At 39.5% G+C, this 124,585-nt stretch overlaps 1 protein-coding gene, 1 long non-coding RNA gene and 3 pseudogenes across 9 annotated transcripts; 3 read left to right on the forward strand and 2 right to left on the reverse strand.

Moving 5' to 3' along the window:
- The first annotated feature begins 31,284 nt into the window (after positions 1 to 31,284).
- Positions 31,285 to 52,959, forward strand: LOC149106007 (uncharacterized; annotated as a pseudogene).
- A 1,909-nt stretch (positions 52,960 to 54,868) lies between these two features.
- On the reverse strand, positions 54,869 to 67,463 carry LOC149106008 (uncharacterized). 8 transcript variants are annotated; one of them, XM_089297317.1, is made up of 10 exons: positions 67,395 to 67,462; positions 64,513 to 64,779; positions 62,382 to 63,220; positions 61,936 to 62,147; positions 61,115 to 61,162; positions 60,687 to 60,743; positions 59,934 to 59,981; positions 59,641 to 59,687; positions 58,551 to 58,593; positions 56,747 to 56,781 (listed from the first exon to the last, which is right to left on the reverse strand). In XM_089297317.1, exons 4-10 carry the CDS (start codon positions 61,942 to 61,944, stop codon positions 56,764 to 56,766), a joined length of 270 nt encoding a protein of 89 aa, XP_089153443.1. In that variant the 5' UTR covers positions 61,945 to 62,147; positions 62,382 to 63,220; positions 64,513 to 64,779; positions 67,395 to 67,462; the 3' UTR covers positions 56,747 to 56,763. The 8 variants fall into 8 exon arrangements, with proteins under 8 accessions (XP_089153445.1, XP_089153440.1, XP_089153443.1 ...); XM_089297318.1 differs by lacking the exons at positions 62,382 to 63,220; positions 64,513 to 64,779; positions 67,395 to 67,462 and having other exon boundaries at positions 61,936 to 62,341; XM_089297319.1 differs by lacking the exons at positions 61,115 to 61,162; positions 61,936 to 62,147; positions 62,382 to 63,220; positions 64,513 to 64,779; positions 67,395 to 67,462 and adding an exon at positions 54,869 to 55,477 and having other exon boundaries at positions 56,734 to 56,781; positions 60,687 to 60,747.
- Positions 67,464 to 82,047: 14,584 nt separating this feature from the next.
- On the forward strand, positions 82,048 to 89,816 carry LOC149106009 (uncharacterized). Its single transcript, XR_016209590.1, has 2 exons — positions 82,048 to 82,317; positions 89,721 to 89,816. It is a non-coding gene; the product is annotated as an uncharacterized LOC149106009 (long non-coding RNA).
- Positions 89,817 to 93,909: 4,093 nt separating this feature from the next.
- LOC149106010 (uncharacterized) lies at positions 93,910 to 95,228 on the forward strand (annotated as a pseudogene).
- An 8,047-nt stretch (positions 95,229 to 103,275) lies between these two features.
- LOC149106011 (uncharacterized) lies at positions 103,276 to 105,900 on the reverse strand (annotated as a pseudogene).
- Between the last annotated feature and the right edge of the window lie 18,685 nt (positions 105,901 to 124,585).

Here is a 124,585-nt window from a genome sequence, read left to right on the forward strand (position 1 = left end):
TGGATTTTGTGTTTCTTACGCGACAGAAATAAAGTGAGAGCGATTAGGGAAAGTCCAGTGGATTTTGTGTTTCTTACGCGCAAGAAATAAAGTGAGAACGATTAGGGAAAGGCCAGTGGATTTTGTGTCTCTTACGCGCAAGAAATAAAGTGAGAACGATTATTGAAAGTCCAGTAAATTATGTGTTTCTTACGCCCAAGAAATAAAGTTAGAACGATTGGGGAAAGTCCAGTGGATTTTGTGTTTCTTACGCGCAAGAAATAAAGTTAGAACTATTAGGGAAAGTCCAGTGGATTTTGTGTTTCTTACGCGCAAGAAATCAAGTGAGATCGATTAGGGAAGGGGCAGTGGAGTTTGTGTTTCTTACGCGCAGAAAATCAAGTGAGAACGATTAGCGAAAGTCCAGTGGATTTTGTGTTTCTTACGCGCAAGAAATAAAGTGAGAACGATTAGGGAAAGTCCAGTGGATTTTGTGTTTCTTACGCGACAGAAATAAAGTGAGAGCGATTAGGGAAAGTCCAGTGGATTTTGTGTTTCTTCCGCGCAAGAAATAAAGTGAGAACGATTAGGGAAAGGCCAGTGGATTTTGTGTTTCTTACGAGCAAGAAATAAAGTGAGAACGATTACCGAAAGTCCAGTGGATTTTGTGTTTCTTACGCGCAAGAAATAAAGTGAGAACGATTAGCCAAAGTCCAGTGCATTTTGTGTTTCTTACGCGCAAGAAATAAAGTGAGATCGATTAGGGAAAGGGCAGTGGATTTTGTGTTCCTTAGGCGCAAGAAATCAAGTGAGAACGATTAGCGAAAGTCCAGTGGATTTTTTGTTTCTTACGCGCAAGAAATAACGTGAGAACGATTAGGGAAAGTCCAGTGGATTTCGTGTTTCTTAAGCGCAAGAAATAAAGTGAGAACGACTAGGGAAAGTCCAGTGGATTATGTGTTTCTTCCGCGCAAGAAATAAAGTGAGAACGATTAGGGAAAGGCCAGTGGATTTTGTGTTTCTTACGAGCAAGAAATAAAGTGAGAACGATTAGCGAAAGTCCAGTGGATTATGTGTTTCTTACGCGCAAGAAATAAAGTGAGAACGATTAGCGAAAGTCCAGTGGATTTTGTGTTTCTTACGCGCAAGAAATAAAGTGAGAACGATTAGTTAAAGGCCAGTGGATTTTGTGTTTCTTACGAGCAAGAAATAAAGTGAGAACGATTAGGGAAAGTCCAGGTGATTATGTGTTTCTTACACGCAAGAAATAAAGTGAGAACGATTAGCGAAAGTCCAGTGGATTTTGTGTTTGTTACCCGCAAGAAATAAAGTGAGAACGATTAGGGAAAGTGTAGTGGATTATGTGTTTCTTACGCGCAAGAAATAAAGTGAGAACGATTAGCGAAAGTCCAGTGGATTTTGTGTTTCTTACGCGCAAGAAATCAAGTGAGAACGATTAGGGAAAAGCCAGTGGATTTTGTGTTTCTTCCGCGCAAGAAATAAAGTGAGGACGATTAGGGAAAGGCCAGTGGATTTTGTGTTTCTTACGAGAAAGAAATAAAGTGAGAACGATTAGCGAAATTCCAGTGCATTATGTGTTTCTTACGCGCAAGAAATAACGTGAGAACGATTAGGGAAAGTCCAGTGGATTAGGTGTTTCTTACGCGCAAGAAATAAAGTGACAACGACTAGGCAAAGTCCAGTGGATTATGTGTTTCTTCCGCGCAAGAAATAAAGTGAGAACGATTAGGGAAAGGCCAGTGGATTTTGTGTTTCTTACGCGCAAGAAATCAAGTGAGAACGATTAGCGAAAGTCCAGTCGATTATGTGTTTCTTACGCGCAAGAAATAAAGTTAGAACTATTAGGGAAAGTCCAGTGGATTTTGTGTTTCTTACGCGCAAGAAATCAAGTGAGATCGATTAGGGAAAGGGCAGTGGAGTTTGTGTTTCTTACGCGCAGAAAATCAACTGAGAACGATTAGCGAAAGTCCAGTGGATTTTGTGTTTCTTACGCGCAAGAAATAAAGTGAAAACGATTAGGGAAAGTCCAGTGGATTTTGTGTTTCTTACGCGACAGAAATAAAGTGAGAGCGATTAGGGAAAGTCCAGTGGATTTTGTGTTTCTTCCGCGCAAGAAATAAAGTGAGAACGATTAGGGAAAGGCCAGTGGATTTTGTGCTTCTTACGAGCAAGAAATAAAGTGAGAACGATTACCGAAAGTCCAGTGGATTTTGTGTTTCTTACGCGCAAGAAATAAAGTGAGAACGATTAGCCAAAGTCCAGTGCATTTTGTGTTTCTTACGCGCAAGAAATAAAGTGAGATCGATTAGGGAAAGGGCAGTGGATTTTGTGTTCCTTAGGCGCAAGAAATCAAGTGAGAACGATTAGCGAAAGTCCAGTGGATTTTTTGTTTCTTACGCGCAAGAAATAACGTGAGAACGATTAGGGAAAGTCCAGTGGATTTCGTGTTTCTTAAGCGCAAGAAATAAAGTGAGAACGACTAGGGAAAGTCCAGTGGATTATGTGTTTCTTCCGCGCAAGAAATAAAGTGAGAACGATTAGGGAAAGGCCAGTGGATTTTGTGTTTCTTACGAGCAAGAAATAAAGTGAGAACGATTAGCGAAAGTCCAGTGGATTATGTGTTTCTTACGCGCAAGAAATAAAGTGAGAACGATTAGCGAAAGTCCAGTGGATTTTGTGTTTCTTACGCGCAAGAAATAAAGTGAGAACGATTAGTTAAAGGCCAGTGGATTTTGTGTTTCTTACGCGCAAGAAATAAAGTGAGAACGATTAGGGAAAGTCCAGGTGATTATGTGTTTCTTACACGCAAGAAATAAAGTGAGAACGATTAGCGAAAGTCCAGTGGATTTTGTGTTTGTTACCCGCAAGAAATAAAGTGAGAACGATTAGGGAAAGTCCAGTGGATTTTGTGTTTCTTACGCGACAGAAATAAAGTTAGAACGATTAGGGAAAGGGCAGTGGATTTTGTGCTTCTTACGAGCAAGAAATAAAGTGAGAACGATTACCGAAAGTCCAGTGGATTTTGTGTTTCTTACGCGCAAGAAATAAAGTGAGAACGATTAGCCAAAGTCCAGTGCATTTTGCGTTTCTTACGCGCAAGAAATAAAGTGAGATCGATTAGGGAAAGGGCAGTGGATTTTGTGTTCCTTAGGCGCAAGAAATCAAGTGAGAACGATTAGCGAAAGTCCAGTGGATTTTTTGTTTCTTACGCGCAAGAAATAACGTGAGAACGATTAGGGAAAGTCCAGTGGATTTCGTGTTTCTTAAGCGCAAGAAATAAAGTGAGAACGACTAGGGAAAGTCCAGTGGATTATGTGTTTCTTCCGCGCAAGAAATAAAGTGAGAACGATTAGGGAAAGTCCTGTGGATTTTGTGTTTCTCACGCGCAAGAAATAAAGTGAGAACGATTAGCCAAAGTCCAGTGGATTTTGTGTTTCTTACGCCCAAGAAATAGAGTGAGAACGATTAGGGAAAGGCCAGTGGATTTTGTGTTTGTTACCCGCAAGAAATAAAGAGAGAACGATTAGGGAAAGTCCAGTGGATTATGTGTTTCTTACGCGCAAGAAATAAAGTGAGAACGATTAGCGAAAGTCCAGTGGATTTTGTGTTTCTTACGCGCAAGAAATAAAGTGAGAACGATTAGGCAAAGGCCAGTGGATTATGTGTTTCTTCCGCGCAAGAAATAAAGTGAGGACGATTAGGGAAAGGCCAGTGGATTTTGTGTTTCTTACGAGCAAGAAATAAAGTGAGAACGATTAGCCAAAGTCCAGTGGATTTTGTGTTTCTTACGCGCAGGAAATAACGTGAGAACGATTACCGAAAGTCCAGTGGATTAGGTGTTTCTTACGCGCAAGAAATAAAGTGAGAACGACTAGGGAAAGTCCAGTGGATTTTGTGTTTCTTACGCGCAAGAAATAACGTGAGATCGATTAGGGAAAGGGCAGTGGATTTTGTGTTCCTTAGGCGCAAGAAATCAAGTGAGAACGATTAGCGAAAGTCCAGTGGATTTTTTGTTTGTTACCCGCAAGAAATAAAGTGAGAACGATTAGGGAAAGTCCAGTGGATTTTGTGTTTCTTACGCGAAAGAAATAAAGTGAGAACGACTAGGGAAAGTCCAGTGGATTATCTGTTTCTTCCACGCAAGAAATAAAGTGAGAACGATTAGCGAAAGTCCAGTGGATTTTGTGTTTCGTACGAGCAAGAAATAAAGTGAGGACGATTAGGGAAAGGCCAGTGGATTTTGTGTTTCTTACGAGCAAGAAATAAAGTGAGAACGATTAGCGAAATTCCAGTGGATTATGTGTTTCTTACGCGCGAGAAATAAAGTGAGAACGATTAGGGAAAGTCCAGTGGATTATGTGTTTCTTACGCGCAAGAAATAAAGTCAGAACGACTAGGGAAAGTCCAGTGGATTATGTGTTTCTTACGCGCAAGAAATCAAGTGAGAACGATTAGGGAAAGGCAGTGGATTTTGTGTTTCTTCCGCGCAAGAAATAAAGTGAGGACGATTAGGGAAAGGCCAGTGGATTTTGTGTTTCTTACGAGCAAGAAATAAAGTGAGAACGATTAGCGAAATTCCAGTGGATTATGTGTTTCTTACGCGCAAGAAATAACGTGAGAACGATTAGGGAAAGTCCAGTGGATTAGGTGTTTCTTACGCGCAAGAAATAAAGTGACAACGACTAGGGAAAGTCCAGTGGATTATGTGTTTCTTCCGCGCAAGAAATAAAGTGAGAACGATTAGCGAAAGTCCAGTCGATTATGTGTTTCTTACGCGCAAGAAATCAAGTGACAACGATTAGCCAAAGTCCAGTGGATTTTTTGTTTCTTACGCGCAAGAAATACAGTGACAACGATTAGGGAAAGTCCAGGTGATTATGTGTTTCTTACGCGCAAGAAATAAAGTGAGAACGATTAGGGAAAGTCCAGTGGATTTTGTGTTTCTTACCCGCAAGAAATAAAGTGAGAACGATTAGGGAAAGTCCAGTGGATTATGTGTTTCTTACGCGCAAGAAATAAAGTGAGAACGATTAGGGAAAGGCAAGTGGATTTTGTGTTTCTTACGCGCAAGAAATCAAGTAAGAACGATTAGCGAAAGTCCAGTCGATTATGTGTTTCTTACGCGCAAGAAATCAAGTGACAACGATTAGCCAAAGTCCAGTGGATTTTTTGTTTCTTACGCTCAAGAAATACAGTGACAACGATTAGGGAAAGTCCAGGTGATTATGTGTTTCTTACGCGCAAGAAATAAAGTGAGAACGATTAGCGAAAGTCCAGTGGATTTTGTGTTCCTTACGCGCAAGAAATCAATTGAGAACGATTAGCGAGAGCCCAGTGGATTTTGTGTTTCTTACGCGCAAGAAATAAAGTGAGAGCGATTACGGAAAGTCCAGTGGATTTTGTGTTTCTTACGGGAAAGAAATAAAGTGAGAACGATTAGGGAAAGGCCAGTGGATTTTGTGTTTCTTCCGCGAAAGAAATTAAGTGAGAACGATTAGGGAAAGGCCAGTGGATTTTGTGTTTCTTACGAGCAAGAAATAAAGTGAGAACGATTAGCGAAAGACCAGTGGATTATGTGTTTCTTACGCGCAAGAAATAAAGTGAGAACGATTAGCGAAAGTCCAGTGGATTTTGTGTTTCTTACGCGCAAGAAATCAAGTGAGAACGTTTAGCGAAAGTCCAGGTTATTATGTGTTTCTTACGCGCAAGAAATAAAGTGAGAACGATTAGTGAAAGTCCAGTGGATTTTGTGTTTCCTACCCGCAAGAAATAAAATGAGAACGATTAGGGAAAGTCCAGTGGATTATGTGTTTCTTACGCGCAAGAAATAAAGTGAGAACGATTAGCGAAAGTCCAGTGGATTTTTTGTTTCTTAGCGCAAGAAATACAGTGACAACGATTAGGGAAAGTCCAGGTGATTATGTGTTTCTTACGCGCAAGAAATAAAGTGAGAACGATTAGGGAAAGTCCGGTGGATTTTGTGTTTCTTCCGCGAAAGAAATAAAGTGAGAACGATTAGGGAAAAGCCAGTGGATTTTGTGTTTCTTACGAGCAAGAAATAAAGTGAGAACGATTAGCGAAAGTCCAGTGGATTATGTGTTTCTTACGCGCAAGAAATAAAGTGAGAACGATTAGCGAAAGTCCAGTGGATTTTTTGTTTCTTACGCGCAAGAAATACAGTGACAACGATTAGGGAAAGTCCAGGTGATTATGTGTTTCTTACGCGCAAGAAATAAAGTGAGAACGATTAGTGAAAGTCCAGTGGATTTTGTGTTTCTTCCGCGAAAGAAATAAAGTGAGAACGATTAGCGAAAGTCCAGGTTATTATGTGTTTCTTACGCGCAAGAAATAAAGTGAGAACGATTAGTGAAAGTCCAGTGGATTTTGTGTTTCCTACCCGCAAGAAATAAAATGAGAACGATTAGGGAAAGTCCAGTGGATTATGTGTTTCTTACGCGCAAGAAATAAAGTGAGGACGATTAGCGAAAGTCCAGTGGATTTTGTGTTTCTTACGCGAGAGAAATCAGGTGAGAACGATTAGCGAAAGCCCAGTGGATTATGTGTTTCTTACGCGCAAGAAATAAAGTGAGAACGATTAGGGAAAGTCCAGTGGATTTTGTGTTTCTTACGCGCAAGAAATAAACTGAGAACGATTAGCCAAAGTCCAGTGGATTTTGTGTTTCTTACGCGCAAGAAATAAAGTGAGAACGATTAGGGAAAGTTTAGTGGATTTTGTGTTTCGTACGCGCAAGAAATAAAGTGAGAACGATAAGGGAAAGTCCTGTGGATTTTGTGTTTCTTACGCGCAAGAAATAAAGTGAGAACGATTAGCCAAAGTCCAGTGGATTTTGTGTTTCTTACGCCCAAGAAATAGAGTGAGAACGATTAGGGAAAGGCCAGTGGATTTTGTGTTTCTTGCGAGCAAGAAATAAAGTGAGAACGATTAGGGAAAGTCCAGTGGATTATGTGTTTCTTACGCGCAAGAAATAAAGTGAGAACGATTAGCGAAAGTCCAGGGGATTTTTTGTTTTTTACGCGCAAGAAATCAAGTGGGAACGTTTAGCGAAATTCCAGGTGATTATGTGTTTCTTACGCGCAAGAAATAAAGTGAGAACGATTAGGGAAAGTTTAGTGGATTTTGTGTTTCTTACGCGACAGAAATAAAGTGAGAGCGATTAGGGAAAGTCCAGTGGATTTTGTGTTTCTTCCGCGCAAGAAATAAAGTAAGAACGATTAGGGAAAGGCTAGTGGATTTTGTGTTTCTTACGAGCAAGAAATAAAGTGAGAACGATTACCGAAAGTCCAGTGGATTATGTGTTTCTTACGCGCAAGAAATCAAGTGAGAACGATTAGCGAAAGTCCAGTGGATTATGTGTTTCTTACGCGCAAGAAATAAAGTGAGAACGATTAGGGAAAGGCCAGCGGATTTTGTGTTTCCTACGAGCAAGAAATAAAGTGAGAACGATTAGGGAAAGTCCAGGTGATTATGTGTTTCCTACGCGCAAGAAATAAAGTGAGAACGATTAGCGAAAGTCCAGTGGATTTTGTGTTTTTTACCCGCAAGAAATAAAGAGAGAACGATTAGGGAAAGTCCAGTGGATTATGTGTTTCTTACGCGCAAGAAATAAAGTGAGAACGATTAGTGAAAGTCCAGTGGATTTTGTGTTTCCTACCCGCAAGAAATAAAATGAGAACGATTAGGGAAAGTCCAGTGGATTATGTGTTTCTTACGCGCAAGAAATAAAGTGAGGACGATTAGCGAAAGTCCAGTGGATTTTGTGTTTCTTACGCGAGAGAAATCAGGTGAGAACGATTAGCGAAAGCCCAGTGGATTATGTGTTTCTTACGCGCAAGAAATAAAGTGAGAACGATTAGGGAAAGTCCAGTGGATTTTGTGTTTCTTACGCGCAAGAAATAAACTGAGAACGATTAGCCAAAGTCCAGTGGATTTTGTGTTTCTTACGCGCAAGAAATAAAGTGAGAACGATTAGGGAAAGTTTAGTGGATTTTGTGTTTCGTACGCGCAAGAAATAAAGTGAGAACGATAAGGGAAAGTCCTGTGGATTTTGTGTTTCTTACGCGCAAGAAATAAAGTGAGAACGATTAGCCAAAGTCCAGTGGATTTTGTGTTTCTTACGCCCAAGAAATAGAGTGAGAACGATTAGGGAAAGGCCAGTGGATTTTGTGTTTCTTGCGAGCAAGAAATAAAGTGAGAACGATTAGGGAAAGTCCAGTGGATTATGTGTTTCTTACGCGCAAGAAATAAAGTGAGAACGATTAGCGAAAGTCCAGGGGATTTTTTGTTTTTTACGCGCAAGAAATCAAGTGGGAACGTTTAGCGAAATTCCAGGTGATTATGTGTTTCTTACGCGCAAGAAATAAAGTGAGAACGATTAGGGAAAGTTTAGTGGATTTTGTGTTTCTTACGCGACAGAAATAAAGTGAGAGCGATTAGGGAAAGTCCAGTGGATTTTGTGTTTCTTCCGCGCAAGAAATAAAGTAAGAACGATTAGGGAAAGGCTAGTGGATTTTGTGTTTCTTACGAGCAAGAAATAAAGTGAGAACGATTACCGAAAGTCCAGTGGATTATGTGTTTCTTACGCGCAAGAAATCAAGTGAGAACGATTAGCGAAAGTCCAGTGGATTATGTGTTTCTTACGCGCAAGAAATAAAGTGAGAACGATTAGGGAAAGGCCAGCGGATTTTGTGTTTCCTACGAGCAAGAAATAAAGTGAGAACGATTAGGGAAAGTCCAGGTGATTATGTGTTTCCTACGCGCAAGAAATAAAGTGAGAACGATTAGCGAAAGTCCAGTGGATTTTGTGTTTTTTACCCGCAAGAAATAAAGAGAGAACGATTAGGGAAAGTCCAGTGGATTATGTGTTTCTTACGCGCAAGAAATAAAGTGAGAACGATTAGCGAAAGTCCAGTGGATTTTGTGTTTCTTACGCGCAAAAAAAAAAGTGAGAACGATTAGGCAAAGGCCAGTGGATTATGTGTTTCTTCCGCGCAAGAAATAAAGTGAGGACGATTAGGGAAAGGCCAGTGGATTTTGTGTTTCTTACGAGCAAGAAATAAAGTGAGAACGATTAGCGAAAGTCCAGTGGATTATGTGTTTCTTACGCGCAAGAAATAAAGTGAGAACGATTAGGGAAAGGCCAGCGGATTTTGTGTTTCCTACGAGCAAGAAATAAAGTGAGAACGATTAGGGAAAGTCCAGGTGATTATGTGTTTCCTACGCGCAAGAAATAAAGTGAGAACGATTAGCGAAAGTCCAGTGGATTTTGTGTTTTTTACCCGCAAGAAATAAAGAGAGAACGATTAGGGAAAGTCCAGTGGATTATGTGTTTCTTACGCGCAAGAAATAAAGTGAGAACGATTAGCGAAAGTCCAGTGGATTTTGTGTTTCTTACGCGCAAAAAAAAAAGTGAGAACGATTAGGCAAAGGCCAGTGGATTATGTGTTTCTTCCGCGCAAGAAATAAAGTGAGGACGATTAGGGAAAGGCCAGTGGATTTTGTGTTTCTTACGAGCAAGAAATAAAGTGAGAACGATTAGCCAAAGTCCAGTGGATTATGTGTTTCTTACGCGCAAGAAATAACGTGAGAACGATTAGGGAAAGTCCAGTGGTTTAGGTGTTTCTTACGCGCAAGAAATAAAGTGAGAACGACTAGGGAAAGTCCAGTGGATTTTGTGTTTCTTACGCGCAAGAAATAAAGTGAGATCGATTAGGGAAAGGGCAGTGGATTTTGTGTTCCTTATGCGCAAGAAATCAAGTGAGAACGATTAGCGAACGTCCAGTGGATTTTTTGTTTGTTACCCGCAAGAAATAAAGTGAGAACGATTAGGGAAAGTCCAGTGAAATTTGTGTTTCTTACGCGCAAGAAATAAAGTGAGAACGACTCGGGAAAGTCCAGTGGATTTTGTGTTTCTTCCGCGCAAGAAATAAAGTGAGAACGATTAGGGAAAGGCCAGTGGATTTTGTGTTTCTTACGAGGAAGAAATAAAGTGAGAACGATTAGGGAAAGTCCAGGTGATTATGTGTTTCTTACGCGCAAGAAATAAAGTGAGAACGATTAGCGAAAGTCCAGTGGATTTTGTGTTTGTTACCCGCAAGAAATAAAGTGAGAACGATTAGCGAAAGTCCAGTGGATTATGTGTTTCTTACGCGCAAGAAACAAAGTGAGAACGATTAGCGAAAGTCCAGTGGATTATGTGTTTCTTACGCGCAAGAAATAAAGTGAGAACGATTAGGGAAAGGCCAGCGGATTTTGTGTTTCCTACGAGCAAGAAATAAAGTGAGAACGATTAGGGAAAGTCCAGGTGATTATGTGTTTCCTACGCGCAAGAAATAAAGTGAGAACGATTAGCGAAAGTCCAGTGGATTTTGTGTTTTTTACCCGCAAGAAATAAAGAGAGAAGGATTAGGGAAAGTCCAGTGGATTATGTGTTTCTTACGCGCAAGAAATAAAGTGAGAACGATTAGCGAAAGTCCAGTGGATTTTGTGTTTCTTACGCGCAAAAAAAAAAGTGAGAACGATTAGGCAAAGGCCAGTGGATTATGTGTTTCTTCCGCGCAAGAAATAAAGTGAGGACGATTAGGGAAAGGCCAGTGGATTTTGTGTTTCTTACGAGCAAGAAATAAAGTGAGAACGATTAGGGAAAGTCCAGGTGATTATGTGTTTCTTACGCGCAAGAAATAAAGTGAGAACGATTAGCGAAAGTCCAGTGGATTTTGTGTTTGTTACCCGCAAGAAATAAAGTGAGAACGATTAGCGAAAGTCCAGTGGATTATGTGTTTCTTACGCGCAAGAAACAAAGTGAGAACGATTAGCGAAAGTCCAGTGGATTTTGTGTTTCTTACGCGCAAGAAATAAAGTGAGGACGATTAGGGAAAGGCCAGTGGATTTTGTGTTTCTTCCGCGCAAGAAATAAAGTGAGGACGATTAGGGAAAGGCCAGTGGATTTTGTGTTTCTTACGAGCAAGAAATAAAGTGAGAACGATTAGCCAAAGTCCAGTGGATTATGTGTTTCTTACGCGCAAGAAATAACGTGAGAACGATTAGGGAAAGTGCAGTGGATTTTGTGTTTCCTACCCGCAAGAAATAAAATGAGAACGATTAGGGAAAGTCCAGTGGATTATGTGTTTCTTACGCGCAAGAAATAAAGTGAGAACGATTAGCGAAAGTCCAGTGGATTTTTTGTTTCTTAGCGCAAGAAATACAGTGACAACGATTAGGGAAAGTCCAGGTGATTATGTGTTTCTTACGCGCAAGAAATAAAGTGAGAACGATTAGGGAAAGTCCGGTGGATTTTGTGTTTCTTCCGCGAAAGAAATAAAGTGAGAACGATTAGGGAAAAGCCAGTGGATTTTGTGTTTCTTACGAGCAAGAAATAAAGTGAGAACGATTAGCGAAAGTCCAGTGGATTATGTGTTTCTTACGCGCAAGAAATAAAGTGAGAACGATTAGCGAAAGTCCAGTGGATTTTTTGTTTCTTACGCGCAAGAAATACAGTGACAACGATTAGGGAAAGTCCAGGTGATTATGTGTTTCTTACGCGCAAGAAATAAAGTGAGAACGATTAGTGAAAGTCCAGTGGATTTTGTGTTTCTTCCGCGAAAGAAATAAAGTGAGAACGATTAGCGAAAGGCCAGTGGATTTTGTGTTTCTTACGAGCAAGAAATAAAGTGAGAACGATTAGCGAAAGTCCAGGTTATTATGTGTTTCTTACGCGCAAGAAATAAAGTGAGAACGATTAGTGAAAGTCCAGTGGATTTTGTGTTTCCTACCCGCAAGAAATAAAATGAGAACGATTAGGGAAAGTCCAGTGGATTATGTGTTTCTTACGCGCAAGAAATAAAGTGAAGACGATTAGCGAAAGTCCAGTGGATTTTGTGTTTCTTACGCGAGAGAAATCAGGTGAGAACGATTAGCGAAAGCCCAGTGGATTATGTGTTTCTTACGCGCAAGAAATAAAGTGAGAACGATTAGGGAAAGTCCAGTGGATTTTGTGTTTCTTACGCCCAACAAATAAAGTGAGAACGATTAGCGAAAGTCCAGTGGATTTTGTGTTTCTTACGCGCAAGAAATAAAGTGAGAACGATTAGGGAAAGTTTAGTGGATTTTGTGTTTCGTACGCGCAAGAAATAAAGTGAGAACGATAAGGGAAAGTCCTGTGGATTTTGTGTTTCTTACGCGCAAGAAATAAAGTGAGAACGATTAGCCAAAGTCCAGTGGATTTTGTGTTTCTTACGCCCAAGAAATAGAGTGAGAACGATTAGGGAAAGGCCAGTGGATTTTGTGTTTCTTGCGAGCAAGAAATAAAGTGAGAACGATTAGGGAAAGTCCAGTGGATTATGTGTTTCTTACGCGCAAGAAATAAAGTGAGAACGATTAGCCAAAGTCGAGTGGATTTTGTGTTTCTTACGCCCAAGAAATAGAGTGAGAACGATTAGGGAAAGGCCAGTGGATTTTGTGTTTCTTGCGAGCAAGAAATAAAGTGAGAACGATTAGGGAAAGTCCAGTGGATTTTGTGTTTCTTACGCGAAAGAAATAAAGTGAGAACTACTCGGGAAAGTCCAGTGGATTATGTGTTTCTTCCGCGCAAGAAATAAAGTGAGAACGATTAGGGAAAGGCCAGTGGATTTTGTGTTTCTTACGAGCAAGAAATAAAGTGAGAACGATTAGCGAAAGTCCAGGTGATTATGTGTTTCTTACGCGCACGAAATAAAGTGAGAACGATTAGCGAAAGTCCAGTGGATTTTGTGTTTGTCACCCGCAAGAAATAAAGTGAGAACGATTAGGGAAAGTCCAGTGGATTATGTGTTTCTTACGCGCAAGAAACAAAGTGAGAACGATTAGCGAAAGTCCAGTGGATTTTGTGTTTCTTACGCGCAAGAAATCAAGTGAGAACGATTAGGGAAAGGCCAGTGGATTTTGTGTTTCTTCCGCGCAAGAAATAAAGTGAGGACGATTAGGGAAAGGCCAGTGGATTTTGTGTTTCTTACGAGCAAGAAATAAAGTGAGAACGATTAGCGAAAGTCCAGTGGATTATGTGTTTCTTACGCGCAAGAAATAACGTGAGAACGACTCGGGTAAGTCCAGTGGATTTTGTGTTTCCTACCCGCAAGAAATAAAATGAGAACGATTAGGGAAAGTCCAGGTGATTATGTGTTTCTTACGCGCAAGAAATAAAGTGAGAACGATTAGCGAAAGTCCAGTGGATTTTTTGTTTCTTACGCGCAAGAAATACAGTGACAACGATTAGGGAAAGTCCAGTGGATTATGTGTTTCTTACGCGCAAGAAATAAAGTGAGAACGATTAGGGAAAGTGCAGTGGATTATGTGTTTCTTACGCGCAAGAAATAAAGTGAGAACGATTAGTGAAAGTCCAGTGGATTTTGTGTTTCCTACCCGCAAGATATAAAATGAGAACGATTAGGGAAAGTCCAGTGGATTATGTGTTTCTTACGCGCAAGAAATCAGGTGAGAACGATTAGCGAAAGCCCAGTGGATTATCTGTTTCTTACGCGCAAGATATAAAGTGAGAACGATTAGGGAAAGTCCAGTGGATTTTGTCTTTCTTACGCGCAACAAATAAAGTGAGAACGATTAGCGAAAGTCCAGTGGATTTTGTGTTTCTTACGCGCAAGAAATCAAGTGAGAACGATTAGGGAAAGTTTAGTGGATTTTGTGTTTCGTACGCGCAAGAAATAAAGTGAGAACGATTAGGGAAAGTCCAGTGGATTTTGTGTTTCTTACGCGCAAGAAATAAAGTGAGAACGATTAGCCAAAGTCCAGTGGATTTTGTGTTTCTTACGCCCAAGAAATAGAGTGACAACGATTAGGGAAAGGCCAGTGGATTTTGTGTTTCTTGCGAGCAAGAAATAAAGTGAGAACGATTAGGGAAAGTCCAGTGGATTATGTGTTTCTTACGCGCAAGAAATAAAGTGAGAACGATTAGCGAAAGTCCAGGGGATTTTTTGGTTTTTACGCCCACGAAATCAAGTGGGAACGATTAGCGAAAGTCCAGGTGATTATGTGTTTCTTACGCGCAAGAAATAAAGTGAGAACGATTAGCGAAAGTCCAGTGGATTTTGTGTTTCTTACGCGACAGAAATAAAGTGAGAGCGATTAGGGAAAGTCCAGTGGATTTTGTGTTTCTTCCGCGCAAGAAATAAAGTAAGAACGATTAGGGAAAGGCCAGTGGATTTTGTGTTTCTTACGAGCAAGAAATAAAGTGAGAACGATTACCGAAAGTGCAGTGGATTATGTGTTTCTTACGCGCAAGAAATAAAGTGAGAACGATTAGGGAAAGTCCAGTGGATTTTGTGTTTCCTACGCGCAAGAAATAAAGTGAGAACGATTAGGGAAAGGCCAGCGGATTTTGTGTTTCCTACGAGCAAGAAATAAAGTGAGAACGATTAGGGAAAGTCCAGGTGATTATGTGTTTCCTACGCGCAAGAAATAAAGTGAGAACGATTAGCGAAAGTCCAGTGGATTTTGTGTTTTTTACCCGCAAGAAATAAAGAGAGAACGATTAGGGAAAGTCCAGTGGATTATGTGTTTCTTACGCGCAAGAAATAAAGTGAGAACGATTAGCGAAAGTCCAGTGGATTTTGTGTTTCTTACGCGCAAGAAATCAAGTGAGAACGATTAGGCAAAGGCCAGTGGATTATGTGTTTCTTCCGCGCAAGAAATAAAGTGAGGACGATTAGGGAAAGGCCAGTGGATGTTGTGTTTCTTACGAGCAAGAAATAAAGTGAGAACGATTAGCCAAAGTCCAGTGGATTATGTGTTTCTTACGCGCAAGAAATAACGTGAGAACGATTAGGTAAAGTCTAGTGGATTAGGTGTTTCTTACGCGCAAGAAATAAAGTGAGAACGACTAGGGAAAGTCCAGTGGATTTTGTGTTTCTTACGCGAAAGAAATAAAGTGAGAACGACTAGGGAAAGTCCAGTGGATTATGTGTTTCTTCCGCGCAAGAAATAAAGTGAGAACGATTAGGGAAAGTCCAGTTGATTTTGTGTTTTTTACGAGCAAGAAATAAAGTGAGAACGATTAGCGAACGTCCAGTGGATTTTTTGTTTGTTACCCGCAAGAAATAAAGTGAGAACGATTAGGGAAAGTCCAGTGGATTTTGTGTTTCTTACGCGAAAGAAATAAAGTGAGAACGACTAGGGAAAGTCCAGTGGATTATGTGTTTCTTCCGCGCAAGAAATAAAGTGAGAACGATTAGGGAAAGTCCAGTTGATTTTGTGTTTTTTACGAGCAAGAAATAAAGTGAGAACGATTAGCGAAAGTCCAGTGGATTATGTGTTTCTTACGCGCAAGAAATAAAGTGAGAACGATTAGGGAAAGTCCAGTGGATTTTGTCTTTCTTACGCGCAAGAAATAAAGTGAGAACGATTAGGGAAAGTCCAGTGGATTTTGTGTTTCCTACGAGCAAGAAATAAAGTGAGAACGATTAGGGAAAGTCCAGTGTATTATGTGTTTCTTACGCGCAAGAAACAAAGTGAGAACGATTAGCGAAAGTCCAGTGGATTTTGTGTTTCTAACGCGCAAGAAATCAAGTGAGAACGATTAGGGAAAGGCCAGTGGATTTTGTGTTTCTTGCGCGCAAGAAAAAAAGTGAGGACGATTAGCGAAAGTCCAGTGGATTTTGTGTTTGTTACCCGCAAGAAATAAAGTGAGAACGATTAGGGAAAGTCCAGTGGATTATGTGTTTCTTACGCGCAAGAAACAAAGTGAGAACGATTAGCGAAAGTCCGGTGGATTTTGTGTTTCTAACGCGCAAGAAATCAAGTGAGAACGATTAGGGAAAGGCCAGTGGATTTTGTGTTTCTTACGAGCAAGAAATAAAGTGAGAACGATTAGCGAAATTCCAGTGGATTATGTGTTTCTTACGCGCAAGAAATAACGTGAGAACGATTAGGGAAAGTCCAGTGGATTATGTGTTTCTTACGCGCAAGAAATCAAGTGAGAACGACTAGGGAAAGTCCAGTGGATTATGTGTTTCTTACGCGCAAGAAATAAAGTGAGAACGATTAGGGAAAGGCCAGTGGATTTTGTGTTTCTTACGAGCAAGAAATAAAGTGAGAACGATTAGCGAAAGTCCAGTGGATTATGTGTTTCTTACGCGCAAGAAATAAAGTGAGAACGATTAGCGAAAGTCCAGTGGATTTTGTGTTTCTTACGCGCAAGAAATAAAGTGAGAACGATTAGGGAAAGTCCAGTGGATTAGGTGTTTCTTACGCGCAAGAAATAAAGTGAGAACGACTACGGAAAGTCCAGTGGATTATGTGTTTCTTACGCGCAAGAAATAAAGTGAGGACGATTAGCGAAAGGCCAGTGGATTTTGTGTTTCTTACGCGCAAGAAATAAAGTGAGAACGATTAGGGAAAGTGCAGTGGATTATGTGTTTCTTACGCGCAAGAAATAAAGTGAGAACGATTAGCGAAAGTCCAGTGGATTTTGTGTGTCTTACGCGCAAGAAATCAAGTGAGAACGATTAGGGAAAGGCCAGTGGATTTTGTGTTTCTTCCGCGCAAGAAATAAAGTGAGAACGATTAGCGAAATTCCAGTGGATTATGTGTTTCTTACGCCCAAGAAATAACGTGGGAACGATTAGGGAAAGTCCAGCGGATTAGGTGTTTCTTACGCGCAAGAAATAAAGTGAGAACGACTAGGGAAAGTCAAGTGGATTATGTGTTTCTTCCGCGCAAGAAATAAAGTGAGAACGATTAGGGAAAGGCCAGTGGATTTTGTGTTTGTTACCCGCAAGAAATCAAGTGAGAACGATTAGCGAAAGTCCAGTCGATTATGTCTTTCTTACGCGCAAGAAATAAAGTGAGAACGATTAGGGAAAGTCCAGTGGATTTTGTGTTTCTTACCCGCGAGAAATAAAGTGAGAACGATTAGTGAAAGTCCAGTGGATTATGTGTTTCTTACGCGCAAGAAATAACGTGAGAACGATTAGGGAAAGTCCAGTGGATTAGGTGTTTCTTACGCGCAAGAAATAAAGTGAGAACGACTACGGAAAGTCCAGTGGATTATGTGTTTCTTACGCGCAAGAAATAAAGTGAGAACGATTAGGGAAAGCCCAGTGGATTTTGTGTTTCTTACGAGCAAGAAATAAAGTGAGAACGATTAGCGAAAGTCCAGTGGATTATGTGTTTCTTACGCGCAAGAAATAAAGTGAGAACGATTAGCGAAAGTCCAGTGGATTTTGTGTTTCTTACGCGCAAGAAATAAAGTGAGAACAATTAGGGAAAGGCCAGTGGATTTTGTGTTTCTTACGAGCAAGAAATAAACTGAGAACGATTAGCGAAAGTCCAGGTGATTATGTGTTTCTTACGCGCAAGAAATAAAGTGAGAACGATTAGCGAAAGTCCAGTGGATTTTGTGTTTGTTACCCGCAAGAAATAAAGTGAAAACGATTAGGGAAAGTGCAGTGGATTATGTGTTTCTTACGCGCAAGAAATAAAGTGAGAACGATTAGCGAAAGTCCAGTGGATTTGTGTTTCTTACGCGCAAGAAATCAAGTGAGAACGATTAGGGAAAGGCCAGTGGATTTTGTGTTTCTTCCGCGCAAGAAATAAAGTGAGGACGATTAGGGAAAGGCCAGTGGATTTTGTGTTTCTTACGCGCAAGAAATAAAGTGAGAACGATTAGCGAAATTCCAGTGGATTATGTGTTTCTTACGCGCAAGAAATGACGTGAGAACGATTAGGGAAAGTCCAGTGGATTAGGTGTTTCTTACGCGCAAGAAATAAAGTGAGAACGATTAGGGAAAGTCCAGTGGATTATGTGTTTCTTCCGCGCAAGAAATAAAGTGACAACGATTAGGGAAAGGCCAGTGGATTTTGTGTTTCTTACGCGCAAGAAATCAAGTGAGAACGATTAGCGAAAGTCCAGTCGATTATGTGTTTCTTACGCGCAAGAAATAAAGTGAGAACGATTAGCGAAAGTCCAGTGGATTTTTTTTTCTTACGCGCAAGAAATACAGTGACAACGATTAGGGAAAGTCCAGGTGATTATGTGTTTCTTACGCGCAAGAAATAAAGTGAGAACGATTAGGGAAAGTCCAGTGGATTTTGTGTTTCTTACCCGCAAGAAATAAAGTGAGAACGATTAGCGAAAGTCCAGTGGATTTTTTCTTTCTTACGCGCAAGAAATAAAGTGAGAACGATTAGCGAAAGTCCAGTGGATTTTGTGTTTCTTACGCGCAAGAAATACAGTGACAACGATTAGGGAAAGTCCAGGTGATTATGTGTTTCTTACGCGCAAGAAATAAAGTGAGAACGATTAGGGAAAGTCCAGTGGATTTTGTGTTTCTTACCCGCAAGAAATAAAGTGAGAACGATTAGCGAAAGTCCAGTGGATTTTTTCTTTCTTACGCGCAAGAAATAAAGTGAGAACGATTAGGGAAAGGCCAGTGGATTTTGTGTTTCTTACGCGCAAGAAATCAAGTGAGAACGATTAGCGAAAGTCCAGGGGATTTTTTGTTTCTTACGCTCAAGAAATACAGTGAGAACGATTAGGGAAAGTCCAGGTGATTATGTGTTTCTAACGCGCAAGAAATAAAGTGAGAACGATTTGCGAAAGTCCAGTGGATTTTGTGTTTCTTACGCGCAAGAAATCAATTGAGAACGATTAGCGAGAGCCCAGTGGATTTTGTGTTTCTTACGCGCAAGAAATAAAGTGAGAGCGATTAGGGAAAGTCCAGTGGATTTTGTGTTTCTTACGCGAAAGAAATAAAGTGAGAACGATTAGGGAAAGTCCAGTGGATTTTGTGTTCCTTACGCGCAAGAAATCAATTGAGAACGATTAGCGAGAGCCCAGTGGATTTTGTGTTTCTTACGCGCAAGAAATAAAGTGAGAGCGATTAGAGAAAGTCCAGTGGATTTTGTGTTTCTTACGCGAAAGAAATAAAGTGAGAACGATTAGGGAAAGGCCAGTGGATTTTGTGTTTCTTACGCGCAATAAATAAAGTGAGAACGATTAGCGAAAGTCCAGTGGATTATCTGTTTCTTACGCGCAAAAAATAAAGTGAGAACGATTAGCGAAAGTCCAGTGGATTTTTTGTTTCTTACGCGCAAGAAATCAAGTGAGAACGATTAGCGAAAGTCCAGGTTATTATGTGTTTCTTACGCGCAAGAAATAAAGTGAGAACGATTAGTGAAAGTCCAGTGGATTTTGTGTTTCCTACCCGCAAGAAATAAAATGAGAACGATTAGGGAAAGTCCAGTGGATTATGTGTTTCTTACGCGCAAGAAATAAAGTGAGAACGATTAGCGAAAGTCCAGTGGATTTTGTGTTTCTTACGCGCAAGAAATCAGGTGAGAACGATTAGCGAAAGCCCAGTGGATTATGTGTTTCTTACGCGCAAGAAATAAAGTGAGAACGATTAGGGAAAGTTTAGTGGATTTTGTGTTTCGTACGCGCAAGAAAAAAAGTGAGAACGATTAGGGAAAGTCCAGTGGATTTTGTGTTTCTTACGCGCAAGAAATAAAGTGAGAACGATTAGCCAAAGTCCAGTGGATTTTGTGTTTCTTACGCCCAAGAAATAGAGTGAGAACGATTAGGGAAAGGCCAGTGGATTTTGTGTTTCCTACCCGCAAGAAATAAAGTGAGAACGATTAGGGAAAGTCCAGTGGATTATGTGTTTCTTACGCGCAAGAAATAAAGTGAGAACGATTAGCGAAAGTCCAGTGGATTTTGTGTTTCTTACGCGCAAGAAATCAGGTGAGAACGATTAGCGAAAGCCCAGTGGATTATGTGTTTCTTACGCGCAAGAAATAAAGTGAGAACGATTAGGGAAAGTTTAGTGGATTTTGTGTTTCGTACGCGCAAGAAAAAAAGTGAGAACGATTAGTGAAAGTCCAGTGGATTTTGTGTTTCTTACGCGCAAGAAATAAAGTGAGAACGATTAGCCAAAGTCCAGTGGATTTTTTGTTTCTTACGCCCAAGAAATAGAGTGAGAACGATTAGGGAAAGGCCAGTGGATTTTGTGTTTCTTGCGAGCAAGAAATAAAGTGAGAACGATTAGGGAAAGTCCAGTGGATTATGTGTTTCTTACGCGCAAGAAATAAAGTGAGAACGATTAGGGAAAGTCCAGGGGATTTTTTGCTTTTTACGCGCAAGAAATCAAGTGGGAACGATTAGCGAAAGTCCAGTGGATAATGTGTTTCTTACGCGTAAGAAATAAAGTGAGAAAGATTAGGGAAAGTCCAGTGGATGATATGTTTCTTACGCGTAAGAAATAAAGTGAGAACGATTAGGGAAATTCTAGTGGATGATGTGTTTCTTACGCGTAAGAAAAAAAGTGAGAAAGATTAGGGAAAGTCTAGTGGATGATGTGTTTCCTACGCGTAAGAAATAAAGTGAGAACGATTAGGGAAAGTCTGGTGTATGATGTGTTTCTTACCCGTAAGAAGTAAAGTGAGAACGATTAGGGAAAGTCCAGTGGATGATATGTTTCTTCCGTGTTAGAAATAATTCATACCACAGTCTAACAATAGAAATTGGATGACTCTTTTCCGAGGGAAAGTTCCGCTGTCTTTCTGAGAATGTCACGCATTCTTTATTGTACACGGGATATCGCCATGCGATGAAATCGTTCTTGTCAAACCATGAAAATTATCTACACCGATAATGATGGAATATAATCCACCATGGAACTGTACTGTTTTTTTAAACAACAAAAATTATCAAATGACTGATAAATACAGATGGCATAGGGTAAAATATAGACTGGACCATTGGACGCTTGGATCTTTGGACTATTTTTGGACTGCTTTTTTGACTATTTCTTGGATTAAATTTTGGACTATTTTTTTAAGGGATGGGAAGGTAGTTTTGTTAGGGGGGTTGTTTATCATATGTTCTTCCTCAGGGAGGGGTAGGTAGATTAAAGGGAATGGAAATAACTCTTGTGACGGTTCTTATCCGCGAGAGAAATATAGTCGAGGCCGACTGGTGCAAACGATCCATTAGTTAGCAAAATATAAGCAGCAAGTTGCATTGGCACAAGTCAATAAGCGACACAGCGAACAAGAATCGAAAAATGTTTCCCTAATGCTGGTAACTTTTATGTAATAATTACGGTCCCCTCCCCTCATAGATGACAACTTTTACTTACATTCTCCTCTCGTGTTAATAGGTTGTGCGCATGCGAGGATGTGTAATGTGACTATTGCTTTCAGATGGTTTATCATGTGTAATGATTCAAGTGCTGTAATTAGCACTTCTCCCCCTAACGAAAACTACGTACACTCCCCTCCCTAAGGAGGAACATATGATCAACCATTTCCCCTGACAAAACTTCCTACCTACCCACCTCTTCCTAAGTGTTAATTTTTGATGAGTAAGAATCATATATTTTGACAAAATTCCCCTGCCCACCCCTCCCAAAGAGAAAAAACTACCTACCTTCTACCTACCCCTCCCTGAGGAAGAAGATATGATAAACCACCCCCCTGACAAAACTACCTACCCACCCCTTGAAAAATAGTCTAAAATTTTGTCCAAGAAATAGTCCAAGAAATAGTGCAAAAAATAGTCCAAAAATAGTTTAAAGGTCCAAGGGTCCAATGGTCCAGTCCCTATTTTAGCCTATGCCAATACAGACACCTTAGCACTAGACTGCACCAAAGGAATTTGAACATCACCAAAGATTTTCAAAAATTGGAGAATGAATTTATTGATGAACCAAAAACTTCAAGCGAGATTACTGCTGATTTTATTGAATCAAACGGTGACAATAGGCATAAGAATTAATACCATCATCATGAAGATATCATTTATCATCAAAACATGATAGTGATACTTTATTCAATTCATAAGATCCGATTACGTGGTGATCTGACTTTATTGTTTTCATCTTATGAAACATTTGTGTATATTTTAAGCGATGACTTATGATGTGATGTCATCGCTTTATGCTGGCACGCTGAACTCCTTTGGATAGTGATTTCGTCACGTTTATGTTCCTCGCGCTTTTGTCGCGCACCTTTTATCCCTCTGTGGAAGCGAAATGCACTCTGGGAGTTGCTGTTAGTGGGTTCAGCGGAGTGCTTTTAATTCTAGCTTTTAAAAGAGGATTTAGGGTTGTATTTTGGTTTATACAGTATCGGATAAATTTGCATTCACGGGCAAACTCATAACAAGAACATATCCTCCATACATACAAGTTTAGATAGACAAGTAAGTCGCACAGGCGATAGGTGAGGACTTTGCGGCTTTCCTTGGCTGTTTAAATTTGCGTTCACGGGCAAACTCATAATAAGAACATATCCTCCATACATACAAGTTTAGGTAGACAAGTAAGTCGTACAGGCGATAGGTGAGGGCGTTGCGGCTTTCCTTTGCTGTTTGAAGGATTAGCAGAGGGCTTTTAATCCATATGACAAGTATACAGTTAAAACAACAAATTAATTTCCGGTGAGGTAATTAGTGTTTCCAAATATTTTTAAAGATAATAGGGTGTCGATTTCAGAGAGAGCAACTTTTCGTTTGCTCTTTTCATTTTCTGTTTGTAGGATCAGCGGAGTGCTTTTAATTTCAGTTTTAAACGAAGATTTGGGGGTTGATTTTGGTTTATACACGGTCGGATAAATTTGGGCTTATTAGCGAACTCATAATAAAACATATCATCCATACATACAAATTTAGATAGACAAGCAAGTGGCACACGCGATAGCTGAAGGGTCTATATTAAATTTACAGATTGGTAGCGCAGTTGTACTTTTGCCAGTCTTGAAGTGAATTGAATGAGCATTGTGTGAACAGAATGAGCACCGTGAGAGCACTGTATGAGCATTGTTGAGAACTGAAATATACTGTTTACAGTGGTGATAGTGAAGTCAGGGTACGATTCATTTGCAGTTTTTAGTTTTTATGAAGTTTTGGAAATGTGCTATATTATATTTTTAAGCGATGACGTATTGTGTGACGTCATCGCTTTATGCTGGCGTGCTTGCATTCCTTTGGATAGTGATTTCGCATAGTTTCGTCCCGTTTATGTCGCGCACGATTCACCCTCAGTGGAAGGGAAATACACTCCGGGAGGTAGCAAAAAAGCACTGTGTGAGCATTGTATGAGCTCTGAGATATCTGAACTAAACTTATGTTTGTGGGACACGCGATAAGTCAAGGGTCTACATTAAATTTATGTATTGGTGAGCGTTGTTTAGGGCTGAACTAAACGTATCTGTGGGCTGAAATAGTTGTGAAATTGAACTAGAATTGAAGAAGAACATTGAAGAGGTTCGCTGTGAAAGCAGTTGAGACAGCAGAAAGCAATAGGGAATAGTGTTACGAAAAATTGAGCTAGCTGAAAGTTTTGTCTTTATCAGAACTGGCTAATGTAGCTTAGATTATGGTCTCTTTAATGCAATACAGAGTGGCGGTTCCGTTACACAACATTTACATGAAAGCCACAGAATACTCAAGTCGTGTAAGGGGAAAGTTTTGGTTTATGGCATTGTTTACATTTTACCTGGAGGCAATGCAATGTATCTTTCAACTTTAAAAAAAGTAATTCGCTGAAGAACTAATCATTTTGCTGTAATAAAAACAGCTTATAGCTGTCGCGCATGATAAGAGCACAAATTAGGTTTGGTTTGTGAAAAACAACTAGAAGAGTCTAGAAGACGTGATTTAACCACAGGATTTTCAGCTGAAAAACACTCACAATGGAAAACAGGTCATTTTTGTAATAAAAGTTACAATTCATTTGCAGGTTGTAGTTTTTTGTAAAGTTTTACAAATGTGGTATTTTAAATTTTCTCTCAACGGAAGAGTGGTTGTGATTAAACAATAGATAATGGCTTTGTCAGACGTAAATCAATAGGAAGGTTCATTAAAAACAGGTATAAGGTTAAAACAACAAATTAATTTCCGGTGAGGTAATTAGCGTTGCCAAATGTCTGTTCTTTCAAGATATGGTGTTGATTTCAGAGAGAAACAATGAAAATACTGTTTGTTGTTTTCAAGTTTGCGTATGTTGTTGATGTACTTTAAACAACAAGTTTCACTTTATCCGGAGAGATGAATGTTTATTCACTTCTTTGCAGCTTCTAGGATCAGCAGAAAGAGTTTATTCGCCTTTCGGGGAACTAGGAACTTGTCCTTTGCGGCTGTCTTTTGCAGTTTGTAGGATCCGCGTAGTGTCTTTAATATCAGCATTTAAAAGAAGATTTTTATTGTGGATTGTGCTTTATGCAAAGTCGGATAAATTTGCGCTCACCGGCAAACTGATAATACGAACACATCGTCTATACATACAACTTTAGATCTACAAGCAAGTTGCACACGCGATAGGTCAAGGGTCAACATTAAATTTACGTATTGGTGAGCGCTGTTTAGCCCGGACTTTTTGCTGTCTTGAGGTGAATTCAATTGAATGAGCATTGTCAGAGCAGTGTATTAGCACTGGAATATCTGAACTATGCTTGTCTTTGAACTGAAATAAACTGTATTGGTGAAAGTCTGGATCCGCCACTGGATTTCTCTTGGGGATCTATCACATTATTCTTTTACATTGTTTTATTTCATAAGTCTCACTGCCGGTCATAATTTGAAAAGTAAACAGAAGGGAGAAAGGTGAATTGTATTAATCAGCTCAAAGAGGAACAATGGAACAAAGGGAACAAGTAAGCATTACATGCCGTTTACTGTAGTCTGCATGATTGATACTCTTTTCGATTATGATTTTTTTGATGCCCTTGGCGGTTTTACCATTTTCACCGTTGTCCTTGGTGTAAGAATACATCTTACTTCGAAGACCAATGAATTCTGTTATAATTATTTCTCCAGCAGCTTCATCCTTGAATTTGCCGATTACTTTCTTATTGGATTTATCGTAAAATTTACTGATTTCTGGATAATCACTGTTATCAAATTTGTCTTTATTTTTGAAGAAATCCTTATACACATCTTTTGTTTGAATTTCTTATGTTAAACTATCAGTGTCAGTGAATAATAACTTGGCTTTTGATTTATATTTTTGTTTGATGTAATTATAATGAAAGTCGTACATTAAAGTCTTACTCAAGACCAAAATACATATACCTATATAAGCAGGTCTATTCAAGGTGAGTGCTTCTTTGATTTTGTGTACTGCTACTAAATAGACTGTTCGCAGTCCCCTATTTTCCCGTGATATCGTAGATGTCGATCGTTGAGCTCGACGGGCCGCCATCTTGGTCTCTTGATGCCAGCGAAACTGGGGAGAGTACAAAATGCCCGTGGGTAGTGGCGGTGGGGTTTATAGCGTGGGAACGAAGGGGCGGAAAAAATAGGGAGACCGTAACAGCTTCCCTCTGTCTCGTGTTCGCTGCGTTAGTTGTTCCAGCAACGGCAACACCGGATTGGTCGAAGGGACAATAGAGTTCATCAGAGCGTAGCAGAGCGTTGACAACTTGAGTAACAGAAAGTAGACTACGAGTAGTCCCTGTTTCGCTTAGTCCGTCGTGCGTGACGCGAAAGAAAACCGCGAGAAAAAAATGGCCGCGCGAAATCCTGGGGGCGAGGAGCGCGCGAAAGGAGGAACTACCGCCTAAGCTCAAGAGTTTGAATTACGCGTTGGTCTCACAACGCAAAAATATGATTGGCTTATGTTAGGAGCGTTGACAACGTGTTGTCAACATTCGAGATACCTGTGACGTCTTGCAGGAATTTTTTGGAACCGGAGCAAATCGAAGCGTTGGATTCGAGCTTCGCAAGCCGTGATGTTCTTGCGAATCTGCCACCAGGCTTTGGAAAGATTTAAATTTATCCAGTGTTTCGTTTGGCAAAGCTTTCTGCCTCCAACTCGACTGCGAGCGTGTTAGTGATTTCGCCGCTCAACAGCATCGTCTAAGTCAGCAACGACTATAAATTCACTGAGCTTGGCCTTTTTCTGCCGTCCATTTGAAAGATTGAACCGGCTTCTTACTTGAAACCGAACATTCACCTGAAATTTTCCGCTGCTATCGGCAAACATTTCACCGCAGTTGGATGATCTCCTATGTATAATGTATAATGTATAATGTATAATGTAAATAAATTCTCGGTTGAAACTCTGATGAAATTTTCGCAATAACTTTTAGACGCAGCGAAAATCGTTGCAAGAGGCCTCTTTCGCCGTCTTCTTTTTAAAACTTCTTTGGCAGTTTCGCTGAATGAACACTGAACGCAGATATACTTCTCACGGCATATGTTTTTGCCTGGCTACTTGAAGAGTAGAGTAGAGCAATTTTATTCAGATCTCCTGGGGCTATTGATAACAGGCGATAATAAGAGGACGTCAAGATGAGAAATCCTACACCGAAAAATCACTCGGCCGTGAAAGGGCAAACTCTTGGGCTTAGGAGGTAGTCCCTCCTTTCGCACGCTCCTCGCCCCCAGGATTTCGCGGGGCCATTTTTTTCTCGCGAATTTCTCTCGCGTCACGCACGACGGACTAAGCGAAAGAGGGACTACTCGTAGTCTAAACAGAAAGTGACATTCATCACTTCGCGGCTCAGGCCAAAATGGCGTCAGTTTCAAGAGAATTTGCTGGAGAATGTTTTGATTTTGATCGTCTGTCTGCTTCTTGTCTTGGAGGATTGGTGCTAAAGTGCGAGCAAAAGGAGGCTGTTTCTCGTTTACTCGAAAGGAAAAGATGTTTTGGCGGTTCTTTCAACTGGTTTTGGCAAGAGTTTCGAGTATACTAGTATCAAAGTTTCGTTTTGGCGAAGGAAATGGCTGAAAGCTCCGTTGGTTGTTCTTCAGGCAGACCTTCCTGCCTTGTAATTGTGCCGCTACGTAGCATCATTAAGGAGCAGATCAGGTTTCTGAGGTTTTTTGATGTTTCATTGCGGTGAAACGATGTTCATTCTTTTCAAACGCTGTTCACCTTGACTTTCCGCGTCGGTGTTTTCGCGATTAAGAGCTGTCCTGATGAACTCGATCAAGGTACTTGCATTGCGAATCTTTAATGCGCACTTCGCGCAAACACGAGAGATTTCTCATCTTGTTGACTTCAACATCAAGATGTATTTTCAAAAGATCTCGCAAGGGAATTTTGTCAACTCCAACCCTTTGAGGGATCTTTAATAAATTTTCGGTCGAAATGTACTCTTCTTTCCCCCGAACTCACCCACTGAAATTTTACAATTAATGCCGCAAAGACGGCACGCATCTGAATAATTGGAATTCTCTGCGGGCTTTGCCGCTTTTTTTGGAGTCAGAGAAGAGTTCTTCTGTCCCGCATTCATTCGACTCAACTTAGTAAACGTTCAAAATGTTTCGAAATTCACAGAGGCGCCAAAATTCGGCCGCGCCCCTTGAACACGAGACACATTGAAGCTGTTACAGTCTCCCTATTTTTTCCCTCCCGCCGTGCCCTCCACCACCCCTACCCACGGGCATTTTGTACTCTCCCCAGTTTCGCTCGCATCAAGAGACCAAGATGGCGGCCCGTCAAACTCAACGATCGACATCTACGATCTTACGGAAAAATAGGGACTGCGAACAGTCTAGCTACTAAATTTTTATCGAAAGTTTTGGATGAAACATAAGTTGGCTTAACAAGTAACAAGCTTCACATCAACTCACTTACGAACATTCTCCACTGTCTTACCAAACACTGCATTATTCATCGGTTTGAAGAAGTCTTTTTCAAACGAGTTTTTAGCATTAGTTGTTTTCTGTGAGTTGAAATCAATGTAGCTCTTCAACCAGGGTGATTGATTGAATTTTAAAACACGATGGATTTTGGTCAGCTTCAATCCCAAGGAGAGATACAATTGTAGATTCCTATAGTGGAGAACATATTTTTGTTTGTTGCTTAATGTGGGGATCAATTTATGAACCTGCACTATTGAGATATTAAATTTGTCTTTTATTTGCCGGCAATATTCTGAAAGCATATTTTCGGTGACTTTTACCTGTTCAGGAGCAAGAAGAAAATCATTGTGTAGATCATGCAATTCATGAGGGTATACCAGTTCCACTTATAAAATCAATCCTGTTTTGCCATCATCTGTGTATTTACTGAGATCTACTTTATTGGCCTGTTTGCCTGTCATCCATCTGAATTTACCAATTAGAAGATACTGACTCATAGCCCAACCATATAGGTTATTAGCATCAAGATAAGTGATGTACTTTGACGGTTTGGTCTTGTCATATGATTTCATGTACTTGTTATTAGCCCCACCAAATCTGTTGGCGATATAGCTTGTTCCTCCACGCATACCCTTCTCAATAAATTGAAACATATCAATATCACTCATTAATTCAAGTTCAATATTTGTCATCTTAAGCATGGCATCCCGAGATAAACCTGGACTCGTGAAATAATGAGCTGGATCGAGCTTATAGTATTCAAGGCATGGTTTCCTGAAATCTTCAAATACATCAGCGAGTAACAGAATATCTGACATCAAATATAGATCATGATACTCACCCATATTCTTGAGCTCAAATCCTTTCCAAACACGCTTGGCATGTTTATAGTCATCATCAGAGATATGTTCATTATTTAGAATACTGTAGAATTAATCTTTTGTTGGTAGCTTGGTTTCATTGAACTTTTCAAATGAGTCCCTATAGTCTTATGGATAAACACCTTTCTTTGACATCAATTCAAGTGCTTTTCCTTGGAAAACTTCAGATGTGTATTTTAATGATTCCTTGGGCAGATTATCGACTAGTTTATCCAAACTCATGAACTGGAAACTATCAATAAATACCAAATTGTGGCCTAACATGAATGCCATATATTTCTCCATACTATTCGGGATGCAATTAATCTTCATTTCTTGCTCCTCACCTTTCTTATTGGTATAGGTGTTATTCTTAGCTATTTGACCAATCTGCTGCGTTATAAAATGGCTGTCATAACCTCTAAGATTATGAAATATGACTGGTATCTTATCTGTTAGTTGAAAATTGAGGTTGCAAGCTTCATGAGCAGACCCTCTGTATTTACCTGTCACGTGACAATGATCTCTGACTCTTTTGTCCTTGTTGTTATACTTCTTGCCACAAATATGGCACTCTGTTGCTTGTTTGAAAGTCTCTTCGTCAGCAGGAGTCATCTTGATTGGTTTATTGAACTTGTATTTGATAGTATTTCTGCAGTATTTCACTTCATCTATTATTTTTTCCATGAATTTACAAACCGCATTTTCACCTCGGTAAATTTGAGCTGGTTTGGAATACTTATCATCACAACAGCAGACGACTTTATAACTGAATCCACAATCAGTATGTTTTTGATAAGCTTCAGTATATGAATCATTATCATTTGGTTTACAAGAATCTACTTTTTCTGTAACTGCTTCGAAATCAGCATAAATCACAAATGGTGCTTGTATCTGTGGGCTGTGATTTTGAAACTTAATTTTCTCACCCTTCTCAGGCATTTTTATTGCTTGTTCACCGTTAATAACAATACACTCAGTCTTGTGTTTACTAAGAAGATCTTCAGATGACAAACACTGTAGACAGTACATTCAAGAGTGTTTTCTATGCTCATGTTTGGTTTGATTGTACATGAATCTATCAAAGTCTTTGATCAACAAATAGTGTTGTTTGTCCTCATTGGTTATTAATAGAAGATTCAAATGATCATCAAATCGTTCTTTGGAAACATACATTGGATATGCTTGTTTATTTTCATAACCGAAAACATTAATTCTGATACTGTTCTGTTTCTCAATTTTATTGAAACTAGTGACTTTAACCGGAAATTCAACACTAGAATAATCTAACTTATTAATAAGTGATCTGTCTGATTTCTTGATTCTCTCCGGATGAATCTCTTGTGGATTCAAATACCTGATATGACACCATCTGAAACATTCCGATTGTCCTTATTTTTCACATTGATAAGGCGTTTTTTTGGGTTTCTCAACTCTTTCGGAAGTTGGATATATGACTTGGCTGACAGTGGAACATATTTGACAATATTCAGATAATGGTTATCAATTTTATCGATTATCCAACCACTACCCTCTGATAGCCATTGTGCAATCTTTTTCAGAATCTCTTCCTGAGAAATTTTCAATTGTTGATTTAAATCAATGATATTTGTGACAGTCTTGGCTTTACTATTGAAATGAGCAATTTTTCGTTTCAAACAACGCTTACCACCCATATTATCAATTGCAACCTCGATATCATCCCTTTTCTCATTACTAGGAACTTCTTTGATGAAAGTTACTCTCATAGTTTCATAAAATTTGAAATTCTTACTTTTTTCCAAGTGAGATTTATTAAATGATGACCAATTGCTTGTCTGGTTGTTTGTAATTGAACCAACGGATCACTTTTATTTTTCAAATTAATCTTATAAGTTTTAACAGCATCTTTCAGAGCTAGTTTAACCAGCGCTATTCTAGTTCTTGGAGCTGGTATTGGTTTTTTAGATTTGATACGAGGTTTAGGGATTGGTTTCTCTATCTTCAACATAGCTCCAATAGATAATTCTACTACTTTTGTTCTAGGTTTTGGAAAAGGTGGGTTTTTGGATTTAATACGAGGTTTAGGAATTGGTTTATGTCTAAATTCCAGAGGTGGTGCAATAATATTTTCCTCATAATCTTGTATCATTTGTTTTACAGTTTTCCGAGGTGCTGGAATAGGTTGTTTTGATTTTTGTTGATCTTTCAACAATAGATCAACTAATTGTTTCTTTGATAAATTATTCAATTCTGATTTATTCATCTATATTATAGTTGGATAATTTTTTATGTTCATAATTTCTATTTTTCTTACTCATCATTGCCACTGTATAATTGTCGATTTCTCTTTAAGTGTCAATCAAAAGCTCTGTTTTGCCACTTGGTGAGCCATTTTTTGATTTGCGGAGACCCGGGACAGCCCAATTTATGCTGTTTCTGGCAGAAGGATTTTTATGATTTCTAGAGGGGTGGCAAGAGTATTTTTTGGTAATGAGCCGATTCCGCACAGTGTTTCTAGCAGAAGAATTGTTTGATTTCTAGAGGGTTGGGAGACATGAAATTTCCTCATGAGAGGGCTTAGGACGGAACATATTCTTAGAGGCCTGAAAATGCATTTTTCGAGTTGAGGCCCGGCGAAGGTATTTTTTGGTTTCTAGGGAAGTAAGAAGGCCGCTTTTTTGCATAATGTCCTAGTACCGCCGTTTACTATACTACTATCAAAGTCTTCTTGAATTAGTTTAGAGTCCCTAGGGCTGAAAAAATATCGCCCAAGTTCCTGGAAATCGACCCAAAGTTGGTCAAAATCGCGCTGCACGTAGCCCGCTCTCGGCGACACTCTAGTCATAATGATTGGACGGGACTACTGGTCATCGCTAACGACCTCCCAGGGGACTGCGGTCATCTCAGCAAGCCCAAAACATCCCCAGCAATGGTATATACTTCATGGCAGAATACCATATATGCATCCGCGTATAGTTACATGTAATAGTGAGTACTTGGTGTACAGCAACATATTATGTCCCCAGTTACTGTACGAGCTTCCTGTACTTTACTTACTTCGTATACTTAACTCGCTTGATCTACTCTGCTTGCTTGGTGACCTTTACTTTCTTGATTTACTTTACTTGCTTGATATACTTTACTTGCTTGGTGTCCTTTACTTGCTTGGTGTCCTTTACTTTCTTGGTGTACTTTACTTGCTTGATGTACTTTACTTTCTTGGTGTACTTTACTTGCTTGATATACTTTACTTGCTTGGTATACTTTTCTTGCTTGGTGTACTTTACTTGCTTGATGTACTTGACTTGCTTAGTGTCCTTTACTTGCTTGGTGTACTTTACTTGCCTGATGTACCTTACTTGCTTGGTGTCCTTTACTTGCTTGATGCACTTTACTTACTTCATGTACTTCAATTGCTTGGTGTACTTTACTCGCTTGGTGTACTTAACTTGCTTGATGTACTTTAATTGCTTGGTGGCATTTTTGCAAGTGCGGCGCATTTTGCCAAGTGTGGCCCGTTTTTTTTTAAGGTTGCGCATTTTGACAACTTTGCCGCGTTTTTTGAAGTGTAGCACATGTTTCCAAGTGTTACTCAACTTTCCAAGTTTGGCACATTATGGCAACTTTAGCGCATTTTTCTAAGTGTGGCGTAGTTTTCCAAGTGTGATGCATTTTTTCAAGTTGGGCACATTTTTCTAAGTGTAGCGTATTTTTCCAAGGTTGCTTCATTTTACCAACTGTGTCGCATTTTTTCAAGTGTGGCACATTTTTCCGAGTGTTGCCCATTTTTCTAAGTGTCGCACATTTTTCCAAGTCTGGCGCATTTTTCCAAAACTTGCGCAGTTTTCCAATTGTCGCGCATTTTTCCAAAAATTGCGCAATTTTCCAAGCGTGGCGCATTTTTCCAAGTGTGGTGCATTTTAACAAACGTTGAGCAATTTTCCAAGTGCTGCGCATATTACCAACTGTTTTGCATTTGTTTACAAGTGTTGACCAGTTTTCCAAGTGTGGCACATTTTTTGAAAGGGTTACGCATTTTTCTAAGTGTGGCGCAGTTTTCCAAGTGTGGCGCATTTTTCCAACTGTGCCGCATTTTTTCAAGTGTTGCCCAGTTTTCCAAGTGTGGCACATTTTTTCAAGTGTGGCGCATTTTTCTAAGTGTGGCGCAGTTTCCAAGTGTGGCGCTTTTTTCCAAGTGTGGCATATTTTTCCAAGTGTAGAGCATTTTTCCAAGGTTGCCGCATTTTACCAACTGAACCGCATTTTTTTAAGTGTGCCACATTTTTCCAAGTGTGGCACAATTTTGGAAGCGTGGCGCAGTTTTCCAAGTGTGGCGCATTTTTCCAAGTTTGGTGCATTTTGCCAAACATAACGCAAAAACAGTTCCACGCTCGTAGCGTGATTTTGACCAACTTTGAGTCGATTTCCAGCATCTTAGGGGATATTTTCCCGTCCTGGGAACTCTAAACTAACCCGTGATGGCCTTGGTTTTCGGTGAAATGGAGAGAGGTAAAACGATGGCACGCTCGCTTTCGAGCGTCTAGGCGGAAATATAGCCCCACTTTATTTTAAGACTGAAACAGTAGCCAGGACCGCTTTACGCGCAGCGTGATTTTAACCAACTTTGGGTCCATTTCCAGCAGCTTGGGGGATATTTTTCAGTCCCAGAGACCCTAAGCTAACTCGTAATGGCCTTGGTTTTTAGTGAAATGGACAAAGGAAAACTAATTAAACGCTCGGTTTCAAGCTTCTAGGACAAAATATAGCCCACTTCATTTTAAGACTGAAAAAGTACCCGACACCGCCTTACGTGCAACGTGATTTTGCCTAACTTTGGCTCGATTTCGAGCAAGTTGGGGGATATTTTTCAGTCCCGGGGACTCTAAACTAACTCGTGATTGCCTTGGTTTTCGGTAAAAAGAAAAAAGGGAAAATATTTGAACGCTCGACTTCGAGCTTCTAGGCCGAAATAAAGCCCCACTTCATTTAAAGACTGAAAAAGTAGCCAAAACCGCCTTACGCGCAGCGTGATTTTTACCAATTTTGGGCCGATTTCCATCAACTTGGGTGATATTTTCCAGTCCCAGGAACTCTAAACTAACTCGTGACGGCCTTGGTTTTCGTTGAAGTGGACAGAAATAAAAATAATTTAACGCTCGGTTTCGAGCTTTTAAGCCGAAATATAGCCCCATTACATTTTAAGACTAAAAAGCAGCCCAAACCGCCTTATGCAAAGCGTAATTTTGACCAACTTTGGGTGGAGTTCCAGTAACTTGGAGGATATTTTCCACTCCCAGGGATCCTGAACTAAATTGATGTGGCCTTGGTTTCCGGTGAAATGACCAGAAAAAAATTTGAACGCTCGGTTTCGAGCTTCAAGGCCCAAATATAGCCCCACTTCCTTTCAAACCTCAAACAGTAGCCGAGACCGCCTAAAGCGCATCGTGATCTTGACCAACTTTGACTCGATTTCCCGGAACTTCGGAGATCTATTCCAGTCCCGGGGACTCTAAACTAACTCCTGATGGTCTTGGTTTGCAGAGAAATGGACACAGGTAAAACGATCGCACGCTCGGTTTCGAGCTTTTAGGCCGAAATATAGCCTCATTTCATTTTAAGACTGAAAGAGTAGCTTAGATCGCCTTAAGCGTATCGTAATTTTGACCAGCTTTGGCTCGATTTCCCGAAACTTGAGGGATATTTTTTAAACCCAGAGACTCTAAACTAACTCTTGATGACCTTGGTTTGCAGACAAATGGACACAGGTAAAACGATCTTTGCTCAGTTTTGAGCTTTCAGGCCGAAATATAGCAAATCGAAAGGAAATCGAGCAGATGTTGCTTAAGATCGCGATGTGCGCAAGGCGGTCTCGGCTACTCTTGGGGTTATATTTCGGCCTAAAAGCTCGAAACCGAGCGTGCGATCGTTTTCCCTGTGTCCATTTCTCTGCAAACAAGGGCCATCAGGAGTTAGTTTAGAATCCCTCGGTCTAGAAAATATCCCTCAAGTTCCAGGAAATGGAGCCAAAGTTGTTCAAGATCGCGACACGCGCAAGGCGGTCTCGGCTACTCTTTCAGTCTTAAAATAAAGTGGGGCTACATTTCGCCCTAAAAGCTCAAAACCGAGCGTGCCATACTTTCACCTGTGTCCATTTCTCTGGAAACCAAGGCCATCAGCAGTTAGTTTAGGGTCCCCGGGACTGGAAAATATCCCCCAAGTTCAGGGAAATCGAGTCAAAGTTGGTGATGATCGCGATGCGCGCAAGGCGGTCTCGGCTACTCTTTCAAGTCTTAAAATGAAGTGGGGCTACATTTTGGCCTAAAAGCTTCAAACCGAGCGTGCGATCGTTTTACCTGTGTCCTTTCCTCTGCAAACCAAGGTTATCAAAAGTTAGTTTAGTGTCCCCCGGAATGGAAAATATCCCCCAAGTTCCAGGAAATCGAGCCAAAGTTGGTCAAGATCACGATGCGGGCAAGGCGGTCTTGAATACTCTTTTAGTTTTAAATAAAAGTGGGGCAATATTTGGCTCTAAAAGCTCGAAAGCGAGCGTGCCATCGTTTTACCTGTGTCCATTTCTCTGCAAACCAAGGTCATCAGGAGTTAGTTTAGAGTCCCCGAGACTGGAATATATCCCCCAACCTCCGGGAAATCGAGCCAAAGTTGGTCAAGATTGCGTTTCGCGTAAGACGGTCTCGGCTACTCTTTCAGTGTTAAAACGAAGTGGGACTATATTTCGGCCTAAAAGCTTGAAACGGAGTGTGCAATCCTCTTACTTGTGTCCATTTCTCTGCCAACCAAGGCAGCCAAGAGTTAGGTTAGAGTCCCTAGGATTTAAAATTCTTCCTGAAGTTCCGGGAAAAGGAGCCAAAGTTGGTGAAGATCACGATGCGCTTAAGGCGGTTTTGGCTACTCTTTCAGTCTTAAAAAATGAAGTGGGGCTAGATTACGGGCTAAAAGCTGCAAACCGAGAGTGCGATCGTTTTACCTGTGTCCATTTCTCTGGAAACCAAGGCCATCAGGAGTTACTCTAGAGTCCCCGGGACTGAAAAATATCCCCCAAGTTCCGGGAAATCGAGCCAAAGTTGGTCAAGATCACCATGCGCGCAAGGCGGTCTTGGCTGCTACTTCAGTCTTAAAATGAATTGGGCCTATATTTCGGTCTAAAAGCTCGAAACCGAGCGTGCGATGGTTTTACCTGTGTCCATTTCGTTACACACCAAGGCCATCAGGAGTTAGTTTAGAGTCCCCGGGACTCGAAAAACATCCCCCAAGTTCGGCAAATCAAGCCAAAGTTGGTCAAAATCACGATGCGCGCAACGCGTTTTTGGCTACTCTTTCAGTCTTAAAATGAAGTGGGCCTATTTTCCGGCCTAAAAGCAAGCGTGCGATCGTTTTAGCTGTGTCCATTTCTCTGCAAACCAAGACCATCAGAAGTTAGTTTAGAAGCCCTAGAACAGGAAAATTTTGCCCCAAGTTCCGGCAAATCGAGCCAAAGTTGGTCAAGATCACGATGCGCGTAAAGCGGTCTCGCCTACTCTTTCAGTCTTAAAATGAAGTGGGGTTATATTTCGGCCTAAAAGCTCGAAACCAAGAGTGCCATCGTTTTACCTGTGTCCATTTCTCTGCAAACCAATGTCGTCAGGAGTTAGTTTAGAGTCTCCGGGTCTGGAAAGTATCCCCCAAGTTCCGGGAAATCGAGCCATAGTTGGTCAAGGTCACGATGCCCGTAAGGCAGTCACGGCTATTCTTTCAGTGTTAAAATGAAGTGGGGCTATATTTCGGCCTAAAACCTCGAAACCGAGCGTGCGATCGTTTTACCTGTGTCCATTTCTCTGCAAACCAAGGCTATCAGGAGTTAGTTTAGAGTCCCCGAGACTGGAAAATATATCCCAAGTTCCGGGAAATCGAGCCAAAGTTGGTCAAGTTTACAATGCGCGCAAGGCGGTCTCGGCTACTCTATCAGTCTTAAAATGAAGTTGGGCTATCTTTCGGCCTCAAAGCTCGAAACCGAGCGTGCGATTGTCTTACATGTGTCCATTTCTCAGTAAACCAAGGCCATCAAAAAATTAGAGTCCCCGAAACTGGAAAATAACCCCCAATTTACGGGAAATCCAGCCAAATTTGGTCAAGATCACGATGCGCGCAAGGCGGTCTTGGCTACTGTTTTAGTCTAAAAATGAAGTGGGGCTATATTTCGGCTTAAGCTTTGAAACCGAGCGTGCGATGGTTTTCCCTGTGTCCATTTCTCTGCAAACTAAGGCCATCAGGAGTTAGTTTAGAGTTCCTGGGACTGGAAAATAATCCCGAAGTTCCGGGAAATTGAGCCGAAGTTGGTCAAGATCACGATGCGCGTAAGGCGGTCTCAGCTACTCTTTCAGTCTTAAAATGAAGTGGGGCTATATTTTGGCCTACAAGCTCGAAACCAAGCGTGCGATTAATTTACCTGTGTCCAGTACTCTGGAAACCAAGGCCATCAGGAGTTAGTTTAGAGTTCCCGGGATTGGAAAATATCCCCGAAGTTCCGGGAAATCGAGCCAAAGTTGGTCAAGATCACAATGATCGTAAGGCGGTCTAGGCTACTCTTTCAGTCTTAAAATGAACTTGTGCTATACTTCCACCTAAAATCTTAAAACCGAGCGTGCGATCGTTTTACCTGTGTCTTTTTCTCTGCAAACCAAGGCCATCAGGAGTTAGTTTAGAATACCCGGGACTGGAAAATATTCCCTAAGTTCCGGAAAATCAAGCCAAAGTTGGTCAAGATCAGGATGCACGTAAGGCGGTCTCGGCTACTCTTTCAGGCTTAAAATGAAGTTGGGCTATATTTTGGCCTAAATGCTCGAATTCGAGCCCCCGATACTCTTACCTGTGTTCATTTCTCTTCAAACCAAGACCATCAGGAGTTAGCTTAGAGTCCCCGGGACTGGAACATATCCCCCAAGTTCCTGGAAATTAAGCCAAAGTTGGTCAAGATCACGATGCGCGCAAAGCGGTCTCGCCTATTCTTTCAGTCTTAAAATAAAGTTGGGCTATATTTCGGCCTAAAAGCTTGAAACCGAGCGTGCGAGCATTTTACCTGTGTCCATTTCTCTGCAAACCAAGGCCATCAGGAGTTAGTTTGGAAAATATCTCCCAGTCCCGGGGACTGTAAACTAACTCCTGATAGCCTTGGTTTGCAGAGAAATGGACACAGGTAAAACGATGGCACGCTCGGTTTTGAGCTTTACGGCCGAAATATAGCCCCACTTTATTTTAAGACTTAAGGAGTTGCCCAGACCGCCTTATGCGCGTCGTGATCTTGACCAACTTTGGCTCGTTTTTCCGGAAATTGGGGGATATTTTCTAGTCCCAGGGACTCTAAACTAAGTCCTGATGGCCTTGGTTAGCAGAGAAATGGACACAGGCAAAAGGATCGCATACTCGGTTTCGAGCTTTTAGCCCGACATAAAGCCTCACTTTATTTTAAGACTGAAAGAGTAGCCGAGATCGCCTTACGCGCGTCGTCATTTTGACCAACTTAGGCTCGATTTCCCGAAACTTGAAGGATATTTTTTAAACCCAGGGACTCTAAATTAACTCTTGATGGCCTTGGTTTAATTTGCAGAGAAATGGGCACAGGTAAAACGATCTTTCCTCGGTTTCGAGCTTTTATGCCGAAATATAGCAAATCGAAAGGAAATCGAGCCAAGGTTGCTCAAGATCGGGATGTGCGCAAGGCGGTCTCGGCTACTCTTTCAGTCTTAAAATGAAGTGGGGCTATATTACGGCCTAAAAGCTCGAAACTGAGCGTGCGATCGTTTTACCTGTATCTATTTCTCTGGAAACCACGGCCATCAGGAGTTACTTTAGGGACCCGGGACTGGAACATATCCCATAAATTCCGGGAAAGCAAGCCAAAGGTTGTTAAGATCACGAGGCGCACAAGGCGGTCTCGGCTACTCTATTAGTCTTAAAATGAAGTGGGGCTATATTTCGACCTCAAAGCTCGAAACCAAGCGTGCGACCGCTTTACCTGTGTCCATTTCTCTGCAAACCAAGGGAATCAGGAGTTAGTTTACACTCCCTGGGACTGAAAAATATCCTTCAAGTTCCGGGAAATGGAGCCAAAGTTGGTCAAGATCACGATGCGCGTAAGACGGTCTCGGCTACTCTTACACTCTTAAAATGAAGTGGGGCTATATTTTGGCCTAAAAGCTCGAAACCGAGTGTGCGATCGTTTTACATGTGTCCATTTCTCTGCAAACCAAGACCATCAGGAGTTAGTTTAGAGTTCCTGCGACTGAAAAATATCCCCCAAGTTGCAGGAAATGCAGCCAAAGTTGGTCAAGACGACGATGCGCGTAAGGCGTTCTTGGCTGCTCTTTCAGTCTTAAAATGAAGTGGGGCTATATTACGGCCTAAAAGCTCGAAACTGAGCGTGCGATCGTTTTACCTGTGTCTATTTCTCTGGAAACCACGGCCATCAGGAGTTACTTTAGGGACCCGGGACTGGAACATATCCCATAAATTCCGGGAAAGCAAGCCAAAGGTTGTTAAGATCACGAGGCGCACAAGGCGGTCTCGGCTACTCTATTAGTCTTAAAATGAAGTGGGGCTATATTTCGACCTCAAAGCTCGAAACCAAGCGTGCGACCGCTTTACCTGTGTCCATTTCTCTGCAAACCAAGGGAATCAGGAGTTAGTTTACACTCCCTGGGACTGAAAAATATCCTTCAAGTTCCGGGAAATGGAGCCAAAGTTGGTCAAGATCACGATGCGCGTAAGACGGTCTCGGCTACTCTTACACTCTTAAAATGAAGTGGGGCTATATTTTGGCCTAAAAGCTCGAAACCGAGTGTGCGATCGTTTTACATGTGTCCATTTCTCTGCAAACCAAGACCATCAGGAGTTAGTTTAGAGTTCCTGCGACTGAAAAATATCCCCCAAGTTGCAGGAAATGCAGCCAAAGTTGGTCAAGACGACGATGCGCGTAAGGCGTTCTTGGCTGCTCTTTCAGTCTTAAAATGAAATGGGGCTATTTTTCGGCCTAAAAGCTCAAAAGCAAGCGTGCGATCGTATTACCTGTGTGCATTTTAATGAAAACCAAGGCCATCAAGAGTTAGTTTAGAAGCCGTAGAACTGAAAATATCCCCCAAGTTCCGGAAAATTGGGCCAAAGTTGCTCAAAATCACCAAGGGCGTTAGGCGGTCTCTGCTACTCTATCAGTCTCAAAATGAAGTGAGGCTATATTTCAGCCTAGAAGCTCGAAACCGAGCGTTCAAATATTCTTCCTCTGTCCATTTCACTGAAAACAAAGTACATCACGAGTTAGTTTAGAGTCCCCAGCACTGAAACATATAACGCAAGTTCCTGGAAATCGACCCAAAGTTGGTGAAAATCGCCCTGCGCGTCAGGCGGTCTCGGCTACCTTTTCTTTAAAGTGAAGTGGGACTATATTTCGGCCTAGAAGCTCGAAACCGCGCGTTCAAATATTTTTCCTCTGTCCATTTCACTGAGAACCAAGGCTATCAGGAGTTAGTTTAGAGTCCCCAGCACTGGAAAATATCCCGCAAGTTCCAGGAAATCGAGCTAAAGTTAGTGCAAAACGCTCTACGCGTAAGGCGGTCTTGGCAACCTTTTCTCACTCTTGATATGAAGTGGGGCTATATTTCGGCCTAGAAGCTCGAAACCGAGCGTTCAAATATTTTTCCTCTGTCCATTTCACTGAAAACCAAGGCCATCACGAGTTAGTTCAGAGTCTCCAGGACTGGAATATATCCCGGAAGTTCCTGGAAATCGATCCAAAGTTGGTGAAAATCGCCCTGCGCGTAAGGCGGTCTCGGCTACCTTTTCTTACCCTTAAAGTAAAGTCGGGCTATATTTCGGCGTAGAAGCTCCTAAACCGAGCGTTCAAATATGTTACCTCTGTCCATTTTACTGAAAACCTAGCCCATCACGTGTTAGTTTAGAACTCCCGGGACAGGAAAATATCCCGCAAGTTCCTGGAAATCGATCCAAAGTTGCTTAAAATCGCCCTAGGCGTAAGGCGGTCTCGGCTACCTTTTCTCACCCTTAAAGTGAAGTGGGTCTATATTTCGGCCTAGAAGCTCGAAACCGTGCGTTCAAATATTTCTCCTCTGTCCATTTCACTGAAAACCAAGGCCATCACGAGTTAGTTCAGAGTCTCCAGGACTGGAATATATCCCGGAAGTTCCTGGAAATCGATCCAAAGTTGGTGAAAATCGCTTTGCGCGTAAGGCGGTGTCGGCTACCTTTTCTTACCCTTAAAGTAAAGTCGGGCTATATTTCGGCGTAGAAGCTCCTAAACCGAGCGTTCAAATATGTTACCTCTGTCCATTTTACTGAAAACCTAGCCCATCACGTGTTAGTTTAGAACTCCCGGGACAGGAAAATATCCCGCAAGTTCCTGGAAATCGATCCAAAGTTGCTTAAAATCGCCCTAGGCGTAAGGCGGTCTCGGCTACCTTTTCTCACCCTTAAAGTGAAGTGGGTCTATATTTCGGCCTAGAAGCTCGAAACCGTGCGTTCAAATATTTCTCCTCTGTCCATTTCACTGAAAACCAAGGCCATCACGAGTTAGTTCAGAGTCTCCAGGGCTGGAATATATCCCGGAAGTTCCTGGAAATCGATCCAAAGTTGGTGAAAATCGCTTTGCGCGTAAGGCGGTGTCGGCTACCTTTTCTTACCCTTAAAGTAAAGTCGGGCTATATTTCGGCGTAGAAGCTCCTAAACCGAGCGTTCAAATATGTTACCTCTGTCCATTTTACTGAAAACCTAGCCCATCACGTGTTAGTTTAGAACTCCCGGGACAGGAAAATATCCCGCAAGTTCCTGGAAATCGATCCAAAGTTGCTTAAAATCGCCCTAGGCGTAAGGCGGTCTCGGCTACCTTTTTCTCACCCTTAAAGTGAAGTGGGTCTATATTTCGGCCTAGAAGCTCTAAACCGTGCGTTCAAATATTTCTCCTCTGTCCATTTCACTGAAAACCAAGCCCGTCACGAGTTAGCTTGGAGTTCCCGGGACTGGAAAACATCCTGCAAGTTCCTGGAAGTCCACACAAAGTTGGTGAAAATCGCTTTGCGCGTAAGGCGGTATCGGCTACCTTTTCTTACTCTTAAAGTAAAGTGGGGCTATACTCGGCCTAGAAGCTCCTAAACGGAGCGTTCGAATATTTTACCTCTGTCCATTTTACTGAAAACCAAGGCCATCACGAGTTACTTTATATTCCCCGGGACTTTAAAATATCCTGCAAGTTCCTGGAAATCGACCTAAATTTGGTGAAAATCGCCCTGCGCATAGGGCGCTTTCGGCTACCTTTTCTTACTCTTAAAGTGAAGTGGTGCAATAATTTGGCCTAGAACCTCAATATCAAGTGTTCAAATATATTTCCTCTGTCCATTTCACTGAAGACCACGGCAATCACGAGTTAGTTTAGAGTCCCCGAGACTGGAAAATATCCCCGAAATTCTTGGAAATCGACCCAAAGTTGGTGAAAATCGCCCTGCGCGTAAGGCGATCTCGGCTACCGTGTCTTACTCTTAAATTAAAGTGTAGCTATACTTCGGCCTAGAAGATCGAAACCGAGCGTTCAAACATTGTTTCTCTGTCAATTTCTCTAATAACCAAGGCCATCAAGAGTTAGCTTAGAGACCCCGGGACTGGAAAATATTCCGTAACTTCCTGGAAATCGACCCAAAGTTGGTGAAAATCGCCCTGCTCGTAAGGCGATCTCGCCTACCTTTTCTCACTCTTAAAGTGAAGTGGGGCTATATTTCGGCCTAGAAGCTCGTAACCGAGCGTTCAAATATTTTTCCTCTGTCCATTTCACTGACAAGCAAGGCAATCACGAGCAAGTTTAGAGTCCTCGGGACTGGAAAATATTCCGGAAATTCCTGGAAATCGACCCAAAGTTGGTGAAAATCGCCCTGCACGTAAGGCGGTCTCGGCAGCCTTTTCTCACTCTTGATATGAAGTGGGGCTATATTTCGGCCTAGAAGCTCGAAACCGAGCGTTCAAATATTTTTCCTCTGTCTATTTTACTGAAACCAAGGCCATCACAAGTTAGTTTAGAGTCCCCAGAACTGGAAAATATCCCGCTAATTCCTGGAAATTGGCCCAAAGTTGGTGAAAATCGCCGTACGCGTTAGGCGGTCTGGGCTACCTTTTCTCACTCTTAAAGTGAACTGGGGCTATATTTCGGCCTAAAAGCCCTAAACCGAGCGTTCAACTATTTTTCCTCTGGCCAATTCACTGAAAACCAAGGCCATTACGCGTTAGTTTAGACTCCCCAGGACTGGAAAATATAACGCAAGTTCTTGCAAATCGACCCAAAGCTGGTAAAAATCGCCCTGCGCGTAAGGCGGTCTCGCCTACCTTCTCTCACTCTTAAAGTGAAGTGGGGCTATATTTTGGTCTAGAAGCTCGAAACCGAGCGTTCAAATATTTTTCCTCTGTTTATTTCACTGAAAACCGAGGCCATCACCAGTTACTTTAGAATCCCTGGGACTGGAAAACATCTCGCTAATTCCTTAAAATCGGCCCAAAGTTGGTGAAAATCGCCATGCGCGTTAGGCGGTCTCGGCTACCTTTTCTCACTCTTAAAGTGAAGTGGAGCTATATTTCGGCCTAGAAGCCCGAAACCGAGCCAAACAGAGCGTTCAACTATTTTTCCTCTGTCCACTTCACTGAAAACCAAGGCCATCACGAGTTAGTTTAGATTCCCCAGGACTCGAAAATATAACGCAAGTTCCTGGAAATCGACCGAAAGTTGGTAAAAATCGCCCTGCGCGTAAGGCGGTCTCGGCTACCTTCTCTCACTCTTAAAGTGAAGTGGGGCTATATTTTGGCCTAGAAGCTCCAAACCGAGCGTTCAAATATTTTTCTTCTGTCCATTTCACTAAAAACCAAGGCCATCACGAGTTAGTTTAGAGTCCCTGAGACTGGAAAATATCACCCAAGTTCCGTCAAATCGAGCCAAAGATTTTCAAAATCACGATGCGCTTAAGGCGGTGTCGGCTTTTGCTCAATTTGCCGAAACTTGGGGGATATTTTCCAGTCCCGGGGATTCTAAACGAACTCTTGATGGCCTTGGTTTGCAGAGAAATAGACACAGCTAAAATGATCGCATGCTCGGTTTCGAGCTTTTAGGCCCAAATATAGCCCCACTTTATTTTAAGACTGAAAGAGTAGCCGACACCGCCTAACGCGCATCGTATTCTTGACAAACTCTGGATCGAGTTGCCGGAACTTGGGATATATTTTCCAAACCCAGGGACTCTAAAATAACTCCTGATGGCCTTTGTTTACGCAGAAATAAACACAGGTAAAACGATCGCACGCTCAGGTTTGAGCTTTTAGGCCGAAATATCGCCCCACTTCATTTTAAGACTGAAAGAGTAACGGAGAACGCCTTGCGCGCATCGTAATCTTGACCAACTTTGGCTCGATTGGCCGGAACTTGGGGGATATTTTTCAAACCCAGGGACTCTAAACTAACTCTTGATTGCCTTGGTTTGCACAGAAATGGACACAGGTAAAACGATCTTTGCTCGGTCTCGAGCTTTTAGGCCGAAATCTAGCAAATCGAAAGGAAAGCGAGCCAAAGTTGGTCTGGGCTACTCTTTTAGTCTTAAAATAAAGTGGGGCTATATTTCGCCCTAAAACCTCGAAACCGAGCGTGTGATCTTTTTACCTGTGTCCATCCCTCTGCAAACCAAGGCCATCAGGAGTTACTTTAGAGTCTCCGGGACTGGAAAATATCCCCCAAGTTCCAGGAAATCGAGCCAAACTTGGTCAAGGTCACGATCCGCGCAAGGCGGTCTCGGCTACTCTTTCGGTCTTAAAATTAGGTGGGGCTATATTTCGGCCTAAAAGTTCGTAATCAAGCAAGGGATCGTTTTACTTGTGCCCATTTCTCTGCAAACCAAGCCCATCAGGAGTTAGTATAGAGTCCTTGGGACTGGAAAATATCCCCCAAGTTTTTGGAAATCGAGCCAAATTTTGTCAAAGTCACAATGCGTGTAAGGTGATCTCGGCTACTCTTTCAGTGTTAAAATGAAGTGGGGCTATATTTCTGCGTAAAAGCTGGAAACGGAGCGTGCGTTCGTTTTACCTGTGTCCATTTCTCTGCAAACCAAAGCCATCAGGAGTTAGTTTTGAGTCCCCGGGACTGGAAAATACCCCGCATGTTCCAGAAAATCAAGTCAAAGTTGGTCAAGATCAGGATGCACGTAAGGCGGTCTCGGCTACTCTTTCAGGCTTAAAATGAAGTGGGGCTATATTTTGGCCTAAAAGCTCGAGTTCGAGCGTGCGATCCTCTTACCTGTGTCCATTTCTCTGCAAACCAAGGCCATCAGTAGTTAGGTTAGAGTCTCCGGGAATGGAAAATATCCCACAAGTTCCGGGAAAGCAAGCCAAAGTTGGTCAAGATCACGATGCGCGCAAGGCGGTTTTGTCTACTCTTCCAGGCTTAAAACGAAGTGGGGCTATATTTCGGCCTAAAAGCTCGAAACCGAGCGAGCGATCGTTTTACATGTGTCTATTTCTCTGCAAACCAAAGGCATCAGGAGTTACTTTAGAGTCTCCGGGACTGGAAAATATCCCCCAAGTTCCAGGAAATCGAGCCAAACTTGGTCAAGGTCACGATCCGCGCAAGGCGGTCTCGGCTACTCTTTCGGTCTTAAAATTAGGTGGGGCTATATTTCGGCCTAAAAGTTCGTAATCAAGCAAGGGATCGTTTTACTTGTGCCCATTTCTCTGCAAACCAAGCCCATCAGGAGTTAGTATAGAGTCCTTGGGACTGGAAAATATCCCCCAAGTTTTTGGAAATCGAGCCAAATTTTGTCAAAGTCACAATGCGTGTAAGGTGGTCTCGGCTACTCTTTCAGTGTTAAAATGAAGTGGGGCTATATTTCTGCGTAAAAGCTGGAAACGGAGCGTGCGTTCGTTTTACCTGTGTCCATTTCTCTGCAAACCAAAGCCATCAGGAGTTAGTTTTGAGTCCCCGGGACTGGAAAATACCCCGCATGTTCCAGAAAATCAAGTCAAAGTTGGTCAAGATCAGGATGCACGTAAGGCGGTCTCGGCTACTCTTTCAGGCTTAAAATGAAGTGGGGCTATATTTTGGCCTAAAAGCTCGAGTTCGAGCGTGCGATCCTCTTACCTGTGTCCATTTCTCTGCAAACCAAGGCCATCAGTAGTTAGGTTAGAGTCTCCGGGAATGGAAAATATCCCACAAGTTCCGGGAAAGCAAGCCAAAGTTGGTCAAGATCACGATGCGCGCAAGGCGGTTTTGTCTACTCTTCCAGGCTTAAAACGAAGTGGGGCTATATTTCGGCCTAAAAGCTCGAAACCGAGCGAGCGATCGTTTTACATGTGTCTATTTCTCTGCAAACCAAAGGCATCAGGAGTTACTTTAGAGTCTCCGGGACTGGAAAATATCCCCCAAGTTCCAGGAAATCGAGCCAAACTTGGTCAAGGTCACGATCCGCGCAAGGCGGTCTCGGCTACTCTTTCGGTCTTAAAATTAGGTGGGGCTATATTTCGGCCTAAAAGTTCGTAATCAAGCAAGGGATCGTTTTACTTGTGCCCATTTCTCTGCAAACCAAGCCCATCAGGAGTTAGTATAGAGTCCTTGGGACTGGAAAATATCCCCCAAATTTTTGGAAATCGAGCCAAATTTTGTCAAAGTCACAATGCGTGTAAGGTGGTCTCGGCTACTCTTTCAGTGTTAAAATGAAGTGGGGCTATATTTCTGCGTAAAAGCTGGAAACGGAGCGTGCGTTCGTTTTACCTGTGTCCATTTCTCTGCAAACCAAAGCCATCGGGAGTTAGTTTTGAGTCCCCGGGACTGGAAAATACCCCGCATGTTCCAGAAAATCAAGTCAAAGTTGGTCAAGATCAGGATGCACGTAAGGCGGTCTCGGCTACTCTTTCAGGCTTAAAATGAAGTGGGGCTATATTTTGGCCTAAAAGCTCGAGTTCGAGCGTGCGATCCTCTTACCTGTGTCCATTTCTCTGCAAACCAAGGCCATCAGTAGTTAGGTTAGAGTCTCCGGGAATGGAAAATATCCCACAAGTTCCGGGAAAGCAAGCCAAAGTTGGTCAAGATCACGATGCGCGCAAGGCGGTTTTGTCTACTCTTCCAGGCTTAAAACGAAGTGGGGCTATATTTCGGCCTAAAAGCTCGAAACCGAGCGAGCGATCGTTTTACATGTGTCTATTTCTCTGCAAACCAAAGGCATCAGGAGTTACTTTAGAAAATCCGGGAGTGAAAAGTACCCCCCAAGTTCCGGCAAATCGAGCCAAAGTTGGTCAAGATCTCGATGCGTAAAAAGTCCGGCAAATCGAGGCAAAGTTGGTCAAAATCTTAATGCGCGTTAGGAGGTCTCGGCTACTCTTTTAGTCTTAAAATGAAGTAGGGCTATATTTCGGCCTAAAAGCTCGAAACCGAGCGTGCGATAGTTTTACATGTGTCCATTTCTCTGCAAACCAAGGCCATGAGGGGTTAGTTTAGGGTCCGCGGGACTGGAAAATATCCCCCAAGTTCCGCCAGATCGAGGCAAACTTGGTCAAGATCACGATGCATAGAAGGCGGTCTCGGCTATTCTATCAGTCTTGAAATGAAGTGGCGCTATATTTCGGCCGAAAACCTCGAAACCGATCGTGCGAACGTTTTATCTGTGTCCATTTCTCTGCAGACCAAGACCGTCAGGAGTTAGTTAAGAGTTCCCGGGACTGGAAAATATCCTCCAAGTTCCGGGAAATCGAGCCACAATTGATCAAAATCACTATGCACGGAAGGTGGTTTTGGCTACTCTATCATTCTGAAAATGATTTGGGGCTATATTTCGGCCTAGAAGTTCAAAACCGAGCGTTCAATAATTTTTCCTGTCTCCATTTCACTGAAAACCAAGGCCATCACCAGTTAGTTTAGAGCTCCTGGGATTGGAAATATCCCCCAAGTTCCCGCAAATCGAGCCAAAGTTAGTCAAAATCACGATGCGCGTAAGCCGATCTCGGCTACTCTATCAGTTTTAAAATGAAGTGGCGCTATATTTCGGCCTAAAAGCTCGAAACCAAGCGTTCAAATATTTTTCCTCTGTCCATTTCACTGAAAACCAAGGACATCGCCACTTAGGTTAGAGTCCCTGAGACTGGAAAACATTCCTTAAGTTCCGCCAAATCGAGCCAAATTTGGTCAAAATCACGATGCGCGCAAGGCGGTCTCGGCTACTCTATAAGTCTTAAAATAAAGTGGGGCTATATTTTGATTTAGAAGCTCAAAACCGAGCGTTCAAATATTTTTCCTCTGTCCATTTCACTGAAAACCAAGGCCATCACCAGTTAGTTTAGAGTCCCTCGGACTGGAAAATATCTCCCAAGTTCCGGCAAATGGAGCCAAATTTGCTCAAAATCAAGATTCGCGTAGGGCGGTCTTGCTACTCTATCAGTGTTAAAATAAAAAGGGGCTATAGTTCGCTCTAGAAGCTCGAAACGGAGCGTTCAAATATTTTTTCTCTGTCCATTTCACTGAAAACCAAGACCATCACGAGTTAGTTTAGAGTCCCTGGGACTGGAAAATATCTCCCAAGTACAGGCAAATCAAGCCAAAGTTGGTCAAAATCACGATGTGCGTGAGGCGGTCTCGGCTACTCTATCAGTCTTAACATGAAGTGGGGCTATATTTCGGCGTAGAAGCTCGAAACTGAGCCTTTAAATATTTTTCCTTTCTGCCTTTCACTGTAAACCAAGGCCATCACGAGTTAGTTTAGAGTCCCTGGGACTGGAAAATATCCCCGAAGTTCCGGCAGATCGGGCCAAAGTTGGACAAAATCACGATGCGCGTAAGGCGGTCTCAGCGGTCGATTTTCAGCAACTTGAGGGAAATTTTCCAGACCCAGGGACTCTTACCTAACTCGTAATGGGCTTGGTTTTCGGTAAAATTGACAGACGCAAAGGGATCGCACGCTCAGTTTCGAGCTTCTAGGCCAAAATAGAGCCCCACTTCATTTTATGACTGAAAAAGTAGCCTAGACCGGCTCACGCGCAGCGTGAGTTTGACCCAACGTTGGGTCGATTCTCTGGAACTTAAGTTTAAATGCTTGGTGTACTTTACATGCTTGGTGTACTTTACTTGCTTGATGTACTTTAATTGCCTGGTGTACTTTACTTGCTTGATGTACTTTACTTGCTTTGTGTACTTTAATTGCTTGATGTACCTTAATTCCTTAATGTACTTTACTTGCTTGGTGTACTTTACTTGCCTGATGTACTTTAATCGCTTGGTGTACTTTACCTGCTTGATGTACTTTACTTGCTTGGTGTACTTTACTTGCTTGATGTACTTTACTTGCTTGATGTACTTGACTTGCTTGATGTACTTTACTTGCTTGATGTACTTTACTTGCTTGATTTACTTTAATTGCTTGATGTACCTTAATTCCTTAATGTAGTTTATTTGCTTGGTGTACTTTACTTGCTTGATGTACATTAATTGTTTGGTGTACTTTACCTGCTTGATGTACTTTACTTGCTTGGTGTACTTTACTTGCTTGATGTACTTTACTTGCTTGATGTACTTTACTTGCTTGATGTACTTTAATTGCTTGGTGTACTTTACTTCCTTGATGTACTTTACTTGCTTGATTTACTTTAGTTGGTTGATGTACTTTAATTGCTTGATGTTCTTTACTTGCTTGGTATACTTTACTTGCTTGATGTACTTTACTTGCTTGATGTACTTTACTTGCTTGAGTGATAACAATGGGTTGACAGGCCTACACAACTCCTATCCACGTGTCATAGCCGCTTTGAGAGTTTTGCTCGAACTAGTATATCTTTGAGGATCTGCCCCTTTTGTATTGTACGATAGGGGGATCTTTGAATATTTCGCTAAGCAATAATCCTGTTTTTAGGAGGACATTTCACCAGAGTAGAGCCGTTAGAGGTCATAGGTCTGCGTGGTTTCCGCTGCTATCCGCGTGTAATTTGTTGAGTTTGACACCTCTGTTTTTGGCCACGTGCTATTTTTTTAGCTCATTTGATTGCAAGATATGTTTTGAGCTCTCTAAATATTAGCTCTGGAGGGACAAAGTTTGAAATATTCCGTGAGCATGTTGGTTACTTGCATTTTGTATTATTACGCCGGGCCCGGCTGTTTGATTTACTGTTGCAAGTTATGCTGCTTGTTATCACGGGTGTCATATTTATCTTTGTCCGGCTTCGCCAGAGATAGCTGTAGCTTTCCTTGTTGAAAGCTATGAGTCTGTCTTAGAGAGACGTTCTTATGCTTCTTGCATCAATTTCATCGAGCTTTTTGTCCTTCCAGTTTGTTCGTTCTGGAACTGCAAATGTAGGTGTTCACGCGCAAGTCTGTGGACTTTTTTGCGTGTTGTTTGCGATATTGTGTGGTTTTATTCAGGCAAAAGCTCTGAATTTAGGAGTTCTTCCTATGATTGTTCATCCAGCTCCACGTTGTGGTTGTCATTGCTCTTATTTGCGATGTTGTCAGGTTTTCTTGAGACTATTAATAGTCTCTCTTTTGTTAGGAGGCTCGTAGCCTTGTAGATCAGGCAAGACCGCGGTTTCGATCCTTCTGGATCTCATCAGTTGCCGATAGAAAGGAGTGGTAGAGACCAATACTCGGTAACACTCCGCACCTGGCATATTTGTTTGGTATTATATACTCGTTCGGCGGATCGAGAATTCTTGATTGTGATTGGTAGTTTTGCCACTGGCGAATGGTGGGCATAAAGTATTCGATCCTATTGTACACAGCTTGACACTGTGTTTTCTATGATGGCTATAACGCTTATAAGTATATAATACCAAAAAAATATGCCAGGTGCGGAGTGTTACCGAGTATTGGTCTCTACCACTCCATTCTATCGGCAACTGATGAGATCCAGAAGGATCGAAACCGCGGTCTTGCCTGATCTACAAGGCTACGAGCCTCCTAACAAAAGAGGGACTATTAACAGTCTCCAGAAAACCTGACAACATCGCAAATAAAAGCAATGACAACCACAACGTGGAGCTGGATGAACAATCATAGGAAGAACTCCTAAATTCAGAGCTTTTGCCTGAACAAAACCACACAATATCATAAGCAACACGCTAAACGGTCCACAGACTTGCGCCTGAACACCTACTTTTGCAGTTCCAGAATGAACAAACTGGAAGGACAAAAAGCTCGATGAAAAATGATGCAAGAAGCATAAGAACGTCTCTCTAAGACAGACTCATAGCTTTCAACAAGGAAAGCTACAGCTATCTCTGGCGAAGCCGGACAAAGATAAATATGACACCCGTGATAACAAGCAGCATAACTTGCAACAGTAAATCAAACAGCCGGGCCCGGCGTAATAATACAAAATGCAAGTAACCAACATGCTCACGGAATATTTCAAACTTTGTCCCTCCAGAGCTAATATTTAGAGAGCTCAAAACATATCTTGCAATCAAATGAGCTAAAAAAAATAGCACGTGGCCAAAAACAGAGGTGTCAAACTCAACAAATTACACGCGGATAGCAGCGGAAACCACGCAGACCTATGACCTCTAACGGCTCTCCTCTGGTGAAATGTCCTCCTAAAAACAGGATTATTGCTTAGCGAAATATTCAAAGATCCCCCTATCGTACAATACAAAAGGGGCAGATCCTCAAAGATATACTAGTTCGAGCAAAACTCTCAAAGCGGCTATGACACGTGGATAGGAGTTGTGTAGGCCTGTCAACCCATTGTTATCACTGTTGATTTTTACCAGGCAGGCCCCGTCCTATCACGTGCGAGTACAAACTTAATCCAATCACAGCATGTGAGTCCAAGGTGTACATTAGCCACACTAAAAACAAAGGATAAACATACGAAATGCGTGCAAAATACTCTACGCAGCCCTCCAAAACTTGGAGATATGCCGTATAAATGCAACGCATAACTGTCTTACGCTTTATCCTTCAATTCAAATCACACATGCTGGAGAAAATAAGCGTTATAGCCATCATAGAAAACACAGTGTCAAGCTGTGTACAATAGGATCGAATACTTTATGCCCACCATTCGCTAGTGGCAAAACTACCAATCACAATCAAGAATTCTCGATCCGCCGAACGAGTATATAATACCAAAAAAATATGCCAGGTGCGGAGTGTTACCGAGTATTGGTCTCTACCACTCCATTCTATCGGCAACTGATGAGATCCAGAAGGATCGAAACCGCGGTCTTGCCTGATCTACAAGGCTACGAGCCTCCTAACAAAAGAGGGACTATTAACAGTCTCCAGAAAACCTGACAACATCGCAAATAAAAGCAATGACAACCACAACGTGGAGCTGGATGAACAATCATAGGAAGAACTCCTAAATTCAGAGCTTTTGCCTGAACAAAACCACACAATATCATAAGCAACACGCTAAACGTGCCACAGACTTGCGCCTGAACACCTACTTTTGCAGTTCCAGAACGAACAAACTGGAAGGACAAAAAGCTCGATGAAAAATGATGCAAGAAGCATAAGAACGTCTCTCTAAGACAGACTCATAGCTTTCAACAAGGAAAGCTACAGCTATCTCTGGCGAAGCCGGACAAAGATAAATATGACACCCGTGATAACAAGCAGCATTACTTGCAACAGTAAATCAAACAGCCGGGCCCGGCGAAATAATACAAAATGCAAGTAACCAACATGCTCACGGAATATTTCAAACTTTGTCCCTCCAGAGCTAATATTTAGAGAGCTCAAAACATATCTTGCAATCAAATGAGCTAAAAAAATAGCACGTGGCCAAAAACAGAGGTGTCAAACTCAACAAATTACACGCGGATAGCAGCGGAAACCACGCAGACCTATGACCTCTAACGGCTCTACTCTGGTGAAATGTCCTCCTAAAAACAGGATTATTGCTTAGCGAAATATTCAAAGATCCCCCTATCGTACAATACAAAAGGGGCAGATCCTCAAAGATATACTAGTTCGAGCAAAACTCTCAAAGCGGCTATGACACGTGGATAGGAGTTGTGTAGGCCTGTCAACCCATTGTTATCACGGTACTTTACTTGCTTGATGTACTTTACTTGCTTGATGTACTTTACTTGCTTGATGTACTTTACTTGCTTGATGTACTTTACTTGCTTGATGTACTTTACTTGCTTGATGTACTTTACTTGCTTGATGTACTTTACTTGCTTGATGTACTTTACTTGCTTGATTTACTTTAATTGCTTGGTGTACTTTACTTGCTTTGTGTACTTTAATTGCTTTATGTACTTTAATTGCTTGGTGTACTTTACTTGCTTGATGTACCTTAATTCCTTAATGTAGTTTATTTGCTTGGTGTACTTTACTTGCTAGTGGACATTAATTGCTTGGTGTACTTTACCTGCTTGATGTACTTTACTTGCTTGGTGTACTTTACTTGCTTGATGTACTTTACTTGCTTGATGTACTTTACTTGCTTGATTTACTTTAATTGCTTGGTGTACTTTACTTCCTTGATGTACTTTACTTGCTTGATTTACTTTAGTTGGTTGATGTACTTTAATTGCTTGGTGTACGTTAATACAGGTGAAACTTGTATTAAGCGGACACCCTTTGGACCCTCGCTAATGTCCTCTTGATATGGGTTGTTCGCTCTAAGCAGGTTCAAATATATTGTGCAATAATATTAACCCGTTTGTAACATATTGTAACATATTGTATGATCAAGGACTGCCGGTAGCACAATGTCCAGTCATTCAATGCATCAATCTGGAATAATCTGCTTAGCTTTAATATGACATCGGTGAACAATGTTGACGGAGTCTGAGCTGGGCTTTCAGAATTAAAAAGCCCTTGAAGTGTCTGCTTATTACAGGTTTTGTGCAACAAAATGGGTTAATATTGGTGTCCGTGTCCGCTTAACTGAGGTGTCCGCTGAATGCACGTTTATTTTGGAGTAAATGTAAGAAAAAAAGGTGGGACTTGAGTAGGTGTCCATTTAATAGAGTGTGTCCGCTTAATATGCGGTCCGCTTAATACAGGTTTCACTGTACATACTTGAGACTTTTCGCTATCTCGATCGAGATGTTTTTGCGTACTGTTAATTCGTTGATTACTAAAGATGCGTTCCTTACTTTCGAGCTGTTGTTACTGAGAGGAAGCTAATTCAGGGCGTGGGGAGAGGGGTTTCTACCCTATGTAAGGTATGTGCCGCCTTTTTGAAGGCTATGGCTTGTGAACCGTTTTGGTTTGAAAATGGGTAGAATGATTTCGCTGGTTTGGTCCGCGAAAGTATGGCTTAATTTTAAATAAACCATAATATAGACATTACTTGAAATTTATGTCTCTTTTTGTCGAGTTTATCATCTTCAAACAAAAACGAGAGGAATCAATTTTAATACCACGATAAAGCGCGATTTGCCTCGCAGAATACACTGAACGGTCATGCATATTTGAAAACAGCATTTTAGAGGTCAAGCCTAGAAAAGGGTATGAAAAGTGACATTTATTGGTCTGAAATGGGGTCAGGATTTAGAGAACTGGACGGCACGCGCCTGCCAATGATTCCAAGGAATACTGCACCCCCTTCCGGTATTTGGGAAGCCTACAGTGTTTATTATTTTAAAGTGCTCTACAGCCTGCGAATGCAGACGTATTTCCGCCTGTCGCTTGTCTACACCGAAAAATAACGTCAGCGAACTCGAGCCAGAAAACGGTTCTGTGACATAGCAACTTTTGTTTTCTGTTGGCCAATCAGATTTCATGATAGAATTAAACTCGAGTGGCTCGCGGCTAATCTCATACCCAGATTTCACTCTGTTTGACCCTGAGAAGTGAAATCTCCCTTCTGCTTGGTCTTGGAAGATCTGGGTTCTAGATTAATTCGCGGCTCCCCCGCTCGATGGTCGATTAATAAAACACCAACGAATATTTCTCATGTTTTCATTCCGCCGTTCCTCACTAACCAAACGCCTGGAACAGGCTATTTGCAGTTAACTGTAAGTCCGCATGTGTTAATTACACTGGACACCAACCGGAGGTGCACCAATCCCTGGTGGTTTCAAGTACGAAATTTGAAGCTAAAATTTGAAAGTTCTAACAAAAAAATTCTGTAATAGGAGATTTCGAGTCCACATGGAGGAGGGTGGCTCACTATGGAAAAGCACTACTTTTCGACGGAGAGGGGGACAAGACATGCTTTACAGCTGAAGAGTAAATGATTGCCATGCCGTCCCACATGTTTGATACCAAAAGAAAATATTCACTGTCAGTTTTGCTTTTTGTGCTCTTGTTGACTTCATAAAATATCCAAAAACACTGACGTTCTCCTTTCAGCGCGCGCGGATTACTCGACTTTTCGTCCTCAGTGCGCGTGCGATCGTAAAACTATAGGGAGCCACCTTAAATACTGATTATGTGAAAAGAGTTTGGGAAAATACAACACTAAAATAAGGTGGCATTGTGGGAAGCTTTATTATAACAAAATAGAGAAATTTACAGAGACCGTGATAGTGTGAAATTCTTCAGAATGTGCAATGCTCTTACTTACAAACACTATTGAGTACAAGCTGAATAATGCGATAACAGCCAATATCCCTCATTGGCACTGTTCTTGAAAAACATTTGCCAGGAGTTGTAAAATAAGCCCTATTTATATTCGATTTTAAGTAAACTAGTAATATTAGTGTTTTAATATAAATCACTGACTTAACGCTTTTCTCAGTACTGTAAAAAAATCCAATTTCATGTTAAACCACACCTGAAAAAAGTAAAAATCGATCTACATTTGTCAGGAACGGGAACGGGAACGATGGTTAAAATTGATGAAAAGAGCATTTCGACATTATTTAGCTATTCGAAGGAAGATATGATTATCAATCTTGTTTGACCATGCAGTCGTAGCCACCTTAATTGCATCCTCCGCAAGGCCTTTCGTTAGTACAATTACGAGACAAAGTCAGTTGGATGAATGATTTACAGTTCCCAGAACTGAATTGTCAGAGAAAAAGATTAATCCTCTTCAAGGTTTTTCTTCCAACTTTTTCCTTTACGGTTCCTCTTGCCTAGGAGATAATAAATTATAAAAGGTGAGTGCCTTTGTTCTTATTTGTTGTGTCTGTTGACTACTTGATCCTAGCAACTTTGAAGAAAAGTATCCAATGAAGACGCTTATTGAGAATAAGGGGAACCATCCTCGTAAATGGATCAAGAACGTTAAAAGGTTAAGTGTCTTTTCTTTGGCTCTTTCAAGTTAAAATACTGTGTATAATATGTAATTATGAATCATAGTTGGCCAGGAAATATGGGATCCGTAGAGTAGGCAGCATAGAGGTTTCGGTGCTTCACAAATTCAACTGTGTTCGTTCTCAACTGGTTTCAAATTTTCTGGACTCCTAAACGACACTGGTCTGTATACGAAAAAGATCACCTTCCCTGGTTCCGATTGGTCATTTTTCTTCGAAGTGGCTAAATTCCATGCAGGTCAGAAATGGGTCGAGGGCTTCATTTTGAAATATTTGCAAAGCTCTATTTCAGTGCCCTCCAAACCGTCCACTTAAGTTCTATTCCTGTCTTAACATGTAATTAACGGCCTGTTGAGTTGATCTCTGTATACTGGAATTCAAAATGCTTCATTGTGCCCATACTAGTTCCACTCCTTTCTACAGCTAGAGACAATTTATGTATTTAAAAAGTAATTAGTTTTGCTCTGCTCCACCCCTTTAAATGTTGAGCTTACTGCAAAATTACCCACATGGAATTGTTTTGTGTTGCTACAGCATTGGAAGAGGAGAGGGAGGGCAGCCTATCAAAGAGTTTATGTTTGGTGTTTCCTGGGTTGAGTTTGCAAATTGCTGGAAACGTTATACTTTTAAAACAATCCCAAGTGCGTTTATCTTTGGAGAAAGCTGCTTTAGGTAGCCTTGCTGATAGCTTCAGTACAAGGCAGGAAAAAAAACACCACTTGCGATTGCCCAGGGCAAGTAAATTTTGCTCTTGGGCTAGTGAAAATGGAAGATTGATAGTCCGGTGGGCAAGTGAAATTAGCCTCAGCAGTCTTGTTAAGACCGCCGCACACTAGCCGATTTTTTGTCGGCCGACAAAAAATCGGCTAGTGTGCGGCGGCCTTTAGTTGATAAGGAATGAACAAAGCAGACTTATTGGGCAATTAATATTTTAGCGGGGGCAACTGAAAACTGAAATGTACTGGCCCACTGAGCAACAGGATTTCATTGTTTTCCTGCCCTGCAGTACCATTCATTTTCTATTGGTGCCATTTTGTTCAGTTCATTTTTCCACATTTACTTTGATGTAAAAATACCTGTTGTAAGACCTTGGTGTAGGCCGTCTACTAACTGCTTGTCAGCACCTAAAACAACAAAGAACTGAGTCAATTTAAATCACTATTACTGTTACTGTTATTAAAAACCATAAAATGTAACCCCTTTACAACGACCACAGAGGAGAAACAAAAATGGGGTCGTATAACATGTGTACCAGGGTAGATTCTAATTATGATAGCAGTACTGATGTGCGTAATGAAATATGCATTTTCCTTTAAATCATGTGACCAACGACTACCTTTTGGAGTCCGAACATCATGCTTTCACTTTGAATAATTTACTTCTTTGATACCATCATCCAAAATGCCTGATGAGCAATTATAAATTAGGGACAAGAAAGGCGGCAAATAGTAAAGATCAATTCCATTGACGTCATGACGCGCGTTCCAGTACGACTTTCCGGCCTTGCTTTTCCCTCGTGTAAGCCAGCTGTTTACTCCTCATTTTAACGCTTTTTTCACTGTTTAAACAGCCTAGTTCGAAGATAAAGTATGGAATCATAAAATTCCGTCCAAAAGAAATTTTTCTTTGTCATTTCTGCAGAAAATTTAAACGATTTAACCATCTACCGTGAGCGACAGTCGTATTTGTACCGGGCCGAACAGTCGCAGATGACGAGCTCCGTATGTACTGAGCTGAGCTATAACTGTTTTTTGCTGTTCAAAATGTATTTTATTAGGATCAAACTTTTTTTCTTGCTGATCACGTTGTACAAACACCCTGATCCTGCTGTAATCGAGCTTTTTATCAGTATTATTTTGTTTTGTGGTTGAAATTAAGCCTGAGTGGCAAATCTACATAGGTCTCGCAGATGTAAAATGGATGCAGGAGAAAGAAATCCTCGTCATTAATCAAGCCTATGTGGTAGAATAGAATAAATTCCCTGGTTTTGGTGAACGAAGCCAGTTTTGTTAAGACTCGTAGAGGTCGCACACGCCGTTGCGCATGCCGTACAGCACAATCTCAATCAATTCCATCCTTCATTCATTCATGAGCGCGCACTTAAATAAATAACCACGCGTGACACCACGCGTGTCTTCCTGATTTTTTTGACGTCAGCGTGACCAAATAAATGCTAATTTTCTCGCGTTCCCTTGTGTGAATTTTTCTTTAATTTGGCTCAGTTCTAACCACAAACAATTCCAATAAAATACCCTATTTTTGTGAAAATCTCTCAGAGCTAATCTAATATATTTAGAATAATGACAAATTACAGATTATTGGAAAAACCGTCTGAACAACCTTGACTTTTTACCAATTCAAAGTGTCAGGCAGTATCGTTTCCATGATGTGGAGAAGTATGAAACAATTTCACCAAAGGAAAGTATAAATATTAAGGAGTTTAGGTCAAAATGAGGAATACATCTGCCTGTCATTAGATTAGATGTTGCCATGGTAACGGCCTTAATCCAAAAGTTGACAACCAAAACATAAGCCTTATTTTAACAGTACCCATACTGGTAAATCTCTTCGGGTAAAACTTTAAGAGAAATTAACTAAGTTTCGTTTTCTAACTCGCGCTCTATAGGGAGGGTGTTCGTAATTACCCTAGGGAGCCACCTTAAAAATAACCAATGAAAATGCTTCATGGAGGCTGCTTTTGGTGTTTTTACTTTATGTGCACCACAACATAAATGGTAATTTTGCAATATATTGCTTATTTTGTTGCCTTTTAACGCAGCCTAACCTTAATAAATCAGTAACTGAAAGACTGACTGACTGACTGACTGACTGACTGACTGACTTACTGACTAAATTAATACATTAAGAAATAAATAAATATTATGACATTTACCTTTTCTAACCAGGGCAGCCTTTGTGAACTCTTCATCCAAAGCCTGTTGATCAGATGTTGATATAAGAATCATGAACAAGTACTGTGAAACTAAAACAACTGATATTTTACTAGGCAGAGTTCATACTTAAGTTTTCACTTGTATTAAATGATTCTAAAAACTCATCACATGTGATCAGTCAGTCACATTTGATAAATTTCGCATTCGGATGGTAATATTTACCAATAATTAACCGTGAGTGAGGTCTTTACGGGAAAATCTCAAACCGGGACCATGCCGCATTAACCGAGCAATAGAGAGTTTAAGAAAGCCACGACGGCAACGGCAACGTCGCTAAACAAAAGGTTTAATGAGCAGAACAATGACTGTGCACGCGCGTTATGATTCTTGGTACATTTCTTTGCCGTCCCCTGCAAAACAAGAACGTGAAATGGCCAAATTCCGCGTTGTCTGAACAACGTAAACCACAACAGCTAAGGTTTGAAATTTCTATTTCAAATTTATCTCTGTGTCCCAGATTCAGTTTCGTGATACTTTTGACAGTCATAAACAAAGTAAATGACTTAAGAGTATCACGAGATTCGTAGGTAACATATAAATTCATTTTTTAATCGACGTTTTCCTCGGCGTCGTCGTCGTGGCTTCTTAAACTCCCTAATAGCAAAGTCAATACGGCAAGGCCGTGGCTTGAGATTTTTCCTTATGGACTGAATGTTCGAGGTTAATAAGTTGTTTATTATATGGCTTTTTGCTTCAGTTTAGCAGGCCCGTAATCGACCCGTGGGCATTACGGGAGAATAATGCCGTATAATAAGCTAATCAGAGCTCGCATTCTAAAGGCTACAAACACAAGCCATCTAACAAAGCGTTGTATTGTTTTTCCATTTTTTAGAAGAGAAGTTTTCATTCCTTTTCATCCACCTTATTGCCAAATTACATCATTTGATTACAAACTTCTGCAAGGAATTACTTTCCAACATGCCTGTCTGAGCATTTACTTAAACCTTTTGTGTAAAACATTGTGGTAACTGAAAAAACGTCAGTACTGTAGTGCTTTAATACACAGCTAATCCCAATAAACAGATTTACCAATTTGTCCACATCATCCTGGTCCATTCTGGCATTACTGCTGGTACCTAAATATATAGAAATCAACAAAATTGAGACAGAATACTTAGTTGTTTGAGCCACTAGTTGGACATTTGTATAGAATTCTGTATAGTTTCTTTCAGTACCTCTCATTTCAATAAAAATATCATGAAATAAATATTTTAATTTTAATTATTATAACTTAGAGATATATCATTGCCATCAGAAAGTAGTGCAACTATTGCATTTCTAAAGTGCATTTATACTGCCAAATAAAATTTATAATTCATCACCTTCTTCCTTTCCAGTTTCTGGCCCTTTAGACCTATGAGATTCCATTTCTGCAGGTATCAAAGATGAAAAGGCCACAGTCAATTATAACCATTTGTCATGGTTTGAACATACAAAGCGTATTACAAAGAGAACTGTTATTTATAGCATTAATTTTGATAGACAGTCAAGTCCTTTTTAGGACATAATTTGCTCTAACTTTGTCACGATAAAAGGGCATAATATTGTTCCAAAAAGGTATTTTCAGTATTTGGCGAACATTCTGAAGTAAAATTTCGTCATCATCAACAACAGTCTCCAAAGGGGTTGATACCTATAAAAACAATAATCTAGAACTTACTTTATTAACATATTACAGAAATTGATTATAAAAAATTCATTAATACTCAATATAATTACTTTTGTGCTCTTGCCTGTAAATATGAAGAATCATCCAACATGCAGGAGTGAAATTTTATAATTTATTTTATTTTACCTGAAAGACCCCTTGGAAAACTATTTTCAAAAATTATGTTTACAAGTCCTGCTGCATTTTTAGTTTTGTGAATTTAAGAAAAGTTCAAAATACCTACAAATGCCCATGTGGGCCCCCAGAAAAATTGTTAAAATCATACATCTTTAACAAGTTAAGGTTGTGTGCATAAATGAAACATTGTGTAGTTACGTCATTTCAACAGTGAATAAACCATCCACTTCCCTGTTCTAGAATATAAAAATTAGGAGTCAATGGGTTAAAGTGAGAAGCTAAATATTACCTTGTCATTTAAAATGGTATCCACAGGAACTGAAGTTCCACTGGCTGCTTCTTCACTCTTTGAAACAACATACAGTGTGTTACAGCATTTTTTTCTTTATTTATTTATGGATTCTACAAGAAGTGATAATTTAACATGGGCCACGAGCATCTTTGTCAATATTGCTAGCACTTTACATAGGTGATGGAACTGTGTAGCACAAGACTTTAAATTTATCATTTATAATTCTGAGTCCTGGATTTTTTTTTTTGAGATCAGGTGTAATGTCTCACAATATGGCAAAAGAGAAGGATTAAAAATTAATTTTTAATTGGCAGTACTTTATAAAGACAGACAGCACAGCTGTTAATGGGAACTACATTCTTTTGTTGTTAAGATTATTACTAACTGTTAGTAAGTTATAACTTGATCAATTTTAATTATTTTACCTCTTTGAGGACATCCCCAAAAACTTGATTCTCTGGTTTCTTCATATGCTGAACGAATGTTTGAAAACAAAACAGAAAAAGTGAGTTCTGTACATTGACTTTATTCCCAAGTTGGTATATAGACCACATTTCAAAAAAGCCAAAAAATTATTTCATGGTGTCTGTTATTGTTATCTCAAAAAAGGCTTTAAACATGACAAGGAGGTAAAAACAATGATAATACAAAAACATCAAAGAAAATATATTTTTGACAGATAATGTTATCTAGTAACTTTAACAACAGTTCAAACTTATTACTCAGGGGGGCTAATGCAACCACCACCATGACAGAAACACAAATGCCACCAAACAAAAGATTCAATAAGCTGTATAAGGGCTCTGCATCTGAGTTATCAATCTTGGTACATTTCTTAAATCAATCTACATTGTACAAAACAACAACTTGGAATAATAAAATTCTGCATACTGTTTGAGGAAAACGGAATCACTATCAATGGTGAATTTCTAAATTTTCAAGTTGGAATTCAACATGATCATATTTAGTTAGCTCTGACAGCTATAGACAAAGTGAATGCACGCATGCAGATTGTCATGAGATTATCATTATAGTTGTCCAACACATCACTGTCTTGGCTGCATAACTAATAACAGTCAAATGGAACCAGGGGAACAGTAAATGCTAGTCACAGTGGCAGTCACTCATTGACCTGTTACATCATATATCCTCAGTTCCTAGCCCTGGACACCTTTGGTGTGTTGTTTACTATCACCATCAAAATACTGTTAAAAGAATGTCACAAGTCTTCTCTATACGTATATACCTTCATCATTGTTGATTAGTATCTCAGTTGAAAAAAGGCGCCTTTGAACGTGCAAGCATCCTGACAACTGTCCTCTTCCTGGCAAAGTCATTCATCCCACATATCCTCTTCCCAGTGAAAACAAGTGCTTCATCTACAAGTACTCTAAATCCTAAGACATCGCCACACTTCCATTTGGTTAAAGATGTTTTTGGGATAAAGAAATGCTTTGTCTGAAAAAAAAAAAAATACAATTACATAGCCAAAATGAGATTGGTTAAACAGTACTAAGCTATAATGAGCAATGTGTCTTACATGTATGTGTGATTAATTCCTGCAGCCTGACTTACATGTAACTCAGGATTGTGTCATTTGTACATTATTTTTCACTCAAGCAAATTATAAGTTATTGCATTTGACATGTTATCCAAAAGTAAATAATAAACCAAAACCAAATTAAGCAAGACCTTTTCAGGAACAACGGAACAGCTTTGAACATTCCTGTTGACCACTGCCATCATCTCTGCCACTTCCTCCTCATTATAATCAACAGCACTGTCTGCCCTCCCTTCATCTTGATCCAGAAGCTGCATGTGCCTGGGCACTACTATCTCAGAGAAGAGGCTCTCTACTATATTAAGATAGGCTTCTTTCAATTGGAGTTTCCCTAGTATGTACAAGGAAACAAATTTCAAAATTAAGCTCCCTTGCGGTATTTTATTGATGTCAGTCTAAGGTAAAGCTATTACAAATAATTTGCCAAAAGTACATGTTGTAAGATTTTTTAATTTTCTTACTGTTAATGAATAACCCTCTATGACTCAATTCTTAAATACCATGACCACATCCGTAACATATAACTGTTTCCCAGCTAACAGTCTAGGGAGTTTTGAAACCCAGGTTTCATAAATTTCATTCTATATTACTACCATTGATCTCATTCTTAATCTCCATAGCAATGTATGTCTGCTCAACAAAACTGTCTGTACAAAGATCAAGTCACAATCAAAAATATATAGTCTTGTGTTTGTAGCCCATCTTCATCTGTTGTCAGTGGTTATAGAGAGACTCAATTTTACAAGTACATTTAATTGTTCACAATGACTGCCTACTTTCTTGCACGATCACTGGCTTACATGTATTTTTATCATCAGTAGGAGTACAGACTCACAGCTGACATCATCGTGAACAGTTTCAGCGACATTTAGCATATGATTTTGCTTTCTCAATATAGCCAAAAATTGCATCTAAACAGGATTAACAGATAGCTAGCCTGAAGATCAGCTTGTGAATATAATGAATTCAACTGTGAAGTGAAAAAGATTGGGTAAATTATTGTAGTTTGGCATGAAAATTTACCGCAATACAGTAGAACCCTTTTTTTGCTGTGTTCGAGTATTTGATGAAAATAAACTAAACTTGGTAATAATTCAGTATGTTTTCAGGAATTTCCCAGTGGAATAAAGGCCGTGATTCTATGGATCATTTTGGCTTAATTCAATTTAGCTTTTAACCGGTGTTTTCCTCTAGTGAAGCCTCCATTTGACAATTTTGGATTTTGTTAACAGTGAAACCTGTATTAGGCAGACCCCATATTAAGCAGACACCCTCTTTTAAGTGGACACCAGCTTTAATAAGTCCCAAAATTTTTTTCCCACATTTACAGTAATTAAAAATCAACCGGCATTCAGCAGACACCTCTTAATTAAACAGATGCAGACACCAATATTAAGACATTTTGTTGCACAAAACCTGCAGTAAGCAGACACTTAAAGGGCTCATTTTACTTCTAAAGGTTCAGCTGAGACTCCTGTACATTGTTCAGCAATATCGTTTTTAAGCTGAGTGATTATTCCAGATTGATGCAGTGATCAACTGGACATTGTGCTATGAGCAGTCTTAGCTATTCTTTGATGTTACATGCTAAGTTGTGTTACAAAACGGTTAATAATTGACTATTATTGCACAACATACTAGAACCTGTTTTGAGCAGACAGCCTGTGTTAAGCAGACACTAGTAAGGGTGTCTGCCTAGCAATCACTAGAAGGGTGTCCGCCTAATACAGGTTTCACTGTAGTGAAAATAAAAAACACAGCAAGCAGATTCTTATGCATCTGTGTTCTTATTGATGATAAATTTGGTCATAAATATTACATTGTCAAAGTTGTATGGATGAAGGCAAGTGGATCTGCAGACTACTTTGACAATGAGCTTTATGATGCAATTTACCATTAATAAGAGGACAGATACTTAAAAAACCAGTGTCAATTTGTTAAATTTCACAACTTTTATAAGACCCACATTCATAAATATCACATATTTTTAAAAGTATGGTATGGATTCACATACTTTGCCCTGGCATGGAAACCAGAATTCAAATAACTTCCACTTCTATAATATTACTGACATTTTGATAACACAGACAATAAACTCTACTCCTTAGGTTCAACTAAATTGAAAATTGGAGTACAGATCAAACTCTGAAAAAAAAAAAAAAAAGGAAATTTCTCTTACTGATTATCTAAAGTATTTTCAGAGAACCGAAAACAAAATCAAGATTGTCAGAATTTTGTTGCATTACCTGCCTATATACTTACCTTTCCAGTTGCAAACAAAACAAGAGCATAATTCATTTGGCTCCTCATATCCAGTCTTGTTTCTCCCATGATGTTACATACATCTCTTTAAAAAGGTCATCTTCTCTCATTGTTGCAAAGGAGGATCCCAGCTCTATCAGTGTCCCTACACTGAGAAATGTCCTTTCAAGGACTGGCTGTAATTCAGCTTTTAAACTAAGGCAGTGTTCCAACCTTTGTTTCCCACCAACTTTACTGATAGGAATAACTGCTATTCTTGAAAAAACCCTGGAATGCACATTTCAAAAAGAAACAATCAATTACAAGTACAAAATACTTGATGCACTACACCTGAAACTGAGAATGCAATTCTCTTGGAATGATGGTTACCTATATGCAAAACCGTGTAATTGATAAACTGGTAAATAATTATCCATGTTGCAGTTATGCAACTTTAACATACTAATAACAAAACTTGTAATTATATATACAAATTTATACCAAAAAATATCTTACCGTATTCATCTATACAGGTGATACTCTGAATCTCCACAGACAAGCAGTGGTGATTAAATTTTTTCAAAATGAAATGATTTAGAAAAAGAGGAACAAACATTCCATCCTGTGCAAAATCATAATAATAACAATCACATTCTAACTGGCTGCAGTACTACTACAGTGCAGCTCCGATATATCCGAACCAAAAAATACGCATAATTCGCGTCAGCCCAATACGCGTATGTGCGTATACATACATATATACGCACATACGCGTATGCATATACACATAATTATACAGTATATACGCATATGCCTGATTAGTACATGTATGTATGAGCTAACCTATTGTTTTTTTCTTTTCTTAACAGGTCATTGTTGTTTTCAATGGCTTGACAGCTTGCCCCAGAGCAAGAAAGAGTTTTCTTTATTTTGAACACATGTATACAGTATATGCACATATGCCTTCAGACGACTTATTAGCAAAATGTAAGCTCAAACTAACATTTTGCAATTGGGCACTTGACACAAAATTAACTGACTGAATATTAATTAAAAGAGAGAGTATTTTGCCGTTAAATCATAAATTTACTGTTTTTTTGTCAAATAGAACCGGGGATACACGCTTCAGCAATTTCATCTTCATAGAGCAAACACAACCGAAAGATAACATTTTTTTGACGCAACGTGAACAAGGGTCCAAGCAAGCAACTTGGAGACGTGTGCTGAAACACCCAACTTTTCCTTGAAGAAAATTAAAAATAACAAAATGTGAGCAGCGCACCATAGAAACTTCGAGTATTTTACCATTTGAATGAACGGTTTGTGTCAGATACATGTACATGTATAATGGGAGATATCATTTTTCCACAAGGTCTTCGGAATACTTCAAAGTAGCCTTCAAACAGTAAACATCTCGCAAGCAACTTGCGGACACATGCTGAAACACAGAACTTTTCCCTGAAGAAAAAAAATAACTAGATGTGAGCAGCGCGCCATAGCAACTTTGGTAAACAATTCTTTGGCTAAAGAAGGATTATTTCACAGTTTAAATGAACCAGAGATATCATTTTTTCAAAAAGGATCCTCAGAACGGTTCAGACAATAAACATTTTGCAAATGACTTGCCAGTGCGTGTCGAAACACAGACCTTTTTCTTGCAGAAAAAATAACTAAACATGAGCAGCGCACCATAGAAACTTGGATAAACAATTTTTTCGTCAAGGAAAGAGTATTTTACCATTTGAATAAATGATCTGTGTCAAATATAACCAGAGATTTTATTTTTTTGACTAGGATCTTCAGAACGCTTAATTCAGACAAAGAAACATTTGCAAACAACTTGCTGACACGTGCTGAAACATAGATCTTTACTTGTAAAAACATAGAGTTCACGTGTTAAAATAGGGAGTTCAAGAGACTGCTTCAATTTTCTTCCCATTTTTGGTAGCTGAAGATCAAGCAAGTGTTAATAAACGGTAGTTTGTCAGCGAATTTGCGAAGTGATTGAAAACTCAAAATATAATAGCTTTCATTGATTGGCACGATGTTTTAACAATATGCAAATTTTGCTTTGAAGCATTTTCATTCCCAGAAATATAAGGTCCTTTGTTTGACTAACAATGCTTCACATAAAGAAACCTATGGGAATACATAACAAAGAGACATATCTGCATGTATATACCTGTATATGTGGGCATATACACGCACATATGTGCGCGTATTGATGTACGCGTATATGCAAAATATGGTCGTATAAAATGCGTATGCGTAGTTTGCATATATCTGAGCTGCACTGTAATTTGGGGTACCTAACTAACCTAGCAAGAAATCAGGCAGGCTCCTAAGTGCATACAACTATATTGGAAGTAAGTAATATACTAGGCTAAATAAAAATACATATGATTAAACAAGGGTAAATAGATTATGATGAAACATTCAAAAGTTTTAGTGGCAATGTATAAAATATAGTGCTAGCAATTATAACTGATCTGTTGTTTCTGGTTGTTTCTAGCTATAATTAGTACACTAGTACAATTTGTTAGTTTTATAACATTGGCTAACATGTATGGTCAACGGCCTTAAACCAGCTTACATGTAAACTATCACGATGTAGCAGGATGTATCCTGCTACATCGCTGCCAGTCATTAGCAGATAGCAGACTGAAGTTTGAATTAATAGTGTTGGCAGATAAGGTTACTTCTGAACTAGGTGGGGTTAAGATTAATTTCTGTGTGATTGTTCTTGGATAAAACGTATTTTACTACACAGATGTTTTACACACGGTGTAAGCTTATATATTAAAGCTAATAGTTTGCAACAACTACATGTACGTATAAATGTACATTTAAGTAAAGTGAGTTAATTTTTTTTAAATAAAGAGATGATCAGGTCATTGCTGTACCTTCTACAACTCTAAAACATGGTATGTGGTGATACTGGAATGAAGTTTCCTAGAGCATTCGCGACACAAAAACGTTTGAGTCCCACAGTAACGGCATCTTATTGCAGTTGAAGTTTTCAGGCACCAAATACAAACTGCCCCAGTTGGAAGGGAAGATTTCTCAATGGCAACATAACCAAGGCGATCTCTGATCTTAGTCCACTTTATCTCTTGCTATATTCGGCGATTTTCATGAGTAGTAAACGCTCCTCCACTACTCTGACGGCCTAAGGACAAAGAAATAGCTTGCCTTCTTGAACCCCTTCTGTCAAGGAAAGTAGCTTTGAAAGAAACAGCCTTTCAACGCTTCAGGATTAGGGGAACAAACTACCCCATAAGTAGAAATTCGTCCGCCATGTTGGATTTAGATTGGGAAATTTTAAGCTAAACGAGGATTGGTCAGATTTCTAGTACGTCCCTTTCCATTGTCAGAAACCGCTGTCAAACGAGACTGTACTCGCAACCACTCGGTGTAGGCCTACTCCTGAGGAGGTTAGTCCGAATGTGTTCAAATATTCAATTTAGGGAAGACGCGGGAGTTTTTAAATCAAGTAAGCTACAGTTATTTCATCGTGCTTTTGACCAAAGATGTTGCTCATGTTTAGTTTACGGTCATTTGAAGGAAGTCTAGCTTTGATATCTATGTTTAACCAGGTCACTACAGTAGCTGTCGCTGCTTTACAACCCTAGCTTGAATTGAAAGGCCCAAGTTGTGCATGCTATTTCACGGTAAGATCACAAAATGTTTTTAATTGTGCAGGTTATGGTTATGAACAAGTAAAATCTGGATATGGGCTTTATGAGCAGTGCTTCATTCCACTGAAAATTATGGTCACAAGATTAACTTGTGAGCTAGGCCCTTCGGTATATACTTGAGCGAACTACAAACTATAAATTTAGTCTTAGTGAAGTATCCATCATACCTCAATGGAAAGTAGATATTTGTTTGGTCGGTTCTTGATTTTTTCCCCAAAGTTCCTTGTTCTCTTGCAGCATTTCATCGCTGTTGCTCGCATTTTGGTGGATTTGCAAAATATTCTTTCCTGCGTCGAGTGTGTTTATTGTCCATTGCTCACTGATAGTTAGATTGTTTGATATTGCATGATATTAGTGTGCTTAACAGGTAGTGGATGCTGCCTGTAAGTTAGCATGTGTAGAACCATATGTCGTGGAACAGAATAATTTTTTGTGGATAAGATACAGCAATAAAGAGGGGTGAGGCGTTGTGTGACACCTAGTCACAAAAGAGATAGGTGAAGGTGAATGAAGAGGGTTAGCAGAAGAAAGGAAATTAAATAGCCCCCAAAAATGGAATAGCAAAATTGTGTTTTGTTGTCTTGCTCTTGTTCTGAAAAAGAATGAAAAAAATTACCAACAGGGCTCTACACTCAACCTCGTTCCCAGGGTCTCTCATCTTACTGCTCCCTGGAGTGAGTGAAGAGAGACCCTGGTTGGCCATGTTGCAACAACAAATGGAAATTATCAGTTGAGCGGAGTCGTTTGATTATGTTACAGCATTTTTAGAGGTCACAGGTCTGCATGGTTTCCGCTGTTAAGTGCACGTCGCTTCTCAGAGTTTGACACCTCTGTAATTTGCCATGCCGTGCTTATACTTTGTTTAGGTTCGTTTCTATTGCAAGATATGTTTTAAGGCTCTAAGTATTGGCTCTCCAGGGACAAAGATTAAAATATTCCACGAAGATATTGCTTACTTGCATTTGATATTGTGACACCGCAGGTGACGCCGGGCCCGGCTATTTGATTAGAACTGTTTGCAAAGTGCGTTGCACGAATATCATATTTATCTTCGTCCAGCTTTTCTTCAGAGACTGTCGTAGCTTTACTTTGGGAAAGTTATACGTTTTCCTGGAGACATTCTTATGTTTTTTGCACCAATTTGATCGTGTGCATTCAGAGGAGAAACAACAAGTACTACAGGATGAAATTGTGCTGCTCGACGCCCACAGTTGAAATATGAGTGACTTTCCATAAATCCAGTGGGTAAGACGGCAACACTGAAAATCACGACCACTAAATTGCCTGAGACAGACTTGCTTAACCTTTAGGTAAACGTTGGAGTAGATATTATTCGAAATTTCAGCCTGAAAGCTAAGTATTGATAAACACCGTAGATAATGGCAGTCGCAGCGCAATACTTTGAATTCGACAAAGCTCAACGCAACAAATTGCTGATTACAGAGGACCCCTCCCTGATGCTCTCAATTGTCAAAGTGGGATGTGACCAGACCCAGCCAGGGTCTCTCGTCGCTCGCTCCAGAGGGCGGTAAGATTAGAGACCCTGGGAACGAGGTTGCTCTACACTAGATTTTCAACTTACTAGCTTAGTGGCTAGTGACACCTTATGTTATTAGTCAAATAAAAATAATTAACTAGCCAAGTGTTGACGTTGGCTGGGTAAAACAACAGCAGAATTACTAGTAAGACTTGAATGCACAATGCAAGTGACTCTCTTTAATACCTATTGTTGGTAATTACTTTGTGTGTAAACCACCTCCAATCGATTCATGGGAGACTCTTGCCAGTGACAGGAGTGCGTGGAAAACAAATTGCACCAAAGCCCTACGAGAGGGAGAAAAGCTTCTGCACATCACAGCGGATACCAGGAGAGAATGTCAGAAGGCCAGGGCCCTTGCTCCATCCACTGATTCCACTTATGTCTGTGGTTCTTGTCATTGCATCCGCCGATCACGAATCGGACTCCAAAGCCATCTCAGAAAATGTTTAAGGAAATGTACAATTACTAACACGCGCTAAAATTATGGACTAGATTGTCCAATAATGCCAATACTACTACTAAACCAGTTCCAATAAAAGACTTTCAGAACTCTGTTTTTCTTTGAGACTTCCTTGTAAAAAATATCAATATCCCAAGACGTCATTGTAAAAACTGTCAAGGCCTCCTCACTCTCTTCACAGACAGGAGCTGTAGAATTCAAACTGTTTCAAAAGCAGCATTAGTGGAATTTGACGAATAATAAATGTCAAAGGAAATAAATCTTTCTCACGTAATTATTTCTGCAGTAGTAAGTTTTGTCAGTATGGGCACAATGACAAATCACTTATGTTGTTATGCTAAATAAAATGTTATCCCTTTGCAGTTCTGTACGATTTTGTGCATGATTTTCTCAGTTCAAGATGCTCAAGTGTATCTCTTGCGGGAACTACAGTGCAAGGATTTTCTGGCTGTGATGAAGGAAAATCTTCCATGCATTGAGGAAAAGTACCAGGTGATGAAATGACACATCTTGATGAAGAGGTGGCTAACAGCAATTGCGTGAACTGAGGAGGATTCAGGTTGTCTGCCCAAAGGTGTCACAGCAACAAAGATGCTACACATGCACCCCTGCCCACACACGCCAACCTTTGTCTCCAACCATGCACTCCAGTGTTGCACCATCACCACAGCTGCATTACCTCCACGTTTGCTGCTGTAACACCTTTGTGCAAAAGCATGGTGAATCCTCTCCACCTCATGTCACTGGTGTAAGCTACTTCTTTGTCGAGGTGTGTCAGTTCATTGCTTGAGACTAACCCAAAGCAGCTAGTGGAAATCAGAAACCTACTGGCCAAAACAAAAATGTCTCCTAGTCTGTGGCGAGGTGTCTACCATTAATGTCGAGCCCTGTGGCTAGTAGGTTTCCACTTTGGCTAGTAAACAAAATGAAATTGGCCAAACTAGTTGCTGTCTTCCTCAATGAAGACAAACACTAACACTTTTCTCGGAAACAAGGTAAGAATTTCATTGTGGTGTTATCATGTTTACTTTTCGTTGTTTGGTACTTGAAAGGGTATAAAAACTGAGCATGTTATTATGTTGAAAGAAATATTTGACAAACAAGACAGCATTTTCTGAAAGCATACATCAATGTTCTTTTCTTGTTACAAATTAGTAGCACAAAACATGAGCACCCTGATAAAATCATGTACAAAATCGTGCAGAAGTGTAAATGGATTACATTTCATTTAGTGTAACAACATACCGGTGATTTGTTGTTGTTTCCATACTGACAGAACTTACCACTGCAGAAATAATTACGTGAGAAAGATTTATTTCCTTTGACCTTTATTAGCAGTCAAATTTTGCTAATGCTGCCTTTGAAACAGTTTGAATTCTACAGCTCCTGTCTGTGAAGAGACTGAAGAAGTCTCGACAGTTTTTACAATGACGTCTTGGGGTCTGGATATTTTTACAAGGAGGTATCAAAGAGTCCTTAAAGTCTTTTCAGGAAAATCACTGGATTTTTCTTTGTGATCTGTTGGCTTGAGAGATTTGATGTGAGGAAAACATGAGGCCATTGAACAAAATTAAAACCAGTGCAATTCGGTCATAAATTGGTTCGCCCTTGTGTTTAACATTACCAGTCAAGCGTGACACAAGGTGTGCCAACTGTATGTCAACTGGTCAAGAGGTTTCAGATGCAAAATTGCATTGTGTATTTTTTCCTTTAAAATTAATTCCATAATGTATTAAAGAGAGTCGCTTGCATTGTGTTTTCAAGTCTTGCTAGTGATTCTGCTGTTATTGCACCCAGTCAACATCAACACTTGGCTAGCAATTTTTTTTTTTGTTTAGTGACATATAAGTTGTCACTAGCCACCAGGCCAGTAAGTTGAAAAAATAGCGCCCAGCTCTGTAGCCAAAACTTAATTCCTACTCTAGCCTGTGGCAAGTTGGCTACCATTAGTGTCGAGCCCTGACCAAATTAACAGGATAAAGCAAAACAAACGTCTAACCATAGGAAGAGAATACATTAAGAGTTCACTGGTTACTCTACTGAGAATGAGCCAGGCAGCAAAAAGAGAAACAATTGTAATCTATATACATTGCTTACTGGTAAGCCCTAAGTTCGCTCACTGCTTCTAATAATCAACTACATGTATCAAGGCAGGCTAAATTTGGCTACTTGAATATCAAATTTAATATATGGCATGTCACTGAGATGTTTTGTCAGAATTCTTCTCAAGTTAAAGGTGTTATCGCAAGTGTGCACTGTGAGCAATTACTTTTTGGCAATGTTGGGAAGGGGTGGTGGGCCGGCCGGGGGTTGTAGGTTGGGGTGGTGAGTTGATGGCCTAATGGTTAGTTAGTTGGACTTTGGATCAATACGTCCAACATGGAGCCCAAGCTGGGGTTGCTGTGTCATGTTCTCAGGCACGACACCTTACCCTTGCAATGCCTTTCTCCACCCAAGAGTGTAATGGTACTGGCCAATTTGTTAGGGCAACCTGACAATTGCTGGGGGTCACCTGCAATGGACTAGCATCCCATCCAAGGGGAGAAGCAACACTCCTAGACACTTCATGTTACAGAAACTGGAGGGGAGCACTCGTGCTGATGATCCATCTGGCTTCTCTGTTCCCTTGGGAATGGAACAGACTTTCGTGCCCTGTAGCCAGGGAAGACATCACTGGAATGTACCCATTCTTAGCCACAAAGACTGGCAGGGGGATTTGGTGTCCTGTTTGAAACAAACCTTTCACCATTTAAGTCCAACACCCTTTACTGGATATACCATGAAACGTTTAAGTGAGGGAGGGAAAGGGCATTTGTTAACATGCACTTTTAGCAAGCAGTTATGCAACAGACGACTGGAAATGTGAAATGGCAGATTGGGACCAGGGCAGTTGTGGATTGTGTAATGGGGTGGGAAATCAGGGAATGGTACCCCTTGAGTCTGGTGGTACAGACAGGTTGATTCAGGAGTCCACAGTGAAGGAGAATTCCTTAGTAGTGATTTGGTTAGCACATGTTATTGTGGTCACCAAGGTTAGAATTCAGACCTCTGAATGAGTCTTTTTGTTATAGGAAAAAGATAGGTTATAAAACAACAGTTATTCGTGCTTGATATTCAGATGACACACCTTATTTGGATGATGCGCAGCTTCTGATTGGCTGTTGAAAATTGGGAAAATGATGTATTGCATGCTTGGTTGGGATGATGTCACATGTTTTATACTATAACAGAGCAGCAGATGGGGTGGAAAGAAAGTCATGGTTGGTGATCCTTTTATCATTTCAGAGACGTCTCCATCCTTTTGGCATTTAGCTCAAGATGTTTGAGTGTGTTCTTGCAGGAACTACAGTGCAGGGATTTTCTAGTTGTGATGAAGCATTATCTTCCATGTATTTAGGAGAAGTCTCAAGCAATGAAGTGACACACCTCGACAAAGAAGTAGCTTACATCAGTCACATGAGGTGGGGAGGATTCACCATGCTTTTGCACAAAGGTGTTACAGCAGCAAAGGTGGAGGCAATGCAGATGTGGTGATGGCGCGGCACTGGAGCGCATGGTTGGAGGCAAAGTTTGGCGCGCGTGGGCAGGGGTGCATGTGCGGCATCTTTGTTGCTGTGACACCTTTGGGCAGATAACCTGAATCCTCCTCAGTTCATGCGATTGCTGTTAGCCACCTCTTCATCAAGATGTGTCATTTCATCACCTGGTACTTTTTCTGAATGCATGGATGATTTTGCTTCATCACAGCCAGAAAATCCTTGCACTGTAGTTCCTGCAAGATATACACTTGAGCATCTTGAACTGAATGCCTGAAGGACAGAAATGTCACTGACATGAAGGAAAGATCCGCCACCATGTCTCACTCTCCACCCCACCTACTGCCATTATGGCTTGGAACATGTAACATTATTTCTACTGGGCATGGAATGCATTATTCTCCCAATTTTCAACAAATATCAAAAGCTGAGTTTCATCCCTATCAGATGTGGCATTTAAATATCAAAAGGAATAACTGTTGTTACAAAGGCTGCCTGTCTTTTTTCTATAATAAGAAATGGCTCCTTCAGAAATCTGAATAGTGGCCTTGGTTACCACATCACCACTGGGGGATCATCCTTCATTGTGGGTTCTTGAATCAACTTGCCTGTACAGCCGCACTCGAGGAGCATCACTCTCCGATGTCCTCTCCTCATTCCATGATCCACCATTACCCTGGTCCCAAGCTGTCATTTTACATTTCCAGCCGTCTGCAGTGTAGCTGTCTGTTTGAAATGCATATTAACCAATGTCCTTTTCCCTCCCTCACTTGAAGGTTTTGTTGGTACATCCAGTCAAGGGGGTTAAACTTTTATGGGAAAAGGTTTGCTTTAAACAGGAATTCAAATCCCTCGTCTGGTCTTTGCGGCTCGGAATGAGAACACTCTAGTGATTATTTCACCAGCTGCAGGGCAAGGAACTCTGTTCCACCCCTTCGGGATATGGATGAGCCAGATGGCTCATCAGTGCTGGTGCTTACCTTTGGTCTCTGCAACATGAAATGCCCAGGGGTATTGCCACTCTCTTTCTGGATGGGATTCTAGTCTATCACAGGTTACCCCTTGTTTTTGTCAGGTTGCTCCTACAATCGGTCAGTACCATTTTCACTCCTTGGAGGGGAGAGGTACTGGGAGAGTCAAGTGTCTTGCTCGAGAACATGACACAGCAACTCTGGCTTGGGCTCCATTTTGGACCTATTGATCCAGAGTCCAACTGATTTACCATTAGGCCATCAGCTCCTACCCCCGCACAACCTCCCACTACCCCTTCCCAACATTGGCAAAAAAGTTATTGTCAACAGTGCACACTTGTGATGTCAACTTTAAATCATGAAGAATTCTGATTCAACATCTCAAAGGCAGACCATACATCAATTTGGATATTCGAGCAGCCAAATTTAAGCTGGCTAGATACATGTACATGTAGTTGACTGATGCTAGCAGCTGGCAATGAATTGACTTAGGACTTACTGGTAGGTAACGCTTAAGTATAGTCCTTTCCCACCTTTTCCAGTTAATTTGTTTGGTACAGTTTATACCTTATAATGGGACTTTGGCTTGGGAAGCATTAATGGATATGGAAAAGACAAAATTTATAAGTTGGCCAGACTACCACAGGCTATTTTAAGGGAACGTCCATAGATAATAAAGAGTCTCCAAGCAGCTTTGCTGGTCAAACCTAAAATTTTATATTATAAATAACTTTTAAGCAAACTTCCCTTCATTGGGTGAATTTAAGTTTGGGATAGCAATGAGAAACAGAAAACCTCTAAATTAGTAAAACTTGAAGTTGTGCATCCAGATTGGCATGTATTGGTATGGTGGATACTTAGCTCATAATTAATTTTAAGTCTGTTCTTGATCAGATTGATCATCTAAAATGGTGATAAGAGTGAGGAGTTTAATATGAAATCGAAGGTCTGTAGTGACTGGATCTTAAAGAGCTCATGTAACTCTCTTGACTTGTAATTTAATACCAAGCAGAATTTTGCAAGACTCAAAAGCAAGATGTCGAAGTCAACATATTTTGTCAGTGTCTAATCTTCCAACACATGCGAAAGAAAATGGCCAGCCTTTCAACCTGTTTAGGTCCAGCTTTGAAATGAAAAAAGTGAGGAAAGAAGTCAGGATGGATAACCCCACCTTCCCCTTCCTCTGCTCTAATTTTATTGCAGAATATATTTGTGATTGTGACAAATGTTAATGTATTTTGCATTTTTAGTATGGAACATGAAACTTAATATGAAATATTCTTGGAGGTATTTTAAAACAGGCATGATTCATGACAACTATATGGGAAACTACTTGAGAAATTCAACTGCATAGGATGGGATCAGTGATGATGTTATTAGAAAACTGCAAGTGGCGATGGAGCTTGTGGAGTTTCAGGACAGCACAACAGCGTCAAGTTGATGCAAAATGAATCACCAGCCCTGCGTGTTGTCGGAATGCAGAGTGTGAATACTTGGTTTGGTTTAAGTTGCTTGAGGTAGATTACAGCACATTCAAAGTGCATTGTATGATGAAGTTAATGTTGTCAGTCTTGTTCATTTGCTTATTCTTTGGTAAGAAGGTTTAAGGGGTTTATTTCAACACCTGCAGTGCACCAGGTGCTAAAATTTTCCCCTTTACTTGATCATGCAACAAAAAGCTAACTGTTGCTTTAAAAAGGCAGAAACAGCTGTTTACAAGTGTCTTTGTAAGGATTAGATGATAAAAATTCCCCATAATCTTTTTTTTTATTTTAATTTTTATAGAGAGACGATAGAGTATTGATTTGAAAATAATATACTCTATCATCCAGTTTAACATTTCACGCTCTGAGCAATCAGGGATGGTTAGACCAAATAGTCCAAAGCTGTGAAAAGTCCTCTGCAAGGCAGGGATCACACAGAGTGCACAGATGTACATGTACACATAACCACACATTGTATGCTTGAATGCATGAATGTAAGGCCTCAATATAAGAAATGGTATGTTTCAACTAAGTGGAAAAACAGCAATCTTACATCATGCCTTTTCATCTCAAAAGAAATTTTGAGACAAAAAGAATTTGAAAATTACTCTGCAAGAACAAAATTCTACTGAAGATTAGTCATGGTAGATGAGCAGACCTCCAGCTCCCCTCTTATGCAAATCCTATGGTCTCAACAACTTTTCATTAAAGAAGATTATAAAGCATCGCATGTTTAACCCAAAGGATCTATAACAAAGGGCAGAATTATATCTATGGCTTCCTGGGTTTTATTTGTGTTAGTGTCATTCACCTCTTGAATATGTCAAGCTTCAATCTGGTGTCAGAAGGGACGAGAGGCAGCAAATTTGTGTATTAGTAGCAGAGTGTGATCAAGGAATTTTTGCCTTCAAAAGCACCAGAACTGTGAATTTGAAGTTATGAATATTGCTATCTTAACTGATGCAGATCAGGAACACCCTGAAAAGATTCTGTATTCCTCAGTTAAGCAACCATTTTATGCCACAGAAACATGTTATTTTAAGGGGTCAAGTTTCAGAACAACTCGCATTAATATCGATCGAATTAATGTTAATCCTAATGATTATTATAATCCAGCAATGGATTATTATAATCCAGTAATAGATCATTATAATCCAGTAATAGATTATTATAATCCTTTACTGAGGTTCGAGCCATGCCTTAATTAATCAGGATTAATATTAATCTTATGTAAGATTAATATTAATCTGATAAATATCAATCCTACATAGGATTCCTATTAATCCTTTGTGGCATTAATATTATTCCTACCTAAGATTAATCTTTGACCAAAGCTTCTGAAGATTGACATCATTTAACAATCTAAGGCATCCTTATCACTATCTCTTGGCAATTTGTTAAATAATGGTATCAATCGCTTTACATAACTATATAAGCTGTGGAAATATTTCGTTCATATGACACAGACTTGGCAGCACAAATTTGCACAAGTCTGTTAATAAAGAAAATATTCTATTCCAACCACAATGGATATGCTTCTTGTGCTAGTAGTTTGTGAAGAAAACTCTTTTATGTTGTTACACTCAGTCAACTTTTGCAATCTTTATTAATGGTTATGATATTTTAGTAGCAGAAGTTGGCAGTTGTGTCAGCTCTGCTGGTAATACAGTACAGTTGCAACTGACTTTTTTGCAGGGCCATGAAAATTTTTAATGTAGAATAGAATAAAGATCTTGAGTAACTTAAAAAATAACAAAGTGAAATGGATGTCAATACGCACGTCATCAAAGGAAATCTGTGAATCCCTTCCAGTTATTGCTGAAAGACTTAGCCTTTCTGAGTTGGATCCATAGAGATTGCCATTTCCTTGGGAGCATTTCATAAAATGGACCGTCTATGTATATACTGGACTTAGAGTAGGAGTTTGTGATGAAGGACAGGGTTTCAGGATTGATGTCATAGAAGGGGCTATTGTTGCTGGTTGGTTAGCTGGTGAGGTCCACGAGGGCGCCTGACTTACTGAAGAGCTGCCGCCAATCTCAGCTGTACGGAAGAACCCTAGCATTATGTTGGCAAGTGACCTTGCTGATAATATATCCTGTATGCGTTGATAATGATACTTTATACATGTCTTGTTATTCACTGTAATGAGAATGTTGCCACTTCTAACCTGGGACAATGATGCCAACTGTTCAACTGCTTCAACAATCCATAAAATTTGTATCTAGAGAAACATATAGCTTTCTTGAAGTAAAGCTACAGCATCTCCGAAGAAAACCATTCGAGGACAAATAGTATGATTTCTGTGATAAGGATGTATCTACTGCTTGCAAACAGTTCTTATCACAGCCTGGCCCGGCGTCATAATATATAATGAATTCAACAATCAAGCTGAACATGAGGTTATTGATTGATTATGATGTGAGTGGGCCAGCTGGCAGAATCCTGTGAATTTGAGGACCTGTGTGAAAGTTTAATCATGAGATATTAGTTATTGGTTTTCAAGATTCCAGTATTAAGAGAACGGCCAGTCTCTGCCTCACCACTATGCATACTGCACACCGTGTCCATTGTAATGTTGGGATGTCACCATTTCATGCCCCCATACTGATGGCTGAAATGGTAGTGCACAGGTCTATGCACACAAGTGGTTTGGACATACAGCCTGATCTAATCTCGGTTAGGTTGTTTTGTTTCATGCCTTATTGGGTATTTGATCCAGACTGAGGGCAAGTCACTTTCCCTTTACTATATAACATTGGACTTGGTTGGTCGACTGGACAGTCTGATATATTTTGAGATGGTGCTGCCATTGGTTCAGGGGCTGTTTCTGTTATGCTCTCCTGTGTTGGATTACCCAGGGTGTTTAGCTGAGAAGCTTGGGGTTTGGAGGAGAGCAGCACAGGCACAGGATTACTGTGGGTAGTATGTCAACAGTCGGTTGCTTCATGAAGACCATGGAAAGAGAGCATATATTGTTGGGGACATTGCTGGAGGCAAAACTGCTTTTTAGATATCTTTTTAATCATTTTATCTTTTATTAATTGTAACACTTGATATGCATTTTTATCAAATGAATAAAGACATTATGATTATTACTATTATTATTACTGTTGGAGGTAACTCTGTGACATTTATTTTGTAATTGTAGGTTGTGGACCTAGGACTTCTTCTTGTTCTAGATCTGTAAACTTTGCACCAATTAAAGGGCTCGTGTAACACTAGTAAGTACAATACAAATATACAAATTAATAGAAGTAACAAGATGAAAGAGTAAAACAAAGCAATGACAAATGATTAGTCACAAACAGAAGTAAATAGGCACCCTGCAAGGAAGTAAGTGAGGTTGGCCATAATTGAAAACTTCCTTGAAATTACAAACATGAATGAAGGGAAGAAAAGCAACACCAATATAATAGTAAGATAGTAAAAATCATATGCAAGCGTTTTGCAAAAGTAAAATTATATAAATACCTAAATGAACTTCAAGTTCATTTTTGAAAGCTGACAAATTGCCTGCTATAACGACAAGTGGTTGGTCGTTCTATGACTCAATTATCCTGGTAAAGAATGCCGAGTAATATTATATACATTAACCTTCCTGCCCTCAACGTTCAGCTTTTACAGAATGATTTGTTTTTGTTGACTTTAATTCAAAAACATCGTTTGAGTTGAGATGACTTCAACAGAAAACAACAAACTGCAGCATGCTGAAACATACAGTCACATTTTTTTTGCAAATCAAGTGTGAAAAATATTTCTCAACAGGTTGATGTTGACAGAAACTTTGGCTAAGTCTTGCACCTTACATGGCTGCTTGATTGGAACATACAATTTTATTCCCCTTCAGGTCCATCATTTGTGTACCTGATTTATCTATCTCCTGCAATCAGCCCACCCTCAGCTTTTTCAGCCATGCCCAAGTCAAAGGTCTGTTGCACTAATGTGTGCATAATTCCTCTCTTGCAGTCAAGAGGTGAAGCCAGCTTGACTTTGGACATAAAACGTTGTCCAGTGGATCTTAAAATTGCAACTGCACCAGGGACTGTTAGGGAATGTTATTCAGGAATCAGCTTTTAGGGCTACCTTTGGTAGATGAAATAGCTGTTTTAAACACTGCCAATAGATTACAATTGTTGTTGGCAATGAGAGATCCTGGTGTAATGAGATGATACAAAGCTAAATATGCTAAAGTAATAATTAAACTGAAATAGTTGCCTTTATGAAATATTGTATGCAGTAGACAATATTATGTTATATTCATCAAGAAATAGTTTGTTTCACAGCTTTCGTGAAAACACCCTGAAAAGAACAAGCCATTTATAGGAATCAGTTGGTACAAACCGGTACACATAACAATTAAAATGAAATGAAATAATTTCCACAATAATGATATGATGACAAATTACTGGTATATAATAATGAAAGGTGCATAGAAGAAACATCACTCAATTATTTTCATGCAAATGAAAATAATTTATTGCAAACTTAAATAAAAAAGATGAATAAGCTACACCTGTGCCATGGTCCTTAATTAATTTTGTTACTGGATTTTGTTTAGTTATATTGAACAGGATGATGGCCTATGAACTGATTTTTTTTAAACACAAAATGCATCCAAATTGTGGTCGAAGACTAAAAGAAGAAACAAAGAAAACATGTCTTAGCAACAATGGACTCATCATGCCCTGTAGGGTACAGGGCATTGTGGAGACTGGTCATCATTTTCATCTGACTTGCAGTCTTTTTGTGGCCTTTGCCCTGGCCATGTGGCATTGCATTTAGCTTGGAGAAGTTTCTCTGATTAGCTCTTGAAACCTTCCTTCCTCAGCAACATCAGACAGAGAACTTCCCCAGATTTCGGCATGGGCGAGGATTGGTGCTTGTAAGCTGATCAGAGCTCAACGTTGTGACTGCTGGGGTCACCAATGCAACCCAATTTTTTTCACTGGCAACTACCTTTCCATGCTTTTTGCTGACTGAAATACTTTTGCTGGTGACTAAAATTAATATGAAAACTAAGGGGCCAGCTGGCCCCAAGGTTTTTTCCTGAAAGTTGAGCCCTGCTGAAAGTATCAATCAGTCATCTTTCATGTTTTTAAGAGAAAAATTGTTGGCAGCTGCTGTCATTTTGTGTAGCATACGGTGTTGATCCATTGCCTTAGTGGTAATAAGTTGGCAAGGCTTTTACAATAAAGCGAGAGATCTTTCCTTTCTAGTTTGCAGCCTTTCTTTTGCAATAACTGGTAGCACACTACAGACAACTCTTGCCTTGCAGACCCCTGCTATTATGGACAGCCTGATGTTACTGATAGAGGCTATATATGAAAAACCATAATTTAGATGTCAAAATTGGCAAAATAGAATATAACTACATCTGCACTTAGTTAAGTCGGTAAAAATCCTGTGATATCACACCAACTGTAAAAATCTCAGAAAAAAAATATAATAGGATATTAAAACTGAAACATTAAAGCTAATATTAAAACTAATACAATGGACTACAAACTACTAAGTGTTAGAATGAAAATAGCATTTATTATTAAATCTTAATCTTAAAATCTTAATCACTTTCTGAAACAGACGGTGTCTTATGGCCTTAATGAATGAAAATTAATCTGTCAATTTTCTGACACTGTCTGGCAGAGAGTTGAATGATGGAGCAGCCATTGATTTATGGCTATTATCCTATCCCTATTACAAAATTGTGAACACTTCATATGATCCCACACTGATTCTTTTAGTGTTTCTCAATCGTTACGAGGGACACCTTGAATGTATTGAGTGATTTGTCATTGTTCTGTTGTCTTGGAGTGTTTACTACCGGTAGTTTGTACACTATTTTGACCTATACTACATATATTACAATTTTTTGCTTAAAAGCACAAAGCAGTATGTGCACTGCATGTGGGTTTATATGACTTGTATTGAGTCATTTTCATCTCACCCCTGTACTGCAGGCAGCCCTGCTATAACGGCAACAAATGACGATCTCAAGGATGTGCACTATAACAAGAGTCAACTGTATTGGTGTCCACTTCTATGGTGAATTTGATAGAGGGATGGTAGTTGTTGAGGGTTTCAAGGAAAGTTACTGCTGAACTTGAACCAGTTGTTAGTGAAGTGGTTTTTCTAAGGTAATAAGTCTGATGTCAGAATCTGTGAATAGGGTGATGGTTGGGAGCCTCATTTCTCGATAAACTTTATGGTTTAGCTTTCTGTGTAATAGTTAAAACAGGGGTGCCACACCAGGTCAGGAAATGGTCAGGAAAAAATTCTTCTAAGGTCAATGAATTTTTTGTTAATTTAGGGAAAATTGGCATTTTGAAGAAGAGTCAAGGAAAATATTCAGCACAACTGGTTTAATACCTGTAAAAGCTGGAGAACATTTTGGGTCACTGTTATCTCAACTTTGTTTTTTCCTTAATAAAGAAGGAAAATCTGTTGAAAATTTTAAGTTTAATGAATGGGTAGAAATGAATGAAGCCACTGCTATCTGCTATGTGACATTTATCTGACAGCATTACAAATCTTACTTTGGGAACATTTGTGGTGATAAGGAAAGCACTGGTATTGAGGAAAGAGTTCCCTAATTTGGATATGTTATTAATATTCCTGAAACTGTGATCAATACGATGTCTTGTAACTACTGAGGATTTAATGATAATAATAAAAAAATAATAATAAACTGATATTTTAAAAGGAGGCCTCCAATCACCTAAAGGTGGTTTCCAGGAGGGTTCTCTAAAAAATACAAGTCTAAAATATACATTAAAATTAATGTCTAAAATACAGAAGTAATAAAAAATTAAAACGTGAGACTAAAACTAAGGTTTTAAACTAGAACTAGGATTAAAAATCTACTTCCAACTAAGGTTAAAATGATTAACCAAGGAACAAGGTAAGACTGAATGGCAGTCAGTGAGGAGAATTACAAAAATATCAGTTATGACACTGGACAAGATAAAAATGAAGGACAATCAGTATAGAGAATTCCAATATCGGTTCTGACACTGGACGAGATAAAACTAAATGACAATCTGTATGGAGAATTGCAATATTTATTCTCACACTTGACAAGATAAAACTGAGCGACAATCAGCATGAAGAATTACAACAATTCTTTTGACAACGGACAAGATAAAACTGAACGGCAGTCAGTGTGGAGAAGTACAACATTATCAGTTCTGAGACTGGACAACACAAAACTGAATGGCACTAAGTAGAGAGAATTACAACAATCTCAGTTCTGACACTGGACGAGATAAAATTGAATGACAATTTGGATGGTGAATTCAACGATATTAGTTCTGATACTGGACAAGATAAAACTGAACGACAACCTGTATGGAGAATTGCAATATTTATTCTCACACTTGACAAGATAAAACTGGAGGACAATCAGTATGAAGAATTACAACAATTCTTCTGAACACAGACAAGATAAAACTGAATGGCAGTCAGTGTGGAGAAGTACAACATTATCAGTTCTGACACTGGACAACATAAAACTGAATGACAATCAACATGGAGAATTACAACAACATCAGTTCTCACACCGGACAATATCAGTTCTGACACTGGATAAAAAATGAATGACTATCGGTATGGAGAATTACAACAATATGAGTTCTGACAATGGACAAGACAAAAATGAAGGATAATGAGTATGGAGAATTGGAATATTAATTCTGACACTGGAGAAGATAGAACTGAACAACAATCAGTATGGAAAATTACAACAAAAGTTCTGACAACGGACAAGATAAAACTGAACAGCAGTCAGTACGGAGAATTACAACATTATCAGTTCTGACTCGGCACAAGATAAAACTGAACTGGAGTCAATGTGGAGAATTACAACTATATCAGTTCTGACACTGGACAAGATAAAAATGAAGGACAATCAGTATGGTGAATTTCAACAATATCAGCTCTGACACTGCAAAAGATAAAACTGGATAAAAATCAGTATGGAGAATTACAACAATATCAGTTGTGACACTGAACAAGATAAACCTGAGCGGCAGTCAGTGTGAAAAATTAGAACAGTGTCAGTTCTGACACTGGACAAAATACAAAATGAATGACAATCGGTATATACCTCTTACTAACCGAGTTTGAGGGCCGTACCATAAGTTACAGACCGAGTTTTTTTCCCCTTTAATTTATGGCTCAAGGGCAAAGCTTGCAGGCCATAAATCAAAGGGGAAAAAACGAGGATCCGTAATTTACGGTACAGACCGAGAAAACGAGGTTAGTAAGATATTTATTATATCTCTATTGTGTGTATGACGGGCTCAGGAACGATTTCTATTTAAGCGGAATGCCTTCAAATTTCTGATGCACCTCAAAATCAAAAGGAGTCAATTTGAAATTGTTTTTAAGTTGTTAGCATGCTTTAATACACAATTTAGAGTAAAAAAAGTCTTAAATGTTTACTTGCTATAAAAGTTAGGAACACTTGGCGATAAATCACAAAACAGTTTTTCAACAAAACCAGCTTTAAATTTTAGTGTGCCGTACAGGAGAGTACGGCCTGATAAATTGACCAATCACAGCACGTGTACTAAGTAAGAGATATAAGAAAGTTAATTACAGCACTATCAGTTCCGACTTGGACAACATAAAACTGAACAACTATCAGTATGGAGAATTACAGCAATATCAGTTCTGACACTGATTAAAATAAAACTGAACGGGAGACAGTGTGGAGAATTACAACAATATCAGTTCTGACACTGGACAAGATAAAAATGAACGACAACCAGTAGGGAGAATTACATGTACAACAATGGACAACTCTGGACAAGTTAAAACTGAACGACATGCAGTATGAAGAATTACATGAATAGTTCTGACAATGGACAAGATAAAACTAAATGGCAGTCAGTATAGAGAATTACAACAATATCAGTTCTGACACTGCAAAAGATAAAACTGAATGACAATCAATATGGAGAATTGAACAATATCAGTTCTGACACTAAAGAAGATAAAAGTAAACGGCAGTCAGTGTGGAGAATTACATCAACATCAGTTTTGCCATTGGACAAGATAAAAATAAATGACAATCAGCATGGTGAATTACAACAATATCACATCTGACTCTGCAAAAGAAAAAACTGAATGACAATCAGTATGGAGAATTAAATAATATCAGTTTTGACACTGAACAAGATAAAGAGAAATGGCAGTCAGTGTGGAGAATTACATCAATATGAGTTTTTGACACTGGACAAGAAAAAATTAAATGGCAGTCAGTGTGGCAAATTACAACAATATCAGTTCTGACACTGGACAAGATAAGATTAAATGACAATCAGTATGGTGAATTACATCAATATCAGTTCTGATACTGGACAAGATAAAACTGAACAGCAACCTATATCGAGAACTGCAATATTAATTCTGACACTTGACAAGATAAAACTGAAATACAAGCAGTATGGAGAATTACAACAATCATTCTGACAACGGACAAGAGAAATCTGAAGGGCAGTCAGTGTGGAGAATTACAACAATATCAGTTCTGACACTGAACAAGATAAAAATGAACGGCAGTCAGTGTGGAGGATTACAACAATATTAGTTCTGACACGGGACAAAATGAAAATGAATCATAATCAGTAGGGAGAATTACAGCAATATCAGTTCTGACACCGGACAACATAAAAGTGAACGATAATCAACATGGAGAATTACAACAATATCAGTTCTGACACTGGACAAGATAAAAAAGGAGGACAGTCACTATGGAGAATAGCAATACCAGTTCTGACACTGGACAAGATAAAAATAACTGACAATCGGTATAGAGAATTAGAACAACATCAGTGTTGGCAATGGGCAGGGTAAAACTGAACGACAGTCAGGATGGAGAATTACAACAATATCAGTTTTGACACTGGACAAGATAAAACTGAATGACGATCAGTATGGAAAATTACTACAATACCAGCTCTGACACTGGACAAGATAAAACTAAATGACAATTACTATGGAGAATTAAAACGATCGTTCTGGTGATGGACAAGATAAAACTCAACCGCAGTCAGCGTGGAGAATTAGAACAATATTAGTTCTGACAGAGGACAAGATGAAACCGAACAGGAGTTAGTGTAGAGAATTACAACAACATCATTTCTGATACTGGACAAGATAAAAATGAATGACAATCAGTTTGGTGAATTACAAGAATATCAGTTCTGATACTGGACAAGATAAAACTGAACGACAATCTCTATGGAGAATTGCAATATCAATTCTGACACTTTACAAGATAAAACTAAACGACAATCAGTATGGAGAATTAAAAAAAATAGTTCTGACAACGAAGAAAATAAAACTGAACGGCAGTCAGTATGGAGAATTACAGCAAAATCAGTTCTGACACTGGACAAGATAAAACTGAATGACAATCAGTATGAAGAATTACAACAATATCAGTTCTGACACTAAGCAAGATAAAACTGAACGGCAGTCAGTGTGGAGAATTACAACAATATCAGTTCTGACACTGGACAAGATAAAGCTAAACAGCAATCAGTATGGAGAATTGCAATATCAATTGTGACACTGGACAAGATAATACTGAACGACAGTCAGTATGGAGAATTGCAACAATAGTTCTGAAAACGGAGAAAATAAAACTGAATGGCATTCAGTATGGACAATTACAACAATATTAGTTCTGACACTGCAAAAGGCAAAACTTAACGGCAGTTAGTGTGGAGAATTACAACAATGTCAGTACTGACATTAAAGAAGATAAAACTGAATGGCAGTCAATGTGAAGAATTAGAACAATATCAGTTCTGACACCGGACAAGATAAAAATGAGTGACATTCAGTGTGGTAAATTACAACAATATCAGTTCTGATACTGGACAAGATAAAACTGAAGGACAAACTGTAAGGAGAATTGCAATATCAATTTTGACACTGGACAAGATGAAACTGAACGACAATCAGTATGGAGAATTACAACAATAGTTCTGACAATGGACAAGAGAAATTTGAATGGCAGTCAGTATGGAGAACTACAAAAATAGTTCTGAAAAGGACAAGATAAAATTACACGGCAGTCAGTATGGAGAATTACAACAATAGTTCTGACAACGGACAAGATAAAACTGAACAGCAGTCAGTATGGACAATTACAACAATAGTTCTATTAACGGAAAAGATAAAACTGAACGGTAGTCAGTATGGAGAATTACAACAACATCAGTTTTGACACTGCACAAGATAAAACTAAATGAGAGTCAGTGTGGAGAATTAAAACAATATCAGTTTGGACACTGGACAAGATAATCTGTAAGGAGAATTACAACAATATCAGTTCTGACACTGGACAAAATAAAACTTAACCAGTATCAGTATGGAGAATTACAACAATATCAGTTCTGACACAGGACAAGATAAAACTGAACGACAACCGTAGGGAGAATTACAACAATATCAATTTTGACTCTGGACAAGATAAAACTAAATGAGAGTCAGTGTGGAGAATTAAAACAATATCAGTTTGGACGCTGGACAAGATAATCTGTAAGGAGAATTACAACAATATCAGTTCTGACACTGGACAAAATAAAACTTAACCAGTATCAGTATGGAGAATTACAACAATATCAGTTCTGACACAGGACAAGATAAAACTGAACGACAACCGTAGGGAGAATTACAACAATATCAATTTTGACTGTGGACAAGATAAAACTAAATGAGAGTCAGTGTGGAGAATTAAAGCAATATCAGTTTGGACACTGGACAAGATAATCTGTAAGGAGAATTACAACAATATCAGTTCTGACACTGGACAAAATAAAACTTAACCAGTATCAGTATGGAGAATTACAACAATATCAGTTCTGACACAGGACAAGATAAAACTGAATGACAACCGTAGGGAGAATTACAACAATATCAATTTTGACTCTGGACAAGATAAAACTGAACGACAGGTAAAATGGAGAATTACATCAATAGTTCTGACAATGGACAAGATAAGACTGAATGGCAGTCAGTGTGGAGAATTACAACAATATCAGTTCTGACAACGGACACGATAAAACTGAGCAGTGGTCAGTATAGATCATTACAACCACATCAGTTCTGACACTGCAAAAGATAAAACTGAATGACAGTCAGTTTGGAGAATTAAACAATACCAGTTCTGACACTGAACAAGATAAAACTGAACGGCAGTCAGTGTGGAGAATTACATCATTATCAGTTCTGACAGTAGACAAGATAAAAAGTGACAATCAGCATGGTAAATTACAACATTTTCAGATCTGACACTGCAAAAAATAAAACTGAATGACAATTCGTAATGAGAATTACAACAATATCAGTTGTGGCACTGAAAAAGATCAAACTGAAGGGCAGTCAGTGTGTAGAATTATAACAATATCAGTTCTGACACTAAACAAGATAAAACTGAACAGCAGTCAGGGTGGAGAGTTACAACCACATTAGTTCTGAAAATGGGCAAGATAAAACTGAACGACAATCAACATGGAAAATTACAACAATATCAGTTCTGACACTGGACAAGATAGAAATGAATGACAATCGGTATGGAGAATTACAACAATAACAGTTCTGAAAATGGACAAGACAATCAGTATGCAGAATTGCAATGATATCAGTTTTGACACTGGACAAGTTAAAACTCAACGACAATCAGTATGGAGAATTGCAATAACAATTCTGACAGTGGACAAGATAGAAATGAATGAGAATGAGAAGGGAGAATTACAACAATATCATTTTTGACACTGACCAAGATAAAACTGAAGGACAATCAGTATGGAATATTGCAATGTTAATTTTGACTCTGGACAACATAGAACTGAACGACAATCAGTATGGAGAATTACAACAATATCAGTTCTGACAATGGACAAGATAAAACTGAACGACAATCATTATGGAGAATTACAACAATATCAGTTCTGACACTGGACAAGATAAAACTGAACAGTAATCAGTATGGAGAATTGCAATATCAATTCTGACATTGGACAAGATAAGACTGAACAGCAATCAGTATGGAGAATTGCAATATCAGTTCTGCCAACGGACAAGATAAAACTGAACGACATTCAGTATGGAGATTTACTATTTAAGTTCTGACACTGGGCAAGATAAAACTGAATGACAATTAATGTGGAGAATTACTATCTTAGTTCTGAAATGAGCAAGATGGAGCTGAATGAACATCAGTATTGAGAATTAATATTGCAGTTTAGTTGACACTGAACAAGATAAAAATGAATGACATTCCATATGCATGGTGAATTAATCCTTAGGTTCTGGCACTGGCTAGAGCAGGAATTGTTTGTAATAATCTGTTGATCGATTACCGAGATGCTGTTTCGCATTGTAAATGACCTTTTATTGAAAAAAAAACGAATACTCGAGGTGATCGCAAGACTTGGCTAAATGCAGCTTAATAGTAGTGTTAATGAGAAGTATTGAGTATTTTGGCCTGTTATTGACATTGCTCCTTTTGTTTTCCTCTTCGTAGATATGGATGTGTTTCCAGCTTTTTTTTAGATAATATTACCATCCTCTGTTTGCTTTGGAATGTTTTAGGAATAAAAATTAATTTGTGTTTGCTGTACATTGTGGTATTTCTTTTCTGTTACCTTTGCAGCCGTGTCACTGAAAACATTATTTTACGGCTGTAATGATATTTTTGTTATTTTTATAATGATAAGCCATGTATACATCCTGCATAGCAGGTGTAAACGGGGAGGGAATAGGGGGTATCCTTTCGCACGCAACGCTTATGCAGCGCTTTCTCTTGTGTCACTTGTATTTTCTTTGTATATACCAAGTGAATACAAGTGGGATATTCCAATGTATACCAAGAGAAAACGTTACATAACTAGTTTATATTTCATCCTAAGTTAGTTCAGAGGGTTAAGAACTCAGATTAACCAATCAAATTGCTTCATTGCTGGCACAGTATTCCCTAAGTATTGGACCGGGCACTGTCCAGAATGATCCCCCACGATCACTGTTAAAGATTTTCGTTAGTGTTATGGCGTTTCTGAAAGAGCTTGCTTTGATCACACGAAACACTCGTTTTGTTTTCTTTCCAACTCTTTTTCCCTTCTGTTTTGTTTAACATCAGGCGCGAGTATGCGACTAGTCGGCTTTCAATCAGAATTGCGCGTTTGAAGTTTGCAATGTTTCTCCAGTTTGTGATCGTGGCATTTTTCTGAACATTTTCAGTTGCGTAATAAATCCCTTATTAACGAAGCTCTCAATTCTTGTTGCCTAATTACTTGTAGAAATTTATGGACGTCCGGCCCATTAAATCCCAGGCATTCTGGATAAAAGTCAAAGTAAATTTATGGCCACACATTGTTTAAAGAGTTGGGTTTGCTTGACAGTATCACATCTGACAACGTCTCAGATGTTGAGTCTTATTAGTGAGCTTGCATACAACATATCCAGTCATAAAAAGAGCCCTTAACCATTTTTCACCGTGATTATAGACCTCGCACCCAATCAGTTTTGTAATGAATTTCAAACATTTCTTCTGGTTATTTATGGAAAAAAACTCAACAACTCAACAATCAACCAATCAACCAACTTTGGATCGATTTCCAAACACTTGGGCGATATTTCCCAGCCCTAAAGACTCTAAACAAATTCGAGAAGACTTTGGTTTTCAATGAAATGGCCAGAAGAAAAAGTTTTGAACGTTTACTTATGAGCAGTCTGGCCGAAATAATAACTCCCTTAGTGACTATGACCAGAAAGTCGCCGCGACCGGGCTACGCGCAACGCGATTTTGACCAACTTTTAGTCGATTTCCTCTGGTCGATTTTTCTTCTGGTCAAAATCACGCTGCGCGTAGCCCGGTCTAGTCATAGTCACTAAGTGAGTTATTATTTTGGCCAGACTGCTGATAAGTAAGCGTCCAAAAATTTTTCGTCTGGCAATTTTCCTGAAAACCAATGTCTTCTCATATTAGTTTAGACTCCTTAGGGCTGGGAAATATCGCCCAAGTCCCTGGTAATCGACCCAAAGTTGGTATAAATCGCGCTGCGCGTAGCTCGGTTTCGGCGACTTTCTGGTCATAGTCACTAAGTGTGTTAATATTTCGGCCAGACTGCTCATAAGTAAGCGTTCAAAACACCTTTTCTCGCCATTTCACTGAAAACCAAGGTCTTCTGGAATTAGTTTCGAGTCCCTAGGACTGGAAAATATCGCCCAAGTTCCTGGATATCGACCCAAACTTGGTATAAATCGCGCTGCGCGTAGCCCGGTCTCGGCGACTTTCTAGTCATAGTCATTAAGTAAGTTAATATTTTGGCCAGACTGTCCATAAGTAGAACTTCAAAAATATTTTTCTGGTCATTTCACTAGAATCCAAAGTCTTCTCGAATTAGTTTAGAGTCCCTAGCGCTGGGAAATATCGCCCAAGTTGTTGGAAATCCACCCAAAGTTGGTCAAGATCGCGCTGCCGGTAGCCCAATCTCGGCGACTTTCTAGTCATAGTTGCTAGGTGAGTTAATATTTTTGCTAGACTGCTACTAAGTAAGTGGTCAAAAATTCTTATCTGCCCATTTCTCTAGAAACCAAGGTCTTACTAAAATTAGTTTAAAGTCCCTAGTGCTGGGAAATATCACCCAAGTTCCTCTTAATTGACCCAAAGTTGGTCAAAATAGCGCTGCGCGTAGCCCGCTCTCGGCGACTTTCCAGTCATAGTCACTAAGTGAGCTAATATGTCGGCCAGACTGCCCATAAGTAAGCGTTCAAAAATTTTCCTTCTGGCCATTTCACTGAAAACCAAAGTCTTCTCGAATTAGTTTAGAATCCCTAGGGCTGAGAAATATCGCCCAAGTTCCTGGAATTCCACCCAAAGTTGGTCAAAATTGTAAAACAATAAAAATGCAAGCAAGATATAAATTCCCAACCATATTTATTCGTTGTAATAATGGGTAAAAAGACAATGGTAATGTTTTAAGAAATAGGTGTTGGGTCATTCGAAATATAATATTGGAATATTTTAGGTGTTTGGGATACATTGACATTATGGACTTGCTCCTTGACTAGCTGATCAAATGTTGCCTTTCTTATCGTTGTTGTTGTATACGCAGGTGCTGCGTTTCCTAGGAACTAGTTCTTCGTATGTGTAAATTACTTGACTGTTGTTACACTGGAAATAGTGCCATGTAATCTTACTATTTTGAATATAGTATCTACTTAAATAATTTGTTAACTGATTCTTGTTAGACCTGTTAAAATACTTTGGTACATTTATGTTGAGGGCCATTAGGTTATCAGTTTTATTACTGTCAAATGCTACCCTAGTAAAAACAAGTCTTACTACTACTACTACTACTACTACTACTACTACTACTACTACTACTACTACTACTACTACTACTACTACTACTACTACTACTACTACTACTACTACTACTACTACTACTACTACTACTACTACTACTACTTCTGCGAGCACCGTTGCTACACTACATGTTTTCGGGTCAGCTGCGTTGTTCAGCAACTCGTTTGTTTACTCGCGGGTGTCGATCGAGAAAACAAAATAAAAATTGAAATCTAGATTTTGGAAGCGCTCTTTTTGGAATTAGTCGCGTTAGAATCCTTAACTTATTTTTAGTCTCCTGTCCAATTTTTCAGAATTTTCAACAACAACTTTTATTAGAGATCCTGGCACTTTTCCTTGATTTTAATTTGTAAACTTATTCTTGATAATTGTTATATTGAACGTGCTGATTTATTTGGATCATACACCCTATGCTTGATAGTGGAAATTCAGAAATGAAAAGATTTTTCACTAAGTGAATTCTGCGAATTCATGCTAGTAGAACACTGCGCATGTACTGAAATCAGCGTTAATTTTCGAATTAGACGAATTAGACAGCTGATTGACAGCACGGGTGTGATCCAGATAAAAGAGCGCGGGCCAAACCTACGCATCAGAGTTGTAGTAATCGCTGTAATCAGTCAAGAGTGGCAGTAGGGGAACGTTGTCAGTATTCTAATGAAGTCATCAATAGTGGAAATAAAAAGCGAGCTAACCAAACAAAGAGTGTTTAAGTGATCGGCTAATTTCCCCAAGGTCGCTTTAACAAGCTGGTGGAGTTCCGGTTTCGGTGCCCGACGGCCCGGATTTTGTGTCGAAAATCCGATCAGTGGATGACTAGACGTGGCTATGGCCGTAATGTTTTAACCGGACCACTCCGGTTACCAACTGCTCGACCGTGGATGTTGTAATTAACATCATCATCATATGCAGACGGTGGATTAAACGCCAACATTAACGTTTACAGTCGCTGTCTAAGGGGAACTGAGACAAAAAATAAACAGAACTGAACATTGAGGGTTAAGTTCCAAGAAGTAGAAGCCGACGCGTGCGTGTCTTTCTTTTACGGAGTTACTTGCAGAACTAAGAGAACCAGGACAAGCTGAGTCAAGCCAAGTCAAGCCAGCACAAACCAGGTCAAGCCAGGACAAGCCAGGAAATCAACCCGCCAGATGGAGCGTAAGGCCTACTGATGTTGCGTACTCATTATTCCTTTTTCGTAACCTTTTCTAGCACCCTATGTTAGTTTTAAATAATATATTTGTTAGTACTTTCGTACTTGTGCTACTGTTCGTTGTGGTGATCCAATTCTGTTATCTTTTAGTTAAAAGTTTGCACCGACATTTAATTGGGATTGATAGGAATAGTGCTTGTTGCAATTTATGCCACCTAGGCCTAAAGCCTCTAAAAAGATCGTTACGCGTTCTCAAATACATCAGGCACAGCTGATTGAAACGCACAGAGAAAGTAATATTTGTGTTTGTCCTGTATCCGGTATCATGAATGCTGCCCAAAAAGAAGAATTTAAAGCCTTCTTTACCTCTTTTCTGACGACAATAAAAGGCGATCTAGAAAAAGAAGCGCATACGACACGCACACAATTAGATTCTCCACAAAATAAGATTGACCAAAAAGCAACTAGTCATGATCACGGCTTGAAGCCAGAAATTTTTGATGGAAATCCTATAGCGGACGCGTCAGTATGGTTGGAGAATTTTCGTGGCATAGCCAAATTAAATAATTGGTCGGAGGAGTTGCAACCTAATGCTTTTTCACTCTATTTGCGGGGCATTGCGCACGCCTGCTTTGTCACATTAGCTGAGGAAACTACCAGCACTTTATCTGCTCTTTTTGATGCGTTTCGCGCACGTTTTGGCTCTGGCCCACAGGATTGGATTTTAAGTCAACAATTAAGTGCGCGTAAACACGCTCCAAACGAGCCCATCGACGATTACATTACTGATATTACGCGCCTATGCAAACGATTAAAATTGTCTGACGTAGAAACAGTGAGATATTTTATTGAGGTATTACAGGGCGACCTTCAGGCCTATGTGTCACTATAGGTAGGCCAAAGACGTTTCAGGAGGCCGAGTCTCAAGCGTATGAAGGACATCGTCAATCGCCGCCAGGCTGCTTCAGATACTCAATCTGTGTTAACGAAAATGCAAATCACGTTTACTAAATTCCTGGAGCAACCTTCAAGTACTTGAACAATGCAGTGATAGCCACCGCTGCGCCAGCTCCAGGTCCTTCAGCTGCTGAAAAGAAACTGGACGAATTGTCCAATCACATTAAAACACTCCAAAAACAACAACAGCGTCAGCAGCAGCACATAAACGCAACTTATGCTATGGCTGCTTATGATGATCAGCCTCCTGGGACATCGCGCCCTTTTCAACCTAGTAATTGGCAGGGACCAAACAGTCAACTAGACCAGTTACAGCGACGGTTAACATATTTAGAGAGTGTTTTAAGGCGGTATCAGAATCCGCGCCATTCCGCCAATCGCTCATATGACCGATCTTACAGAGGCTGGAATGATGAATATAGTAATGAATTCCGTATTCACCCTTTCTACAATCGACGTTCTATGTTAGCCATAGAGGAAGCACCAAATTCCAACCAGGGAAACGCCTAAGGACTCTTGTTGGTACCCCAAGAGTCCGTTTTGGCAGAACAAAATTATTTAAATATTATAGACAAGGTTTTCGAAGAGCAACTAGAAACAACAATCAAGTTAGTTATAAGCCCAGAAATTGTTTTACCACTATAGATAGCAGATTCTCTCCAAGACATTCGGTTGCTCGACATAATGTTTCTACTTGTAAAACAGGTGTAAATAGTATTGATGATATTCGCACGGAATCGCCAATTGTAAATAGTCACAATCGCCTTGATGACAGTTTTTCTGACTCGCCTATTTCGGATATCGTGGTAATCCCGGGACACCCATATCCAGCTAAAAATATCGTGTCTGAAACACAGTCTAGGGAATCTTTATGTCCGCTTTCTTCGACGACGAAAAATAGTAATCACAATGTAACTTTTGATAACACATGTTGAGAAAATTAAATACAGTTACCAAATTGAACCAGAGTTCTCAACATACGAGACGCAATAAAAGAAAGGTTAACAGAAATACACAAGTGAAAGTGCGCAAATATCATTTATCAGAAATTGAAAATAAAATGGAGACTGGCTATGTCCATATTAATATTACCAAGAGAATACCGCAAAATCAGACAGTTTTCTCACTCAGCGATGACGCCGCACAAGGTGTTAACAACATGTCAATTTGTCCCGATGGAAACATTAACGCTGGCGTTACCGTGATTATTGATAAACGTCATAGTACCTACGTAGATGACCTAGAAAGGAAAGAATTACATCTCAAAGATGTTATCACCACAAACAGTGACGAAACCATAGGAAAACGGAAACGCATTGAAGAAGTTAAAAATAGATACAAGAAATCATAATATATCGTCAGTTAAATTAAAACCAATATTAAAACAGAAAAGAAGTTACCCAATTTTAAGAGAAGAGATTAACGAGAAAATATTTCACACAGAAATGGAAGACGCTCCAAAGGAAAATGAACAAAGCATTGTGAGTAAACAACCCTTGTAAACCCCTGATCAAGTTGTACAACAGGTTTTACCAAAATCTGACTTACGCAGTCAGACCACTTCAGGTATTTTCAGGACTAGGAATTTAGATTCGGAAGCCATACCCAATGTGCACACAAAGAAAACCGAAACTCTTTCGTATTCCCAGGAAATTACCACTGACTCTCGTCTCTTTGTCTTGCCCAGCCAAGCAAGCTGCCAAGAAGACTTAGTTCACGACAAAGCGTGTGAAACACAGCAGATTTCCAGCTCCAAACATAATGAAACAAGCACAACAGTTGACTCAGCTAAAGATTTTTCTAAATTGCCAACTTACGAAGAAGCAGTAACCTTTCCTAGTTTAACAGAATATCTGACCAATACTCCTATGACGGAAGAAATAAGGAAAGTTTTGGATTTTGCAAGGCACAGCCCTCTAAAGGAAGCAATTGTTACTGTTTGTCAGGCCAATACACCTCCTTACAAATTCTTCATGCCAAAACAACGTAAACCACCCGATAAATCAGAAATTCCGTCTTGTATTACTAGAATGAGCCATTGACACGCTTTGGTTATTTATAACTACCAATCATTCACGAAAACAAAGAAACATAAACTAAATTATAATAAAGTTTCCATATAACGCGCGCTCTGATTGGCTGAAAGAGCGTGCTTTATCAGAGAACAGAGCACGGGTTGATGACGGTAAGTTAGCTTTCAAATTTTTGCTTCGGAATTTTGACAAATTTGACCCAAATTAAACATCCCCTGTGATTCAGACAAACGCAATGGAAACGAGCTATTTGTCTGTAGTAAATATGGCTCACAGAGACCATTGTTAGCAACAGTAGTGTTAAAACTGTACTAAAATAAAAAGTTTTGCTAGATTCCCGCCGACAAAACACGTAGCGAAATAAACAAATTCTGAACCTAAAAAGTGCTTCGATAAAAGACATTATATTTGTTACGAAGGCAGAAATTATACATAAGAAGTAAAACAACGACAGAAAACAACAACTGAACTGTCTCTGTTTACGATGAGAAGCTTTATTTTTGTAAAAATGCTCAATTGCTCAAACAACACTTACATGTAGTGTAGTAATGCTCGTTCTCCGGTCATCTCAGCGAAGTGAACCGACGAGTAGTCAGTGCAAAGCTTGCCCTGATATTCTCTTCTGTGCTCGGAGTAGAACCAGTGGGGGCCGTTTAGTCTTTCTAACTTTTACGCTAGTTCGGGCAATCTTGCTGCATGCGGCTACAAGCCGTAAATAACTGCAGCTCCGTTCAAATTCAACTCGGCATTTTGCATTTTCATCCGCGGGCTTTGAGCTCCACGTTTCGTAATTTCCACTGGAAAAGTGCACGTTTTCATGGGCCACAATACGGCCGGATTCCTCTGGACTATAAACCTTACCTGCCTTTAGATCCGTATTTAAAATTTAACTTAAAAGCGAACTTCGAAGGCATCGTTCTTCTCTCGAAAGCCGCTCAAACTACTCGAAACTGAAAGCTTAGCTGAAGGCCAGTTTGTGACTGACAGCTGTCACTTTGTTAGCCAATCAAATTATTTGAACAATTCTAACAAGGACTGTGATTGGCTTATTTTAGCGTGCTTTATCAGAGAACAATTCACGGCTGACGCCACTTTTGCTCGTTTGGAAAATAAAGTTTGGTTTGAAAATTCAGCCAAATTCGTGGGGAAATTATCGGATTCTTTATCATAAAACAAATAAAGAAGCCTCGACTGTGCTCTGTTCTGTTGTAAAGCACTTAGAAAGCGGTAGAGCACTCAAGAAGTAGGGAAAAACACTCGACTACGTCTCGTGTTTTCCCCTACACTTCTTTGGTGCTCTACCGCTTCCTGCGTGCTTTACAACAGAACAGAGCACAGTCGAGGCTTCTTTATTTGTTAACCAAAAAAAAACACTGAAACAAACAAACAACAAACAATTTTGTTAAGTATTTCATGAAGTTACTAAGCGGGGTTTGACACGAATACTACTAAATTTTTGTCTGTTAACTCAGCAGTAAGAAACTCAACTAGGTTTAATCTTCTGTTTACACTTTATATTACAATTAAGATTTTACGTGAGCATTTTTGAACACTGTTATTCCTATCAACCCTTCGCTTATGCGATTTTCTTTTAATGCCGTATGTCCACATAATTTTTACTTGTAGGTTATACATTGTTCAGCTGTAGTGTTGAGTTCGTGAAGAGATATATATGTTTATATATATATATGCCTCCATTTTTTTTGTTATGGTATTGTCATGTTATCTTGCTTGCATTCTATTAACTCACTGTGAACTAGGGACTAGCTCAATCTAAGGGTGGAGAATATGTAAAACAATAAAATGCAAACAAGATATCAATTCTTAACCATATTTATTCGTTGTAATAATGGGTAAAAAGGCAACGGTAATGTTTTAAGAAATAGGTGTTGGGTCATTCGAAATATAATATTGGAATACTTTAGGTGTTTGGGATACATTGACATTACGGACTTGCTCCTTGACTAGCTGATCAAATGTTGCCTTTCTTATCGTTGTTGTTGTATACGCGGGTGCTACGTTTCCTAGGAACTAGTTCTTCGTATGTGTAAATTACCTGACTGTTGTTACGCTGGAAATAGTGCCCTGTAATCTAACTATTTTTAATGTAGTATTTACTTAAATAATTTGTTAACTGATTCTTGCTAGACCTGGTAAAATACCTTGGTACATTCATGTTCTGCGCGCACCGTTGCTATACTACATGTTTTCGGGTCAGCTGCGTTGTTCAGCAACTCGTTTGTTTACTCGCGGGTGTCGATCGAGAAAACAAAATAAAAATTGAAATCTAGATTTTGGAAGCGCTCTTTTTGGAATTAGACGCGTTAGACTCCTTAACTTATTTTTAGTTTCCTGTCCAACTTTTCAGTCAAACCTTGCCCTTTTTACTGAGCTGTTCAGGGAGTTTTATAGCGATGTTTAATTACTTTATTCCTACAATCTCCGACAAAAGTCTTGGCACACCTTCCCACTTTTGCAATATCTGTCAGGGTAATTTATCAGTTCGCCCCGTTCCGCCCAAATCAATTTTGTTAATCGTGATGAAGTGGTCATTGCCCGCTTACAACATTGTCGGGGGGGAAGGGGGTTAAAGATTCCTTACAATAGCAGCGGCACCTCGTTAAGATATGTTTGTACCAAAAGAGCACGTTCACTTAATGAGATGGATGGCTTCAACTGGAACTCCCTCCCACGAAGCTGGGAGTTTGCATACCTATTTCTTGTAACACTTTAGTCGTACAGAATTTTCAACAACAACTTTTATTAGAGATCCTGGCACTTTTCCTTGATTTTAATTTGTAAACTTATTCTTGATAATTGTTATATTGAACGTGCTGATTTATTTGGATCATACACCCTATGCTTGATAGTGGAAATTCAGAAATGAAAAGATTTTTCACTAAGTAAATTCTGCGAATTCTTGGTAGTAGAACACTGCGCATGTACTGACATCAGCGTTGATTTCCGAATTTGACGTATTAGACAGATGATTGACAGCACGGGTGTGATCCAGATAAACAAGCGCGGGCCAAACCTACGCATCAGAGTTGTAGTAATTGCTGTAATCAGGCAAGAGTGGCAGTAGGGGAACGTTGTCAGTATTCTAATGAAGTCATCAATAGTGGAAATAAAAAGAGAAGTAACCAAACAAAGAGTATTGAGGTGATCGGCTAAAGGGTCCCTTTAATCACGCTGCGCGTAGCCCGGTCTCGGCGACTTTCTGGTCATAGTCACTAAGTGAGGTAATATTTCGGCCAGACTGCTTATAAGTAAGCGTTCAAAAATTTTTCTTCTGGACATTTCACTGAAAACCAAAGTCTTCTCCAATTAGTTTAGAGTCCCTAGGGCTGGGAAATATCGCCCAAGTTCCTGGAAATCCACCCAAAGTTGGTCAAAATCGCGCGGCGCGTAGCCAGGTATTTGCGACTTACTAGTCATAGTCACTAAGTGAGTTAACATTTCGTCAACTGAAACCGCGCTGCGCCTAGCCCAGTCTCGGCGACTTTCTAGTGATAGTCACTAAGTGAGTTAATATTTCGGCCAGACTGCTTATAAGTAAGCGTTCAAAAATTTTTCTTTTGGCCATTTCACTGAAAACCAAAGTCTTCTCGAATTAGTTTAGAGTCCCTACGACTGGAAAATATCGCCCAAGTTCCTGGAAATCCACCCAAAGTTGGTCAAAATCTCGCTGCAGCGTAGCCCGGTCTCGGCGACTTTCTAGTCATAGTCACTAAGTGACTTAATATCTCAGCCAGACTGCTCATAAGTAAGCGTTGAAAAATTTTTTTTCTTCTGGCCATTTCATTTAGAGACCTTAGGGCTGGGAAATTCCTGGAAATCGACCCAAAGTTGGTCAAAATTACGCTGTGCCTAGCCCGGTCTCGGCAACTTTCTAGTTATAGTCACTAAGTGAGTTAATATTTCGGCCAGACTGCTCATAAGTAAGTTTTCAAAACGTTTTTCTTCTGGCGATTTTTTTGAAAACCGAAAGTAGTATAGTAAATGGCGGTACTAGGACATTATGCAAAAAACGGCATACCCACTCCCCTAGAAACCCAAAAAATACCCTCGCCGGGCCTCAACTCGAAAAATGCATTTTCAGGCCTCTTAGGGTATGTTTTGTCCTAAGCCCTCTCATTGGCAAATTTCATGTCTCCCAACCCTCTAGAAATCAAAAAAAATCCTTCTACTAGAAACCCTTCGCGAAGTCGGGTCATGACCAAAAAGTACTCTTGCCACCCCTCTGGAAATCAAAAAACTCCTTTAGCCAGAAACAGCATAAATTAGGCTATCTCAGGCCTCTGCAAATCAAAAACTTATTCACCAAGTGGCAAAACAGAGCTTTTGAGTTTTATATAAAAGAGAAACGTTATTGATATATTGGTAGTATGAGTATGAAAACTGAAATTGAAATATATAAGGTTCATCCTTTGTATAATAAATATGCCGCGTCGAATCTTGGCAAGGTTATTAATACCAGAACAATGAAAATAGTTGGGTGCAGCTTAAATCATTGTGGATATAATCGTTGTTCTGTCAGCGGGCTGGGATTCAAACAAAACTCAATGCTAGCTCACGGTTCTCAACGGTTCAATTTCGAGTGATAAAGTCATTGATCATATTAATGATGTGAAAACTGATAATAGACTGTGTAATTTACAATTATTATCACAAAGTGAGAATAGTAAGAAAGCAGCAAAAAATCGAGATTATTCTTTTGTGAAGTATAATCATTTGAATAAGAAAAAAGTCAAATCAATAAACCGCTCCGATGGGACGATTATAATTTTCAAAAGTTTATCCAGTGCTGGAAAAAAGCTTCATGCTAGTGCTGGTTCAGTGAAAATGACTTGCGATAAAAAATATGGCTATAAATATGCCTTTTCAAAGTTAGACGGCTCCAAGTATTCATTTGAATATATGGCTTTATATAAAATATACATATAGCCAGAAACAACAATATTTTTGGCTATCATAATAGCAAAAGCAGATATGGCAAAAATAACACATCTGATAGACGATCTATCTGTATATATAGGCTATACTATTTTCACCACAACCAAGTAATGTCGCTAATATACATTACTCGATTAACGTTTATATTTTCAGCACATCCTTTAGTGGTACCCAACTGTTGAAATCATCACTGTATCTCTTCCACTTTACTAACGCTTGCTTCTTCTTATGATTTCTCCTTATGATTTTTTCAATTCTGAATATATCCTGTTTGGCTTTTAACAGCTCAGGGTCATAAAAACTGCCTTTTATCTCTTCACCGTGGAGATCTTTTAATTTGTAAGTGACTGGATTCGCATATTGGATCTTATCAATTGTAAATACTTCCTCAGTCCAATTAGGGGTATATCCTTTGTCGAATACTTTTCTCTTGCCTTTGCTTATTCTAACCTTATCACCGATTTTAAACTTCGGTTTTGATGATGGTTCTGTATTACTATTCAGATTAAAGTATACAATTCCTTCATTTTTTCCTGACTAGCTTCAACAGGTGTCATTTTTATTGAACCATGTTTGGTGTTATTATACTGTTCTAATATTTTGGGTAGAATATCCAAATACTGATTACTGTATTACCCCAAATAGTAAACTGCTTCCACATTTTGGTTTTTATTGTTTTATTCCATCTTTCACAATGATTTTTCTTCATTTACCGTGGAATACAGTGTTATGTTATTCTTATCCAACAAGTCCTTCAAATGCTTGTTATAATAATCTTTACCCTCATCAGTCCATAAGTACTCAGGTTTTCTTCCCTCTCTGATAATGGATTTGAATGCTTCAGTTACAGATTCACCTTTTTTATCCTTCAACGGTACAATCCAACCGTATTTACTAAACGCATCTAAGACCATCAGAAGATATCTGTAGCCCTTGGTCCACTTGCTGAGCTGCTGCATTTCAACTAAATCAGAACACCATATTTCATCAATATGATTGACTGTTACACGTCGTCGAGTAAAGTTACGTTTTACTGGTTTGTGTAATTCATCAGCTAATTTTTCTTGCCAGTTCACTTCACTCGACGGATTCTTCCGTTTTTTGATACCCCAAGACCCAGTTTCTGTTTTTTATCGATCAATCAAGAATCGTGCTGTTGATCCCCTCTTTGGCATTTCACCATATGGTATTTCATCCAGTGATGAAACCATTTGCCAATCACAATCACCTTTGTTTTTTTCCCATATCATAACAAATATCGTGATCAGCAGCTATCTCATCCACCTTATTACACGGTTGTACGTACCATTTGAGAACTCACCAGTGGATTATATGGTCCCATTGATTTGTACTTTCCTGGTGTCCATCCAGCCTTTGGTTTTGGTATTTTGCCAATCGCTTTTTGGATATCAATTGCACCTCCTTTGTATATGTCAGCATCAAGATCCATTCTGTCAGTTTTATATTTGTAATTTGGTCTCACTTTGGTTGATAATTAATTAATTGCTTCAGATCCAACTTTTTGAATAACAGGAGTTGCTTTCTTAATTCCCCAATCAATCGCTTTCTTTTGCAATTTTGGATTTCTTATAAATTCCTAGTCCGGAACCTATTTGTTTATTGGAGAGTTTCAGAAGAACATTCGGATCACCTCTTGCTAATACTCTTGCCAAATCTCTAGCTTGTTTTCTGGTTAATAGATGGTGACAAGTATTCACAAGATCACTAATACTATTATTTGGTATCATAAAAACACCACCTGTTTGGCCTCTTCCCGTTATTTTCTTCTCAATTTGGAAAGCACCTTCTGAAGCTAATCCGGCCAATGCAGATAATGCAAGGTTTTCTTTGCTATGGTAGGTGCAAAAGTACGACCTAAACTTAATATGCTTGTCAACAGACTACCTCGAACCTCGTTTCTGATATTAGTCTTAGCCAGTTTGATGTCCAATCCTTTATTCAGCTGTTTATTCTTGTGCAATCGTTTCGGCACATTTTGTGCAACGTACAAAACGTTATTTCCAGTTAGTGCATCTTTTGAAAGCCTGAGAACAATGGTTTCACGCTTATGAAATGCACTAGCAAGATTCTTTTTCTGATTTGGTGATAATTTCACCCTTATTTCAAATAATTGCGTCATATATTATATAGATTATATAAAATATGTATTTTGAAAAACATCCTCGTATTGAGGAATAACTAACTAACTTCTATATTTGCTATTCTATTTATTTACACAATAACTAACTCATTACCAATTTTGTTAATCACAACCAGCATCTCTTCGTAAAAGACAATTGCGTCAACATTGAATGCAGCTGCTGGAGCAGCATTTATTTTGTATCTGAAAATTAACTGTTTGGGATCCCTTGTAACTTTTTCTGTTTGGTTTGTTAAATCAAAATATATCATACCATAAAGACCATTAAAATTTGCAAGATTCAGTTGTGTACCAGTATTAAAATCATTTCTTCTTGCAGCATAAGACAAATCGTTAAAAATTCTCACCTTAGTTTCTGTATCATACTCAGTTTCTGGATAAAATATTCCACATCCATATTCTAATGTACATGTCGTCAGATAACTATTAGCATCAGCGGCATTCAATTTATAAGTATCAAATAAGTAAGGATTTTCGCCACGACATTTGTTTTATTTCTTTGGAGATATACAAATATATGTTTAACATAATCCACACTTGCTGAAATCTGATCAAAACCACTTGCTTGTGCTGGAGCGGACATTTGATAGACGATCTCAGATAGGACCATTTAGTTTCTTTCAAAAATGAGCTGACAAAATTGTCATATAGACTATCTTTTGGAATTAATTTGGGCACCCATAATAGAAAACGATTAATGGCGACTCTTCCATCATCGGCAGCATCTGCTTTTTGAATTAGCTCATCATCATTCTGAAGTGTTATATTGAATTGTAATTGCATTGGTATAAGCATCTTATCTTCTAACACTTCGAAGAATGAATATCTATTGACAGGAATAATAACATTGACATCAGCATTTCCCACTGTTAACCTTCGTCTTGCTTCAAATCCTGCATTCTGATTAGCATTAGCAATCTGATGGCTAGTATCCAAATACCAAAGACCGTTTTTTGCAACTGATCTGCTGAAATCATCAGAATACTCCAATAGATTCTTAACAAAACTGACCTTGTGGAGATTATCTGTATCATATACGATTTTACCAGCAGATTTGATCATCAGATGATTGATGAAAGAGTGTGAGCCATTGATGACCGTAATTCTATCACCTCCACCATAAGCTCTTCCATCAGCGAGTTTTGGTACTTGAAACAGAATTTTTAAAATAAGCATTATACCAATCGTAAAACGCTGATCTGTCATTGATTGTAAATTTGTATCCATTTTTATCTTGGTGTTCACCATTAGCTGGTGCTCTGATTGCATCATCTGACTGGTATCTTACAAACTCATTTCGTTGTAACATTTCACTTGATCTAAAAGCCATTATACTATTAGTTTAGATAAAAATTCGTGTTTTATAATATTTGACCAAGTATTGGAATTGAGTTGAATGGACTGTTTTTCCGAGCAGTAGTCCCTTTCCTTTCCTTTTCCTTACACCTTCTCCTGATATTAAACGATTCAATATTATATCTCTACTTTCTTCTTTTATCGTTGGAAGTGTTGGTGTTTTTTGTTTCACACCTCTTAGTCGTTTCATCATCAGATCACCTGATTTCTCTGCTGCTTTTTTTACCCAAACGCTCACCAGCGTGTTCTACTCCGGCCAGATTTTATTGCTTTTTTCGCGATTGGTTTGGCAACATTTTGGAATACAGATGATGCTATACTTCTTATCGGTTTGAATATATTGTCAACAATCAAACCGTTTCGTTTGTGTTTTTACACAAATTTACCCATTTGAGGATGGTAAAATCTTTTGAATTCATACGATTTCATATAAATAAATTCGACAATTCTTTTCAACAGTAAGCTAAAAGCTGTATCTGCGCCATTAAGATTTATCTGTCGTCTTTTGCCATCGGTTATATATATTCTCATTCTCGAAATGGTGTTCTTATTCACAGGATTAAATGTGACTCTTTGCGGTTCCATAGTGAAACTAAATGACGGTTTGAGGATACTGGTTGAGAAAGATTAAATTATATCTGTATCTCCTCCATTAACAAGGCTGATATTAACCAAATCACAGTGTATGTTTAGCATTTCTGTATCTTGACTTAAATCAGGCATTCGTGACCCATAATTTTGAGCATCTTTAAGAAAGTCAACGAGCTCGTGAAAATTGGATTGGGTGAGATCTAGTTGGTAGCCTGTTTTCAATTTTATTAATACTCTGTAGGTGGAGTACTGAAATTTTAAAATTATTGGATGTTTATCAAGATCATCATCACCATCTTTTTTATCATCGTCATCATCTTTTTGTCAGACTGGTCATAAATTGAATATTAACGGTGGAACTTCCATGAATGTGGATTTAGATATGGGGAAACACAAAATAATAAACATTACACCTGGCAGCGACAACAATGATGCAGTCAATTATCTGTATCTTGACTTAAATCACGCATTCGTGACCCATAATTTTCAGCATCTTTAACAAAGTGAGAACGATTAGGGAAAGTCCAGTGGATTTTCTGTTTCTTATGCGCAAGAAATAAAGTGAGAACGATTAGGGAAAGTCCAGTGGATTTTGTGTTTCTTACGCGCAAGAAATAAAGTGAGAACGATTAGGGAAAGTCCAGTGGATTTTGTGTTTCTTACGCGCAAGAAATAAAGTGAGAACGATTAAGGAAGGTCCAGTGGATTTTGTGTTTCTTACGCGCAAGAAATAAAGCGAGAACGATTAGGGAAAGTCCAGTGGATTTTGTGTTACTTACGCGCAAGAAATAAAGTGAGAACGGTTAGGGAAAGTCCAGTGCATTTTGTGTTTCTTACCCGCAAGAAATAAAGTGAGAACGATTAGCCAAAGTCCAGTGGATTTTGTGTTTCTTACGCGCAAGAAATAAAGTGAGAACGATTAGCGAAAGTCCAGCGGATTTTGTGTTTCTTACGCGCAAGAAATAAAGTGAGAACGATTTGGGAAAGTCCAGTGGATTTTGTGTTTCTTACGCGCAAGAAATAAAGTGAGAACGATTAGGGAAAGTCCAGTGGATTTTGTGTTTCTTACCCGCAAGAAATAAAGCGAGAACGATTAGGGAAAGTACAGTGGATTTTGTGTTTCTTACGCGCAAGAAATAAAGTGAAAACGATTAAGGAAGGTCCAGTGGATTTTGTGTTTCTTACGCGCAAGAAATAAAGCGAGAACTATTAGGGAAAGTCCAGTGGATTTTGTGTTACTTACGCGCAAGAAATAAAGTGAGAACGGTTAGGGAAAGTCCAGTGCATTTTGTGTTTCTTACGCGCAAGAAATAAAGTGAGAACGATTAGCCAAAGTCCAGTGGATTTTGTGTTTCTTACGCGCAAGAAATAAAGTGAGAACGATTAGCGAAAGTCCAGCGGATTTTGTGTTTCTTACACGCAAGAAATAAAGTCAGAACGATTTGGGAAAGTCCAGTGGATTTTGTGTTTCTTACGCGCAAGAAATAAAGTGAGAACGATTAGGGAAAGTCCAGTGGATTTTGTGTTTCTTACCCGCAAGAAATAAAGCGAGAACGATTAGGGAAAGTACAGTGGATTTTGTGTTTCTTACGCGCAAGAAATAAAGTGAAAACGATTAAGGAAGGTCCAGTGGATTTTGTGTTTCTTACGCGCAAGAAATAAAGCGAGAACGATTAGGGAAAGTCCAGTGGATTTTGTGTTACTTACGCGCAAGAAATAAAGTGAGAACGGTTAGGGAAAGTCCAGTGCATTTTGTGTTACTTACGCGCAAGAAATAAAGTGAGAACGATTAGCGAAAGTCCAGTGGATTTTGTGTTTCTTACGCGCAAGAAATAAAGTCAGAACGATTAGGGAAAGTCCAGTGGATTTTGTGTTTCTTACACGCAAGAAATAAAGTGAGAACGATTAGGGAAAGTCCAGTGCATTATTGTGTTTCTTACGCACAAGAAATAAAGTGAGAATGATTAGGGAAAGTCCAGTGGATTTTGTGTTTCTTACACGCAAGAAATAAAGTGAGAACGATTAGGGAAAGTCCAGTGGATTTTGTGTTTCTTACGCGCAATAAATAAAATGAGAACGATTAGCCAAAGTCCAGTGGATTTTGTGTTTCTTACGCGAAAAAAATAAAGTGAGAATGATTAGGGAAAGTCCAGTGGATTTTGTGTTTCTTACGCGCAAGAAATAAAGTGAGAACGATTAGCCAAAGACCAGTGGATTTTGTGTTTCTTACACGCAAGAAATAAAGTGAGAACGATTAGGGAAAGTCCAGTGGATTTTGTGTTTCTTACGCGCAAGAAATAAAGTGAGAACGATTGGGGAAAGTCCAGTCGATTTTGTGTTTCTTACGCCAAAGAAATAAAGTGAGAACGATTAGGGAAAGTCCAGTGGATTTTGTGTTTCTTACGCGCAAGAAATAAAGTGAGAACGGTTAGGGAAAGTCCAGTGCATTTTGTGTTTCTTACGCGAAAGAAATAAAGTGAGAACGATTAGCCAAAGTCCAGTGGATTTTGTGTTTCTTACGCGCAAGAAATAAAGTGAGAACGATTAGGGAAAGTCCAGTGCATTTTGTGTTTCTTACGCACAAGAAATAAAGTGAGAACGATTAGGGAAAGTCCAGTGGATTTTGTGTTTCTTACGCGCAAGAAATAAAGTGAGAACGATTAGCGAAAGTCCAGTGGATTTTGTGTTTCTTACGCGCAAGAAATAAAGTGAGAACGATTTGGGGAAGTCCAGTGGATTTTGTGTTTCTTACGCGCAAGAAATAAAGTGAGAACGATTAGGGAAAGTCCAGTGGATTTTGTGTTTCTTACCCGCAAGAAATAAAGCGAGAACGATTAGGGAAAGTACAGTGGATTTTGTGTTTCTTACGCGCAAGAAATAAAGTGAAAACGATTAAGGAAGGTCCAGTGGATTTTGTGTTTCTTACGCGCAATAAATAAAGCGAGAACTATTAGGGAAAGTCCAGTGGATTTTGTGTTACTTACGCGCAAGAAATAAAGTGAGAACGGTTAGGGAAAGTCCAGTGCATTTTGTGTTTCTTACCCGCAAGAAATAAAGTGAGAACGATTAGCCAAAGTCCAGTGGATTTTGTGTTTCTTACGCGCAAGAAATAAAGTGAGAACGATTAGCGAAAGTCCAGCGGATTTTGTGTTTCTTACGCGCAAGAAATAAAGTGAGAACGATTTGGGAAAGTCCAGTGGATTTTGTGTTTCTTACGCGCAAGAAATAAAGTGAGAACGATTAGGGAAAGTCCAGTGGATTTTGTGTTTCTTACCCGCAAGAAATAAAGCGAGAACGATTAGGCAAAGTACAGTGGATTTTGTGTTTCTTACGCGCAAGAAATAAAGTGAAAACGATTAAGGAAGGTCCAGCGGATTTTGTGTTTCTTACGCGCAAGAAATAAAGCGAGAACGATTAGGGAAAGTCCAGTGGATTTTGTGTTACTTACGCGCAAGAAATAAAGTGAGAACGGTTAGGGAAAGTCCAGTGCATTTTGTGTTACTTACGCGCAAGAAATAAAGTGAGAACGATTAGCGAAAGTCCAGTGGATTTTGTGTTTCTTACGCGCAAGAAATAAAGTGAGAACGATTAGGGAAAGTCCAGTGGATTTTGTGTTTCTTACGCGCAAGAAATAAAGTGAGAACGATTAGGGAAAGTCCAGTGCATTATTGTGTTTCTTACGCACAAGAAATAAAGTGAGAACGATTAGGGAAAGTCCAGTGGATTTTGTGTTTCTTACGCGCAAGAAATAAAGTGAGAACGATTAGGGAAAGTCCAGTGGATTTTGTGTTTCTTACGCGCAAGAAATAAAGTGAGAACGATTAGGGAAAGTCCAGTGGATTTTGTGTTTCTTACGCGCAATAAATAAAGTGAGAACGATTAGCCAAAGTCCAGTGGATTTTGTGTTTCTTACGCGAAAAAAATAAAGTGAGAATGATTAGGGAAAGTCCAGTGGATTTTGTGTTACTTACGCGCAAGAAATAAAGTGAGAACGATTAGCCAAAGACCAGTGGATTTTGTCTTTCTTACACGCAAGAAATAAAGTGAGAACGATTAGGGAAAGTCCAGTGGATTTTGTGTTTCTTACGCGCAAGAAATAAAGTGAGAACGATTAGGGAAAGTCCAGTGCATTTTGTGTTTCTTACGCGAAAGAAATAAAGTGAGAACGATTGGGGAAAGTCCAGTCGATTTTGTGTTTCTTACGCACAAGAAATAAAGTGAGAACGATTAGCGAAAGTCCAGTGCATTTTGTGTTTCTTACGCGCAAGAAATAAAGTGAGAACGATTAGGGAAAGTCCAGGGGATTTTGTGTTTCTTACGCGCAAGAAATAAAGTGAGAACGATTAGGGAAAGTCCAGGGGATTTTGTGTTTCTTACGCGTAAGAAATAAAGTGAGAGCGATCAGCGAAAGTCCAGTGGATTTTGTGTTTCTTACGCGCAAGAAATAAAGTGAGAAAGATCAGCGAAAGTCCAGTGGATTTTGTGTTTCTTACGCGCAAGAAATAAAGTGAGAGCGATCAGCGAAAGTCCAGTGGATTTTGTGTTTCTTACGCGCAAGAAATAAAATGAGAACGATTAGCGAAAGTCAAGTGGATTTTGTGTTTCTTACGCGCAAGAAATAAAGTGAGAACGATTAGCGAAAGTCCAGTGGATCTTGTGTTTCTTGCGCGCAAGAATAAACTTAGAACGATTAGGGAAAGTCCAGTTCGTTTTGTGTTTCTTACGCGCAAGAAATAAAGTGACAACGATTAGCGAAAGTCCAGTGGATTTTGTGTTTTTTACGCGCAAGAAATAAAGTGAGAGCGATTAGGGAAAGTGCAGTGGATTTTGTGTTTCTTACGCGAAAGAAATAAACTTAGAACGATTAGGGAAAGTCCAGTGCATTTTGTGTTTCTTACGCGCAAGAAATAAAGTGAGAACGATTAGCGAAAGTCAAGTGGATTTTGTGTTTCTTACGCGCAAGAAACAAAGTGAGAACGATTAGGGAAAGTCCAGTGCATTTTGTGTTTTTTACGCGCAAGAAATAAAGTCAGAACGATTAGCCAAAGTCCAGTGGATTTTGTGTTTCTTACGCGTAAGAAAGAAAGTGAGAACGATTACCGAAAGTCCAGTGGATTTTGTGTTTCTTACGCGCAAGAAATAAAGTGAGAACGATTAGGGAAAGTCCAGTGGATTTTGTGTTTCTTACGCGCAACAAATAAAGTGAGAACGATTAGCGAAAGTCCAGTGGATTTTGTGTTTCTTACGCGCAAGAAATAAAGTGAGAGCGATCAGCGAAAGTCCAGTGGATTTTGTGTTTCTTACGCGCAAGAAATAAAGTGAGAACGATTAGCGAAAGTCCAGTAGATTTTGTGTTTCTTACGCGCAAGAAATAAAGTGAGAACGATTAGCGAAAGTCCAGTGGATCTTGTGTTTCTTGCGCGCAAGAATAAACTTAGAACGATTAGGGAAAGTCCAGTGCATTTTGTGTTTCTTACGCGCCAGATATAAAGTGACAACGATTAGCGAAAGTCCAGTGGATTTTGTGTTTTTTACGCGCAAGAAATAAACTTAGAACGATTAGGGAAAGTCCAGTGCATTTTGTGTTTCTTACGCGCAAGAAATAAAGTGAGAACGATTAGCGAAAGTCAAGTGGATTTTGTGTTTCTTACGCGCAAGAAATAAACTTAGAACGATTAGGGAAAGTCCAGTGCATTTTGTGTTTCTTACGCGGAAGAAATAATGTGAGAACGATTAGCGAAAGTCAAGTGGATTTTGTGTTTCTTACGCGCAAGAAATAAAGTGAGAACGATTAGCGAAAGTCCAGTGGATCTTGTGTTTCTTTTGCGCAAGAATAAACTTAGAACGATTAGGGAAAGTCCAGTGGATTTTGTGTTTCTTACGCGCCAGATATAAAGTGACAACGATTAGCGAAAGTCCAGTGGATTTTGTGTTTCTTACGCGCAAGAAATAAAGTGAGAGCGATTAGGGAAAGTGCAGTGGATTTTGTGTTTCTTACGCGAAAGAAATAAAGTGAGAACGATTAGGGAAAGTCCAGTGCATTTTGTGTTTCTTACGCGCAAGAAATAAAGTGAGAACGATTAGCGAAAGTCAAGTGGATTTTGTGTTTCTTACGCGCAAGAAATAAAGTGAGAACGATTAGCGAAAGTCCAGTGGATCTTGTGTTTCTTGCGCGCAAGAATAAACTTAGAACGATTAGGGAAAGTCCAGTGGATTTTGTGTTTCTTACGCGCAAGAAATAAAGTGAGAACGATTAGGGAAAGTCCAGGGGATTTTGTGTTTCTTACGCGCAAGAAATAAAGTGAGAACGATTAGGGAAAGTCCAGGGGATTTTGTGTTTCTTACGCGTAAGAAATAAAGTGAGAGCGATCAGCGAAAGTCCAGTGGATTTTGTGTTTCTTACGCGCAAGAAATAAAGTGAGAAAGATCAGCGAAAGTCCAGTGGATTTTGTGTTTCTTACGCGCAAGAAATAAAGTGAGAGCGATCAGCGAAAGTCCAGTGGATTTTGTGTTTCTTACGCGCAAGAAATAAAATGAGAACGATTAGCGAAAGTCAAGTGGATTTTGTGTTTCTTACGCGCAAGAAATAAAGTGAGAACGATTAGCGAAAGTCCAGTGGATCTTGTGTTTCTTGCGCGCAAGAATAAACTTAGAACGATTAGGGAAAGTCCAGTTCGTTTTGTGTTTCTTACGCGCAAGAAATAAAGTGACAACGATTAGCGAAAGTCCAGTGGATTTTGTGTTTTTTACGCGCAAGAAATAAAGTGAGAGCGATTAGGGAAAGTGCAGTGGATTTTGTGTTTCTTACGCGAAAGAAATAAACTTAGAACGATTAGGGAAAGTCCAGTGCATTTTGTGTTTCTTACGCGCAAGAAATAAAGTGAGAACGATTAGCGAAAGTCAAGTGGATTTTGTGTTTCTTACGCGCAAGAAACAAAGTGAGAACGATTAGGGAAAGTCCAGTGCATTTTGTGTTTTTTACGCGCAAGAAATAAAGTCAGAACGATTAGCCAAAGTCCAGTGGATTTTGTGTTTTTTACGCGCAAGAAATAAAGTGAGAGCGATTAGGGAAAGTGCAGTGGATTTTGTGTTTCTTACGCGAAAGAAATAAACTTAGAACGATTAGGGAAAGTCCAGTGCATTTTGTGTTTCTTACGCGCAAGAAATAAAGTGAGAACGATTAGCGAAAGTCAAGTGGATTTTGTGTTTCTTACGCGCAAGAAACAAAGTGAGAACGATTAGGGAAAGTCCAGTGCATTTTGTGTTTTTTACGCGCAAGAAATAAAGTCAGAACGATTAGCCAAAGTCCAGTGGATTTTGTGTTTCTTACGCGTAAGAAAGAAAGTGAGAACGATTACCGAAAGTCCAGTGGATTTTGTGTTTCTTACGCGCAAGAAATAAAGTGAGAACGATTAGGGAAAGTCCAGTGGATTTTGTGTTTCTTACGCGCAACAAATAAAGTGAGAACGATTAGCGAAAGTCCAGTGGATTTTGTGTTTCTTACGCGCAAGAAATAAAGTGAGAGCGATCAGCGAAAGTCCAGTGGATTTTGTGTTTCTTACGCGCAAGAAATAAAGTGAGAACGATTAGCGAAAGTCCAGTAGATTTTGTGTTTCTTACGCGCAAGAAATAAAGTGAGAACGATTAGCGAAAGTCCAGTGGATCTTGTGTTTCTTGCGCGCAAGAATAAACTTAGAACGATTAGGGAAAGTCCAGTGCATTTTGTGTTTCTTACGCGCCAGATATAAAGTGACAACGATTAGCGAAAGTCCAGTGGATTTTGTGTTTTTTACGCGCAAGAAATAAACTTAGAACGATTAGGGAAAGTCCAGTGCATTTTGTGTTTCTTACGCGCAAGAAATAAAGTGAGAACGATTAGCGAAAGTCAAGTGGATTTTGTGTTTCTTACGCGCAAGAAATAAACTTAGAACGATTAGGGAAAGTCCAGTGCATTTTGTGTTTCTTACGCGGAAGAAATAATGTGAGAACGATTAGCGAAAGTCAAGTGGATTTTGTGTTTCTTACGCGCAAGAAATAAAGTGAGAACGATTAGCGAAAGTCCAGTGGATCTTGTGTTTCTTTTGCGCAAGAATAAACTTAGAACGATTAGGGAAAGTCCAGTGGATTTTGTGTTTCTTACGCGCCAGATATAAAGTGACAACGATTAGCGAAAGTCCAGTGGATTTTGTGTTTCTTACGCGCAAGAAATAAAGTGAGAGCGATTAGGGAAAGTGCAGTGGATTTTGTGTTTCTTACGCGAAAGAAATAAAGTGAGAACGATTAGGGAAAGTCCAGTGCATTTTGTGTTTCTTACGCGCAAGAAATAAAGTGAGAACGATTAGCGAAAGTCAAGTGGATTTTGTGTTTCTTACGCGCAAGAAATAAAGTGAGAACGATTAGCGAAAGTCCAGTGGATCTTGTGTTTCTTGCGCGCAAGAATAAACTTAGAACGATTAGGGAAAGTCCAGTGGATTTTGTGTTTCTTACGCGCAAGAAATAAAGTGAGAACGATTAGGGAAAGTCCAGGGGATTTTGTGTTTCTTACGCGCAAGAAATAAAGTGAGAACGATTAGGGAAAGTCCAGGGGATTTTGTGTTTCTTACGCGTAAGAAATAAAGTGAGAGCGATCAGCGAAAGTCCAGTGGATTTTGTGTTTCTTACGCGCAAGAAATAAAGTGAGAAAGATCAGCGAAAGTCCAGTGGATTTTGTGTTTCTTACGCGCAAGAAATAAAGTGAGAGCGATCAGCGAAAGTCCAGTGGATTTTGTGTTTCTTACGCGCAAGAAATAAAATGAGAACGATTAGCGAAAGTCAAGTGGATTTTGTGTTTCTTACGCGCAAGAAATAAAGTGAGAACGATTAGCGAAAGTCCAGTGGATCTTGTGTTTCTTGCGCGCAAGAATAAACTTAGAACGATTAGGGAAAGTCCAGTTCGTTTTGTGTTTCTTACGCGCAAGAAATAAAGTGACAACGATTAGCGAAAGTCCAGTGGATTTTGTGTTTTTTACGCGCAAGAAATAAAGTGAGAGCGATTAGGGAAAGTGCAGTGGATTTTGTGTTTCTTACGCGAAAGAAATAAACTTAGAACGATTAGGGAAAGTCCAGTGCATTTTGTGTTTCTTACGCGCAAGAAATAAAGTGAGAACGATTAGCGAAAGTCAAGTGGATTTTGTGTTTCTTACGCGCAAGAAACAAAGTGAGAACGATTAGGGAAAGTCCAGTGCATTTTGTGTTTTTTACGCGCAAGAAATAAAGTCAGAACGATTAGCCAAAGTCCAGTGGATTTTGTGTTTCTTACGCGTAAGAAAGAAAGTGAGAACGATTACCGAAAGTCCAGTGGATTTTGTGTTTCTTACGCGCAAGAAATAAAGTGAGAACGATTAGGGAAAGTCCAGTGGATTTTGTGTTTCTTACGCGCAACAAATAAAGTGAGAACGATTAGCGAAAGTCCAGTGGATTTTGTGTTTCTTACGCGCAAGAAATAAAGTGAGAGCGATCAGCGAAAGTCCAGTGGATTTTGTGTTTCTTACGCGCAAGAAATAAAGTGAGAACGATTAGCGAAAGTCCAGTAGATTTTGTGTTTCTTACGCGCAAGAAATAAAGTGAGAACGATTAGCGAAAGTCCAGTGGATCTTGTGTTTCTTGCGCGCAAGAATAAACTTAGAACGATTAGGGAAAGTCCAGTGCATTTTGTGTTTCTTACGCGCCAGATATAAAGTGACAACGATTAGCGAAAGTCCAGTGGATTTTGTGTTTTTTACGCGCAAGAAATAAACTTAGAACGATTAGGGAAAGTCCAGTGCATTTTGTGTTTCTTACGCGCAAGAAATAAAGTGAGAACGATTAGCGAAAGTCAAGTGGATTTTGTGTTTCTTACGCGCAAGAAATAAACTTAGAACGATTAGGGAAAGTCCAGTGCATTTTGTGTTTCTTACGCGGAAGAAATAATGTGAGAACGATTAGCGAAAGTCAAGTGGATTTTGTGTTTCTTACGCGCAAGAAATAAAGTGAGAACGATTAGCGAAAGTCCAGTGGATCTTGTGTTTCTTTTGCGCAAGAATAAACTTAGAACGATTAGGGAAAGTCCAGTGGATTTTGTGTTTCTTACGCGCCAGATATAAAGTGACAACGATTAGCGAAAGTCCAGTGGATTTTGTGTTTCTTACGCGCAAGAAATAAAGTGAGAGCGATTAGGGAAAGTGCAGTGGATTTTGTGTTTCTTACGCGAAAGAAATAAAGTGAGAACGATTAGGGAAAGTCCAGTGCATTTTGTGTTTCTTACGCGCAAGAAATAAAGTGAGAACGATTAGCGAAAGTCAAGTGGATTTTGTGTTTCTTACGCGCAAGAAATAAAGTGAGAACGATTAGCGAAAGTCCAGTGGATCTTGTGTTTCTTGCGCGCAAGAATAAACTTAGAACGATTAGGGAAAGTCCAGTGGATTTTGTGTTTCTTACGCGCAAGAAATAAAGTGACAACGATTAGCGAAAGTCCAGTGGATTTTGTGTTTTTTACGCGCAAGAAATAAAGTGAGAGCGATTAGGGAAAGTGCAGTGGATTTTGTGTTTCTTACGCGAAAGAAATAAACTTAGAACGATTAGGGAAAGTCCAGTGCATTTTGTGTTTCTTACGCGCAAGAAATAAAGTGAGAGCGATTAGGGAAAGTGCAGTGGATTTTGTGTTTCTTACGCGAAAGAAATAAACTTAGAACGATTAGGGAAAGTCAAGTGGATTTTGTGTTTCTTACGCGCAAGAAACAAAGTGAGAACGATTAGGGAAAGTCCAGTGCATTTTGTGTTTTTTACGCGCAAGAAATAAAGTGAGAACGATTAGCGAAAGTCCAGTGGATTTTGTGTTTCTTACGCGTAAGAAAGAAAGTGAGAACGATTACCGAAATTCCAGTGGATTTTTTGTTTCTTACGCGTAAGAAATAAAGTGAGAACGATTAGGGAAAGTCCAGTGGATTTTGTGTTTCTTACGCGCAAGAAATAAAGTGAGAACGATTAGGGAAAGTCCAGTGGAGTTTGTGTTTCTTACGCGTAAGAAATGATAAAGCGAGAACGATTAGGGAAAGTCCAGTGGATGATGTGATTTTAACGCGTAAGAAATAAAGTGAGAACGATTAGGGAAAGTGTAGTGGATGATGTGTTTCTTACGCGTAAGAAATAAAGGGAAAACGATTAGGGAAAGTGTAGTGGATAATGTGCTTCTCACACGTAAGAAATAATAAAGTGAGAAGGATTAGGGAAAGTCTAGACGATGATTTGTTTCTTTCTCGTAAGAAATAAAGTGACAACGATTAGACAAAGTCCAATGGATTATGTATTTCTTACCCGCAAGGAATGATAAAGTGAGAATGATTAGGGAAAGTCCAGTGGATTACGTGTTTCTTAGGCGTAAGAAATAAAGTGAGAACAATCAGGGAAAGTCCAGTGGATTATATGTTTCTTACGGGTGAGAAATAAAGGAAGACCGATTAGGGAAAGTCCAGTAGATGATGTGTTTCTTACGGGTAAGAAATAAAGTGAGAACGATTAGGGAAATTCTAGTGGATGATGTGTTTTTTACGCGTAAGAAATAAAGTGAGAACGATTAGGGAAATTCTAGTGGATAATGTGTTTCTTACGCGTAAGAAATAAGGTGAGAAAGATTAGGGAAGGTCTAGTGGATGATGTGTTTCTTACGCGTAAGAAATAAAGTGAGAACGATTAGGGAAATTCTAGTGGATGATGTGTTTCTTACGCGTAAGAAATAAAGTGAGAAAGATTAGGGAAACTCTAGTGGATGATGTGTTTCTTACGCGTAAGAAATAAAGTGAGAACGATTAGGGAAAGTCTGGTGTATGATGTGTTTCTTACGCGTAAGAAGTAAAGTGAGAACGATTAGGGAAAGTCCAGTGGATGATATGTTTCTTCCGTGTTAGAAATAATTCATACCACAGTCTAACAATAGAAATTGGATGACCAAAAATAGTCCAAAGGTCCAAGTCCAAAAATAGTCCAAAGGTCCAAGGGTCCAATGGTCCAGTCCCTATTTTAGCCTATGCCAATACAGACACCTTAGCACTAGACTGCACCAAAGGAATTTGAACATCACCAAAGATTTTCAAAAATTGGAGAATGAATTTATTGATGAACCAAAAACTTCAAGCGAGATTACTGCTGATTTTATTGAATCAAACGGTGACAATAGGCATAAGAATTAATACCATCATCATGAAGATATCATTTATCATCAAAACATGATAGTGATACTTTATTCAATTCATAAGATCCGATTACGTGATGATCTGACTTTATTGTTTTCATCTTATGAAACATTTGTGTATATTTTAAGCGATGACTTATGATGTGATGTCATCGCTTTATGCTGGCACGCTGAACTCCTTTGGATAGTGATTTCGTCACGTTTATGTTCCTCGCGCTTTTGTCGCGCACTTTTTATCCCTATGTGGAAGCGAAATGCACTCTGGGAGTTGCTGTTAGTGGGTTCAGCGGAGTGCTTTTAATTCTAGCTTTTAAAAGAGGATTTAGGGTTGTATTTTGGTTTATACAGTATCGGATAAATTTGCATTGACGGGCAAACTCATAACAAGAACATATCCTCCATACATACAAGTTTAGATAGACAAGTAAGTCGCACAGGCGATAGGTGAGGGCTTTGCGGCTTTCCTTGGCTGTTTAAATTTGCGTTCACGGGCAAACTCATAATAAGAACATATCCTCCATACATACAAGTTTAGGTAGACAAGTAAGTCGTACAGGCGATAGGTGAGGGCGTTGCGGCTTTCCTTTGCTGTTTGAAGGATTAGCAGAGGGCCTTTAATCCATATGACAAGTATACAGTTAAAACAACAAATTAATTTCCGGTGAGGTAATTAGTGTTTCCAAATATTTTTAAAGATAATAGGGTGTCGATTTCAGAGAGAGCAACTTTTCGTTTGCTCTTTTCATTTTCTGTTTGTAGGATCAGCGGAGTGCTTTTAATTTCAGTTTTAAACGAAGATTTGGGGGTTGATTTTGGTTTATACACGGTCGGATAAATTTGGGCTTACTGGCGAACTCATAATAAGAACATATCATCCATACATACAAATTTAGATAGACAAGCAAGTGGCACACGCGATAGCTGAAGGGTCTATATTAAATTTACAGATTGGTAGCGCAGTTGTACTTTTGCCAGTCTTGAAGTGAATTGAATGAGCATTGTGTGAACAGAATGAGCACCGTGAGAGCACTGTATGAGCATTGTTGAGAACTGAAATATACTCTTTACAGTGGTGATAGTGAAGTCAGGGTACGATTCATTTGCAGTTTTTAGTTTTTATGAAGTTTTGGAAATGTGCTGTATTATATTTTTAAGCGATGACGTATTGTGTGACGTCATCGCTTTATGCTGGCGTGCTTGCATTCCTTTGGATAGTGATTTCGCATAGTTTCGTCCCGTTTATGTCGCGCACGATTCACCCTCAGTGGAAGGGAAATACACTCCGGGAGGTAGTAAAAAAGCACTGTGTGAGCATTGTATGAGCTCTGAGATATCTGAACTAAACTTATGTTTGTGGGACACGCGATAGGTCAAGGGTCTACATTAAATTTATGTATTGGTGAGCGTTATTTAGGGCTGAACTAAACGTATCTGTGGGCTGAAATAGTTGTGAAATTGAACTAGAATTGAAGAAGAACATTGAAGAGGTTCGCTGTGAAAGCAGTTAAGATAGCAGAAAGCAATAGGGAATAGTGTTACGAAAAATTGAGCTAGCTGAAAGTTTTGTCTTTATCAGAACTGGCTAATGTAGCTTAGATTATGGTCTCTTTAATGCAATACAGAGTGGCGGTTTCGTTACACAATATTTACATGAAAGCCACAGAATACTCAAGTCGTGTAAGGGGAAAGTTTTGGTTTATGGCATTGTTTACATTTTACCTGGAGGCAATGCAATGTATCTTTCAACTTTAAGAAAGTAATTCGCTGAAGAACTAATCATTTTGCTGTAATGAAAACAGCTTATAGCTGTCGCGCATGATAAGAGCACAAATTAGGTTTGGTTTGTGAAAAACAACTAGAAGAGTCTAGAAGACGTGATTTAACCACAGGATTTTCAGCTGAAAAACACTCACAATGGAAAACAGGTCATTTTTGTAATAAAAGTTACAATTCATTTGCAGGTTGTAGTTTTTTGTAAAGTTTTACAAATGTGGTATTTTAAATTTTCTCTCAACGGAAGAGTGGTTGTGATTAAACAATAGATAATAGCTTTGTCAGAGGTAAATCAATAGGAAGGTTCATTAAAAACAGGTATAAGGTTAAAACAACAAATTAATTTCCGGTGAGGTAATTAGCGTTGCCAAATGTCTGTTATTTCAAGATATGGTGTTGATTTCAGAGAGAAACAATGAAAATACTGTTTGTTATTTTCAAGTTTGCGTATGTTGTTGATGTACTTTAAACAACAAGTTTCACTTTATCCGGAGAGATGAATGTTTATTCACTTCTTTGCAGCTTCTAGGATCAGCAGAAAGAGTTTATTCGCCTTTCGGGGAACTAGGAACTTGTCCTTTGCGGCTGTCTTTTGCAGTTTGTAGGATCCGCGTAGTGTCTTTAATATCAGCATTTAAAAGAAGATTTTTATTGTGGATTGTGCTTTATGCAAAGTCGGATAAATTTGCGCTCACCCGCAAACTGATAATACGAACACATCGTCTATACATACAACTTTAGATCTACAAGCAAGTTGCACACGCGATAGGTCAAGGGTCAACATTAAATTTACGTATTGGTGAGCGCTGTTTAGCCCGGACTTTTTGCTGTCTTGAGGTGAATTCAATTGAATGAGCATTGTCAGAGCAGTGTATTAGCACTGGAATATCTGAACTATGCTTGTCTTTGAACTGAAATAAACTGTATTGGTGAAAGTCTGGATCCGCCACTGGATTTCTCTTGGGGATCTATCACATTATTCTTTTACATTGTTTTATTTCATAAGTCTCACTGCCGGTCATAATTTGAAAAGTAAACAGAAGGGAGAAAGGTGAATTGTATTAATCAGCTCAAAGAGGAACAATGGAACAAAGGGAACAAGTAAGCATTACATGCCGTTTACTGTAGTCTGCATGATTGATACTCTTTTTGATTATGATTTTTTTGATGCCCTTGGCGGTTTTACCATTTTCACCGTTGTCCTTGGTGTAAGAATACATCTTACTTCGAAGACCAATGAATTCTGTTATAATTATTTCTCCAGCAGCTTCATCCTTGAATTTGCCGATTACTTTCTTATTGGATTTATCGTAAAATTTACTGATTTCTGGATAATCACTGTTATCAAATTTGTCTTTATTTTTGAAGAAATCCTTATACACATCTTTTGTTTGAATTTCTTATGTTAAACTATCAGTGTCAGTGAATAATAACTTGGCTTTTGATTTATATTTTTGTTTGATGTAATTATAATGAAAGTCGTACATTAAAGTCTTACTCAAGACCAAAATACATATACCTATATAAGCAGGTCTATTCAAGGTGAGTGCTTCTTTGATTTTGTGTAGTGCTACTAAATAGACTGTTCGCAGTCCCCTATTTTTCCGTGATATCGTAGATGTCGATCGTTGAGTTCGACGGGCCGCCATCTTGGTCTCTTGATGCCAGCGAAACTGGGGAGAGTACAAAATGCCCGTGGGTAGTGGCGGTGGGGTTTATAGCGTGGGGAACGAAGGGGCGGAAAAAATAGGGAGACCGTAACAGCTTCCCTCTGTCTCGTGTTCGCTGCGTTAGTTGTTCCAGCAACGGCAACACCGGATTGGTCGAAGGGACAATAGAGTTCATCAGAGCGTAGCAGAGCGTTGACAACTTGAGTGACAGAAAGTAGACTACGAGTAGTCCCTCTTTCGCTTAGTCCGTCGTGCGTGACGCGAAAGAAAACCGCGAGAAAAAAATGGCCGCGCGAAATCCTGGAGGCGAGGAGCGCGCGAAAGGAGGGACTACCGCCTAAGCTCAAGAGTTTGAATTACGTGTTGGTCTCACAACGCAAAAATATGATTGGCTTATGTTAGGAGCGTTGACAACGTGTTGTCAACATTCGAGATACCTGTGACGTCTTGCAGGAATTTTTTGGAACCGGAGCAAATCGAAGCGTTGGATTCGAGCTTCGCAAGCCGTGATGTTCTTGCGAATCTGCCACCAGGCTTTGGAAAGATTTAAATTTATCCAGTGTTTCGTTTGGCAAAGCTTTCTGCCTCCAACTCGACTGCGAGCGTGTTAGTGATTTCGCCGCTCAACAGCATCGTCTAAGTCAGCAACGACTATAAATTCACTGAGCTTGGCCTTTTTCTGCCGTCCATTTGAAAGATTGAACCGGCTTCTTACTTGAAACCGAACATTCACCTGAAATTGTCCGCTGCTATCGGCAAACATTTCACCGCAGTTGGATGATCTCCTATGTATAATGTATAATGTATAATGTATAATGTAAATAAATTCTCGGTTGAAACTCTGTTGAAATTTTCGCAATAACTTTTAGACGCAGCGAAAATCGTTACAAGAGGCCTCTTTCGCCGTCTTCTTTTTAAAACTTCTTTGGCAGTTTCGCTGAATGAACACTGAACGCAGATATACTTCTCACGGCATATGTTTTTGCCTGGCTACTTGAAGAGTAGAGTAGAGCAATTTTATTCAGATCTCCTGGGGCTATTGATAACAGGCGATAATAAGAGGACGTCAAGATGAGAAATCCTACACCGAAAAATCACTCGGCCGTGAAAGGGCAAACTCTTGGGCTTAGGAGGTAGTCCCTCCTTTCGCGCGCTCCTCGCCCCCAGGATTTCGCGGGGCCATTTTTTTCTCGCGAATTTCTTTCGCGTCACGCACGACGGACTAAGCGAAAGAGGGACTACTCGTAGTCTAAACAGAAAGTGACATTCATCACTTCGCGGCTCAGGCCAAAATGGCGTCAGTTTCAAGAGAATTTGCTGGAGAATGTTTTGATTTTGATCGTCTGTCTGCTTCTTGTCTTGGAGGATTGGTGTTAAAGTGCGAGCAAAAGGAGGCTGTTTCTCGTTTACTCGAAAGGAAAAGATGTTTTGGCGGTTCTTTCAACTGGTTTTGGCAAGAGTTTCGAATATACTAGTATCAAAGTTTCGTTTTGGCGAAGGAAATGGCTGAAAGCTCCGTTGGTTGTTCTTCAGGCAGACCTTTCTGCCTTGTAATTGTGCCGCTACGAAGCATCATTAAGGAGCAGATCAGGTTTCTGAGGTTTTTTGATGTTTCATTGCGGTGAAACGATGTTCATTCTTTTCAAACGCTGTTCACCTTGACTTTCCGCGTCGGTGTTTTCGCGATTAAGAGCTGTCCTGATGAACTCGATCAAGGTACTTGCATTGCGAATCTTTAATGCGCACTTCGCGCAAACACGAGAGATTTCTCATCTTGTTGACTTCAACATCAAGATGTATTTTCAAAAGATCTCGCAAGGGAATTTTGTCAACTCCAACCCTTTGAGGGATCTTTAATAAATTTTCGGTCGAAATGTACTCTTCTTTCCCCCGAACTCACCCACTGAAATTTTACAATTAACGCCGCAAAGACGGCACGCATCTGAATAATTGGAATTCTCTGCGGGCTTTGCCGCTTTTTTTGGAGTCAGAGAAGAGTTCTTCTGTCCCGCATTCATTCGACTCAACTTAGTAAACGTTCAAAATGTTTCGAAATTCACAGAGGCGCCAAAATTCGGCCGCGCCCCTTGAACACGAGACACATTGAAGCTGTTACAGTCTCCCTATTTTTTCCCTCCCGCCGTGCCCTCCACCACCCCTACCCACGGGCATTTTGTACTCTCCCCAGTTTCGCTCGCGTCAAGAGACCAAGATGGCGGCCCGTCAAACTCAACGATCGACATCTACGATCTTACGGGAAAATAGGGACTGCGAACAGTCTAGCTACTAAATTTTTATCGAAAGTTTTGGATGAAACATAAGTTGGCTTAACAAGTAACAAGCTTCACATCAACTCACTTACGAACATTCTCCACTGTCTTACCAAACACTGCATTATTCATCGGTTTGAAGAAGTCTTTTTCAAACGAGTTTTTAGCATTAGTTGTTTTCTGTGAGTTGAAATCAATGTAGCTCTTCAACCAGGGTGATTGATTGAATTTTAAAACACGATGGATTTTGGTCAGCTTCAATCCCAAGGAGAGATACAATTGTAGATTCCTATAGTGGAGAACATATTTTTGTTTGTTGCTTAATGTGGGGATCAATTTATGAACCTGCCCTATTGAGATATTAAATTTGTCTTTTATTTGCCGGCAATATTCTGAAAGCATATTTTCGGTGACTTTTACCTGTTCAGGAGCAAGAAGAAAATCATTGTGTAGATCATGCAATTCATGAGGGTATACCAGTTCCACTTATAAAATCAATCCTGTTTTGCCATCATCTGTGTATTTACTGAGATCTACTTTATTGGCCTGTTTGTCTGTCATCCATCTGAATTTACCAATTAGAAGATACTGACTCATAGCCCAACCATATAGGTTATTAGCATCAAGATAAGTGATGTACTTTGACGGTTTGGTCTTGTCATATGATTTCATGTACTTGTTATTAGCCCCACCAAATCTGTTGGCGATATAGCTTGTTCCTCCACGCATACCCTTCTCAATAAATTGAAACATATCAATATCACTCATTAATTCAAGTTCAATATTTGTCATCTTAAGCATGGCATCCCGAGATAAACCTGGACTCGTGAAATAATGAGCTGGATCGAGCTTATAGTATTCAAGGCATGGTTTCCTGAAATCTTCAAATACATCAG

The sequence above is a fragment of the Orbicella faveolata genome, unplaced genomic scaffold (genome assembly GCF_042242905.1).
Source record: "Orbicella faveolata isolate gen_17 unplaced genomic scaffold, um_ofav_v1 contig_3, whole genome shotgun sequence".
Lineage (NCBI taxonomy): Eukaryota > Metazoa > Cnidaria > Anthozoa > Scleractinia > Merulinidae > Orbicella > Orbicella faveolata.

Coding starts and splice junctions, on each gene's coding strand:
- LOC149106008 (XM_089297311.1), bottom strand. CDS start 61,243: ATGTGGTCTATATACCAACTTGGGAATAAAGTCAATGTACAGAACTCA. Junction 60,744..61,114: donor TTGGGGATGTCCTCAAAGAG/GTAAAATAATTA, acceptor GTTGTTTCAAAG/AGTGAAGAAGCAGCCAGTGG. Junction 58,594..59,640: donor AGGATGATGTGGACAAATTG/GTAAATCTGTTT, acceptor TCTGATCAACAG/GCTTTGGATGAAGAGTTCAC.